This window comes from Pseudorca crassidens, unplaced genomic scaffold, assembly GCF_039906515.1.
Source record: "Pseudorca crassidens isolate mPseCra1 unplaced genomic scaffold, mPseCra1.hap1 Scaffold_228, whole genome shotgun sequence".
In the NCBI taxonomy this organism is placed as follows: domain Eukaryota; kingdom Metazoa; phylum Chordata; class Mammalia; order Artiodactyla; family Delphinidae; genus Pseudorca; species Pseudorca crassidens.
In genome coordinates this window covers 1-119,604 of record NW_027136155.1, presented here as the reverse complement: position 1 = coordinate 119,604, position 119,604 = coordinate 1, and the positions used below count along the sequence as shown (strand labels likewise).

The following is a 119,604-nucleotide window of genomic DNA, read 5'->3' as shown; positions in this document are numbered from 1 at the left end:
GGCTTGTCTTCAGCGTCCATTTCTTCCCGTGGAAGCCCTTCTCGTGGCCCAAGAGCGCTCACTTTTGGAACACCTGCGTGCGTCCTTTTCCCATCGCCTTCCCAGACCGTCGGATTCAGCCTCCCTGGAAGCTGCCTCGAAAGCCCTGTTTCCTTTCCGCAGTGGGGTGTTTGGCTTCTGCTCCCCCCGATCCTGGCCTCCCACGCCCACCTTGGGTCTCCGTGGGTGCTTGCCCTTTGAAGGACTCGATCTGGGGCTTCGGCGTGTAGCCTGTCCCATTGAAAGCAGGCATTTCACTGGTGCGCCCCCAGGCCAGCCCTGCTCTCCTCCCCCACGCCCGCCCCTGCCCCCCCCACCCCCGGGGCCCTGTCCCCGCTGTTACCTTGAGGATACGTAGAATGATTTTGTTTGCTTTCAGCTTCGACGCTTTTGAACGGGCCTGCGTGACACGGACTCAGTCCCGAGGAAATTTCCTACTTGCCGACCTAGACGTGACCGGGGGAAGCCCCCGTCCACGTGCATTTGGAAGTAGATGAGGGTCTGGGTGTCGGACGGGCCGAAACGCGAGTGAGAGTCGTCCGTCTTCACCGCAGGTGGGAGGATAGGACGGTGGGTTTGGTGATGCGCGTTCTCTGGCCGTTGTGGGCGACTTTGTCCTTCATAGTCACTGTGTAGCGGACAGAGTGGCACCTTGGAAAGGCCCGTCTGCGAGGATCCTAGGTCCCTGTCCCAGCTCTGCCACTAAGCAGGGTCATCTGCCCTCTGTGAGCGCCACTGCCCTATTTCTGAAAGGGGAGAGCTAAGAGGGTGTGCAGGAGGATCGCCCGAGGTGCCTTTCAGCCTAAGGACTGGCATCCTGGATGGAGCTCCCGGGCCTAGATTCGGGCCTGCTCCCTGGTCTTTATGCTTCTAAACTGGTTTACAAAGCATTCTTCGGGTCAGTTCCTCCTGTAGGGACATGACCTCGGAGGCTGCGAATTGTGGTGGAGGCCGTCGGTGGCTCCTCAGAAGGGGCCCAAAGGCTGGGGCCTCCTTGGGCCCAGCCTGCCTGTGTGGCCTTGCCTGCTGCCCCCCTCCTCGGGCCCTCCCTCGCCCCCTGGGTCCCGTAGGAACTGCCTCCTTCCTGGTCCCCCTCCCTGCCAGGTGCCAGCCGGGCCCCGGCAGTGGGTTTGTGTGGCACCGTGGGGTCTTCCTCAGCCGGGTCTCGGGACCCTTCAGCTGGGCAGGCACAAGCCCTGGCGACGTCCAAGGCCTGCCTTTGCCAGCCTCGCCCTCCAGCCCCTGCCCTTGGCTTCCGCGCCCTGATGCCCCCAGCCCAGAGGCCCCCCAGCCGCTCCCCTCCCTCGCTGCCGCCAGGGTCTCGGGGTGTCTGCCAGCGTTAACTTCCCTCCAGTATCTGAGGAGGCTCCTGCAGGGGCCTTATCCCAGTAGGCACTGGGGCCTTACAGTCAGTCCCAGGCAGTCTCAGTCCCTCCCTCCCCGTGGCTCAGCCATGAGCAGCTCAGCCGGCCAGGTTCCCGTTGGACAGGAGGGCCCCAGGGCAGGAGCAGGGACAGGGCGCCGTCACACGGGAAGGTGCCGGGACTGGCCAGAAATGCCAGCCCCTGGCGGTGTCAGCTCTCAACAAGCCACAGACGAGCCCCACACTGTCTCTGCTTCTCCTTGGCACCTTCCTTTCTTGGGCCTGCTTTTTGTCAACTGAAAGACACCGTGTGACACTGAGAAGAGCAGTGAATCGCCAGTCAGAAGGTCAGCCACGGGCTGGGGTGGGTGGGAACAGCGTGGGCTCGAGAGGAATTCAGACCAGGGCTCTGGTCCCCACGCTGTCACTTACCAGCACGTGATCCTGGGAAGATTCTCCAGCCCCGTGGCGTCAGGTTCCTCACCCGTGAAGCGAATGGGTGTGATGAGCCCTGTCTCGGGCTGCAGGGATGTGTGTGAGCTACGTAGGGCAGCTCACAGGGCCTGGCGTCTGTTGGAACTTCGATGATGGGCAGGTATTTCTCATGTTGTTCGGCCTCAGACCCTTCCCCTCTCTCCTCTGGCATTTGGTTGGGCGGTTTCTTGTCCCGGTCGTGTCAGAGAATATGCAGCTCAATAGGATGTGGAAAAGCTAATTAGCCAAACAAGATGTTTCATCAATAAAACTAAGGAAATTTTCCCAGTTAGAGGGTGTGTTAAATTCGGGTGCGGAGGGGTGTTCCCAGCGAGATACGACACGAAGCTCCAGGAAATAGAATCAAGGAACAAGGCTTTGCATCCCTCCCAGATGCTCTTCCATCCAAACCGTTCCTTTGCTTCATTTCAGCCCCGCCAGACATCGAGTCCTTGATTACAATTGCCAAAGTACAGTCACGATAATGATTAAAGCTAATTAGCACCTTGGGTTCTGGTTCCCCCAAGAACAGGGAAAAGAGGGCCTGTCCACGGACTCTGGGCATCACGTCAAGGGAGTATGACCGCGTTTCTCCAGCTGTTGCATATATAACACCTACTTCTTCACTATGGTCAACTGCAATGCAACAAGAGCCGGGACCCCTTCCTTCCTGCCCGAGTGTGAGATTTCTCTCGGGTTCATCCGTGATCCAGAAGGACACCTCACAGTAATGTCGCATTTCAGACTTTCCCCCCAAACCCCAGTCACACCGCCTGCAGGTCTGGCTGCTGCCACCACCCAGCTTCATCACCATCACCTCCCCACAGAAGGAAGCCCCGCTTCCCAAAGCCCCAAACTGCCCTGGCTCGGGGCACTTAACACTCCAGGGCTCGCTCCTGGAGCCCCACCGCCTCGTCCCATGTGGACTTGTTCTGTGGGACTTAGGGGACGTCTCACCACCTTCCTCATGTGACAGCGGCTCCTAGACCATCACTCTACGTGTGAGTGTGTCCTGCTTTTCCTAGCGTTCCCGCTACTAACACAGGGCCTTCCGGAGAGCAGAGGCTCCGTGGAGGTCTGCCGAATAAATAAGCCGGAGAGCAGGGGCCTTACTTACGCAAATCAGTTTTTTCATACTTTCGTAAATCACCGTGCAAATCCAACTAAACAGAGATAGCTTAGTTTTACAGAATGACAGACAAGCAGGATAAGAAGCAAAAACTCACTACGATTACTTTTATTTTTCTAATTCTTCCCCCATCTACATTACTGCTAAGTACTTTCACATGTCCAGAGCAGTTCTGATTCCAATTCCGTGTTATCTGCTTCAGGGTCACAAAATGAAATGGGAGATTTCCCAGTCTCTTTTACAAAAGAGCAAAACTCTTGTTCTTAAACTGGGTAATTATAAACACATTCTAATCAATGTCATTCACAAAGTTAGACACTGAAGCTTGTTTAGTCTTCCATTAAACGGAATAACATTTAAAAAACTCCTAAAGAAAACACAGATGATATTCCATGTCATCTTACACAAGAGGAACCCAAAGATGCTACACACCATGTTCCCCCCACTCGCAGGGGCCCTCACTACTTGGAAACTCGACCGCTCTCTCTTCAAACTCAGAGTGAAGGACCAGCCTCACTTGCTACCAGTGAACTTGGGCCTGGAAGGAGCCTGGCTGCTGCTCTGGCTCAGGCTCCCTCTTCCTCGTCGCTCACACCCCCTGCACACAGGGATGGGAAGGACCTGGGATCCAAGCTACTGACCCTGAGCAGATGCTCCAGGACCTGCCACTTGCTGGTCTCCGCGTAGGCCCGGGCACCCCACAGGAACTCGTAGCGGGCAGGGTCGCTGTGGGGCACCTGCCGGTACTCCAGGTAGCCCTCCTGCACCCACACTTTGGTGAGCAGCTCCCTGGGCTCCCCATAGATGCAGGACTCCCTCCCGGCACACACCCGCATGTTGCCGAGCACTCCCCACACCTCCTCCTCAGGGGCGCGTTCACCGAACAGGGTGATCACGGCCAGGACCGGCACCAGGAGGCCGGCCTTGGGCGTGCGCTGCCCGGCCCTCAGCACTGCATCCCAGGTGAGGCCCAGGGTGGGGACCAGGACGTAGGTGCGCTGGCGGGGGTCCACCACCTTCACGTCCACGCCAAACAGCAGCTGCAGGCACTCGCAAACGAGGCGGAGGACCACGGGGAAGTGGTCCCGATGCTCCCGGAGGACCGTACTCAGCATCTCCACCTCGGAGGTCGGCTCCCCGGTACGAAACTTGAGGAGCAGGAACCCCACCAGGTCAGCCATCAGCGCAACAAGTGCCTCGCGGGACAAGGGCTCGGCATAGGCGGAGAAGGAGGGGGCGCCAGGGGAGGCGGAGGACGAGGGGGATGCGGCCTCCTCCCCCGCAGCCCCCAGCAGCGGCGCCTCCACAGGACCCTGGGCCGGGACTGGGGCCTCAAGGTCGGCCTCAGGCTGGCGGAGCTCACTCATCTCGACCAGGGGCCTGATCACTGGGGTCGGGCCGCCCACGGGAGTGTGGGCAGGGGACCTCGTACCTGGGGTAGAGAGGGGGTGTGAGCGGCCTCGGCGGAGAAAGGCACCCTGGGCAGCCCTGACAAAGGCCACTTACAGGTCTCGTCTCAAGGGCTGCCCTCGGGCCTCACAGGGGCGCTCCTCCCGGGTGGCCTGTCCCCTGCCAACCTGAAGAAGGAAGTGAAGGGGCTCCTCAGGGTGCAGCCAGCACGGCCCCAGGTTCTGGGGCTGACAGGGCGGTGGGGTGACTTGGGTGTTGTGGGGTCCCCTCTGTTCTGGGAGGGGGAGCCCCTGGGTACACACTCAGGGCACGCACCTCCCCTTGGCTCCTGGCGCTGCCTGGGCCTCCTCTGCTCTGTGCCCTGAGGACACGGTCCTCAGACCTGGGCCTTCGCCTCCCGGGTCCTGGAGCCCCTGTAAGAGGAATGGAGGGCGCACCTCTTGTGTACACTGTGGCACAGCTCTGGGCCTCGGTGCTGGTAGGAGGATTGGGCCGGACTCTGTGAGGTCCCCCCAGTTCTGAGTTCTGGGGTGGGTGGTCCCCTCGGGGTCGCTCGTCGTGCTCACTGTTCCCCTTAAGGGCCTGGACCCTCCCCTTTGCAGGCCGGAGGGGAAACTCAGAACAGGACCCCGAATCTGAACAGAAAGCAGTGAGGGGACCCCACAGGTGGCCGCACCTGCCCAGGGCCTCCCGAGGGTCCTAGGATGGGGAGATGCTGGGTCCTCACCTCCTCCTCACATCCTGCCTGGCCTCCCAGCGCTGACCACAGGGGCAGGTTTCTGTTGAGGCCCCTGTTCCAGGGCTGGGGGTCTGCTCAGTCCTCCCTCGGGGTCCTGGGAGTCCACCCTCTGGACCTGAAGGCTCACCCCTCACACCAAACACCTGACGTCCTGAGGACCCCGACCCAGAGGTCAGGAAACATCTCATCTGCTGACCGTGCTCTGGCGCCTCCAAGGCCCCCGCGGAAGGGCAAAGGATCCCTCCCTGTGTCGGGGTCTAACGTCCTCAGTCCTTCCTTCCTCGCGTGCAGGCTGGACTCTGGGCAGGACCTGGGATTGTCCCGTCTGCCAGTGTGAGTCCCTGCTCCTTATACCAGGTCTCCAGTCTCTCCGAGACCCTGACGTCAGGACGTCAGGACAGGCCTACCGTGCTCATCCCACCCCGGGGCCTCCCACGGCCACCTGCAAGGGCGGTGATCTGGTGGGTCCCTTTTGTCCTCCCTCAGGGTCCCCTCAGTCCTGCCTAAGGGCCCTAACCTTAGTCCACCAGGGACCTGACATTTTACCCTCTGCCCTCATGCGACCCCACCCCTTATCCCAGGTCCCCAGCTTCTCTGAGACCCGGAAGTCAGGAAGTGCTGATGTGCTCATCCCGTCCTATGACCTCAAGGGGCCAACTCTGTTCTGGGGTCCACGTTTTCCTCAGTCCTCCCTCAGGGCCCTCACCTTGACTCCATGCAGGACCTGGGATTCTAGCCATAGCACACCTGAGAGCGGACGCTTATACCTGTTCCGAAGCCTCTCTGAGACCCGGATACATAAGTGAGGACTCGCTGCCAAGTGCTCATTCCGCCCCAGGGCCTCCCAGGGCTGAAGGCAGGGAAGGGTATAAGGGTGAGGGTCTGACAGAGACTGTGGAGCGGGTATAAGGGGCGGGGTCTCAGGCGGGCACAGGAGAGAATCCAGGTCCTGCGTGGAGCCAAGGTGAGAGCCCTAAGGGAGGACTGAGGGGAGCCTGAACCCCAGAACAGAGTTGGCCCTGGGAGGCCATAGGGCGGGATGAACAAGTGTGGCACTTCCAGACATCCGGGTTTTAGAGACGCTGGGGAGGGCGTATAACGGTCGGGGTGTCTGGTGGGCACGGAAGAGAATCCCACGTCTTGCGCTGAGTCAAGGTGAGCGCCCTGAGGGAGGACTGAGGGGAGCTTGGACCCCAGAACAGAGTTGGCCCTGGGAGGCCATAGGGCGGGATGAGCACGTGCAGCACTTCCTGACATCCGGGTCTCAGAGACGCTGGGGAGGGGAGTACCGGGCGGGGTCTCAGAGAGGCTAGGGAGGGGGTATAAGGGTCGGGGTGTCTGGTGGGCACGGGAGAGAATCCCAGGTCCTCCGTGGAGTCAAGGTGAGTGCCCTGAGGGAGGACTGAGGGGAGCCTGGACCCCAGAACAGAGTTGGCCCTGGGAGGCCATAGGGCGGGATGAGCACGTGCAGCACTTCCTGACATCCGGGTCTCAGAGACGCTGGGGAGGGGAGTACGGGGCAGGGTCTCAGAGAGGCTAGGGAGGGGGTATAAGGGTCGGAGTATCTGGTGGGCACGGGAGAGAATCCCAGGTCCTCCGTGGAGTCAAGGTGAGGGCCCTGAGGGAGGACTGAGGGGAGCCTGGACCCCAGAACAGAGTTGGCCCTGGGAGGCCATAGGGCATAATGAGCACGTGCAGCACTTCCTGACATCCGGGTCTCAGAGACGCTGGGGAGGGGAGTACAGGGCGGGGTCTCAGAGAGGCTAGGGAGGGGGTATAAGGGTCGGGGTGTCTGGTGGGCACGGGAGAGAATCCCAGGTCCTCCGTGGAATCAAGGTGAGGGCCCTGAGGGAGGACTGAGGGGAGCCTGGACCCCAGAACAGAGTTGGCCCTGGGAGGCCATAGGGTGGAATGAGCACGTGCACTTCCTGACATCCGGGTCTCAGAGACGCTGGGGAGCGGAGTACGGGGCGGGGTCTCAGAGAGGCTAGGGAGGGGGTATAAGGGTCGGGGTGTCTGGTGGGCACGGGAGAGAATCCCAGGTCCTCCGTGGAGTCAAGGTGAGGGCCCTGAGGGAGGACTGAGGGGAGCCTGGACCCCAGAACAGAGTTGGCCCTGGGAGGCCATAGGGCGGAATGAGCACGTGCACTTCCTGACATCCGGGTCTCAGAGACGCTGGGGAGCAGAGTACGGGGCGGGGTCTCAGAGAGGCTAGGGAGGGGGTATAAGGGTCGGGGTGTCTGGTGGGCACGGGAGAGAATCCCAGGTCCTCCGTGGAGTCAAGGTGAGTGCCCTGAGGGAGGACTGAGGGGAGCCTGGACCCCAGAACAGAGTTGGCCCTGGGAGGCCATAGGGCATAATGAGCACGTGCAGCACTTCCTGACATCCGGGTATCAGAGACGCTGAGGGGCGGGGTCTCAGAGAGGCTGGGGAGGCAGTATAAGGGTCGGGGTGTCTGGTGGGCACGGGAGAGAATCCCAGGTCCTCCGTGGAGTCAAGGTGAGTGCCCTGAGGGAGGACTGAGGGGAACCTGGACCCCAGAACACAGTTGGCCCTGGGAGGCCAAAGGGCGGGATGAGCACGTGCAGCACTTCCTGACATCCGGGTCTCAGAGAAGCTGGGGACCTGGGATAAGGGACGGGGTCTCATGAGCACAGAGGGTAAAATTTCAGGTCCCTGGTGGACTAAGGTTAGGGCCCTTAGGCAGGACTGAGGGGACCTTGAGGGAGGACAAAAGGGACCCACCAGATCACCGCCCTTGCAGGTGGCCGTGGGAGGCCCCGGGGTGGGATGAGCACGGTAGGCCTGTCCTGACGTCCTGACGTCAGGGTCTCAGGGAGACTGGAGACCTGGTATAAGGAGCAGGGACTCACACTGGCAGACGGGACAATCCCAGGTCCTGCCCAGAGTCCAGCCTGCACGCGAGGAAGGAAGGACTGAGGACGTTAGATCCCGACACAGGGAGGGATCCTTTGCCCTTCCGCGGGGGCCTTGGAGGCGCCAGAGCACGGTCAGCAGATGAGATGTTTCCTGACCTCTGGGTCGGGGTCCTCAGGACGTCAGGTGTTTGGTGTGAGGGGTGAGCCTTCAGGTCCAGAGGGTGGACTCCCAGGACCCCGAGGGAGGACTGAGCAGACCCCCAGCCCTGGAACAGGGGCCTCAACAGAAACCTGCCCCTGTGGTCAGCGCTGGGAGGCCAGGCAGGATGTGAGGAGGAGGTGAGGACCCAGCATCTCCCCATCCTAGGACCCTCGGGAGGCCCTGGGCAGGTGCGGCCACCTGTGGGGCCCCCTCACTGCTTTCTGTTCAGATTCGGGGTCCTGTTCTGAGTTTCCCTTCCGGCCTGCAAAGGGGAGGGTCCAGGCCCTTAAGGGGAACAGTGAGCACGACGAGCGAGCCCCGAGGGGACCACCCACCCCAGAACTCAGAACTGGGGGGACCTCACAGAGTCCGGCCCAATCCTCCTACCAGCACCGAGGCCCAGAGCTGTGCCACAGTGTACACAAGAGGTGCGCCCTCCATTCCTCTTACAGGGGCTCCAGGACCCGGGAGGCGAAGGCCCAGGTCTGAGGACCGTGTCCTCAGGGCACAGAGCAGAGGAGGCCCAGGCAGCGCCAGGAGCCAAGGGGAGGTGCGTGCCCTGAGTGTGTACCCAGGGGCTCCCCCTCCCAGAACAGAGGGGACCCCACAACACCCAAGTCACCCCACCGCCCTGTCAGCCCCAGAACCTGGGGCCGTGCTGGCTGCACCCTGAGGAGCCCCTTCACTTCCTTCTTCAGGTTGGCAGGGGACAGGCCACCCGGGAGGAGCGCCCCTGTGAGGCCCGAGGGCAGCCCTTGAGACGAGACCTGTAAGTGGCCTTTGTCAGGGCTGCCCAGGGTGCCTTTCTCCGCCGAGGCCGCTCACACCCCCTCTCTACCCCAGGTACGAGGTCCCCTGCCCACACTCCCGTGGGCGGCCCGACCCCAGTGATCAGGCCCCTGGTCGAGATGAGTGAGCTCCGCCAGCCTGAGGCCGACCTTGAGGCCCCAGTCCCGGCCCAGGGTCCTGTGGAGGCGCCGCTGCTGGGGGCTGCGGGGGAGGAGGCCGCATCCCCCTCGTCCTCCGCCTCCCCTGGCGCCCCCTCCTTCTCCGCCTATGCCGAGCCCTTGTCCCGCGAGGCACTTGTTGCGCTGATGGCTGACCTGGTGGGGTTCCTGCTCCTCAAGTTTCGTACCGGGGAGCCGACCTCCGAGGCGGAGATGCTGAGTACGGTCGTCCGGGAGCATCGGGACCACTTCCCCGTGGTCCTCCGCCTCGTTTGCGAGTGCCTGCAGCTGCTGTTTGGCGTGGACGTGAAGGTGGTGGACCCCCGCCAGCGCACCTACTTCCTGGTCCCCACCCTGGGCCTCACCTGGGATGCAGTGCTGAGCGACTGGCAGCGCACGCCCGAGGCCGGTCTCCCTTTGCTGGTCCTGACCATGGTCACCCTGTTCGGTGACCGCGTCCCTGAGGAGGAGGTGTGGGGAAAGCTAGACACCCTGGGGTTTTGTGGCGGGAGGGAGCTGCTCACCGAAGTGTGGGTGCAGACGGGCTACCTGAAGTACCGGCAGGTGCCCCACAGCGACCCTGCCCGCTACGAGTTCCTGTGGGGTCCCCGGGCCTACGCGGAGGCCAGCGAGTGTCAGGTCCTGCAGCATCTGCTCAGGAGCAATAGCATGGCTCCCAGGTTCTTCCCATCCGTGTCTGCAGGGAGTGTGAGCGATGAGGAAGAGGGAGCCTGAGCCAGTGCAGCAGCCAGTCCCACGTCCAGCAGCTTCTCCCGTGGGGCAGGAAGGGGGGCTGCTCCTTCACTCTGAGTTTGAAGAGGGAGCGGTCAGCCTTCTAAGCAGTGAGAGCCGGGCGAGTTGGGGGAAGCCGGTGTGCAGCATTTTGGGTTCCTGTTGTGTATGTTGACATGGACTTCCATGTCGTTTTCTTTAGGAATTTTTCAAATGTTGGTTCTTTGAATAGAAGACTAAACAAGCTTCAGTGTCTAACTTTGTGTATGACGTTAATCCCACAGGTATTTGCACTAATTCAGTTCAAGAACAAGAGTTTTGCTGTTCTGTAAGAGAGGTTGGGAAATCTCCCAGTTCGTTTTGTGACCGTGTACAAGATAACAGGGAATTGGAATCAGAACTGCTCTGGAAATGTGGAAGTCCTTAGCAGTGATATAGATGGGGGAAGAAATAGAAAAATAAAAGCCATTGTTGTTCCAATTCTTGCTTCCCTGTCTTGTCTGTCATTCTGTAAATAAAACGAACTATCTCTGTTGAGTTGGATTTGCACGGGTATTTTAAGAAAGTAGGAGAAGGTTCATCTGCGTCAATAAGCCCCCTGCCCACCGGCTTGTTTATTCCGCAGACCTCCACGGAGCCTCTGCTCTCCGGAAGGGCCTGTGTTAGTAGCGGGAACGCTAGGAAAAGCAGGACACACCCACACCTAGAGTGATGGTCTAGGAGCCACTGTCACATGAGGAAGGTGGTGAGACGTCCCCTAAGTCCCACAGAATAAGACAACATGGGACGAGGCGGTGGGGCTCCAGGAGCGAGCCCTGGAGTGTTAAGTGCCCCGAGCCAGGGCACTTCGGGCCTTTGGGAAGTGGGGGTTCCTTCTGTGGGAGGTGATGGTGATGAAGCTGGGTGGTGGCAGCAGCCAGACATGCAGAGGGTGTGTCTTGGGTTGCAGGGGAAAGTCTGAAATGGGACATTGCTGTGAGATGTCCTTCTGGGTCGTGGATAAAGCCGAGAGAAATCTCGCCCTGGGGCAGGAAGGAAGGGGTGCTGGCTCTTGTTGCATTGCAGTGGGCCACAGTGAAGAGGTAGGTGTTTCATAGCCGCCATCTGCAAGGATTTCCAGAGAAATGAGGGTCTTGCTCTTTGAAGCCCTGCTCGGTATTCCCGGGGCTGGCCCTCCTCTCCCTGCCCTGGGAGAGCCAATTACCAACTGTATGGAAACGACCATTTTAGTCACCTGGAGTTTACTTTGGCCACTTGTGAGCAAGGTCTAGATTTCAGTGGGATGAAATGAATGAAAATAGGGGGTTTGAAAGAAGAGAGGCTGCCGAAGTGGAAAGGAGTCGCCGTGTGACTGGAATCCTGGGAGCTTTGCGTGAGCTGCACCCAGCTGGGGAAATCACCACCCTTCCCTCCATGCCGACAGACACACACACACACATCCAAATTGAATAATATATCCTCCAGGAGTAAAACACACAGAACAGCAATTTTGACTGGTTTTCTATTCCGTTTCCTATGGAGCTGCAAATTCTCTGAGATGTCATGAAAAGAAAGCAATTTCCAGAGGGGAGAAGGACAGAGTCTGGGATCAGAATAATACTAGAAATAAGTCCTAGCCACTAAGAGGCAACGTCCGCCAGTGTTCCCGCGTTCAGGCAGGTGCAGAAATATGGCGGCATCAGAGACCCACAGGTTTGGGCTGTGACCTGGCATCGAAAGGAAGGGGCAACTTCTGGGCCTAATGGGATTGGGAGGTCACTGCAGTGGGAGGTGCAGACGGCGCCGGGGGCTAAAGAGGCAGCCCTCCCTGCTGAGCGCCGTACGACAACGTGAACATTACGTGGGATCCTGGATTTGAAGCACCTGCCATATAGCAGGTGGGCACTTGGAAAAGGTGGAGAATTTCAGGGCCAATGGAACCTGCTCAGACACTCCTGCCGGAAAAGAAGGGGATTTTGTCATCACAAATGGTAAGCACTCCCGGGGGAAAGCAGGGATTCCTAGTGCCTGTTCGTGCAGTGAACTGACTGATGGGGGGCAGTGCTAGCCCAGGGACGGCCGTGGCAGGCAGCGCAGCAGCGGCCGGGACACGCCAAGAGCGCCCCAGGGACATTCAGGGAGACACTTTTCAGGGGGGCAGCAGCGCCCTCCCCAGTAGACTCTGGACGAGCACACACCACCCCGGCACACAGCCAGTCCTGACCAGGGCGGCGCAGGGCACACGGGAGCTGCTGCCCATCAGCGGGAAGCTCTGACGTTCTCTACGTGCGCTGAGCCTGCCCCCTGAGGGGCTGGTGTGAGTTGTCTCAGCCGTGGCCCTGTTTCCCGAGAAGCCCCCATTCCCCAGCCCCAGCTAAAGTCTGCTCTGAGCTCCAGCCTCCTTGGCAAAGGGCTGACCTCCTGCATGGCTCTCGCCTACCCTCCTCTGTGGCAAATGTCGCCGGCTGCTGCTTTAGGGGCCTTTGTGAGCAAGTGCGGGGCCCGGGCCTGTGCCTGTCCGTGGTCCCTGAGCTGGGGCTGGGCACAGGGATAGGGCTGGGTTGGTGGCGGGATGCAGGGTGTGAAGCCAAGTGACATTCACAAGACAGCAGCAGGGTGTAAAGCCACGTGTGAGCAAGCATCCAGGAGGAGGGGCATCCGCAGGGCCCTGAAGGGCACAGACACTCACGCCCCGTGGGGATGCGGAGAGTCCTCCAGCCCGGCGGTCCCCGTGCTTTGAATGCAGGCTTGCCGTCTGCCTGACAGCCAGTGTGCCCGGGGAAGTGAGCCTGCAGGAGAACGTGGGGCCACCACGCCGCTGGGACAGAAGGGAGCAGAGTGGGCAGTGGAAGGAGAGAGCAGGGCCCAAGCCTGAGCATAGGAGCCGCCTTCAGAGGGCCGTGCCTCGGACCCCCACGTCCGGGGCCCTTCTCCATCCTCACGCCCTCAGTCCTAGACCCTCACCCTCCTCCCTGGCCCTCGTGTCCCTTTCACGAGAGATGGTGACCTGATGGGGCTGGGGAGGCCACGTGGGCAGAATCCAGTGTCAGGCTCTCATGGGCACTAACGCCTGGCTTCCCTGTGTTTTCTCCATTATGTGGCCTGAGGCGTCAGGTAGTAGGACCCCGTGGAGGACAGCTGAATCCCCCTTGACTGTTGGGGAGACAGGTCAGGCCAGTGCGGGGATGGGTCTCTGCACGCATATGATGCTTAGCTTGAATAAGAGTCCTTCTAGTGACAAGCTGATCAAATCATGGAGACTCCCTACGCCTCGATTTCTCCATCTGTAAAATGGGCCTCCTAACAGTACCAGGCAAAAGCATTGGTGAGGGTTTCCCCATGATGTGACCTGCTTGTAAAAAGCCTGTGCAAATGAAGTGGTCGGTGGCTGTAGCTCTTGTTACTGAGTGTGTAAGAAGGATGCGCCCTCCCCCATGTTGTGAGGATTCCCGACCAGTGCACGTCTTGGGATCCCCGCGTACGTGGATTAGCGCAGTTTTTCTTTTCTCGTGAACATTTGTTGTCAGAATGCTTGGGCTCGCCTTCCTCGTCTTCTCGCTTGTCCCCGTTCAAGATGAGGCGGTTGATCTGAGGTGTCGCCTCCATTGGAACACGGGTGTTTGCAGCTTTAGGTCCCAAGTGCCTCTTTGGCCGCGTGCCATAAGTCCTGGGGCCTTTGGTATGTGTTTTCTTCATTTCAAAGTATTTTCTAGTTTCCCTTGTGATGTCTTGTACGTTCCCTGGGCTATTGTTATGGACTGAGCTGCGTCCCCCCAAAATTTGCATGTTGAAGCCCCAATCCCCTAGAACCTCAGAATGTCACTGTGACTGGAGTTAGTGGTTCTTAGGTTGAAATGAGGCCATTAGGATGAGGTCTAATCCAAGATGGCTGGTGCCCTTGAGGGAAGAGCGGATCAGCACACGCAAGGAGAGAAGGCAGGGGCTGGGGGTGCGTGCACAGAGGGTGACCACGTGAGGGGCGGTAAGAGCACGGCCACCTGCGACCAAGGAGACCGGCCGCAGTACAAGCCACCCCTGCTGGACCCTCCCTCTCGGCCTCCTGGTCGGAACCACCGTGAGAATCTGTGTCTGCTGTTTCAGCCCCTCATCCTGTGCTGTGGGATTTGGCATCGTCCCAGACTAATGCGGTTATTTGGGGACGCACGGCTCAATTTCCCTCTCTTTGCAGATTTCCCACATTTCCTTCTGTTATTGAGGTCTAATTTCACTCTATTTTGGCCAGAGGACATACTTTGTATGATTTCAGCCCTTTTGTTTGTATCCCCTTAAGTTTACTGAGGGATGCTGTGTGGCCTGACGCGTGGAGTACCCTGGAGAACGTTCTAGGTACGCTTGACGAGCACGTGTCTACTCTGTTCTTGGGGCTAATAGTCTACACATGTCATGAGACCTAGTCTTTGTACAGTGCTGTTCAAATCTGTGATTCCCTTACTGCGGTGCTGTCTGGTCGCTGTACCCATAATGAAAGCAGGCTGTGTTAGTCTGCTTAGAGCTGCCATAGCAAAGTCCCACAGAGGAGGTGGCTAAAACTACAGAAATGTACTGGGTGCCAGTCCTGGTGGCTAGAAGTCCAACCTCAACTGGCTGCAAAGTGCAGTCTCAGGTGAGGGAAGGCGTCTCTTCCTGGCTCGCAGACAGCTGGTTTTCTCTTGGTCCCTCACTTGGCTGCTTCTCTGAACAGGTTGGGGGGGGGTAGGGAGGGAGGGAGGGAGAGCGAGAGAGAACGAGGGAGGGAGGGAGGGGAAGGGGGAGAGACAAAGGGAGGGAAGGAGGGAGGGTAGGAGAGAGGTGGAGGGAGGGAGAGAGTGAAAGGGAGAGAGAGGGAGGGAGGGAGGGAGAGAGAGAGAGAGAGAGCAAGAGAGAAAGAGGGAGGGAGGGAGGGAAAGGGGGAGAGACAAAGGGAGGGAAAGAGGGAGGGAGGAGGGAGAGAGGTGGAGGGAGGGAGAGAGTGAAAGGGAGAGAGAGGGAGGGAGGGAGAGAGAGAGAAAGAGGGAGGGAGGGAGAGAAAGGGGCAGAGACAAAGGGAGGAAAGGAGGGAGGGAGGGAGAGAGAGGGATGGACAGGACCATAGAAGGGGAGGAGGGAGAAAGAGAGAGAGAAAGAGGGAGGGAGGGAGAGAGGGGGAGGGAGGGAGAGAGTGAAAGGGAGAGAGGGAGGGAGGGAGAGAGAGAAAGGGAGGGGGGCGAGGGAGGGAAAGAGAGAGGGGGAGAAAGGTAGGGGGAGAGAGAGAGAGGGAGGGAGGGTGGGAGGGTGGAAGAGAGGCTGAGGGAGGGAGAGAGGGAGGGAGATCTTTGGTGTCTCTTCCTCTTTTCCAAAGGACACCGCTCTTGTCGGACTGGGGTCCCACCCTTGTGACCTCATTTAACCTTACTGACTTCCCCAAGGGTGCTATCTCCAAATACATGCACCTTGGGATTAGCACTGCAACAGGTGGACTTAATGGTTGGGGTGGGAGCTGGGGGATCCATTTGAATCCATCACAGGGGGGACCGAAGTCTCCCACTTCTACTGTAGACCGGTTTCTTCCGTCCCCTCTGTCCATTTTTGCATCGTTCACTTGGGGCGCTGCTGTTGGGCTGCTCAAGAGACCCCCCTGACGTGCACTAGCTGTTGCATTGTGACAGACGGGAGCGGCAGATGGGACCACCCCTCACCCGGGCAGACCCGGGGCTCCTCTGGCTGCTGGTGCTTGGATCATTCCTGGTACCTTGGGTCTACTTCCCCTCCTCCCCCAACCCACCTATTTTTTCTTTTCTGTGTTTCTGGCCACCCCACAAGGCTTGGGGGATCTTAGATCCCCGACCAGGGATTGAACCCGGGCCACCGCAGTGAAAGCATGGAGTCCTAACCCCTGGAACTCCAGGCAATTCCCGCTCCCCGCCCCCTCCTTAGCAGTGTTTGGGAGGGGATGTCGCCCTATCGCTGTGACAGCCACAGAGTCCTGGCCAGGTCCCCCGGCCCATCCCCCACACGTGGAGGCAGCAACTGTGAGCTGGGGGTGCGCCCTGGCCTTCAGTGCTCTGTACACATCACTGGGCGCTGACCACAAGGACTCGCGGTATAAGCGCGACACCCCAGCGCCCAGAGGGTGGTGGAGCATGGCGCCCTTGAAGTGTTTAGCTCGAAAGGCAAGGAAAAGAGAACCAGGAAAATGTCTCCAGACGCAGGACCCGCAGTGAAAAGCAAACCTCAATCCTGCTGTCCAGACACCAGAGAGCACCCCCAAACTGAACACCCGCAGGCCCCTGCCAGGGACCGTCACCTCCACACCTGTGCGTCTCAGGACAGTAAGGGCTCTTTTCAGGCCTCTGACCAGGGGAGGCCTGAGCTCTTCTCATCTGTCAAATCGAGACCCTGCTGGACACGATGCCCCCGCAACTGTGAAGCCGCGGGTGCCAGGGCCTTCCTTGTGCTTGTCCAGACCTTCAGGGGTCTTTCTAGTGGGTGGGCACAGGGCGTCTGAGGGGCTTCTCCAGGTGTCTGCTAGGTGCCCGCACTGGGCCGGGGGTGGGCTGTCACCTGTCATTGTTTCCTGCTGAGGGGACTCAACTGCTCAGCCACGCCCAGGACGGAGGCGCCAAACACGTGTTGGGTGGAACATCGCTCTCATGTCCCCGTGCTCTTTACTGCCCTGCAAGGTTCTGGCCGCGTTACCACCTCCGTGTGTCTGCAGGGTCTGCCTGGTCAGGGTCCTCTGTGGGTCTGCCTGGAGGGGTCGGGTATTCCAGGAAAGAGCGGGAGCCCACGCAGCGATGGCAGAAGTGGCTCAGCGGCCGACGGATCAAGGTCAGGGAGGCGGCAGGCCTGGCGGCCACTTCAGGCATCCAGGGTGCGCAAGAGGCAGCAGCGCGGCCCCCGGGAGCTGCACGGGGTGGGGAAGGCTGAGGACTTGGGGGGGTGCGGCGGCCAGGCCCGGCACGGGCCAGGGAGGACTCATCTGGGCGGGAGGCCAGGCGCAGCAGAGCCAGGGGACCTCGGCTGGCTGGGCCACCCCTGCCAGGACAGGGACTAGAGGGACCAGAACCTGCACGTTGGGATCTGGCGCGGGGGGCTCCGCTGCTGTCCAAGGAGGGGCCGGAGCGACAGAGTCAGTCCCGGCCAGGGCGGAGGCATGGTCGAGTTGCGGGTAGCTCGGGGTCCCCTGGATGTGCTCAGGAGACGGTGGGAGGCCGTCCTGCGGCTCCGCGGCGCTGGGCGCCGGGAGGTGCCCCGGGGCTGCCGGCTCGCCGTCCACCTGCCCCGATGCTGGTTTAGTGTGCACTCTCGGCTTCATCCTCACCAGGAGGTGCGGGCAGTCTCTCTGAAACAGGGGACTGTGGTAGAAGTGTAACTGAGGTCGCGGTTGAGAGAGAAAAGGAAACCCCGAGTCACAAAAGAGTTGCTCGCAAGCAGCAGCCGCCTGGCTGGGCCCCTGGGCGCCCTCCCCCAGCCGACCCAGGGCCTCTTTGGAGAAAGCGGGACCCGGTCCCAGCAGGACGCTGTGCCCCAGCTTTGACATCCCTGAGACTCGCTCACTCACCATCACCTTTCGCCCTTGGAAAATGACTGAAAATGGCCCCTTAGGACGAGTACAAGGCCCACGAAAGGGGACTTGGCGTTTGCAGGTACGAGACTGCAACAAGGTTCGGTAGCTTTCTAAGGAAGTGTCCGAATCGCTCCCTGGCCAGCACCTCCAGGGGCCAGACCGGGGACGCTGACTGCTTCCCAGGAAAGGACCTGCGCCCCCACTCAAGTGATGCTCTGGAGCTATGGGAGTCAAGGGGGCACACAGACCTCCCCCCTCCCCCCGGCGGGCCACTGTCCCCGAGCAGGAGGACGGGAAGGGCCAGCGTTGCAGCAGTGTCCTCTTGTCCCCCGCTGTGACTGCGTGTCAGGCACGAGCGGCACTGCCCACGTGTCAGGAGTACAGGATGACGCCTTGCCCGCGTGTGCTGTGAAATGATCACCACAGGGGGTCCAGTTCACACGCATCACCTCACACAGACACACCAAAGGGAAAAGGAGGAAGGAGAGAAGTGACGTCCTTGTGCTGAGAACGCTTCGGGTCCCCCCATAACAACGTCCCAACACAGCGCGTGGCACTGCCAGCTCCGGCCGTCACGCCGGTGCCCAAGTACCACCTTTAAAGGAAGCTCTCCCGACACGCCTGCCGCCGTCCCAGGCGGCCCCGGGGTTGGCACCCGCCCCCCACCCCCGGGCCCAGCGGCTCAGCCCCTGGAGAGGGCTCCTCCCCCGCCGTCCCCCGCCCTCCTTACCTCGCTCAGGACGTGGGCGGGCCGCTCCTTCGTGGACAGGTTGGTCACGCAGAGGGACGTGTGCATGTCCTGGTACACTTTGCTGAATCCATAGCGGTTAAGCTGGCGGATGAAGCTCTCCACACGTTCTGTCTTGAACACCTTGTCTAGGCCGCCCCTGTCCAAAACCTCCTTTTGAAACAGCGGCCTGTTGACGCCTATGCAAGTCCCGTCTTCATTCCACCCAATGGATGCAAAGCGACTGCTGTGGACGTTCGTCCACAACTTCCTGGGAAAGGGGTGGAAGAGCAGGCTGCCTTCCCACACGGCCTCGCAGGCGGTGCGAGGCCTTTTCAACAAAGGCTCTTCCGTCAAATCCTGGAAAGCGGCTTCTCCAGGCAGCAGCCTGAGGTCGGGGTGCCCCGCGGGCACGGGCTGGTCCAGGGCGAGGGACTGGGGGGTGCAGCTCCCTGAGCCGAGGGCCGGAGCCGCTGTGTCGGGAGGAAGAGGCGCCTCGCCAAAGCCGGGCGCCCTGCCCGCGGCGGGGCCCTTCTCGTCCGCAGCCATGCGGAGCGCGGCGTGCCCCTCCGCCACGTAAACGGGACAGTGCAGCGCGGCCGGCAGCACCCTGGGCTCACACTCCCGCTCAGCCCCTCACAGAAGTGCTCCGGTTGCTCGGGGGTGACAGCACAGCCCAGCCAGGAAGTGACATCATAAAGGGCAGGCCCGTCAGCATGTCAGCCTCCTGCTTCACGCCCGTCATCGCAGGGGGCACGAAGACACTCGTGCACGGGTGCAGAGCCACAGGCCGAGCGCTCGTGCAAACCGGCCACGGCCTTCTGGTCCCGGAGCCCCCGGGCCAGGCAGACGTGCACGGACCCACGTGTGACCCACGAGGTCAGAAGTCCTCCTGTGTGTCCCCTGGCCTTCCGGGCCGTGCACAGCACCCATGATTTCAAGCACGAGCATCGCCCGAGACGCGGCCCACGGTCAAGGGCGCTAAAACTTTACAATTCACCCATGAACTGGAAGAAAAACCCTCACAATGTCTGGGGCTGCAAAGTGCCTACCTTACCCTCTCCCTGGAGAGCTGTCCCATGGGTGCTGAGCAGGAATCGGACTCTGGACCCCCGCCCTCACCCGCAGCAGCCCTTTCCCTCCATTACCCACAGCAGAGGCCAGACTCAGATGAAACGTTCAGGGAAATTTATTAAAGAGAAACATTGACTGAAACCATTGAACACAGGGCATAACAACACACAGAGGAACTTCTAACGGCCACCGGAGCTCACGGGTCCCGGCCCCACCCAGGGTCCTCAAAAAGGTGCCTCCGCTACACCCCACCCGGCGGCCCTCCATCTCCCCACAGTCTCCCTTCCTGAGGGCCCCGCGGGTGGCCTCTCGCCAGGAAGATGGGCGCCGGCCATACCCGCTCCCCCCAGGGCAGACCCTCCATTTCTGGCCCACATGCCCGGGGCCTGGCCCTGCCCTACGGCGGGCACAGGACAGTCCCACAGCAGGGCGCACGCCACCGAGCCGGGGACGTGGAGTCCCGAGGAACAACGGGGTGACCCAGCAGAACACAAGCCCTGGGGGGCCTCCCGCAGACCTCCTGCAGCCCCGGTCAAGGTCTTCCTTCGAAGGTCGCAGGTGGGCTCCCAGGTCCTGGGGTGGGCGCTGGCTGTGACCTCGTCCATCCCGTCCTTCCCGCCGGCTCCTGGGACTGGGCTCGGGGTCTCCACGCCGCGCAGGGCTTGGGGGAACTGCTCAGAGGATAACACATGCACATTTCCACAACAACAGGCAGCGCTGGGCCTGAATCTATGCCCAGAAAGCACACGTTGAGCTCACGACACTGGCCCACAGAGACCAGAGCCTTGGCTGGCACGTGGCGCACCTCAGGGCTCTGCGGGGGCACGATGGCTAGGGTGTGTGTGTTGGGGGGAGGGGAGCGGGGGCTGGGGGGTTCCTTGACACCTGGGTCCCTCTGGGGCCTACAGGGACACATTTGGGCTTGCCAGTACAGGGAGCAACCTGCCCCAGGGGATGATGAATAGGGGTCCCCTCTCAGGAGGGAGGCCCAGGCACCTGGAGTGGCCCCTAATATGGGGCCAGTAGGCTGCCAGGCCTGGCCTCCCCCTGCCTCCAAGCGTGGGGGCCCTGGGGCCTGCTGAGCCTACTGGCCCGAGGTGGACCCCGGGGGGCTCATCTCTGCAGCCCCGTCCTCATTTCCCGGCTCTTCTGGGATGGGCTTGAGCCCCTCCTCGGGGGTCTCCTCGGCCTCCTGGCCTCCTGCCTGGGCGAGGCCCTCTGGCTCCCAGCCAGGACCTCCTGGGGCCACCGGGGAAGCACTGCCCATCCGGCCAGGCATGGGGACCCCGGGGGCATCTGAGGGTCCTGCCTGACCTAGGCCCGCAGGGGCGGCAGCACTTCCATCTTCCTGAGTGGCCGTGGACGCCTTGCTGGTCTCCCCAGGGCCAGGGGCTGCCCTGGCGGCACCATGGTCTTCAGGGGCTGCCCTGGTGGCACCATGGTCTTCAGGGGCCGCCTCGCCAGCCTGGGCAGTGCCGGCAACTGCCGCACTGGCCTCCTCACGTGCCGGGTGGTCCTCGGCGCGCCCTTCCTTGGAACGGGCGGCCTGGGCGGTGCTATCTTCACCGGCCGGGGAGGCCTTGGTGCCATGTGCAGTGGTGCCTGCGGTGATGGCCTCATGGGCCGGGGCGGCCTGGGCGGCTGCTGCCAGGACTCCAACGTCCACACGGGCCTCTTCCTGCCCTGGGAAGTGCTCCCTGCTAGCCGGGTCGGCGTCCCAGGCCTCGGTCTTCTGGATGAGCCGCAGCATCTCCGCAAAGCCGGGAGGCCTCCTCATCAGCCGCCTCCTCCTCAGCGTGTCCCGGAGCGTGTCGTTCAGCCGGGCCCGCATCAGCACCTGCCGGGCGCGCGCCTGGTCCGCCATGGCCGGGTGGATGGCCCCCTTCTCCAGGGCCGACTGCAGCAGGCCTTCCAGGCGCATCACGTACGCAGAGAGAGTCTCCTGGGGCCGCTGGGCACAGGTCACGAACTTCAGCCGAGCACTCCCCCGGGGGTCCTTGTTCCCAAACACCTGCACCAGCGCGGCCAGGCAGTCCTGGGCAGCCAGCTCGGGATCTTCCGCCAGGAGGCCGTGCAGGAGGTCCAGCGCGGGGCCGCGCAAGCTCTCCACCAGCCTCCTCCTCCTCTCCCTCTCAGACACGTGGCGCCACAGGTGCAGCGTGTGGCTGGCCTGCTCCAGCCAGCTCTCAGAGGACCCTTCCCCGTGGCCCGGCTCTTCCATCCCAGAGAAGGTTCCCAGCTCCTGGTAGCCCATGCTGTCCAGCACGGGCTGCGAGGCCTGCCTCCACTGCTGGGTCCCGGGCCCTGCCTCACCCATGGCGCCTGCCGCTGTCACAACTGCTTCCTCAGGCGCAGCCATTGCCCCGCCCGTGGGTCCTGCCATACTCAGAAGTCCTGCCACGCCTGCAACATTTCTGTAACCTGCAGCTCCTTCCTCATCTGACTCAGCTCCTGCTTCACCTTCAGCTCCTGCTTGACCTTCAGCTCCTGCTTGACCCTCAGCTCCTGCTTCACCCTCAGCTCCTTCCGCACCTGCAGCTCCCTCCTCACCTGCAGCTCCCTCCTCACCTTCAGCTCCCTCCTCACCTTCAGCTCCCTCCTCACCTGCAGCTCCTTCCTCATCTGACTCAGCTCCTGCTTCACCTTCATCTCCTGCTTCACCTGCAGCTCCTTCCTCACCTGCAGCTCCTGCCTCACCTGCAACTCCTGCCTCACCTGAGGTTCCGTCGTCACCTGCAGCTCCTTCCTCATCTGACTCAGCTCCTGCTTCACCTTCATCTCCTGCTTCACCTGCAGCTCCTTCCTCGCCTGCAGCTCCCGCCTCATCTGAGGCTCCCTCCTCACCTGCGGCTCCTGCCTCACCTGAGGCTCCCTCCTCACCTGCAGCTCCCTCCTCACCTTCAGCTCCCTCCTCGCCTGCAGCTCCCTTCTCACCTGCACCTCCCTCCTCACCTTCATCTCCCTCCTCACCTGCAGCTCCCTTCTCACCTGCACCTCCCTCCTCACCTTCAGCTCCCTCCTCACCTGCAGCTCCCTCCTCACCTGAAGCTCCCTCCTCACCTTCAGCTCCCGCCTCACCTTCAGCTCCCTCCTCCCCTTCAGCTCCCTCCTCACCTAAGGCTTCCTCCTCACCTGTGTCTCCCTCCATACCTGCGACTCCCGCCTCCCCTGCAGCTTCCTCCTCCCCTGCAGTTCCTGAGTGACCTGCAGTTCCTGCCTCACCCGCCCTGCCAACCACTGCTTGTCCCTGGGGCTGCGCAGGGCAATTGGGTCTATCCTGTGAATCAGCATCAGGGGCCTGGGGCAGGCAGACCACAGTCCAGGGCCCTCCCTTGCCTGGTATTTGGCGGGGGAGCAAGCTTCGATTTAAACACTCAGCAAACTCGACCAGGGCAACACTCGACCCCAGCTCCTTTCTGTAGACCTTGCCCAGCACTCGGTACCTGCCCAGGGAACGCAGGGCAGCCTGCACAACCTCCTGGAATTCCTGGTCTTTGCAGTCATCTGGGATTCCCAGGATGAGCAGAGATCGCTGAGCGTTCACGCCCATCGACCTGCACCAGTCCCGCAATACCGCCAGAGCCATCGCCATCTTCGAGGACCTGAGGGTGGGGGGAAGCGATCAAACAGGTGTGCACAGGCTGTTGAAGTGTGGGAATCGGCCTGTGGGTGCAAAGAGGAGAGAATCATGTTTGTGCCACACAGCCCACCCTAGTGCCCCTCACAGCAGCAGCCTGGAGCACCTCCCTGCCCTGTTTGGTTTGTTTGACTTTAGGAAACTTTTTTTATAAATTACATTTATTTACAAGATAGAAGGCTAGGGACTTCCCTGGTGGCTCAGTGGTTAAGAATCCACCTGCCAGTGCAGGGGACACAGGTTCGATCCCCGGTCCGGGAAGATCCCACAAGCCGCGGAGCAACTAACCCCACGCGCCACAACCACTGACCCCAGCGCTCTAGAGCCCACGAGCCACAACTACTGAGTCCACGTGACACAACTACTGAAGCCCACATGCCTGGAGCCCGTGCTCTGCAACAAGAGAAGCCACCGTAATGAGAGGCCTGCGCACCGCAACGAAGAGTAGCCCCCGCTCGCTGCACCTAGAGAAAGCCCGCGCGCAGCAACAAAGACCCAACGCAGCCAAAAGTAAAAATAAAATTTAAAAATAATAACAAAAGAGCACTTGTTGCGTACGACTCAAGAAACAATAATAAAGTAAAATAAAATAATTTTTTTAAAAAAGACAGATAGAAGGCTCGTCACCTTTTCTACATTTCTGGCCTCAGTTTTAGGAAGCTGCCTTTTTCCCAAGGAATTTTTCAAGTCTTCCAATTTGTTAGCATAAACATTTCCATAATGTCCCATAATATTCCCCTATATCCTCTTTGTTAATGTACATCTGATCCGTAACGTTGGCCCTCTTTCATTCCTCATATTGGGGATCAGCGTTCTTTCTACGTTTCCGTGATTCATCGTTGTAGGACTTGCTCGGTTTCCTTGCTCTTTTGAAAGAAGCGCATGGCTTCGTTCACCGTGTCCATAATTTGCTTTCTATCACTGATTTCCTCTCTTAGCTCTCTTATTACTTCATTTTATGTTTCCTTTGCTCTTCTTCTTCTAGCATCTCTCAATGGACTGTTGGCTCACTGATTTTATGTCCTGACTCTTTTCTAACAGAAGCATTTAGAGGAATACAGTTTCCTCCTGTCGCTTTTTGCTGCCTCCCACTAATTTTGGTAAGTTGTGCTTTTTTAGTATTCACTTGGAAATATTTTCTAAGTCCCTCTGTGATTTTTCTCTTTGATCCATGGGTTTCCCAATATTTGAAGATATATTATCATTAGTACCATCAAATAAAATTCCCCGTGATGAGAAAACTTATCATGGAAACTTGCAATACTGCTAAATTTATGGAGACTGTTTTACAACTCTGGTATGGCGTGTCCGGGTGAATGTGCAAAGCACCCTCGTAAAGAATCTGTGTACTCTGTGTGGAGGCCAGGGTCTTGCCCTGCCCACCCACCTCTGCAATTCCTGTGCCACCCGGACAGAGGCGACCTGAAGCTCTCGATGCCTAATGCAGTGGGCCAGAGCCCCTCCCTGGACCCCCACAAATCCATCTGCCATGGCCAACAGCCTCCACCAGATCACAGCAGCCCCAGCGCCTCCCCCTCTCAGCTTCACTTACGCCCCCCCGTGGCCAGGCGGCTCCTCCCCGACCCCTCGCACTGCATCCCCTCCATACACCCTCCCCCACCCACCAGCTGGTGGCGCTCCGCTCTGGGCCCTGGAAGCCGGGCGCCCCGCCATGCGTAGAGGTCAGACTGCCTCTCTCACCTCCCCACACCGGGGAGTCCTCCCCCGAGCACACTCAGCGCCAGGGGCTCTCGCTTCTCGTACCCCAGACGCAGAGCCCACCCGTCTTGCCCCCGCCCACCCGGGAGCCGGAGCCCCCTAACTGCCACGAGCGTCCTCCCCCCCCACCCCACGCCCCGCCCCGCCGGGAGCTCCCCTAACGCCTACCGCACCCGCGCCCGGGAGTCCTCCCCATCGACCCCCGCCTCAGCCTTCCTCCCGCCACACGCAGCAGCCGTTAGCCCTCCCCTCCCGTCTCGGCCCCGGGGGTGGGGCCCGCCCGTCCTGTCCCGTCCCGTCCTCCCCACCCCCGCAGCCAGTCGTCCTCTCCTCTGGCCCCCAAGGCCGGCCCCACCCGACCAGCAGGAAGCCCTCCGCTCAGGCCCCCCCCCACGCTTAGCCATTAGCCCCACCCTCTGCACCCCGACTCCAGAACGCCCCCCACCAGCCACCCCAGAAGCCAGCGGTCCTCCCCTCTGACCCGCTCACTGGGGGACCCTTCCCTCAGCCCCCCTTCAGCCCGCTACCCTCCGCCGCCGCTCCCCCACTCCCAACCGAGCAGCCCGTAGCCCTCCCCCGACCTCCACTCCTTCCCGGGGCCCCCGGTACCTGCGGAGTCCAGCCCCCGGCAAAGCCCCCGCCTGTCTCCTGACTCGCTCTGACTCTGTGGATGGCTCCGGAGTCCCGCTCACGAGGGGCTGAAGAGCTCGTCTCAGCAGAGCAGCCAGGAACTGTGCCGCCGACTGTCCCAGGCACTCTGTGCGAACGCCACGTGGGCTTCCGGGTGCTCCCGGAAGCCCCAGGAAGATGAGGGAGAAAGTTCTAGACGTCTCTTTACCGAGAAACTGGTTGGATCAGAAGAGCACGTGAGGAGGCGCTCTGCTACGGAAGCAGCAGTAGCCATGCGCACTGAGGGCCTGAGGTCCCAAGGCTTGGCGCCTCCGGAAGCAAAAGACACGCCCATTGGCCTTCCACCAATAGGAAGGCCTCCTGCAAGGCTGCGGAGTTGGGGGAGCGAACTTGGCGATGCAGAGCCCATTGTGGCAAGTACGTCCATTTGTCTTTACAGGTGGTTTTCTACTGTGATTGATAATGTCATAAACCTATTCTTATTTCTTTGGTTTGTTTTAACTTTTGAATTTTATTTTATGTATTTTTTTATACAGCAGGTTCTTATGAGTTACCCATTTTATACATATTAGCGTACATATGTCAATCCCAATCTCCCAATTCATCACACCCCCCGCCCGCCCCCACCATTTTCTCACCTTGGTGCCCATATGTTTGTGCTCTACATCTGTGTCTCTATTTCTGCCCTGCAAACCGGTTCATCTGTACCATTTATCTAGGTTCCACATATGTGCATTAATACACGATATTTGTTTCTCTCTTTCTGACTTCCTTCACTCTGTATGACAGTCTCTAGATCCATCCACATCTCTACAAATGACCCAATTGCGTTCCTTTGTACGGCTGAGTAATAAATAATAGTAATAAAGCTCTTCTTTATATGGACTGGTTTCTTGTCTAGCTGTATCAACTAGCCATCTTCTCACATGGCACAAGAGGATGAGGCAGCCGTCTGGGGCCTCTTTTAAAAGGGAGGTAATCTCATTCATGAGGGCTCCCCCCTCATGGGCTAATCACTTCCCAGGGCCTGAGGGAGGACTGAGGGGAGCCTGGACCCCAGAACAGAGTTGGCCCTGGGAGGCCATAGGGCAGAATGAGCACGTACAGCACTTCCTGACATCCGGGTCTCAGAGACGCTGGGGAGGGGGAGCACGGGGCGGGGTCTCAGAGAGGCTAGGGAGGGGGAATAAGGGTCGGGGTGTCTGGTGGGCACGGGAGAGAATCCCAGGTCCTCCGTGGAGTCAAGGTGAGGGCCCTGAGGGAGGACTGAGGGGAGCCTGGACCCCAGAACAGAGTTGGCCCTGGGAGGCCAAAGGGCGGGATGAGCACGTGCAGCACTTCCTGACATCCGGGTCTCAGAGACGCTGGGGAGGGGAGTACGGGGCGGGGTCTCAGAGAGGCTAGGGAGGGGGTATAAGGGTCGGGGTGTCTGGTGAGCACGGGAGTGAATCCCAGGTCCTTCATTGAGCCAAGGTGAGGGCCCTGAGACAGGACTGAGGGGAGCCTGGACCCCAGAACAGAGTTGGCCCTGGGAGTCCATAGGGCAGAATGAGCAGGTACAGCACTTCCTGACATCCGGGTCTCAGAGACGGTGGCGAGGGGAGTACGGGGCGGGGTCTCAGAGAGGCTGGGGAGGCAGTATAAGGGTCGGGGTGTCTCGTGGGCACGGGAGAGAATCCCAGGTCCTTCGCTGAGTCAAGGTGAGTGCCCTGAGGGAGGACTGAGGGGAGCTGGACCCCAGAACAGAGTTGGCCCTGGGAGGCCATAGGGCGGGATGAGCACGTGCAGCACTTCCTGACATCCGGGTCTCAGAGACGGTGGCGAGGGGAGTACGGGGCGGGGTCTCAGAGAGGCTAGGGAGGGGATATAAGGGTCGGGGTGTCTGTTGGGCACGGGAGAGAATCCCAGGTCCTCCGTGGAGTCAAGGTGAGGGCCCTGAGGGAGGACTGAGGGGAGCCTGGACCCCAGAACAGAGTTGGCCCTGGGAGGCCATAGGGCAGAATGAGCAGGTACAGCACTTCCTGACATCCGGGTCTCAGAGACGCTGGGGAGGGGTAGTACGGGGCGGAGTCTCAGAGAGGCTGGGAAGGGGGTATAAGGGGCGGGATCCTAGGCGGGCACAGGAGAGAATCCCAGGTCTTATGTAGAGTCAGGGTGAGAGCCCTGAGTGTGGACTGAGGGGAACCTGGATCCCAGGACCGAGTTGGCCCTTCCAGCCATAGGGCGGGATGAACAGGTGCAGCACTTCCTGACATCCGGGTCTCAGACACCCTGGAGAGGGGGAGCACGGGGCGGGGTATCAGAGAGGCTAGGGAGGGGGTATAAGGGGCGGGGTGTCTGGTGGGCACTGCGGAGAATCCCAGGTCCTGTGTGGAGTCAAGGTGAGGTCCCTGAGGGAGTACTGAGGGCAGCCTGCATCCCAGAACTGAGTTGGCCCTGGGAGGCCGTCACGTGCAGCACTTCCTGACATCCGGGTGTCAGAGAAGCTGGGGACCTGGGATAAGGGGTGGGGTCTCATGAGCGCAGAGGGTAAAATGTCAGGTCCCTGGTGGACTAAGGTTAGGGCCCTTAGGCAGGACTGAGGGGACCCTGAGGGAGGACAAAAGGGACCCACCAGATCACCGCCCTTGCAGGTGGCCGTGGGAGGCCCCGGGGTGGGATGAGCACGGTAGGCCTGTCCTGACGTCCTGACGTCAGGGTCTCGGAGAGACTGGAGACCTGGTATAAGGAGCAGGGACTCACACTGGCAGACGGGACAATCCCAGGTCCTGCCCAGAGTCCAGCCTGCACGCGAGGAAGGAAGGACTGAGGACGTTAGATCCCGACACAGGGAGGGATCCTTTGCCCTTCCGCGGGGGCCTTGGAGGCGCCAGAGCACGGTCAGCAGATGAGATGTTTCCTGACCTCTGGGTCGGGGTCCTCAGGACGTCAGGTGTTTGGTGTGAGGGGTGAGCCTTCAGGTCCAGAGGGTGGACTCCCAGGACCCCGAGGGAGGACTGAGCAGACCCCCAGCCCTGGAACAGGGGCCTCAACAGAAACCTGCCCCTGTGGTCAGCGCTGGGAGGCCAGGCAGGATGTGAGGAGGAGGTGAGGACCCAGCATCTCCCCATCCTAGGACCCTCGGGAGGCCCTGGGCAGGTGCGGCCACCTGTGGGGCCCCCTCACTGCTTTCTGTTCAGATTCGGGGTCCTGTTCTGAGTTTCCCTTCCGGCCTGCAAAGGGGAGGGTCCAGGCCCTTAAGGGGAACAGTGAGCACGACGAGCGAGCCCCGAGGGGACCACCCACCCCAGAACTCAGAACTGGGGGGACCTCACAGAGTCCGGCCCAATCCTCCTACCAGCACCGAGGCCCAGAGCTGTGCCACAGTGTACACAAGAGGTGCGCCCTCCATTCCTCTTACAGGGGCTCCAGGACCCGGGAGGCGAAGGCCCAGGTCTGAGGACCGTGTCCTCAGGGCACAGAGCAGAGGAGGCCCAGGCAGCGCCAGGAGCCAAGGGGAGGTGCGTGCCCTGAGTGTGTACCCAGGGGCTCCCCCTCCCAGAACAGAGGGGACCCCACAACACCCAAGTCACCCCACCGCCCTGTCAGCCCCAGAACCTGGGGCCGTGCTGGCTGCACCCTGAGGAGCCCCTTCACTTCCTTCTTCAGGTTGGCAGGGGACAGGCCACCCGGGAGGAGCGCCCCTGTGAGGCCCGAGGGCAGCCCTTGAGACGAGACCTGTAAGTGGCCTTTGTCAGGGCTGCCCAGGGTGCCTTTCTCCGCCGAGGCCGCTCACACCCCCTCTCTACCCCAGGTACGAGGTCCCCTGCCCACACTCCCGTGGGCGGCCCGACCCCAGTGATCAGGCCCCTGGTCGAGATGAGTGAGCTCCGCCAGCCTGAGGCCGACCTTGAGGCCCCAGTCCCGGCCCAGGGTCCTGTGGAGGCGCCGCTGCTGGGGACTGCGGGGGAGGAGGCCGCATCCCCCTCGTCCTCCGCCTCCCCTGGCACCCCCTCCTTCTCCGCCTATGCCGAGCCCTTGTCCCGCGAGGCACTTGTTGCGCTGATGGCTGACCTGGTGGGGTTCCTGCTCCTCAAGTTTCGTACCGGGGAGCCGACCTCCGAGACGGAGATGCTGAGTACGGTCGTCCGGGAGCATCGGGACCACTTCCCCGTGGTCTTCCGCCTCGTTTGCGAGTGCCTGCAGCTGCTGTTTGGCGTGGACGTGAAGGTGGTGGACCCCCGCCAGCGCACCTACGTCCTGGTCCCCACCCTGGGCCTCACCTGGGATGCAGTGCTGAGCGACTGGCAGTGCACGCCCAAGGCCAGCCTCCCTCTGCTGGTCCTGACCATGGTCACCCTGTTCGGTGACCGCGTCCCTGAGGAGGAGGTGTGGGGAAAGCTAGGCACCCTGGGGTTTTGTGGCGGGAGGGAGCTGCTCACCGAAGTGTGGGTGCAGACGGGCTACCTGAAGTACCGGCAGGTGCCCCACAGCGACCCTGCCCGCTACGAGTTCCTGTGGGGTCCCCGGGCCTACGCGGAGGCCAGCGAGTGTCAGGTCCTGCAGCATCTGCTCAGGAGCAATAGCATGGCTCCCAGGTTCTTCCCATCCATGTCTGCAGGGAGTGTGAGCGATGAGGAAGAGGGAGCCTGAGCCAGTGCAGCAGCCAGTCCCACGTCCAGCAGCTTCTCCCGTGGGGCAGGAAGGGGGGCTGCTCCTTCACTCTGAGTTTGAAGAGGGAGCGGTCAGCCTTCTAAGCAGTGAGAGCCGGGCGAGTTGGGGGAAGCCGGTGTGCAGCATTTTGGGTTCCTGTTGTGTATGTTGACATGGACTTCCATGTCGTTTTCTTTAGGAATTTTTCAAATGTTGGTTCTTTGAATAGAAGACTAAACAAGCTTCAGTGTCTAACTTTGTGTATGACGTTAATCCCACAGGCATTTGCACTAATTCAGTTCAAGAACAAGAGTTTTGCTGTTTTGTAAGAGAGGTTGGGAAATCTCCCAGTTCGTTTTGTGACCGTGTACAAGATAACAGGGAATTGGAATCAGAACTGCTCTGGAAATGTGGAAGTCCTTAGCAGTGATATAGATGGGGGAAGAAATAGAAAATAAGAGTCATTGTTGTTCCAATTCTTGCTTCCCTGTCTTGTCTGTCATTCTGTAAATAAAACGAACTATCTCTGTTGAGTTGGATTTGCACGGGTATTTTAAGAAAGTAGGAGAAGGTTCATCTGCGTCAATAAGCCCCCTGCCCACCGGCTTGTTTATTCCGCAGACCTCCACGGAGCCTCTGCTCTCCGGAAGGGCCTGTGTTAGTAGCGGGAACGCTAGGAAAAGCAGGACACACCCACACCTAGAGTGATGGTCTAGGAGCCACTGTCACATGAGGAAGGTGGTGAGACGTCCCCTAAGTCCCACAGAATAAGACAACATGGGACGAGGCGGTGGGGCTCCAGGAGCGAGCCCTGGAGTGTTAAGTGCCCCGAGCCAGGGCACTTCGGGCCTTTGGGAAGTGGGGGTTCCTTCTGTGGGAGGTGATGGTGATGAAGCTGGGTGGTGGCAGCAGCCAGACATGCAGAGGGTGTGTCTTGGGTTGCAGGGGAAAGTCTGAAATGGGACATTGCTGTGAGATGTCCTTCTGGGTCGTGGATAAAGCCGAGAGAAATCTCGCCCTGGGGCAGGAAGGAAGGGGTGCTGGCTCTTGTTGCATTGCAGTGGGCCACAGTGAAGAGGTAGGTGTTTCATAGCCGCCATCTGCAAGGATTTCCAGAGAAATGAGGGTCTTGCTCTTTGAAGCCCTGCTCGGTATTCCCGGGGCTGGCCCTCCTCTCCCTGCCCTGGGAGAGCCAATTACCAACTGTATGGAAACGACCATTTTAGTCACCTGGAGTTTACTTTGGCCACTTGTGAGCAAGGTCTAGATTTCAGTGGGATGAAATGAATGAAAATAGGGGGTTTGAAAGAAGAGAGGCTGCCGAAGTGGAAAGGAGTCGCCGTGTGACTGGAATCCTGGGAGCTTTGCGTGAGCTGCACCCAGCTGGGGAAATCACCACCCTTCCCTCCATGCCGACAGACACACACACACACATCCAAATTGAATAATATATCCTCCAGGAGTAAAACACACAGAACAGCAATTTTGACTGGTTTTCTATTCCGTTTCCTATGGAGCTGCAAATTCTCTGAGATGTCATGAAAAGAAAGCAATTTCCAGAGGGGAGAAGGACAGAGTCTGGGATCAGAATAATACTAGAAATAAGTCCTAGCCACTAAGAAGCAACGTCCGCCAGTGTCCCCGCGTTCAGGCAGGTGCAGAAATATGGCGGCATCAGAGACCCACAGGTTTGGGCTGTGACCTGGCATCGAAAGGAAGGGGCAACTCCTGGGCCTAATGGGATTGGGAGGTCACTGCAGTGGGAGGTGCAGACGGCGCCGGGGGCTAAAGAGGCAGCCCTCCCTGCTGAGCGCCGTACGACAACGTGAACATTACGTGGGATCCTGGATTTGAAGCACCTGCCATATAGCAGGTGGGCACTTGGAAAAGGTGGAGAATTTCAGGGCCAATGGAACCTGCTCAGACACTCCTGCCGGAAAAGAAGGGGATTTTGTCATCACAAATGGTAAGCACTCCCGGGGGAAAGCAGGGATTCCTAGTGCCTGTTCGTGCAGTGAACTGACTGATGGGGGGCAGTGCTAGCCCAGGGACGGCCGTGGCAGGCAGCGCAGCAGCGGCCGGGACACGCCAAGAGCGCCCCAGGGACATTCAGGGAGACACTTTTCAGGGGGGCAGCAGCGCCCTCCCCAGTAGACTCTGGACGAGCACACACCACCCCGGCACACAGCCAGTCCTGACCAGGGCGGCGCAGGGCACACGGGAGCTGCTGCCCATCAGCGGGAAGCTCTGACGTTCTCTACGTGCGCTGAGCCTGCCCCCTGAGGGGCTGGTGTGAGTTGTCTCAGCCGTGGCCCTGTTTCCCGAGAAGCCCCCATTCCCCAGCCCCAGCTAAAGTCTGCTCTGAGCTCCAGCCTCCTTGGCAAAGGGCTGACCTCCTGCCTGGCTCTCGCCTACCCTCCTCTGTGGCAAATGTCGCCGGCTGCTGCTTTAGGGGCCTTTGTGAGCAAGTGCGGGGCCCGGGCCTGTGCCTGCCCGTGGTCCCTGAGCTGGGGCTGGGCACAGGGATAGGGCTGGGTTGGTGGCGGGATGCAGGGTGTGAAGCCAAGTGACATTCACAAGACAGCAGCAGGGTGTAAAGCCACGTGTGAGCAAGCATCCAGGAGGAGGGGCATCCGCAGGGCCCTGAAGGGCACAGACACTCACGCCCCGTGGGGATGCGGAGAGTCCTCCAGCCCGGCGGTCCCCGTGCTTTGAATGCAGGCTTGCCGCCTGCCTGACAGCCAGTGTGCCCGGGGAAGTGAGCCTGCAGGAGAACGTGGGGCCACCACGCCGCTGGGACAGAAGGGAGCAGAGTGGGCAGTGGAAGGAGAGAGCAGGGCCCAAGCCTGAGCATAGGAGCCGCCTTCAGAGGGCCGTGCCTCGGACCCCCACGTCCGGGGCCCTTCTCCATCCTCACGCCCTCAGTCCTAGACCCTCACCCTCCTCCCTGGCCCTCGTGTCCCTTTCACGAGAGATGGTGACCTGATGGGGCTGGGGAGGCCACGTGGGCAGAATCCAGTGTCAGGCTCTCATGGGCACTAACGCCTGGCTTCCCTGTGTTTTCTCCATTATGTGGCCTGAGGCGTCAGGTAGTAGGACCCCGTGGAGGACAGCTGAATCCCCCTTGACTGTTGGGGAGACAGGTCAGGCCAGTGCGGGGATGGGTCTCTGCACGCATATGATGCTTAGCTTGAATAAGAGTCCTTCTAGTGACAAGCTGATCAAATCATGGAGACTCCCTACGCCTCGATTTCTCCATCTGTAAAATGGGCCTCCTAACAGTACCAGGCAAAAGCATTGGTGAGGGTTTCCCCATGATGTGACCTGCTTGTAAAAAGCCTGTGCAAATGAAGTGGTCGGTGGCTGTAGCTCTTGTTACTGAGTGTGTAAGAAGGATGCGCCCTCCCCCATGTTGTGAGGATTCCCGACCAGTGCACGTCTTGGGATCCCCGCGTACGTGGATTAGCGCAGTTTTTCTTTTCTCGTGAACATTTGTTGTCAGAATGCTTGGGCTCGCCTTCCTCGTCTTCTCGCTTGTCCCCGTTCAAGATGAGGCGGTTGATCTGAGGTGTCGCCTCCATTGGAACACGGGTGTTTGCAGCTTTAGGTCCCAAGTGCCTCTTTGGCCGCGTGCCATAAGTCCTGGGGCCTTTGGTATGTGTTTTCTTCATTTCAAAGTATTTTCTAGTTTCCCTTGTGATGTCTTGTACGTTCCCTGGGCTATTGTTATGGACTGAGCTGCGTCCCCCCAAAATTTGCATGTTGAAGCCCCAATCCCCTAGAACCTCAGAATGTCACTGTGACTGGAGTTAGTGGTTCTTAGGTTGAAATGAGGCCATTAGGATGAGGTCTAATCCAAGATGGCTGGTGCCCTTGAGGGAAGAGCGGATCAGCACACGCAAGGAGAGAAGGCAGGGGCTGGGGGTGCGTGCACAGAGGGTGACCACGTGAGGGGCGGTAAGAGCACGGCCACCTGCGACCAAGGAGACCGGCCGCAGTACAAGCCACCCCTGCTGGACCCTCCCTCTCGGCCTCCTGGTCGGAACCACCGTGAGAATCTGTGTCTGCTGTTTCAGCCCCTCATCCTGTGCTGTGGGATTTGGCATCGTCCCAGACTAATGCGGTTATTTGGGGACGCACGGCTCAATTTCCCTCTCTTTGCAGATTTCCCACATTTCCTTCTGTTATTGAGGTCTAATTTCACTCTATTTTGGCCAGAGGACATACTTTGTATGATTTCAGCCCTTTTGTTTGTATCCCCTTAAGTTTACTGAGGGATGCTGTGTGGCCTGACGCGTGGAGTACCCTGGAGAACGTTCTAGGTACGCTTGACGAGCACGTGTCTACTCTGTTCTTGGGGCTAATAGTCTACACATGTCATGAGACCTAGTCTTTGTACAGTGCTGTTCAAATCTGTGATTCCCTTACTGCGGTGCTGTCTGGTCGCTGTACCCATAATGAAAGCAGGCTGTGTTAGTCTGCTTAGAGCTGCCATAGCAAAGTCCCACAGAGGAGGTGGCTAAAACTACAGAAATGTACTGGGTGCCAGTCCTGGTGGCTAGAAGTCCAACCTCAACTGGCTGCAAAGTGCAGTCTCAGGTGAGGGAAGGCGTCTCTTCCTGGCTCGCAGACAGCTGGTTTTCTCTTGGTCCCTCACTTGGCTGCTTCTCTGAACAGGTTGGGGGGGGGTAGGGAGGGAGGGAGGGAGAGCGAGAGAGAACGAGGGAGGGAGGGAGGGGAAGGGGGAGAGACAAAGGGAGGGAAGGAGGGAGGGTAGGAGAGAGGTGGAGGGAGGGAGAGAGTGAAAGGGAGAGAGAGGGAGGGAGGGAGGGAGAGAGAGAGAGAGAGAGCAAGAGAGAAAGAGGGAGGGAGGGAGGGAAAGGGGGAGAGACAAAGGGAGGGAAAGAGGGAGGGAGGAGGGAGAGAGGTGGAGGGAGGGAGAGAGTGAAAGGGAGAGAGAGGGAGGGAGGGAGAGAGAGAGAAAGAGGGAGGGAGGGAGAGAAAGGGGCAGAGACAAAGGGAGGAAAGGAGGGAGGGAGGGAGAGAGAGGGATGGACAGGACCATAGAAGGGGAGGAGGGAGAAAGAGAGAGAGAAAGAGGGAGGGAGGGAGAGAGGGGGAGGGAGGGAGAGAGTGAAAGGGAGAGAGGGAGGGAGGGAGAGAGAGAAAGGGAGGGGGGCGAGGGAGGGAAAGAGAGAGGGGGAGAAAGGTAGGGGGAGAGAGAGAGAGGGAGGGAGGGTGGGAGGGTGGAAGAGAGGCTGAGGGAGGGAGAGAGGGAGGGAGATCTTTGGTGTCTCTTCCTCTTTTCCAAAGGACACCGCTCTTGTCGGACTGGGGTTCCACCCTTGTGACCTCATTTAACCTTACTGACTTCCCCAAGGGTGCTATCTCCAAATATATGCACCTTGGGATTAGCACTGCAACAGGTGGACTTAATGGTTGGGGTGGGAGCTGGGGGATCCATTTGAATCCATCACAGGGGGGACCGAAGTCTCCCACTTCTACTGTAGACTGGTTTCTTCCGTCCCCTCTGTCCATTTTTGCATCGTTCACTTGGGGCGCTGCTGTTGGGCTGCTCAAGAGACCCCCCTGACGTGCACTAGCTGTTGCATTGTGACAGACGGGAGCGGCAGATGGGACCACCCCTCACCCGGGCAGACCCGGGGCTCCTCTGGCTGCTGGTGCTTGGATCATTCCTGGTACCTTGGGTCTACTTCCCCTCCTCCCCCAACCCACCTTTTTTTTCTTTTCTGTGTTTCTGGCCACCCCACAAGGCTTGGGGGATCTTAGATCCCCGACCAGGGATTGAACCCGGGCCACCGCAGTGAAAGCATGGAGTCCTAACCCCTGGAACTCCAGGCAATTCCCGCTCCCCGCCCCCTCCTTAGCAGTGTTTGGGAGGGGATGTCGCCCTATCGCTGTGACAGCCACAGAGTCCTGGCCAGGTCCCCCGGCCCATCCCCCACACGTGGAGGCAGCAACTGTGAGCTGGGGGTGCGCCCTGGCCTTCAGTGCTCTGTACACATCACTGGGCGCTGACCACAAGGACTCGCGGTATAAGCGCGACACCCCAGCGCCCAGAGGGTGGTGGAGCATGGCGCCCTTGAAGTGTTTAGCTCGAAAGGCAAGGAAAAGAGAACCAGGAAAATGTCTCCAGACGCAGGACCCACAGTGAAAAGCAAACCTCAATCCTGCTGTCCAGACACCAGAGAGCACCCCCAAACTGAACACCCGCAGGCCCCTGCCAGGGACCGTCACCTCCACACCTGTGCGTCTCAGGACAGTAAGGGCTCTTTTCAGGCCTCTGACCAGGGGAGGCCTGAGCTCTTCTCATCTGTCAAATCAAGACCCTGCTGGACACGATGCCCCCGCAACTGTGAAGCCGCGGGTGCCAGGGCCTTCCTTGTGCTTGTCCAGACCTTCAAGGGTCTTTCTAGTGGGTGGGCACAGGGCGTCTGAGGGGCTTCTCCAGGTGTCTGCTAGGTGCCCGCACTGGGCCGGGGGTGGGCTGTCACCTGTCATTGTTTCCTGCTGAGGGGACTCAACTGCTCAGCCACGCCCAGGACGGAGGCGCCAAACACGTGTTGGGTGGAACATCGCTCTCATGTCCCCGTGCTCTTTACTGCCCTGCAAGGTTCTGGCCGCGTTACCACCTCCGTGTGTCTGCAGGGTCTGCCTGGTCAGGGTCCTCTGTGGGTCTGCCTGGAGGGGTCGGGTATTCCAGGAAAGAGCGGGAGCCCACGCAGCGATGGCAGAAGTGGCTCAGCGGCCGACGGATCAAGGTCAGGGAGGCGGCAGGCCTGGCGGCCACTTCAGGCATCCAGGGTGCGCAAGAGGCAGCAGCGCGGCCCCCGGGAGCTGCGCGGGGTGGGGAAGGCTGAGGACTTGGGGGGGTGCGGCGGCCAGGCCCGGCACGGGCCAGGGAGGACTCATCTGGGCGGGAGGCCAGGCGCAGCAGAGCCAGGGGACCTCGGCTGGCTGGGCCACCCCTGCCAGGACAGGGACTAGAGGGACCAGAACCTGCACGTTGGAATCTGGCGCGGGGGGCTCCGCTGCTGTCCAAGGAGGGGCCGGAGCGACAGAGTCAGTCCCGGCCAGGGCGGAGGCATGGTCGAGTTGCGGGTAGCTCGGGGTCCCCTGGATGTGCTCAGGAGACGGTGGGAGGCCGTCCTGCGGCTCCGCGGCGCTGGGCGCCGGGAGGTGCCCCGGGGCTGCCGGCTCGCCGTCCACCTGCCCCGATGCTGGTTTAGTGTGCACTCTCGGCTTCATCCTCACCAGGAGGTGCGGGCAGTCTCTCTGAAACAGGGGACTGTGGTAGAAGTGTAACTGAGGTCGCGGTTGAGAGAGAAAAGGAAACCCCGAGTCACAAAAGAGTTGCTCGCAAGCAGCAGCCGCCTGGCTGGGCCCCTGGGCGCCCTCCCCCAGCCGACCCAGGGCCTCTTTGGAGAAAGCGGGACCCGGTCCCAGCAGGACGCTGTGCCCCAGCTTTGACATCCCCGAGACTCGCTCACTCACCATCACCTTTCGCCCTTGGAAAATGACTGAAAATGGCCCCTTAGGACGAGTACAAGGCCCACGAAAGGGGACTTGGCGTTTGCAGGTACGAGACTGCAACAAGGTTCGGTAGCTTTCTAAGGAAGTGTCCGAATCGCTCCCTGGCCAGCACCTCCAGGGGCCAGACCGGGGACGCTGACTGCTTCCCAGGAAAGGACCTGCGCCCCCACTCAAGTGATGCTCTGGAGCTATGGGAGTCAAGGGGGCACACAGACCTCCCCCCTCCCCCCGGCGGGCCACTGTCCCCGAGCAGGAGGACGGGAAGGGCCAGCGTTGCAGCAGTGTCCTCTTGTCCCCCGCTGTGACTGCGTGTCAGGCACGAGCGGCACTGCCCACGTGTCAGGAGTACAGGATGACGCCTTGCCCGCGTGTGCTGTGAAATGATCACCACAGGGGGTCCAGTTCACACGCATCACCTCACACAGACACACCAAAGGGAAAAGGAGGAAGGAGAGAAGTGACGTCCTTGTGCTGAGAACGCTTCGGGTCCCCCCATAACAACGTCCCAACACAGCGCGTGGCACTGCCAGCTCCGGCCGTCACGCCGGTGCCCAAGTACCACCTTTAAAGGAAGCTCTCCCGACACGCCTGCCGCCGTCCCAGGCGGCCCCGGGGTTGGCACCCGCCCCCCACCCCCGGGCCCAGCGGCTCAGCCCCTGGAGAGGGCTCCTCCCCCGCCGTCCCCCGCCCTCCTTACCTCGCTCAGGACGTGGGCGGGCCGCTCCTTCGTGGACAGGTTGGTCACGCAGAGGGACGTGTGCATGTCCTGGTACACTTTGCTGAATCCATAGCGGTTAAGCTGGCGGATGAAGCTCTCCACACGTTCTGTCTTGAACACCTTGTCTAGGCCGCCCCTGTCCAAAACCTCCTTTTGAAACAGCGGCCTGTTGACGCCTATGCAAGTCCCGTCTTCATTCCACCCAATGGATGCAAAGCGACTGCTGTGGACGTTCGTCCACAACTTCCTGGGAAAGGGGTGGAAGAGCAGGCTGCCTTCCCACACGGCCTCGCAGGCGGTGCGAGGCCTTTTCAACAAAGGCTCTTCCGTCAAATCCTGGAAAGCGGCTTCTCCAGGCAGCAGCCTGAGGTCGGGGTGCCCCGCGGGCACGGGCTGGTCCAGGGCGAGGGACTGGGGGGTGCAGCTCCCTGAGCCGAGGGCCGGAGCCGCTGTGTCGGGAGGAAGAGGCGCCTCGCCAAAGCCGGGCGCCCTGCCCGCGGCGGGGCCCTTCTCGTCCGCAGCCATGCGGAGCGCGGCGTGCCCCTCCGCCACGTAAACGGGACAGTGCAGCGCGGCCGGCAGCACCCTGGGCTCACACTCCCGCTCAGCCCCTCACAGAAGTGCTCCGGTTGCTCGGGGGTGACAGCACAGCCCAGCCAGGAAGTGACATCATAAAGGGCAGGCCCGTCAGCATGTCAGCCTCCTGCTTCACGCCCGTCATCGCAGGGGGCACGAAGACACTCGTGCACGGGTGCAGAGCCACAGGCCGAGCGCTCGTGCAAACCGGCCACGGCCTTCTGGTCCCGGAGCCCCCGGGCCAGGCAGACGTGCACGGACCCACGTGTGACCCACGAGGTCAGAAGTCCTCCTGTGTGTCCCCTGGCCTTCCGGGCCGTGCACAGCACCCATGATTTCAAGCACGAGCATCGCCCGAGACGCGGCCCACGGTCAAGGGCGCTAAAACTTTACAATTCACCCATGAACTGGAAGAAAAACCCTCACAATGTCTGGGGCTGCAAAGTGCCTACCTTACCCTCTCCCTGGAGAGCTGTCCCATGGGTGCTGAGCAGGAATCGGACTCTGGACCCCCGCCCTCACCCGCAGCAGCCCTTTCCCTCCATTACCCACAGCAGAGGCCAGACTCAGATGAAACGTTCAGGGAAATTTATTAAAGAGAAACATTGACTGAAACCATTGAACACAGGGCATAACAACACACAGAGGAACTTCTAACGGCCACCGGAGCTCACGGGTCCCGGCCCCACCCAGGGTCCTCAAAAAGGTGCCTCCGCTACACCCCACCCGGCGGCCCTCCATCTCCCCACAGTCTCCCTTCCTGAGGGCCCCGCGGGTGGCCTCTCGCCAGGAAGATGGGCGCCGGCCATACCCGCTCCCCCCAGGGCAGACCCTCCATTTCTGGCCCACATGCCCGGGGCCTGGCCCTGCCCTACGGCGGGCACAGGACAGTCCCACAGCAGGGCGCACGCCACCGAGCCGGGGACGTGGAGTCCCGAGGAACAACGGGGTGACCCAGCAGAACACAAGCCCTGGGGGGCCTCCCGCAGACCTCCTGCAGCCCCGGTCAAGGTCTTCCTTCGAAGGTCGCAGGTGGGCTCCCAGGTCCTGGGGTGGGCGCTGGCTGTGACCTCGTCCATCCCGTCCTTCCCGCCGGCTCCTGGGACTGGGCTCGGGGTCTCCACGCCGCGCAGGGCTTGGGGGAACTGCTCAGAGGATAACACATGCACATTTCCACAACAACAGGCAGCGCTGGGCCTGAATCTATGCCCAGAAAGCACACGTTGAGCTCACGACACTGGCCCACAGAGACCAGAGCCTTGGCTGGCACGTGGCGCACCTCAGGGCTCTGCGGGGGCACGATGGCTAGGGTGTGTGTGTTGGGGGGAGGGGAGCGGGGGCTGGGGGGTTCCTTGACACCTGGGTCCCTCTGGGGCCTACAGGGACACATTTGGGCTTGCCAGTACAGGGAGCAACCTGCCCCAGGGGATGATGAATAGGGGTCCCCTCTCAGGAGGGAGGCCCAGGCACCTGGAGTGGCCCCTAATATGGGGCCAGTAGGCTGCCAGGCCTGGCCTCCCCCTGCCTCCAAGCGTGGGGGCCCTGGGGCCTGCTGAGCCTACTGGCCCGAGGTGGACCCCGGGGGGCTCATCTCTGCAGCCCCGTCCTCATTTCCCGGCTCTTCTGGGATGGGCTTGAGCCCCTCCTCGGGGGTCTCCTCGGCCTCCTGGCCTCCTGCCTGGGCGAGGCCCTCTGGCTCCCAGCCAGGACCTCCTGGGGCCACCGGGGAAGCACTGCCCATCCGGCCAGGCATGGGGACCCCGGGGGCATCTGAGGGTCCTGCCTGACCTAGGCCCGCAGGGGCGGCAGCACTTCCATCTTCCTGAGTGGCCGTGGACGCCTTGCTGGTCTCCCCAGGGCCAGGGGCTGCCCTGGCGGCACCATGGTCTTCAGGGGCTGCCCTGGTGGCACCATGGTCTTCAGGGGCCGCCTCGCCAGCCTGGGCAGTGCCGGCAACTGCCGCACTGGCCTCCTCACGTGCCGGGTGGTCCTCGGCGCGCCCTTCCTTGGAACGGGCGGCCTGGGCGGTGCTATCTTCACCGGCCGGGGAGGCCTTGGTGCCATGTGCAGTGGTGCCTGCGGTGATGGCCTCATGGGCCGGGGCGGCCTGGGCGGCTGCTGCCAGGACTCCAACGTCCACACGGGCCTCTTCCTGCCCTGGGAAGTGCTCCCTGCTAGCCGGGTCGGCGTCCCAGGCCTCGGTCTTCTGGATGAGCCGCAGCATCTCCGCAAAGCCGGGAGGCCTCCTCATCAGCCGCCTCCTCCTCAGCGTGTCCCGGAGCGTGTCGTTCAGCCGGGCCCGCATCAGCACCTGCCGGGCGCGCGCCTGGTCCGCCATGGCCGGGTGGATGGCCCCCTTCTCCAGGGCCGACTGCAGCAGGCCTTCCAGGCGCATCACGTACGCAGAGAGAGTCTCCTGGGGCCGCTGGGCACAGGTCACGAACTTCAGCCGAGCACTCCCCCGGGGGTCCTTGTTCCCAAACACCTGCACCAGCGCGGCCAGGCAGTCCTGGGCAGCCAGCTCGGGATCTTCCGCCAGGAGGCCGTGCAGGAGGTCCAGCGCGGGGCCGCGCAAGCTCTCCACCAGCCTCCTCCTCCTCTCCCTCTCAGACACGTGGCGCCACAGGTGCAGCGTGTGGCTGGCCTGCTCCAGCCAGCTCTCAGAGGACCCTTCCCCGTGGCCCGGCTCTTCCATCCCAGAGAAGGTTCCCAGCTCCTGGTAGCCCATGCTGTCCAGCACGGGCTGCGAGGCCTGCCTCCACTGCTGGGTCCCGGGCCCTGCCTCACCCATGGCGCCTGCCGCTGTCACAACTGCTTCCTCAGGCGCAGCCATTGCCCCGCCCGTGGGTCCTGCCATACTCAGAAGTCCTGCCACGCCTGCAACATTTCTGTAACCTGCAGCTCCTTCCTCATCTGACTCAGCTCCTGCTTCACCTTCAGCTCCTGCTTGACCTTCAGCTCCTGCTTGACCCTCAGCTCCTGCTTCACCCTCAGCTCCTTCCGCACCTGCAGCTCCCTCCTCACCTGCAGCTCCCTCCTCACCTTCAGCTCCCTCCTCACCTTCAGCTCCCTCCTCACCTGCAGCTCCTTCCTCATCTGACTCAGCTCCTGCTTCACCTTCATCTCCTGCTTCACCTGCAGCTCCTTCCTCACCTGCAGCTCCTGCCTCACCTGCAACTCCTGCCTCACCTGAGGTTCCGTCGTCACCTGCAGCTCCTTCCTCATCTGACTCAGCTCCTGCTTCACCTTCATCTCCTGCTTCACCTGCAGCTCCTTCCTCGCCTGCAGCTCCCGCCTCATCTGAGGCTCCCTCCTCACCTGCGGCTCCTGCCTCACCTGAGGCTCCCTCCTCACCTGCAGCTCCCTCCTCACCTTCAGCTCCCTCCTCGCCTGCAGCTCCCTTCTCACCTGCACCTCCCTCCTCACCTTCATCTCCCTCCTCACCTGCAGCTCCCTTCTCACCTGCACCTCCCTCCTCACCTTCAGCTCCCTCCTCACCTGCAGCTCCCTCCTCACCTGAAGCTCCCGCCTCACCTTCAGCTCCCTCCTCCCCTTCAGCTCCCTCCTCACCTAAGGCTTCCTCCTCACCTGTGTCTCCCTCCATACCTGCGACTCCCGCCTCCCCTGCAGCTTCCTCCTCCCCTGCAGTTCCTGAGTGACCTGCAGTTCCTGCCTCACCCGCCCTGCCAACCACTGCTTGTCCCTGGGGCTGCGCAGGGCAATTGGGTCTATCCTGTGAATCAGCATCAGGGGCCTGGGGCAGGCAGACCACAGTCCAGGGCCCTCCCTTGCCTGGTATTTGGCGGGGGAGCAAGCTTCGATTTAAACACTCAGCAAACTCGACCAGGGCAACACTCGACCCCAGCTCCTTTCTGTAGACCTTGCCCAGCACTCGGTACCTGCCCAGGGAACGCAGGGCAGCCTGCACAACCTCCTGGAATTCCTGGTCTTTGCAGTCATCTGGGATTCCCAGGATGAGCAGAGATCGCTGAGCGTTCACGCCCATCGACCTGCACCAGTCCCGCAATACCGCCAGAGCCATCGCCATCTTCGAGGACCTGAGGGTGGGGGGAAGCGATCAAACAGGTGTGCACAGGCTGTTGAAGTGTGGGAATCGGCCTGTGGGTGCAAAGAGGAGAGAATCATGTTTGTGCCACACAGCCCACCCTAGTGCCCCTCACAGCAGCAGCCTGGAGCACCTCCCTGCCCTGTTTGGTTTGTTTGACTTTAGGAAACTTTTTTTATAAATTACATTTATTTACAAGATAGAAGGCTAGGGACTTCCCTGGTGGCTCAGTGGTTAAGAATCCACCTGCCAGTGCAGGGGACACAGGTTCGATCCCCGGTCCGGGAAGATCCCACAAGCCGCGGAGCAACTAACCCCACGCGCCACAACCACTGACCCCAGCGCTCTAGAGCCCACGAGCCACAACTACTGAGTCCACGTGACACAACTACTGAAGCCCACATGCCTGGAGCCCGTGCTCTGCAACAAGAGAAGCCACCGTAATGAGAGGCCTGCGCACCGCAACGAAGAGTAGCCCCCGCTCGCTGCACCTAGAGAAAGCCCGCGCGCAGCAACAAAGACCCAACGCAGCCAAAAGTAAAAATAAAATTTAAAAATAATAACAAAAGAGCACTTGTTGCGTACGACTCAAGAAACAATAATAAAGTAAAATAAAATAATTTTTTTAAAAAAGACAGATAGAAGGCTCGTCACCTTTTCTACATTTCTGGCCTCAGTTTTAGGAAGCTGCCTTTTTCCCAAGGAATTTTTCAAGTCTTCCAATTTGTTAGCATAAACATTTCCATAATGTCCCATAATATTCCCCTATATCCTCTTTGTTAATGTACATCTGATCCGTAACGTTGGCCCTCTTTCATTCCTCATATTGGGGATCAGCGTTCTTTCTACGTTTCCGTGATTCATCGTTGTAGGACTTGCTCGGTTTCCTTGCTCTTTTGAAAGAAGCGCATGGCTTCGTTCACCGTGTCCATAATTTGCTTTCTATCACTGATTTCCTCTCTTAGCTCTCTTATTACTTCATTTTATGTTTCCTTTGCTCTTCTTCTTCTAGCATCTCTCAATGGACTGTTGGCTCACTGATTTTATGTCCTGACTCTTTTCTAACAGAAGCATTTAGAGGAATACAGTTTCCTCCTGTCGCTTTTTGCTGCCTCCCACTAATTTTGGTAAGTTGTGCTTTTTTAGTATTCACTTGGAAATATTTTCTAAGTCCCTCTGTGATTTTTCTCTTTGATCCATGGGTTTCCCAATATTTGAAGATATATTATCATTAGTACCATCAAATAAAATTCCCCGTGATGAGAAAACTTATCATGGAAACTTGCAATACTGCTAAATTTATGGAGACTGTTTTACAACTCTGGTATGGCGTGTCCGGGTGAATGTGCAAAGCACCCTCGTAAAGAATCTGTGTACTCTGTGTGGAGGCCAGGGTCTTGCCCTGCCCACCCACCTCTGCAATTCCTGTGCCACCCGGACAGAGGCGACCTGAAGCTCTCGATGCCTAATGCAGTGGGCCAGAGCCCCTCCCTGGACCCCCACAAATCCATCTGCCATGGCCAACAGCCTCCACCAGATCACAGCAGCCCCAGCGCCTCCCCCTCTCAGCTTCACTTACGCCCCCCCGTGGCCAGGCGGCTCCTCCCCGACCCCTCGCACTGCATCCCCTCCATACACCCTCCCCCACCCACCAGCTGGTGGCGCTCCGCTCTGGGCCCTGGAAGCCGGGCGCCCCGCCATGCGTAGAGGTCAGACTGCCTCTCTCACCTCCCCACACCGGGGAGTCCTCCCCCGAGCACACTCAGCGCCAGGGGCTCTCGCTTCTCGTACCCCAGACGCAGAGCCCACCCGTCTTGCCCCCGCCCACCCGGGAGCCGGAGCCCCCTAACTGCCACGAGCGTCCTCCCCCCCCACCCCACGCCCCGCCCCGCCGGGAGCTCCCCTAACGCCTACCGCACCCGCGCCCGGGAGTCCTCCCCATCGACCCCCGCCTCAGCCTTCCTCCCGCCACACGCAGCAGCCGTTAGCCCTCCCCTCCCGTCTCGGCCCCGGGGGTGGGGCCCGCCCGTCCTGTCCCGTCCCGTCCTCCCCACCCCCGCAGCCAGTCGTCCTCTCCTCTGGCCCCCAAGGCCGGCCCCACCCGACCAGCAGGAAGCCCTCCGCTCAGGCCCCCCCCCACGCTTAGCCATTAGCCCCACCCTCTGCACCCCGACTCCAGAACGCCCCCCACCAGCCACCCCAGAAGCCAGCGGTCCTCCCCTCTGACCCGCTCACTGGGGGACCCTTCCCTCAGCCCCCCTTCAGCCCGCTACCCTCCGCCGCCGCTCCCCCACTCCCAACCGAGCAGCCCGTAGCCCTCCCCCGACCTCCACTCCTTCCCGGGGCCCCCGGTACCTGCGGAGTCCAGCCCCCGGCAAAGCCCCCGCCTGTCTCCTGACTCGCTCTGACTCTGTGGATGGCTCCGGAGTCCCGCTCACGAGGGGCTGAAGAGCTCGTCTCAGCAGAGCAGCCAGGAACTGTGCCGCCGACTGTCCCAGGCACTCTGTGCGAACGCCACGTGGGCTTCCGGGTGCTCCCGGAAGCCCCAGGAAGATGAGGGAGAAAGTTCTAGACGTCTCTTTACCGAGAAACTGGTTGGATCAGAAGAGCACGTGAGGAGGCGCTCTGCTACCGAAGCAGCAGTAGCCATGCGCACTGAGGGCCTGAGGTCCCAAGGCTTGGCGCCTCCGGAAGCAAAAGACACGCCCATTGGCCTTCCACCAATAGGAAGGCCTCCTGCAAGGCTGCGGAGTTGGGGGAGCGAACTTGGCGATGCAGAGCCCATTGTGGCAAGTACGTCCATTTGTCTTTACAGGTGGTTTTCTACTGTGATTGATAATGTCATAAACCTATTCTTATTTCTTTGGTTTGTTTTAACTTTTGAATTTTATTTTATGTATTTTTTTATACAGCAGGTTCTTATGAGTTACCCATTTTATACATATTAGCGTACATATGTCAATCCCAATCTCCCAATTCATCACACCCCCCGCCCGCCCCCACCATTTTCTCACCTTGGTGCCCATATGTTTGTGCTCTACATCTGTGTCTCTATTTCTGCCCTGCAAACCGGTTCATCTGTACCATTTATCTAGGTTCCACATATGTGCATTAATACACGATATTTGTTTCTCTCTTTCTGACTTCCTTCACTCTGTATGACAGTCTCTAGATCCATCCACATCTCTACAAATGACCCAATTGCGTTCCTTTGTACGGCTGAGTAATAAATAATAGTAATAAAGCTCTTCTTTATATGGACTGGTTTCTTGTCTAGCTGTATCAACTAGCCATCTTCTCACATGGCACAAGAGGATGAGGCAGCCGTCTGGGGCCTCTTTTAAAAGGGAGGTAATCTCATTCATGAGGGCTCCCCCCTCATGGGCTAATCACTTCCCAGGGCCTGAGGGAGGACTGAGGGGAGCCTGGACCCCAGAACAGAGTTGGCCCTGGGAGGCCATAGGGCAGAATGAGCACGTACAGCACTTCCTGACATCCGGGTCTCAGAGACGCTGGGGAGGGGGAGCACGGGGCGGGGTCTCAGAGAGGCTAGGGAGGGGGAATAAGGGTCGGGGTGTCTGGTGGGCACGGGAGAGAATCCCAGGTCCTCCGTGGAGTCAAGGTGAGGGCCCTGAGGGAGGACTGAGGGGAGCCTGGACCCCAGAACAGAGTTGGCCCTGGGAGGCCAAAGGGCGGGATGAGCACGTGCAGCACTTCCTGACATCCGGGTCTCAGAGACGCTGGGGAGGGGAGTACGGGGCGGGGTCTCAGAGAGGCTAGGGAGGGGGTATAAGGGTCGGGGTGTCTGGTGAGCACGGGAGTGAATCCCAGGTCCTTCATTGAGCCAAGGTGAGGGCCCTGAGACAGGACTGAGGGGAGCCTGGACCCCAGAACAGAGTTGGCCCTGGGAGTCCATAGGGCAGAATGAGCAGGTACAGCACTTCCTGACATCCGGGTCTCAGAGACGGTGGCGAGGGGAGTACGGGGCGGGGTCTCAGAGAGGCTGGGGAGGCAGTATAAGGGTCGGGGTGTCTCGTGGGCACGGGAGAGAATCCCAGGTCCTTCGCTGAGTCAAGGTGAGTGCCCTGAGGGAGGACTGAGGGGAGCTGGACCCCAGAACAGAGTTGGCCCTGGGAGGCCATAGGGCGGGATGAGCACGTGCAGCACTTCCTGACATCCGGGTCTCAGAGACGGTGGCGAGGGGAGTACGGGGCGGGGTCTCAGAGAGGCTAGGGAGGGGATATAAGGGTCGGGGTGTCTGTTGGGCACGGGAGAGAATCCCAGGTCCTCCGTGGAGTCAAGGTGAGGGCCCTGAGGGAGGACTGAGGGGAGCCTGGACCCCAGAACAGAGTTGGCCCTGGGAGGCCATAGGGCAGAATGAGCAGGTACAGCACTTCCTGACATCCGGGTCTCAGAGACGCTGGGGAGGGGTAGTACGGGGCGGAGTCTCAGAGAGGCTGGGAAGGGGGTATAAGGGGCGGGATCCTAGGCGGGCACAGGAGAGAATCCCAGGTCTTATGTAGAGTCAGGGTGAGAGCCCTGAGTGTGGACTGAGGGGAACCTGGATCCCAGGACCGAGTTGGCCCTTCCAGCCATAGGGCGGGATGAACAGGTGCAGCACTTCCTGACATCCGGGTCTCAGACACCCTGGAGAGGGGGAGCACGGGGCGGGGTATCAGAGAGGCTAGGGAGGGGGTATAAGGGGCGGGGTGTCTGGTGGGCACTGCGGAGAATCCCAGGTCCTGTGTGGAGTCAAGGTGAGGTCCCTGAGGGAGTACTGAGGGCAGCCTGCATCCCAGAACTGAGTTGGCCCTGGGAGGCCGTCACGTGCAGCACTTCCTGACATCCGGGTGTCAGAGAAGCTGGGGACCTGGGATAAGGGGTGGGGTCTCATGAGCGCAGAGGGTAAAATGTCAGGTCCCTGGTGGACTAAGGTTAGGGCCCTTAGGCAGGACTGAGGGGACCCTGAGGGAGGACAAAAGGGACCCACCAGATCACCGCCCTTGCAGGTGGCCGTGGGAGGCCCCGGGGTGGGATGAGCACGGTAGGCCTGTCCTGACGTCCTGACGTCAGGGTCTCGGAGAGACTGGAGACCTGGTATAAGGAGCAGGGACTCACACTGGCAGACGGGACAATCCCAGGTCCTGCCCAGAGTCCAGCCTGCACGCGAGGAAGGAAGGACTGAGGACGTTAGATCCCGACACAGGGAGGGATCCTTTGCCCTTCCGCGGGGGCCTTGGAGGCGCCAGAGCACGGTCAGCAGATGAGATGTTTCCTGACCTCTGGGTCGGGGTCCTCAGGACGTCAGGTGTTTGGTGTGAGGGGTGAGCCTTCAGGTCCAGAGGGTGGACTCCCAGGACCCCGAGGGAGGACTGAGCAGACCCCCAGCCCTGGAACAGGGGCCTCAACAGAAACCTGCCCCTGTGGTCAGCGCTGGGAGGCCAGGCAGGATGTGAGGAGGAGGTGAGGACCCAGCATCTCCCCATCCTAGGACCCTCGGGAGGCCCTGGGCAGGTGCGGCCACCTGTGGGGCCCCCTCACTGCTTTCTGTTCAGATTCGGGGTCCTGTTCTGAGTTTCCCTTCCGGCCTGCAAAGGGGAGGGTCCAGGCCCTTAAGGGGAACAGTGAGCACGACGAGCGAGCCCCGAGGGGACCACCCACCCCAGAACTCAGAACTGGGGGGACCTCACAGAGTCCGGCCCAATCCTCCTACCAGCACCGAGGCCCAGAGCTGTGCCACAGTGTACACAAGAGGTGCGCCCTCCATTCCTCTTACAGGGGCTCCAGGACCCGGGAGGCGAAGGCCCAGGTCTGAGGACCGTGTCCTCAGGGCACAGAGCAGAGGAGGCCCAGGCAGCGCCAGGAGCCAAGGGGAGGTGCGTGCCCTGAGTGTGTACCCAGGGGCTCCCCCTCCCAGAACAGAGGGGACCCCACAACACCCAAGTCACCCCACCGCCCTGTCAGCCCCAGAACCTGGGGCCGTGCTGGCTGCACCCTGAGGAGCCCCTTCACTTCCTTCTTCAGGTTGGCAGGGGACAGGCCACCCGGGAGGAGCGCCCCTGTGAGGCCCGAGGGCAGCCCTTGAGACGAGACCTGTAAGTGGCCTTTGTCAGGGCTGCCCAGGGTGCCTTTCTCCGCCGAGGCCGCTCACACCCCCTCTCTACCCCAGGTACGAGGTCCCCTGCCCACACTCCCGTGGGCGGCCCGACCCCAGTGATCAGGCCCCTGGTCGAGATGAGTGAGCTCCGCCAGCCTGAGGCCGACCTTGAGGCCCCAGTCCCGGCCCAGGGTCCTGTGGAGGCGCCGCTGCTGGGGACTGCGGGGGAGGAGGCCGCATCCCCCTCGTCCTCCGCCTCCCCTGGCGCCCCCTCCTTCTCCGCCTATGCCGAGCCCTTGTCCCGCGAGGCACTTGTTGCGCTGATGGCTGACCTGGTGGGGTTCCTGCTCCTCAAGTTTCGTACCGGGGAGCCGACCTCCGAGGCGGAGATGCTGAGTACGGTCGTCCGGGAGCATCGGGACCACTTCCCCGTGGTCTTCCGCCTCGTTTGCGAGTGCCTGCAGCTGCTGTTTGGCGTGGACGTGAAGGTGGTGGACCCCCGCGAGCGCACCTACGTCCTGGTCCCCACCCTGGGCCTCACCTGGGATGCAGTGCTGAGCGACTGGCAGCGCACGCCCGAGGCCAGCCTCCCTCTACTGGTCCTGACCATGGTCACCCTGTTCGGTGACCGCGTCCCTGAGGAGGAGGTGTGGGGAAAGCTAGGCACCCTGGGGTTTTGTGGCGGGAGGGAGCTGCTCACCGAAGTGTGGGTGCAGACGGGCTACCTGAAGTACCGGCAGGTGCCCCACAGCGACCCTGCCCGCTACGAGTTCCTGTGGGGTCCCCGGGCCTACGCGGAGGCCAGCGAGTGTCAGGTCCTGCAGCATCTGCTCAGGAGCAATAGCATGGCTCCCAGGTTCTTCCCATCCATGTCTGCAGGGAGTGTGAGCGATGAGGAAGAGGGAGCCTGAGCCAGTGCAGCAGCCAGTCCCACGTCCAGCAGCTTCTCCCGTGGGGCAGGAAGGGGGGCTGCTCCTTCACTCTGAGTTTGAAGAGGGAGCGGTCAGCCTTCTAAGCAGTGAGAGCCGGGCGAGTTGGGGGAAGCCGGTGTGCAGCATTTTGGGTTCCTGTTGTGTATGTTGACATGGACTTCCATGTCGTTTTCTTTAGGAATTTTTCAAATGTTGGTTCTTTGAATAGAAGACTAAACAAGCTTCAGTGTCTAACTTTGTGTATGACGTTAATCCCACAGGCATTTGCACTAATTCAGTTCAAGAACAAGAGTTTTGCTGTTTTGTAAGAGAGGTTGGGAAATCTCCCAGTTCGTTTTGTGACCGTGTACAAGATAACAGGGAATTGGAATCAGAACTGCTCTGGAAATGTGGAAGTCCTTAGCAGTGATATAGATGGGGGAAGAAATAGAAAATAAGAGTCATTGTTGTTCCAATTCTTGCTTCCCTGTCTTGTCTGTCATTCTGTAAATAAAACGAACTATCTCTGTTGAGTTGGATTTGCATGGGTATTTTAAGAAAGTAGGAGAAGGTTCATCTGCGTCAATAAGCCCCCTGCCCACCGGCTTGTTTATTCCGCAGACCTCCACGGAGCCTCTGCTCTCCGGAAGGGCCTGTGTTAGTAGCGGGAACGCTAGGAAAAGCAGGACACACCCACACCTAGAGTGATGGTCTAGGAGCCACTGTCACATGAGGAAGGTGGTGAGACGTCCCCTAAGTCCCACAGAATAAGACAACATGGGACGAGGCGGTGGGGCTCCAGGAGCGAGCCCTGGAGTGTTAAGTGCCCCGAGCCAGGGCACTTCGGGCCTTTGGGAAGTGGGGGTTCCTTCTGTGGGAGGTGATGGTGATGAAGCTGGGTGGTGGCAGCAGCCAGACATGCAGAGGGTGTGTCTTGGGTTGCAGGGGAAAGTCTGAAATGGGACATTGCTGTGAGATGTCCTTCTGGGTCGTGGATAAAGCCGAGAGAAATCTCGCCCTGGGGCAGGAAGGAAGGGGTGCTGGCTCTTGTTGCATTGCAGTGGGCCACAGTGAAGAGGTAGGTGTTTCATAGCCGCCATCTGCAAGGATTTCCAGAGAAATGAGGGTCTTGCTCTTTGAAGCCCTGCTCGGTATTCCCGGGGCTGGCCCTCCTCTCCCTGCCCTGGGAGAGCCAATTACCAACTGTATGGAAACGACCATTTTAGTCACCTGGAGTTTACTTTGGCCACTTGTGAGCAAGGTCTAGATTTCAGTGGGATGAAATGAATGAAAATAGGGGGTTTGAAAGAAGAGAGGCTGCCGAAGTGGAAAGGAGTCGCCATGTGACTGGAATCCTGGGAGCTTTGCGTGAGCTGCACCCAGCTGGGGAAATCACCACCCTTCCCTCCATGCCGACAGACACACACACACACATCCAAATTGAATAATATATCCTCCAGGAGTAAAACACACAGAACAGCAATTTTGACTGGTTTTCTATTCCGTTTCCTATGGAGCTGCAAATTCTCTGAGATGTCATGAAAAGAAAGCAATTTCCAGAGGGGAGAAGGACAGAGTCTGGGATCAGAATAATACTAGAAATAAGTCCTAGCCACTAAGAAGCAACGTCCGCCAGTGTCCCCGCGTTCAGGCAGGTGCAGAAATATGGCGGCATCAGAGACCCACAGGTTTGGGCTGTGACCTGGCATCGAAAGGAAGAGGCAACTCCTGGGCCTAATGGGATTGGGAGGTCACTGCAGTGGGAGGTGCAGACGGCGCCGGGGGCTAAAGAGGCAGCCCTCCCTGCTGAGCGCCGTACGACAACGTGAACATTACGTGGGATCCTGGATTTGAAGCACCTGCCATATAGCAGGTGGGCACTTGGAAAAGGTGGAGAATTTCAGGGCCAATGGAACCTGCTCAGACACTCCTGCCGGAAAAGAAGGGGATTTTGTCATCACAAATGGTAAGCACTCCCGGGGGAAAGCAGGGATTCCTAGTGCCCGTTCGTGCAGTGAACTGACTGATGGGGGGCAGTGCTAGCCCAGGGACGGCCGTGGCAGGCAGCGCAGCAGCGGCCGGGACACGCCAAGAGCGCCCCAGGGACATTCAGGGAGACACTTTTCAGGGGGGCAGCAGCGCCCTCCCCAGTAGACTCTGGACGAGCACACACCACCCCGGCACACAGCCAGTCCTGACCAGGGCGGCGCAGGGCACACGGGAGCTGCTGCCCATCAGCGGGAAGCTCTGACGTTCTCTACGTGCGCTGAGCCTGCCCCCTGAGGGGCTGGTGTGAGTTGTCTCAGCCGTGGCCCTGTTTCCCGAGAAGCCCCCATTCCCCAGCCCCAGCTAAAGTCTGCTCTGAGCTCCAGCCTCCTTGGCAAAGGGCTGACCTCCTGCCTGGCTCTCGCCTACCCTCCTCTGTGGCAAATGTCGCCGGCTGCTGCTTTAGGGGCCTTTGTGAGCAAGTGCGGGGCCCGGGCCTGTGCCTGTCCGTGGTCCCTGAGCTGGGGCTGGGCACAGGGATAGGGCTGGGTTGGTGGCGGGATGCAGGGTGTGAAGCCAAGTGACATTCACAAGACAGCAGCAGGGTGTAAAGCCACGTGTGAGCAAGCATCCAGGAGGAGGGGCATCCGCAGGGCCCTGAAGGGCACAGACACTCACGCCCCGTGGGGATGCGGAGAGTCCTCCAGCCCGGCGGTCCCCGTGCTTTGAATGCAGGCTTGCCGCCTGCCTGACAGCCAGTGTGCCCGGGGAAGTGAGCCTGCAGGAGAACGTGGGGCCACCACGCCGCTGGGACAGAAGGGAGCAGAGTGGGCAGTGGAAGGAGAGAGCAGGGCCCAAGCCTGAGCATAGGAGCCGCCTTCAGAGGGCCGTGCCTCGGACCCCCACGTCCGGGGCCCTTCTCCATCCTCACGCCCTCAGTCCTAGACCCTCACCCTCCTCCCTGGCCCTCGTGTCCCTTTCACGAGAGATGGTGACCTGATGGGGCTGGGGAAGCCACGTGGGCAGAATCCAGTGTCAGGCTCTCATGGGCACTAACGCCTGGCTTCCCTGTGTTTTCTCCATTATGTGGCCTGAGGCGTCAGGTAGTAGGACCCCGTGGAGGACAGCTGAATCCCCCTTGACTGTTGGGGAGACAGGTCAGGCCAGTGCGGGGATGGGTCTCTGCACGCATATGATGCTTAGCTTGAATAAGAGTCCTTCTAGTGACAAGCTGATCAAATCATGGAGACTCCCTACGCCTCGATTTCTCCATCTGTAAAATGGGCCTCCTAACAGTACCAGGCAAAAGCATTGGTGAGGGTTTCCCCATGATGTGACCTGCTTGTAAAAAGCCTGTGCAAATGAAGTGGTCGGTGGCTGTAGCTCTTGTTACTGAGTGTGTAAGAAGGATGCGCCCTCCCCCATGTTGTGAGGATTCCCGACCAGTGCACGTCTTGGGATCCCCGCGTACGTGGATTAGCGCAGTTTTTCTTTTCTCGTGAACATTTGTTGTCAGAATGCTTGGGCTCGCCTTCCTCGTCTTCTCGCTTGTCCCCGTTCAAGATGAGGCGGTTGATCTGAGGTGTCGCCTCCATTGGAACACGGGTGTTTGCAGCTTTAGGTCCCAAGTGCCTCTTTGGCCGCGTGCCATAAGTCCTGGGGCCTTTGGTATGTGTTTTCTTCATTTCAAAGTATTTTCTAGTTTCCCTTGTGATGTCTTGTACGTTCCCTGGGCTATTGTTATGGACTGAGCTGCGTCCCCCCAAAATTTGCATGTTGAAGCCCCAATCCCCTAGAACCTCAGAATGTCACTGTGACTGGAGTTAGTGGTTCTTAGGTTGAAATGAGGCCATTAGGATGAGGTCTAATCCAAGATGGCTGGTGCCCTTGAGGGAAGAGCGGATCAGCACACGCAAGGAGAGAAGGCAGGGGCTGGGGGTGCGTGCACAGAGGGTGACCACGTGAGGGGCGGTAAGAGCACGGCCACCTGCGACCAAGGAGACCGGCCGCAGTACAAGCCACCCCTGCTGGACCCTCCCTCTCGGCCTCCTGGTCGGAACCACCGTGAGAATCTGTGTCTGCTGTTTCAGCCCCTCATCCTGTGCTGTGGGATTTGGCATCGTCCCAGACTAATGCGGTTATTTGGGGACGCACGGCTCAATTTCCCTCTCTTTGCAGATTTCCCACATTTCCTTCTGTTATTGAGGTCTAATTTCACTCTATTTTGGCCAGAGGACATACTTTGTATGATTTCAGCCCTTTTGTTTGTATCCCCTTAAGTTTACTGAGGGATGCTGTGTGGCCTGACGCGTGGAGTACCCTGGAGAACGTTCTAGGTACGCTTGACGAGCACGTGTCTACTCTGTTCTTGGGGCTAATAGTCTACACATGTCATGAGACCTAGTCTTTGTACAGTGCTGTTCAAATCTGTGATTCCCTTACTGCGGTGCTGTCTGGTCGCTGTACCCATAATGAAAGCAGGCTGTGTTAGTCTGCTTAGAGCTGCCATAGCAAAGTCCCACAGAGGAGGTGGCTAAAACTACAGAAATGTACTGGGTGCCAGTCCTGGTGGCTAGAAGTCCAACCTCAACTGGCTGCAAAGTGCAGTCTCAGGTGAGGGAAGGCGTCTCTTCCTGGCTCGCAGACAGCTGGTTTTCTCTTGGTCCCTCACTTGGCTGCTTCTCTGAACAGGTTGGGGGGGGGTAGGGAGGGAGGGAGGGAGAGCGAGAGAGAACGAGGGAGGGAGGGAGGGGAAGGGGGAGAGACAAAGGGAGGGAAGGAGGGAGGGTAGGAGAGAGGTGGAGGGAGGGAGAGAGTGAAAGGGAGAGAGAGGGAGGGAGGGAGGGAGAGAGAGAGAGAGAGAGCAAGAGAGAAAGAGGGAGGGAGGGAGGGAAAGGGGGAGAGACAAAGGGAGGGAAAGAGGGAGGGAGGAGGGAGAGAGGTGGAGGGAGGGAGAGAGTGAAAGGGAGAGAGAGGGAGGGAGGGAGAGAGAGAGAAAGAGGGAGGGAGGGAGAGAAAGGGGCAGAGACAAAGGGAGGAAAGGAGGGAGGGAGGGAGAGAGAGGGATGGACAGGACCATAGAAGGGGAGGAGGGAGAAAGAGAGAGAGAAAGAGGGAGGGAGGGAGAGAGGGGGAGGGAGGGAGAGAGTGAAAGGGAGAGAGGGAGGGAGGGAGAGAGAGAAAGGGAGGGGGGCGAGGGAGGGAAAGAGAGAGGGGGAGAAAGGTAGGGGGAGAGAGAGAGAGGGAGGGAGGGTGGGAGGGTGGAAGAGAGGCTGAGGGAGGGAGAGAGGGAGGGAGATCTTTGGTGTCTCTTCCTCTTTTCCAAAGGACACCGCTCTTGTCGGACTGGGGTTCCACCCTTGTGACCTCATTTAACCTTACTGACTTCCCCAAGGGTGCTATCTCCAAATATATGCACCTTGGGATTAGCACTGCAACAGGTGGACTTAATGGTTGGGGTGGGAGCTGGGGGATCCATTTGAATCCATCACAGGGGGGACCGAAGTCTCCCACTTCTACTGTAGACTGGTTTCTTCCGTCCCCTCTGTCCATTTTTGCATCGTTCACTTGGGGCGCTGCTGTTGGGCTGCTCAAGAGACCCCCCTGACGTGCACTAGCTGTTGCATTGTGACAGACGGGAGCGGCAGATGGGACCACCCCTCACCCGGGCAGACCCGGGGCTCCTCTGGCTGCTGGTGCTTGGATCATTCCTGGTACCTTGGGTCTACTTCCCCTCCTCCCCCAACCCACCTTTTTTTTCTTTTCTGTGTTTCTGGCCACCCCACAAGGCTTGGGGGATCTTAGATCCCCGACCAGGGATTGAACCCGGGCCACCGCAGTGAAAGCATGGAGTCCTAACCCCTGGAACTCCAGGCAATTCCCGCTCCCCGCCCCCTCCTTAGCAGTGTTTGGGAGGGGATGTCGCCCTATCGCTGTGACAGCCACAGAGTCCTGGCCAGGTCCCCCGGCCCATCCCCCACACGTGGAGGCAGCAACTGTGAGCTGGGGGTGCGCCCTGGCCTTCAGTGCTCTGTACACATCACTGGGCGCTGACCACAAGGACTCGCGGTATAAGCGCGACACCCCAGCGCCCAGAGGGTGGTGGAGCATGGCGCCCTTGAAGTGTTTAGCTCGAAAGGCAAGGAAAAGAGAACCAGGAAAATGTCTCCAGACGCAGGACCCACAGTGAAAAGCAAACCTCAATCCTGCTGTCCAGACACCAGAGAGCACCCCCAAACTGAACACCCGCAGGCCCCTGCCAGGGACCGTCACCTCCACACCTGTGCGTCTCAGGACAGTAAGGGCTCTTTTCAGGCCTCTGACCAGGGGAGGCCTGAGCTCTTCTCATCTGTCAAATCGAGACTCTGCTGGACACGGTGTCCCCGCAACCATGAACCCGTGGATGCCAGGCCCTTCCTTGTGCTTGTCCAGCCCTTCAAGGGTCTTTCTAGTGAGTGGAGGCACGTCATCTGAGGGGCTTCACTGGCTACCTGCTAGGTGCCCGCACTGGGCCGGGGGTGGGCTGTCACCTGTCATCGTTTCCTGCTGAGGGGACTCAACTGCTCAGCCACGCCCAGGACGGAGGCGCCAAACACGTGTTGGGTGGAACATCGCTCTCATGTCCCCGTGCTCTTTACTGCCCTGCAAGGTTCTGGCCGCGTTACCACCTCCGTGTGTCTGCAGGGTCTGCCTGGTCAGGGTCCTCTGTGGGCCTGCCTGGAGGGGGCGGGTATTCCAGGAAAGAGCGGGAGCCCACGCAGCAGCAGCAAAGGGGCTCAGGGGCCGACGGATCAAGGTCAGGGAGGCGGCAGGCCTGGCGGCCGCCTCGGGCATCCAGGATGCGCAAGAGGCAGCAGCGCGGCCCCCGGGAGCTGCGCGGGGGGGGGAAGGCTGAGGACTTCGGGGGGTGCGGCGGCCAGGCCCGGCATGGGCCAGGGAGGACTCATCTGGGCGGGAGGCCAGGCGCAGCAGAGCCAGGGGACCTCGGCTGGCTGGGCCACCTCTGCCAGGACAGGGACTAGAGGGACCAGAATCTGCGCGTTGGGATCCGGCGCGGGGGGCTCGGCTGCTGTCCAAGGAGGGGCCGGAGCGACACAGTCAGTCCTGGCCAGGGCGGAGGCATGGTCGAGTTGCGGGTAGCTCGGGGTCCCTTGGATGTGCTCAGGAGACGGTGGGAGGCCGTCCTGCGGCTCCGCGGCGCTGGGCGCCGGGAGGTGCCCCGGGGCTGCCGGCTCGCCGTCCACCTGCCCCGATGCTGGTTTAGTGTGCACTCTCGGCTTCATCCTCACCAGGAGGTGCGGGCAGTCTCTCTGAAACAGGGGACTGTGGTAGAAGTGTAACTGAGGTCGCGGTTGAGAGAGAAAAGGAAACCCCGAGTCACAAAAGAGTTGCTCGCAAGCAGCAGCCGCCTGGCTGGGCCCCTGGGCGCCCTCCCCCAGCCGACCCAGGGCCTCTTTGGAGAAAGCGGGACCCGGTCCCAGCAGGACGCTGTGCCCCAGCTTTGACATCCCCGAGACTCGCTCACTCACCATCACCTTTCGCCCTTGGAAAATGACTGAAAATGGCCCCTTAGGACGAGTACAAGGCCCACGAAAGGGGACTTGGCGTTTGCAGGTACGAGACTGCAACAAGGTTCGGTAGCTTTCTAAGGAAGTGTCCGAATCGCTCCCTGGCCAGCACCTCCAGGGGCCAGACCGGGGACGCTGACTGCTTCCCAGGAAAGGACCTGCGCCCCCACTCAAGTGATGCTCTGGAGCTATGGGAGTCAAGGGGGCACACAGACCTCCCCCCTCCCCCCGGCGGGCCACTGTCCCCGAGCAGGAGGACGGGAAGGGCCAGCGTTGCAGCAGTGTCCTCTTGTCCCCCGCTGTGACTGCGTGTCAGGCACGAGCGGCACTGCCCACGTGTCAGGAGTACAGGATGACGCCTTGCCCGCGTGTGCTGTGAAATGATCACCACAGGGGGTCCAGTTCACACGCATCACCTCACACAGACACACCAAAGGGAAAAGGAGGAGGGAGAGAAGTGACGTCCTTGTGCTGAGAACGCTTCAGGTCCCCCCATAACAACGTCCCAACACAGCGCGCGGCACTGCCAGCTCCGGCCGTCACGCCGGTGCCCAAGTACCACCTTTAAAGGAAGCTCTCCCGACACGCCTGCCGCCGTCCCAGGCGGCCCCGGGGTTGGCACCCGCCCCCCACCCCCGGGCCCAGCGGCTCAGCCCCTGGAGAGGGCTCCTCCCCCGCCGTCCCCCGCCCTCCTTACCTCGCTCAGGACGTGGGCGGGCCGCTCCTTCGTGGACAGGTTGGTCACGCAGAGGGACGTGTGCATGTCCTGGTACACTTTGCTGAATCCATAGCGGTTAAGCTGGCGGACGAAGCTCTTCATACATTCTGTCTTGAACACCTTGTCTAGGCCGTCCCTGTCCAAAACCTCCTTTTGAAACAGCGGCCTGTTGACGCCTATGCAAGTCCCGTCTTCATTCCACCCAATGGATGCAAAGCGACTGCTGTGGACGATCGTCCACAGCTTCCTGGGAAAGGGGTGGAAGAGCAGGCTGCCTTCCCACACGGCCTCGCAGGCGGTGCGAGGCCTTTTCAACAAAGGCTCTTCCGTCAAATCCTGGAAAGCGGCTTCTCCAGGCAGCAGCCTGAGGTCGGGGTGCCCCGCGGGCACGGGTTGGTCCAGGGCGAGGGACTGGGAGGTGCAGCTCCTTGAGCCGAGGGCCGGAGCCGCTGTGTCGGGAGGAAGAGGCGCCTCGCCGAAGCCGGGCGCCATGCCCGCGGCGGGGCCTTTCTTGTCCGCAGCCATGCGGAGCGCGGCGTGCCCCTCCGCCACGTAAACGGGACAGTGCAGCGCGGCCGGCAGCACCCTGGGCTCACACTCCCGCTCAGCCCCTCACAGAAGTGCTCCGGTTGCTCGGGGGTGACAGCACAGCCCAGCCAGGAAGTGACATCATAAAGGGCAGGCCCGTCAGCATGTCAGCCTCCTGCTTCACGCCCGTCATCGCAGGGGGCACGAAGACACTCGTGCACGGGTGCAGAGCCACAGGCCGAGCGCTCGTGCAAACCGGCCACGGCCTTCTGGTCCCGGAGCCCCCGGGCCAGGCAGACGTGCACGGACCCACGTGTGACCCACGAGGTCAGAAGTCCTCCTGTGTGTCCCCTGGCCTTCCGGGCCGTGCACAGCACCCATGATTTCAAGCACGAGCAACGTCCGGGACAGGGCCCACAATCAAGGGTGCAGGCACCCTGCCGTTTCGGCACCGTCACAGGCCGTGCAGCTGGTCCTCCACAGAGACCCTCTCCAGGCCCTGCCGTCGGTCCACAGGAGGTGCAGGGAGGGGCTGCAGCAGTGATGGGTGAGCTCCTGGGCACAGAGGAGGTCAGGCCGCTGTCCCCTGCGGCTCCTCAGCCTGCACGTGTCCATCCCAGGCTGGTCCCACTCTGCACACCTAGTTTCCCATCACCCGGGACGGAGCGGTCGCCCTGAGCCTTCACCCACGGTGCGGCTCACTTTCTGCCGACCGCTGTCCACGGGACCCCCGTCTGGGTTTGCCCAGGCCGTGAGTGCTGCCATCCTGCTCTGGGACCTGCTGCTCGGACATCAGACAGGCGGCCATGCACAACCGCCCATCTGGCACGTTCTCCCCACGTGCGCGGCCACCTCCACTGATGCCCCCCACCCTACTCTGGTCACGGGCTCGAGGATCTTCCTGAGATTTCCACGACCCAGAAACGCCTCCAAACCCAATACGTCACCTTCCCACGGCCCAGGCGCCCAGCCCAGTGGGTGAGAGCGAGGGCTCGGCCAGAAGATGCCAAGGCCGGCACCACAGACCTGCTGATCCCCAGCTGCCTGGCTCACGCCCTCAGAGCCTCTGCTTCCCCACGAGGATACTCGTAGGAGCACGTGCTTCGTGGGGTCCTGAGGACTCAGGGGGACATACAGCAGGAGGCAAGGTACCTGCCACTTAACTCACAGCTACCGTGGTTACGGAGAAGCGTGCTGTCTCACAGCAAGTTTGAATCTAAGGAGCTTAAGCAATGGTCCATCGGTGGCCCTTGGCTACCTGCAGGAAGCCTTCCATCACCAGCAAAAGGTGGCCTTCCTTGTCGATTCTTGCAAACTGTGGGCTGAAACGCCACCTGAGTTAACTGTCTCTAGAGACAGCTAGGGTGAGCTACCCAGAAATCACAGTGCATTTTGCATAGATGTAAGTGGTACTCGGTGCCCACGTGACTGGGCAATGCCTCAGGACCACTGAAAAGCCGAGTTCCACTTTAGAATGTCTGGGAACTCGCCAACACTCTCGGGCCCCTCCTCAGCTGTCAGCATTGTGGCCGTGTGCTCCCCCGCCAACAGCGAATCCCTGGGCCTCCCGCTTTCCTCTCTGAAGTGCATATTCTGGCTGTCCCTGGAGACTCCTGAGAGATGCTCACCCACCCCTGCTCCCCTCGGCTGCTGGTGGCAGCTCAAGGTTCCCTTTTGTGCTCGCTGACAGGACTTCCAGCATCCTGGACTATATCCAAATTAAGACCCGCACAGTGCACGTGGAAAATGATGAACCAGTTTATTGAACAGCTAAAGGGGAAGAACAGAGTGGATTGGGCTCCATTTGCTATACACCAAGCAGGAACGTTGGCACCATTCCAAGTGTCCCCGTCAGACAGCACAGGCTTCCTACAGGCTGGCACCAGGGTGGAGCGGTGGGCGCGGTAGATGTCAACGGAGCCCGGTTTAGACGAGGTAGCAGCCCCCCTCCCCCTCCCCTGCTCCCAGGTGACAATGCCAGGGCTCCTTGTACCTTCTTTTACTCACGGCCTGCTTGTTCCCATCGCATCTGCTTTCTTCCCTCTGACTTGTGGCTGTACCCCCAGCTCCTGGAGTCGTAGTCCTCCTAGCTAAAAGCATGGGCCCAGCTTGGGGGCAGACACAAAGCCCCAGACCTCAACGCGCACACTCCGGTGGCCACGTTTAGTCTCGGCACCCTTCTGCAGTGCTCCAGCTTCCAGTCGTGCTGTATGGCTTTCTGCAAGTCAGTGTTCCCAGCATGTTAGCAAAAAGCACAGTTTCTTGCTTATTGCGGCCGTTCTGGCAGTAGCAGCTGCTGTGTTTGTGGAGAAATTGAAGGGGAAATGGCAATGTCCCATGAAGGGGTGGCACCCCGATGGGCAGGACGGGGGTGCCACTGGCCTCTACTTCTGCAACAGAACACGTATGTCTTCAGTACAAGCTTGTAAAAAAATACTTTAACAGAATATACTGTACAGAACTAGGATTTAACACGGTATATTACAACGCTAAAATATTTGTATAAATACTATACAGGCACGGAGTCACTCCATTAGAAAGGGCTCACCAATGGGGCCAGTAAAAACCCAGAGAGAAACGACGTCCACGGCAGGAGCAAGGCCAGCTGAGGCAGCATGGGTGCACACGCGGCCCGAGGCCCATTCACAGTCCCCTAACTACGCCACAACAGGGGCATCTGAGCTACGCGGCCAGGCCGGCCTGGTTCAAAAATACATTTTTCAATAACAATTTTGATGGGAATTTTCACACTTTGAAAACCAGCTGTGTAGCCATTCCTGCTCAGGCCTAATCAGCCACCCAGGATGGCTCCAAGCCAGCTCCACAGGCACCTTCCCGGGGGAAATCACTTCTTCCCTCTCCACAGGCTCCCTCCATCAGATCCACAGCCGCTGACACGCACCCCACACCATGCTGCGTGTTCCAGGCCCCTGTCACCTGCGTGTCCTGTCGCGGTGAGTCATTGGTAGGCATTGAGTGCAAACAAGGCATGAGATGAAGTCCCCGGAGACCCAGCTCCAGCTCCAGTTCTGGGGGTGGGGGAGGTGAACGGAGAGGCAGAGGAAGGCGGAAGAGAGTGCGGGCCAGGTCCTCTCACGATCTGCCCTGGAAGGGGCTGTCTAATCTGGCATTTCGATATTTAATTTGGGAGGTGGGAGGACATACTTCCCAGGGCTCTGGGTGATAACCACCCTGGTCTTCTTTCGAAACATAGGAGCGATCTTAGGAGGCTCTGGAACTGGCGTTTCTTCAGTTTCCTCATTACCTTCACGGTGGAGGTCGTAGGAAATGTTTCCGTATTCTCTCAAAAATGGGCAGATTTCAAGCAGAAACTGACAGAAATCCTTGCGAATCCCAAACCACCCTGAAAAGGAAGAAATGTACTTTCTCAAACACTAGTCTCCATTGAATTTCAGGTTACTTTTCTTTCATGAATGAGAACTTTTCCTTGTACGCTGTAGTGCTTTATCCTGATGTCTTGGGAATGAAGCCTGAGCAAGGCCTCAATACCGACTAAGGGTAAGAAGGAAGCCCTGCAGCTCTGCAGCTCTGCAGGTGGCATTCCTGGACTGGCAGCTACCAGATGTCTCCCTGGGGCCTGTTAGGGATGTGATCTTGGGCCCCAGCCCACACCTCCTGAACCAGAAACTGTGGCGGGGTGGCGGGGGGCAGTCCTGGGATTCTGATGGGTCCTCCAGTATGCGAACTATTGCTCTCACGAGCCTCAAATATCTGCGGTGTCTGGACTATGTCAACATCCTCCAGTCTTCCCGGCCCAGAAGAAACACATGTGTGACAAAGAATGTCACCCAAGAAAAGGATCTCCATCACCCTCTGGAGTCCGGGAAGATGGCAGGCGTGTGTTGGTCCAGGCCTCAAAGCTCCTTCTCCAAGGCCCGTTCTTCTGGTCTGGGTACCACTAAACCATCAGCTCAGTGCTGGCTCTCCTGGGGCAAAACCCCCGGTGGCATTAGTTTCCAGAAGGGCGTGCTCTGGGCCTACATGCAAAGGAGCTCAACGTCTAGTGAGGAGGGGGCCCTCATCAAAGAGCACTTCAGAAAGGGCTATCACAGCACACAGGTGGAGGGGGAGAGAGAGAAGCCGGGCACCACTGACAAGACTTGGAGACCTCAGGAATGATGCTGGCAAGAGCGAGGACAAAACAGACACTGGGAGGACGCTCAGGGTTTGGTCGATGATGTGGATTTTCATCTCATCCTCAGGAGCCCCTGGGAAAAAGGAATCTTGGTCCCGGTGTTGCAGCAGAGGGGATGGGCCCAGAGAGGCTGCCTGCCGCGCTCAGGCCCCCCTCCGGTCGTAGGGCCACGAAAGCAAGGCTGATGGCACGCCCTTCCCCTTGAAGATTCCAGGCCTTCTTCAGTCCTACCTTTCCCAGGGAAACTCCCTGATTGGGGTCCTTAGGTTCGTCTTTTCATAAAGCGGGGCCACATACACACACACACACAGCCACACATCAGGCACACAGACACACACGCACACACACAGTTCAAGCGCTTCGGAAATGCTGCGTACATACAGTGGTTTCCGCCTTTCTGCCCGAATGTGGTTGCCATGAGAGTGATCAAGGAAAGCCAGAGCGGGACAAATATCGGGACACAAGAGAACGCGTTGTGGCCGTCTAGCTTGTGAACCAGCAGGATCTAAAGAAAGAGAAACAGTTGAGGTTCTGTCGATGGAGCATCTGAAAACAGACCCTCTCTGAAGCCAGACTGCACTGCCCCTCCCTCGTCAGGTCTCATAAGGGGGACGTTCGCTCCACAGGAGGCAACGGTAACCCTCCATTCTGGGGGAAAGGACAAGAAGAGCTTTCATATGGCTCTTCAGGACTAAGCAAAATCCATCCACCTACAACATTTCCAACATCAGGACTGTTCTGGGAAACTCTTGCAGCTGTTTGGTTGGAGGAGTCAACAGTGCCCACTCTATAATTCTCCACAGGGCTCAAATACAAAAATATCACATCCAACTTTCTCTTTCTAGAAGATGACAAATCGGGGCTTCCCTGGTGGCGCAGTGGTTGAGAGTCTGCCTGCTGACGCAGGGGACACGGGTTCGTGCCCTGGTCTGGGAGGATCCCACATGCCGCGGAGCAACTAGGCCCGTGGGCCACAACTGCTGAGCCTGCGCATCTGGAGCCTGTGCTCCGCAACAAGAGAGGCCGCGATAGTGAGAGGCCCGTGCACCGCAATGAAGAGTGGTCCCCGCTTGCCACAACTAGAGAAAGCCCTCGCACAGAAATGAAGACCCAACACAGCCCAAAATAAATAAATAAATTAATTAATTAATTCAAAAAAAAAGAAGACGACAAATCAATACATTCAGATGCGTGGTGGCTAGAAAGGTACACTTCTCACTGCCAGCCCCCAGGTCCCCAAAGAAAGGCCGCTCTGACTGTCCTGTGGTCCTCTGTTGGCAGGCTCGCCCGGGGAGCTGCTGTGCTGGGGAAGCGCAGGCTGCTGGGCCTCAAGAGTTCTGCCGAAAGCTTACCTCAAAAGTAAGGAGTGGCACGACAATGGTCATCCAGCTCAGCGCCATGGTGATGTGTGTCCTCCGCTGCTCCGCGATCACATCCATGGAGCGTAGGAACAGCACGGACCACACGATGTAGTAGAGGACCACCAGGCACAGAAAAGACATGAGAATCCACAGGGGGACACACACGACCTGAAGGGAGGAGGAGAGAAGAAAGGTCTTTAGGGTAGGCAGAGCCAACTCCTTCCTGGATCTCTGCACTTAAGACGGTGCCAGGCCTGGATGGGGCCAGCGTGGGAAGAGGACCCGCTGCTCACTGTTGGGGTTGCTGCTGCCCCGGCAGCCCTCAGGGTGACGGGACTCACAGCCACTGCCCTGAGGCGTGAGCTCGCTCAGCGGGCCCCGGGCTCTGCCCGCCTCCCCTCCACCTGTGCCCTGGCTCACCCGGACATCCCCTCTTCCCAGTCATTTCCCATCCTGCCAGAGGCACTGTGGCCAAAGGCTCCTTGGCAACCCAGGCTGCGCAGGGGGCCCAGGCCCTCCATGAACTTGCAAGTCAAGGCTGGGAGGCTTCCGCCACTCGGTCTCCGCTGCCTCGCCCAGGTGTGTTCTGTGTCAGTTGCTGTCATACCAGAAAGAGCTTGTTTCACCCTCACACACAAGCCCACACGATGAGTCCTGGGGGCCTCAGCAGGCTCCTCCCGTGTGACCTTTTCTCCCTTCTGCATGGCCCCCTTGGGTACATCTGTTGTCCCTTTGTCTTCTCTTACAAAACAGTAAAATTGACTGTTATCCTTTGGTGTCCAGTTCTATGACTTTTCACGCACACACGTATAGATCTGTGGAGCCTCGGGCAGGACACAGGACAGCTCCTTCACCCTGCCAGACTCCCTCGTGCTCTCCCATCACTGTGTCACCCCCTCGCCCCACCCATAACCCCCGGCAGCTGCTGCTCTGTCCTCTATCACGACACTTTTGTCTCTTCAAGAACGTGATGGAGACGGACTCATACAGCATGTAACCTGAGGCTCCCTTCTCCCAATCAGCACATCTCTGAGATGCCTGCAGGTCGTTGCGTGTATCTACACGTCACTGCTTTTCACTGCTGAGCGCTGCTCCACTGGGTGGACGCACCCCAGCCTGCTCTCCAGTCACCCTGGGAACGAGATGCTGGTGCTTTCCCGCTTTGGGCACTTGCAAATAAGGCTGCTATAAACATGTGTGCCCAGGTTTCTGTGTGGCTGTACGTTTACATTTCTCCAGGGGAAACACCCAGGATTGGCACTCCTAGGTCACATGGTAACTCCATGTTTAATTTATAAGAAATTGCCGAGCCGTTTTCCAGAGCATCCACCCAGTTTGGCATTTTTACCAGCGACGGGCGAGGGTCCGGGTCCCTCGGGTCTGCCCCAGCACTTGGTATTGTGGTTCTTATCTTTGCCATTTTGATGAGTGTGCTGTGGTACCTCATCCTGGTTTTTATTTGCTTTTCCCGAATGGGCAGTGATGTCCTTTTCATGTGCTTATTCACCATATGTCTATCTTCGTTGTGAATAGTCGCTTCGAGTCTTTTGTCAATCTTAAAATTAGGTTGTTGAGCTTTTAGAGTTTTGAGAGTTCTTCAGATGCTTTGGATGCATGTCCTTGGTTAGACATCTGCTTTGCAAATATTTTCTCCTGGTCTGTGACCTGTCGTTTCATTAATTTCATTTTAATTTTGAGCTTCTTTTATAGACCATGTTGTTGGTGCCATTTCCGGGAACTCTTCACCTAACTCCAGATCCCTAAGATTTTTCTCCTATGTTTTCTTCTAACACTTCTTTAGTTTTTACCTTTCATTTTTAGACCCAGGACTTGAGTTGGTATATGAGTTTTAATCCTTCTGAGGAGCTCAGAGCTCCTGACTGGATGTTTGCTGTGCACAGCTTCCCCTTATGTCCCTCCTCCTAAAGCACGTCTGGGAACAGACTCACTTAGAGGCCTGGTCCTCGTGGGTGGAATGTTAGCGACCAGCCTCACTTGGTTTCTCTTGAACACTGTGGGAAACCTGCAATCTGGCTGCTTCATCTGCTGGGACTTGCACAGGATTGGGGCTGGAAAAATTCCTCTGTTCATCTTTAGAAAACATGCACAATTCCTAATCTTTTTTTTTTTCTGATTTCACCTTACACTAAAATTTTGGTCTTACCCAGATTTGTTTCCTCCATGGCACAACAGAAAGCTCTGAACCCAATTACTGTTCTCTAGACACAGCACCCTGAAGATGGAAGATGGGCGCCTGAACAGTATGTTTTATTATGAATGTTTTATCAGAGATTTTAGGCAGAAGGGATGGATCTTGTCTTTATTCACTAGAGAGGTAACTAATGTTCCCATATTTTCTTCCTTGTCGCCAAATGAATATTTTCTTTTTTTTTAACTATATTTTTTACCTTTGTTCTTTCTTTTTTTAAAGGTAAACCATGTTAATCACAGACAATGTCTTATGTACAAAAGTACACATCAAGCAGGGTGGGGCCGGGGAGAAAACCCCAAACCCTGGCAAGACCTCGCCTCCCAGAGGCAAGATAATTCTTCTACCTTTTGTCTCATCTTCTTTCTATGCGTTACTAGTTGAAACCGTACTGTTTTCTCTAATTTGCAGCTTGCCATATATCTCTCTCTCTCCATCCATTCTTCTGTCTATCTATGCACAATCAGTTTTAACCGAACACCCATTAACGGAAGCAAGAGGTCACTCGCATGACTCAGACTTCACCCCTGGCAGGAGTGTAAACTGGCATAGCTTTTTGGAAAAGGGTGTTGGCAGTGCAGTTTGTATTTCAACATCTCAAAAAGTTCCCACCCTCTGGCCCAGTAATACTGTTTCTGTAGTCCTTCCTAGGAAAACAATGAAAAAAAAAAACAGGCAAAGATTTTTATGCACAAAATTATATGCTGCAGCATGATTTATAATTGTAAAACACCAGTAACAACTTCAATATTCAGAAATGAGGGGACAGTCTCATAAATGTATTTGAAGAATATTTTGCATCAATTAAACTTGAAAAGTCATGCTTACAAGAACCTTTTATTGACATGTAAAAATGCTTATAATACAACATTAGAACAACAAAGTAGGATACCAAATTATACATGCAGTATGATCTCAATTATCTTTATGAAACAATAAACCCCCAAACAAGGAAACAAAAAACACTAACCATGTTATCTCCCAGTGGATTATGGGTGATTATTATCCTATTACCTTCGCTTGCCTGTCTTTTCCGACATTTCTACAATAAACATGAATGACTTTTATAATAAAAAGAAAAGTTTATTTAAGGATTTTAAAAGTTACATACAAGCCACGGCCAGTGGATGATCTTGTCCAGTCTTAAGGCAATGAATATGAACTGGAGAATGTTGACAGAACACAGGATTTCTAACTAAAAATGAAGAGAAGAATCAGTTAAACAAAATAACGGTTGCATTCAATACCACAATTGTTTGGTTAACACACTAAAAGGCAATGCAAATTATAATGCAGCAAAAGTTTTATTATGTCAAGTTGCAACCTCCTGATTCTCAGCACCGGAGGAGCAAAGCAGTGCTGTGTCAAGGAGGAACCCGGCCTGGCCTTGGGCCTCGTCCTCTGCTCAGTGGCTGCTCGGCCCTTTATGCTCATCCAGGCAATGGCCCGTCTCCAGGCTCGCGATCTGCAGAGACGCAGTCTCTGGTGGTCTCCCCCAGCTTTCTTTCTGCGCCTACCCGCAAACATCTCTGTTCTTAATCAGCCCTGTACTGCTTTCTTCTTGTACCTGGAACTCGGCCTGCATCCCACCCCTTCCTTTCTGGCTCCTCGAGGACCCTGTCACATCAAGACATCAATTACGGATTCTTTATTGCATCTTTAACCCCGCCACTCCACGATCCTTCCCAGAAGCACAGAAACATGTTCAACTCATTCCCATTCAACACAAACTAACCCCAAACCATCAAGCTCTGTGAGACACCATGGACACTCGAGTCCCTACGGCCACCCCTGCCACTCCAAGCTCCACCCACTGTGGCCCGGCCTCCACCCTCAGGACCACCGGGAAACTGCTTTCATCAAGGTCACCTGATCAGCTCTGCAGCGTCGGACCACTTCAGCTGGCATCCTACTGGGCGTCTCTGCAGCGTGGGAGATTGCCCACCACTCCTCCCTCCTCCGAGGATCCCAGCGTGCAGTCTCGCCATCCTCCTGGTCTCTGACACTTCCCTTTCATGTGCCTTTTCCTCTCCTTACATGGTGATGCCCCCCAAAGCCTTAAACTCAGCCTCTCTCCCCACTGTAGAGACTCAGACACAAACACACGTGCTTTCACTCCCTCACCCTGCCCTGGGGTGGGGAGCAGAGCCAGCCTCCACATCCCTGGCCTGCGCGACCTCCTACTGCTCGCTTCTCCAACCTGTCTCCACCTTGGCCTTCCTGCTGTGGCCCAGAGCCGACTCTCCCTGAGGCACTTCAGAGGAAGCCCTTCTCCCCCGAGTTCATTACCCCACCTCCCGCACCTTGCTGCCTTCACCCTGTCTCACCGGGAGCTACCGCTGTGGCCTGATTCCCCAAATCAGGACACAGGAGGGCAGCCCGCATTCTGTTTCCCACACCCTCAGGCTCAGGCACTTGGCCCTGTCCTCCACCGTGCAGACTTCTCTAGCATCCCTAGCCCGGCCCCCATCCCGACTACTCCTGCTTCCTCGGGCCCTCGTGCTCCCGAATGCCCCGCAGGCGGCCCTCCTTCTGGCTGCAGTGCTCACTGCTCTTCAAGGGCTCATCACTGCCCACAGGATGAAAGTCACAGGACGCCACGTGACCTGGCCCAGAGCTGCCCCAAAGTTCCCAGTTCCCAGGGCATTTAGCGACTCAGCAATTCTTTCTGAGGCCTCTGGGCCAAAAGAAACACCTAACAGTTCCACTGATTTAAGTCATTAGATCTAAACTGAGTGCTTATCCTAAGTAGCCATCTAAAAAAAAAATTACCTCACGTTAATTGAAAGAAAAATATTATGTGTGTCCCATTCTTAGCTAACTACAAGTAATTCCTGGTGGGACGTGTGTGCCTGCTGGCACTGCACCATTCCTCAAGACACTGCCACCCTCATCACCTGCTCTCCGTATGCATTTTTGCACAGCATTGCCTTCTCATCCCAGCGACTGCCAACAACTTAGACTCTTCCATGACACTATCGAAATGAATGTAGTGTGACCTCATAGTGAAGCCCTAAACTACATGGAGCTAGTAGTCCGTAGGGTGTCCCTACAGATGTCAGGGGTCACTGCTTTTCCCTCAGAAATGTCTGGTATCCCATGGTGCCCCTGGGAGCTCATTATGGTGTCCTGGGAAGCTCAGCAACGCCTTGAGGACTGAGGACTGGCCCTTACTCAGCCCAATCCCTCTATGCAGACCCCCTCCTCCCCGGCTCCCTCCTTTGTACTTCATGCTCCAGGCATTTTTTTTCTTTTTACTGTGGAAAAATACACGTAATGTAAAACTTACCCTCTTTGTCCTGACCGTCTTTCAGGGTACAGTTTAATGGTGTTAAGTACGTTCATTCATATTACCACCGTATGACTGTGGCTGTGACACCATCACCATGTTCCACCTCTAGGACTCTCTGCATCTTACAAAACTGTGCTCCAGTCATATCTGAGTCACTGGTCCACTCAACATGACAGACTTTCTTCTGCATCTACGGCTTCTTATGTGTTATTTCCTCTGCCTGAAAAATACCATCCCCTTCCTACCTGCACAGGGCACCCTGGCTCACCCGGACTCCTCCTTCAGGGCTCTGGGGGAACCTAGCCCCAGTCACCCCCTAGCCAACGTAGGTACTCCTCCTGGGACACAAGAACCAGGAGGGAGCTCAACTCTTGGCATGTGCTTTCTTCTCATAGGTAGATTGCCAAGAGTGTGGCCACAATGCATTAGGAAAATACGGTTTCGTGCCCAGTATAGTCCTAGCCCTTGTACATGCTTTTACTTTCTAAGAGACAAAGTTCCAAATTTTCAGTTTTCTTAAACCTCCTCCTCAGCCCTCATCCAACAGTATTTATAGAACTTTCTGAGCGCTTTTCAACCTGGGTAATGCTGCTCACCTGCGGAAGAGCTAGGACATGTGCAGGGGCCCTAATGGCTGTCACAATGACTTGAGGGAGCACCTCCGCTAGTGTTTAGTGGGCAGAGGTCAGGGATAAGTGTCCTGAAATGCAGGGCACAGTCCTGTTCAACAAAACATTTCCTATCCAAAACGCCAAGCGCATACCCAGCCCCACTGAGAAACACGGCCCCAAATAGGTAAAATCGAGCAGCCTTGACCTCAGTGATTTTGCTTAATGTAAGCTTTTATAAATGATTTTTAAAGCTTGGTTTTACTTCATTTTGCTCAGATAATAGAGAAAAATGCAAAGCAACAGAGGCACAAAGTAGACAGGTAAGTGTGACTGGGTGGAAATGGTGCCTCGAACTAATACAGGGAATAGAGATTCAGGGGAAGTTGGATGAGTCTGGAGCTCGTGTAGAAATCGGAGTTTACAAATGCGAATTTAGGAAGTGAGAGCACGTACGTGGCAGTGGAGGCAGGAAGTGTGAACAAGATCATTCAGAGGAAGTGCACGCAGTGAGGACAGAAAACGCCCAGGACTAGAATCCTATGCAACAGCAACGTGCAAGGAGCGGACGGAGGAAGAATACTTCAGAGAAGGAGCTGAACGCAGGCAGAGGTGGCCAGACTGGTCAAGGGACCAGGGGTGTCAGGAGCTACAGCGCGGCCAGCGGCCAGACAAGATGGGGGCTCAAGAGGCCCCCGGATGAGGCCACAGGCCACGGGGAGCACGTGCCGGAGCAGAGAATGCGGGGTCCCTGCCGCACTGCTTCCCAGAGCCTTTCTGTGAGGAAGGAAGATGCACGAGAGGCAAACGGAGGCCTGAGGGGGTATTGCTGCTGTTTTCTGTTTTCCCTTTCAGATGAGAGAGCGAGGTCGCTGGAGAGTGGACCAGTTCAAGAGCAAATTCTTGGAGGACCTGGCGGGGCAGAGGGTCTGAAGCGGGAGGGCAAGCGCAGGGAGGCTGAGAGCAGGCCCCCAGGGCTCCCCTCCCTCCATGGCCGCCCGGACCAGGGCTGAGGGGTCGCTCTCCCCGTGCCAGGCACAGCCGCTCCTGTCACTCGGGGCCCTGTTCCCAGTGGTGCCCCGGGGCCTGGCTCCATCACTCTCCCACTGTGGGTACCTCCCTCGCCAGGTTCAAGTACCCTGAGCTGCCACCCACCAGCTCCCACTCTCCCTTCTGACCAACTGCGGTCTTCTTCCTCCGCTCTCGACCCGCGCAGCTCAACACGGCATCCACAGTGTCCAGTTTCCCCCCTCGAGCCATTCTGGACCCGGCTGTGGGCCCTCAGCTTCTGGGCAGTTCGGCGCACGGGCTTTGGAGTCGGGCTGCCTGCAATGGAATCCTCGCCCTGCCCCTGGATAAGCGGCCAGGAACAAATTCCCTACCCTTTCTGGAAACCAGGGGTGGCAAGTGCAGCCACGTCACGGGGTTGCTGCAGATCTTCAACGAGATCCTACTGCATGGAAGCATCCAGCCCCAGGCCTGGTACACAGCAAGTGGTCAATAAATATTATCTGCTATTATTTTCATTACTACTATTAGCATTGCTAGTATTGCTTTTTCATTCGTGTGTGTATCCCTTACATTTAGGCCAAGAGGGCTTGGCGTATAGTAAATACTCGATAAATGCTTACTAAATGAACATATAGGCCCATCAGGATAAGCTAGCCAGGGAGCAGACAAAGTGCTGGTCATGGGGTCTGAGGTGCTGTGCTGGTTAGTTTTACACGTCAGCTTGGCTGGGCTGTAGTACCCGGTCGTTTAACCAAACTATAATCTAGGTATTGCTGTAAGGGTACTGACTTTAAGAAAAGGAGATTTCCCTCCATGATGTGGGTAGGTCTCATCCAATCAGTTAAAAGGCCTGAAGAGCAAAAACTGAGGTTTCCTGGAGAGGGAGATATCCTGCTGAGTCTCCAGCCCGCCAGCCTGCGCCATCAATTTCAGACTTGCCGCACATATCTAGCCGCACATCTACGTCTATATCTACATCTACATCTATCCTACTGGTTCTGTTTCTCTGGAGAAGCTGGCTGATCCAGGTGGGCAGGGAAAGACGTGAAGCTGGAAGAAGCCTGATGGCCTCAGTGAAAAACCAGCGTTCTAAGTCAAGAAAGAGAAACATGATTATTTCCATCATCTTTCGTTTCCTTACGTACCATGATCTAGCGTTAGTGATCAACCTCTTCCTAACCAAGGACAAGAAGTCTCCATTACAATAACTGACCAAACGATTTTGCATTTTAAAACCTGCTTAAATATACGAAAGCTCACCTCCAGTGACCTGTCATGTCGAAAGCCCCAAACACAGGCTGCCACAGACACTGGGGAAACGAAGAAGAGCGGCATGAAGACCAGGAGCCAGAAGTGGCTGCCTCGCTCGATCCTGTCGCAGACCAGCACTTCAAACATCAGCAGCAGCAAGTGGATGCCCACCGCGATCAGCATCGCCTTGAACTCCACACACGTTTCCCCTTCTGCTCTGGAAAGGGACAGAAGGCGAAGAAAAACACCCTCAGCTCGGAGTCTCCGTAACAAGCAGGCAGCTCAGGGCAAATGCCAGCTTACGTGGGTACTAAGGACCGTATTTGTAAATTTAACAAAAGGCTCAGGAAAATCAGGTAGAAAGCTAAACCAACATTCCTCCTTAACAGGCAATCTTTCAAACATCAAAGAACTACTACAGGACGAGAAATGAACATTTACAACCAAACCAGACTTAGACTTTGAACGGAATAAAGATATTCTCAGAAGCAAGAGCCACAGTTATTACTTCCTGACAGTGCACATAAACACTCTGGTTCATAACTTTAAGTTCAACTACTTCCAAGATTATTTAAGCTGATTGCTTCTACTGCTAAAATCTGAAATATCCCTTAAATCTCACGATCCCTGTCTCTCAATGAATTAAAAACCATGTAAATCACATTTCATGCAATACTATCAAAATAGCTCTAGTTTTATGAATAAGTGTGTGCTATTTCAAGAAAATACAGCAACTGTTGTTAGGTGCTATTTTAAAATGCAAATAAAATTGTGAATGCCTTTTTATTTTCCTTTCTATTCCATTAGGATGAATTGACACCTGCAGATGATAAAGAAGAGCCATTAAAACTGTTCTTTAAATCAGTTAAAGCTGCTTAAGGATCATGCTTGGACTTAATAGGTTAACAATTAAAAAAATAATAAGGCCACTAATCAGGAAAATGCTTAACAATGCATTTGCAAGGCTGGCTGTGCTTCATTCAAAATACAGATGAACATTTGTGGTGTGTCATGCTGGTGACAAATGCTTGTAAATTTAGGGCACAGAGAGAATGAGGCCAGTGGTTATTTCTACAGGCCCCAGCAGTGTCCCACTGGACAGTACTGACACTAGAATGACCATGTCTGTGCATTCAGGACATTCAACTACGCACATACAGTTCCTTTTCTTAAGGGAATCTGGAAAGGAATCTTAAATGTAACCAACAGAGAAAAGTTCAGATAGCTTCTAAATAACTAGTGGAACTTAAAATGTTTAGCTATGTAACTTTTCATTCTTTGAGTAGCAAACATTAGATATCTGAAAATACCTCATAAAAAATAAAAGATTTATGGCCACACGGGTAATCTTAAAAAAGAAAAACCTAAGAACTTAAAAAATCTAAGCTACACATGAATGTCCCCCATCTGCCAGGGCTCTTTGTGTAGCTATTTTCAAGTTCTTAGATGCGTACGCGGTAACATATTTTACTCGACCTAAATCTCATTTTTAAAGTTCATAACAAAGACTTAAACAAGCTGAGATGGTCCCCACTTCTACACTTTTCTCACGTGAGCAGCTGCACTGTCCCCCTCTTCTCTCCCCACCTGCCTACCCGGCATTTCTCCACTCCTCATCTTCCTGGTGATGGTTCAGAACAGCCCCTCACTCTCAAGTCCCCCTTTTTCCTTTCCAAAGTTCCAAACTTTGTGAGGGAGAGCAGAGAGACTCTTGTGGGCCCCAGCAGCACCAGGCTGCACACTGGAGTGAGCTCACGACAGGAACTTGGACCAGAACACCGTCCAAGAAGAAAGGCGTGAGGGGAGGTGGGGGTGAAGGTAAAGGGTGCGCCTCTGCCCGGCCCCCAAGGCTCTGCTCTCCTTCACGGCATCTGGGTCTCACCTCTTCCTGTCTCAGGACCTAACTGTTTCCTGGCCAAGCTGCCTCCTCCACACTAACAGTCCTAAAACCCCAGGACTAGGAGATTGGGACAAGGGGAGACCCAGTTCCAGGACTGAGTGGAGAAGGATATATCCCTGATGGCCAAAGCTAGACCTGTGGTTTGTAGAACTGCTCCTACAAACATGATGGTTTTATATGTCCTTGTCTAGCATGGTATAACAGTTCTATACTTTGGATGCATGTTAGATTACTTAAGCTTTTGTAGGCTGGCTAGGAACTTAAGCACCTAAAATAACAGTGCATTTGTTAAAAAGTGGATAGCAAACACTTAATTTTTAAAAACTTAAAACAGAACTCAGCTTGCCTATATTATAGTTCTTAGAAAACCTCAGAGAGGTAGAAAAGAAAATAGTCCTGACTTTTGATAAAGTGAAAAACAAGATACTGCCCCCCCTCGGCTCAGAGTAGAGACCAAAAGGTTTTATAAAGCAGTATTACCGATATTGGGGATTTCGTGCCCAGACTCCAGTTCCAACCGAGGCTCCAACAATGACCATTAACTTCCACAGCCATATTGGAGCAAAGACAGCCCAGTAACTCCACTGAATGATGCCATCCAGACGAAGGGCCAGCAACACAGAGAACAGCAGCAGACAGGCATAGATGAGGAATTTACTGGGAGAAAAGCAAAATGATTAAAGAGGATTCACACTCACAAATATGTGATATTAAAATGAGGAGTAATAACAACATTGCTTTCTAGCACATGAAGAGAGTCACTAATTCAATAATCATATATCAAAAATTCTATGTAGAAGACATACTGTTGTTAGAGGATAAGACAAATATAAAGAAGACTAAAATAAGTTTCCTGCTTCCCAGGGCTTCCTGGTAGGAGAGGGTCCACACAGAAACATATACTTACAGCACAGCATGGCCTGTGCCATAATGGTTCTATGGGTGGAGTGTGACGGCAGCCCAGAAGAAGAAATACGGATTCTGTCTGGGGGGACTGGGAAGCAGAGAGGTGATGACCCTGGAGCTGGTTCTGGAGGATACATGGAAAGCTGCCAGGCAGGAAAGGATAGGAGCTGAGGAAGCACTCCAAGCAGAAGGAACTAGCCATCAAGACATGGAGACTGAAAACAGTGGACAGGTTCAGGATATGGTCAAGTTCTGTCACTGACTAATTATTTGATTCTATTTTTAAACAGGTAGCCATCTGCCATATTCATATACAGTAATATTTTAGTATATGTATTATCCTTTTTGTGACTGGATTATACATATAAACATACATTCATATTTCACATAAAAGGGACTTCATGAAGAGGATGTTTTTAAAATATTAATTAGAAATTACATAGTTGAGGACTTCTACTTCCAGCTTTGATACAGTAAGAGGGATGGAGTTTTCCTTCCCACCTTAAACAAGAAACTGGACAAAATATATGAAACAACAGTTTTCAGACAGTGAACAACAGGCAGTGAAGGACCGTGATGGCAGAAGGAAAGAAAACAAAGGAGATAAACTCTATCAATGCCCCAGCTTACTGCCTGGAGGCAATTTCCAGACTGCAGTAAGAAGGCAGTTAAAACCCAACCCCATTGACAATTACATGAAATATAAATGGTCTAATTACCAATTAAAAGACAAAGATCGTCAGGCTGGATTTAAAACAGCAAGAGAACTATATGCTATCTATAAGAAACCTACTTTATCTATCTACAAAGTGACAGATAGATAATAAGGACAGAAAAAGTTATACCAGGCAAACACTAACCAGAAGAAAGAGTGACTTTACTAATATCTGTTTTAGTCTTCTATTGCTGCTATAACAAATTACCACAAACTTAGCAGCTTAAAAGAACGCAAATTTATTATCTCACAGCTGTGTGTGTCAGAAGTCCAGACAGGCTTAGTTGGTTTCTCTGCTCAGAGTCTCATAAATTAAATCAAGATGTCAGTTGACTGGGCTCTTCTCGGGTGACTCTGGGAAGAATCTGTTTCCAAGTTCATTCAGGTTGTTGGCAATCCTGTTTCTTGTGGTTGTAGGGCTAAGATCTTAGTTTCTTTGCTGGCTGTCAGCTGGAGGCTGCCCTTAGGTCCTAGGGTTCTCTCTCTGAGAAGAACATAGGCCTCTACATTCAAAGCCAGCAGCAGCATATCGAATCTTTCTCATGCTTCTGACTTCTTTTGCCATATGGCTCCTGCTTCCAGAGAAAGTGCTATGCTTTTAAGACCTTATGTGATTAGATTGGGTCCACCTGGATAATCCAGGATACTCTTCCTATCTTAAAGTCCACAACTGTGGTAGGCAGAATTCTAAATATGTTCCCCAAGATTCCTGTCCTCAGTTATTCAGTCAAGCACTAATCTACGTACTACCATGAAAGGACTCTGCAGATGGAATTAAGGGTACTAATCAGCCAACTTTAAAATATGGAGATTATCCCAGATTATCCAGTTGTGTCCAATGTAATCACATGAGCCCTTAAAAGCAGAAGAGGAAGGCATACAAGTAAGTCAGAGAGATGTGGCAGAAGAGGAGAGATAAGGCAGAAGGGGAAGTCAGTGAGATTCCAAAAGTGAGAAGGACTCCACCTGCCTTTGCTGGCTTTGAAGATGGAGGACGGGAGTCATGAGCCAAGGAATGCAAGCCGACTCTAGAAGGTGAGACTAACTCCTAGCTGACAGCCAGCAAGGAAATGGGGTCGTTAGCCCTACAACCACGAGGAACTAAATTCTGACAACAACCCAAATGAGTTTGGAAGCAGATTAATCTCCAGAGCCTCAAGAAAGGTACAGAGCCCTGCTGACACCTTGATTCCAGCCTTGTGAGACTCTAAGCAGAAGATCCAACTGAGCCATGCTGTACCTGTACTTCTGACCTACAGAACTATGAGATAATAAGTTAGTGTAGTTTTAAGACACTAAATCTGTGGTAATTTGTCACGGATGCAATAAAAACTAATACTGTAACCTTAAAGACATCTGCAAAATCCCCTTTACCGTGTAACATAACATATTCATAGGTTCCAGGGCTTAATGGCCTGGATGTCTCTGGGGGAATCATTCTGCCTACCACAATATAAGGTTTATATATATATATATATATATATATATATATATATATATTTTTTTTTTTTTGGTACGCGGGCCTCTCACTGTTGTGGCCTCTCCCGTTGCGGAGCACAGGCTCCGGACGCGCAGGATCAGCGGCCATGGCCCACGGGCCCAGCCGCTCCGCGACACACAGGATCCTCCCAGACCGGGGCACGAACCCGCGCCCCCTGCATCGGCAGGCGGACTCCCAACCACTGTGCCACCAGGGAAGCCCTAAGATATATTTTTGAACAAGGAATATTACCAGGGACAAACAGGAGCATACATAATGATAAAGAGGTGATTTGTGTTGGAGGAGGATCTAGCAACTGTAAATATTCATGTACCTAATAGCAAAGCTTCAAAATACACGTAGAAAACACTAATAATTAAAACATTAAGGAGAAACAGAAAAATCCACAACTATTACTGGAAATTAACACTTCTCTCTCAGTAACTGATAGAACACATAGAGAATTACTAAGGATATACAAGTTTGTAATAACACTATCAACCAACATGACCTAATTGATATTGATAAAGCATTCCTCCCAACAACAGCAGAATACAAATTCAAGTGCAAATTTGGGTGCACATGGAACATTCACAAAGACAGACTGAATTCTGGGCCATAAAACAATCCTCAACAAATGTAAAAGGACTGAAATCATACAAAGTAAATCTCTAAGCACAATGAGATTAAACTAAAAGTCAATAACTTAAAGATATTTGAAAAATTCTCAAAATACTTACAAATTAAACAATACTCTTCTAAATAATCCATAGGTAAAAGAAAAAAAAACACAAGGAAAATTTTTAAAATTCTGGACTAAATGAAAGTGAAAACACAACATACCAAAATATGTGAGATATAGCTAAAGCAATACTTAAGGGGAATTTACAGCATCAAACGCTAAGTAGAAAAGTTCTCAAGTCAACGATCTATGATTCACCTTAAAAAACTAGGAAGAGAAGGAAATTTTTAAAAAATGAATGGAAGTAAATAATAAATATACACACAAATATCAATGAACTAAGTAAGAAACATGTTAGAGAAAAATCAATGAAACTAGGGACTTCCCTGGCAGTCCAGTGATTAAAACGTCACCTTCCATTGCAGGGGGTGCAGGTTCGATCCCTGGTCGGGGAGCTAAGATCCCATATGCCTTGCAGCCAAAAAGCCAAAACATAAAACAGAAACAATATTGTAACAAATTCAATAAAGACTGTAAAAATGGTCCACATAAGAAAAAAGAAATCAATGAAACTAAAAGCTGGTTCTCTGAAAAGATCAAGAAAATTGGTAAACCTATACCTAGAGTTATCAGAAAAGAAACAGTAGACACAAATTACCAATACAAAGAATGAAAGCGGGGACATCACTACAAATCCTACAAACATTACAGGGATTAGAAGTGGATATTATGAACAATTTTATGCACATACATTTCTTGAAATAAAGATATTATTAAAGTTCACACAAGAAGAAATATTTATATTCCTATATCTATTTAAAAAACTGAAATTGCAGTTGGACTCCTTCTCACAAAGAAAATGTCAGGGCCAGACAAAATCTACCAAACACATAAGGAAGAAATAGTACCAATTTTTCACAAACTCTTGCAGAAAAAGATGAGAGGGGAACATTTCCCAGTATTTTATGAAGCCAGCATTACCCTGATACCCAAACCTGACCAAGAAAGAAAACTACATACCAGTATCCTTCATGAAGACAGATGCAAAACCCCTAAAAAACAGGATATTGAATCCAGCAATATATAAAAAGGATATTACATTATGATTAAGTGTGCTTTAGCCAGGACTGCAAGTTTCACTTAACATTGGAAATCAGTTAATGTAACTCACTGTATTAATAGAATGAAAAAGAGAAGCCATATGATTATTCAATAGTTCCAGAAAAAACATTTGACATAATTCACTACTCACTCAAGATAAAAGCTCTAAACTAATTAGGGCTAGAAGGGTATCTAGAAAAAAACCTAGTTAAAAATGCTTAATGGTTAAAGACTAAATACCTTCCCCCTAAGACTGGAAACCAGGCAAGTATGTCCACTTCAATACATCTATTCAACACTGTACTGGAGGTTCTAGCCACAAATATAATACAAGAAAAAGAAATAAAGGGGATAAAGATTCAAAAGGAAGGAGTAAATCTGATATTTGCAGACAACATGATGTCTATGTAGAAAATCTTAAGTACTCTACCAAAGAAGCTACTAAATCTAATAAGTGAATTTAGCAAAAGTTGCAGGATACAAGGTAAATATACAAAAAAATGTACTGCATTTCTATATGCTAGCAATGAGAAAATGGACACTTTAAAAAAAAACTATCATTTACTGCAACTTTCCTATAAACCTAACAATATTTAAAATTAAAAGTTTATGAAAAACTACCATTGACAACAGTATCAAAATATGAAATACTTAGAGATAAATTTAACAAAATATGTGCAAGACATACTCTGAAACCTAACACTACCAAAAAATTAAAGATCTAAATAAATGGAGAGATACACCATTTTTATAGATTAAAAAAATCAATATTGTTAAAATTTACATCCTCTATTAGTTTCCTATGGTTGCTATAACAAATTACTATGAACTTGATGGTTTAAAACAATACACATTTATTCTCTTATAGTTCTGGAGGCTAAAGGTCCACAATGGGGTTCACTACATTAAAACTAAGGTGTCAGCAGAGCCATGTCTCCAGAGACTAGGAGAGAATCCATTCCTTGCCTTTTCAAGTTTCTAGAGCTGCATTCCTTGCACTACCTTGGGCCCCTTCCTCCATCATCAAAATCAGAAGGGCAGCATCTTCAAATCTCTTTCTCTGCCTCAATCGCATTGCCTTCTCCTCCTAATAGTATCTCCTTCTGCCTCCCTCTTATATGGAAACCCATGAATGCATTTAGGGCCTGCCTGGATAATCCAGAATACTCTCCCCATCTCAAGATCTTTAACTTAATTACATCTTTTGCCATATAAGATAATATTCACCTTTTTGCCACAGAAGCTAATATACACAGGTTCCATGGATTAGGAAGTAGGTATCTTTGAGGGACATTATTTAGCCTACCATACTCATCAGATTATTCAAAAGATTCAATGCATGTAGTCCCATTTTTGCTTTTGTTTCTCCTGCCTGAGGAGACATATCCAAAAAAATATTGCTAAGACTGATGTCAAAGAGCATACTGCCTATGTCTTCTTCTAGGATTTTTATGGTTTCAGGTCTTACATTTAAGTCTTTAATCCATTTAAGTCTTTAATCATTTCTGTATATGGTATGAGAAAGTAGTCTAGTTTGATAACATCTTACACTGTCAGAATGGCTATTATTAAAAAAAAGACAACAGATAACAAGTGTTGGTGAGGATGTGAAGAAAAGGGAACCCCTGTGCACTGTTGGCAGGAACATAAATTGGTGCAACCACTATGGAAAATGGTATAGAGGTTTCTCAAAAAATGAAAAATAGAACTACCATGTGATCCAGCAATTCCACTCCTGGAGATTTATCTGAAGAAAACAAAAACACCAATTCAAAAAGATATATGTACCCCTATGTTCACTGCAGCCTTATTTACAGTAGCTAAGATATAGAGGCACCCTAAGTGCCCACTGATAGATGAATGTTTAAAAAAGATGTGGAGTGTGTGTGTGTGTGTGTGTGTGTGTGTGTGTGTGTAATGAAATATTACTCAGCCACAAAAAAGAATGAAATCTTGTCATTTGTGACAACATGGATGAACCTACATGGTATTATGCTAAGTGAAATAAGTCAGACAGAGAAGGACAAATACTGTATAAGTGCATTTATATGTGGACTCTAAAAAAGCAAATTAACAAACATAACAAAACAGAGTCATAGATACAGAAAATAAACAGGTGGTTGCCAGAGGGGAGGAGAGGAAAGGAGGAGAGAAATAAGTGAGGGAGATTAAGAAGTACAACTTCCAGCTACAAAATAAATGAGTCATGGGTATGAAATGTACAGTGTGGGGAATATAGTCAAAAATAATATAATATCTTTGAATAGTGACAGATGGTAACTAGACTTATTGTGGTGATCATTTAAGAATGTATAGAAATATAGAATCACTATGTTGTACACCAGGAACTAACATAATCTTGTAGGTCAATTATACCTCAAAAACAAACAAACCGATAGAAAAAGAGATTAGATTTGTGGTTACCAGAGGTCGGGGTTAGGGGAGGGGGAATTGGATGAAGTCAGTCAAAAGGTAGAAACTTCCTGTTATAAGATAAATAAGTATTAGACATGTATTTTACAACATGATAAATGTGATTAACACTGCCATATGTTACACATGAGAGTTGTTAAGAGAGTACATCCTAAGAGTCCTCACCGCAATGAAAAATATATGTTTTCTTTTTCTTTTCTTTTGTATCTATATGAGATGATTAATGGTCACTAAACTTACTGTGGTAATAATTTCATGATGTATGTAAGTCAAATCGATATGCTGTATCTAAGCTTACACAGTGCTGTATGTCACCTATATTCCAATGAAACTGGAAGAAAAAAAACACAATAAAGCAAGGTGCAATAAAGTAAAGCACAATAAAACGAGGTGTGCCTGTATGCACTTAAGCTTCCACCATGTCTTTTTATGGCTTGATAGCTCATTTCCTTTTAGTGTTAAACAAGATTCCACTGGAATAAATAATAAACCACAGTTTATTTATCCATTCACCCTTTGAGGGACATCTTGGTTGCTTCCAAGTTTTGGCAACTATGAATAAAGCTGCTATAAATATATATAAAAAAAAGATTCAGTGCAATGCCAATGAAAATCCAAGCAGCCTCTTCTGCAGAAACTGACATACTCGCTCTAAAAATTATATGAAAATGCAAAAGACCTCAAATGGGCAGAACAATTGTGAGAAAGAACAAAGTTGGAGAAACTATACTTATACTGCATGTTTTCATGGCTTACTATAGAGCTACAGTAATCAAGACAATGTAGGATTAGCATCAGGAGAGACACAGAGAACAGAATAGAGTCCAAAAACATGCCTGTACATACATGGGAAAAGGTGCCAAGGCAATTCAATAGAGAAATAATTGGGCTTCTATAAATGGTGCTGAAACAACTGGACAGATGGGAAAAATGAACCTAGACTCTTAACCTCACAGCATATGACAATCGTTGCTAAGGAGGTAGAGCAAATGGAACCCTCATATATTGCTGGTAGGAATGCAGTGTGGCCACTTTAGAAAGCACTTTGGTAGTTTCTCATAAAGTTAGGTATACCCTTACTCTACAGCCCAGCAATCCCATACCTAGGTATTTACTTAAGAAAAAGGAAAACATATGTCCACACAAAGACTTGTGTTCAAATGTTCAAAGCAGCTTTATTTATAATAGCCACTGGAAACAACCCAAGTGTCCAAAAACTGCTGAATGGTTAAACCAACTGAGGTATGTCTATTCAAATGGAATACTAATCAGCAGGAAAAAGGAACAAACTAGGGATGCATGCAACAACATGGATAACCTCAAATGCACTATACTAAGTAAAATAACTCAGACTGAAAACACAACACACTGTGTGACTCCACTTATGTGACATTGTGGAAAAGGCAAAAGTATAGATACAGAAAACAGATCACCCGTGATTACCCGTGGCTGTGTTGGGGGAAAGGATGACTACAAAAGCACACGAGGGAAGATTTTGCAGTGACAGAACTTTTCTATATCTCTGTCTTTGGGTGGTGCTTACACAAGTGAATGGGTTTATCAAAACTCATAGGACTGTGCACTAAAAAACGGTAAAATTTACTGCATGTTAAACATACTTCAATAAACCTGGCCTATCTATTAATCTATCTAATGTAAATTGACAGAGCCACTTTGTGGAACAGTATGGAAGCTCTTTAAAAAACTAGAAATAGGGCTTCCCTGGTGGCGCAGTGGTTGAGAGGCCACCTGCTGATGCTGGGGACACGGGTTCTTGCCCCGGTCCGGGAAGATCCCACATGCTGCGGAGCGGCTGGGCCCGTGAGCCATGGCCGCTGAGCCTGTGCGTCCGGAGCCTGTGCTCCACAACGGGAGAGGCCACAACAGTGAGAGGCCCGCGTACCGCAAAAAAAAAAAAAAGTCAAACCAATTAGAAGAAAGGAGATGACACAGGTTTATTGTGACTGAGTAAGGACAAGAGAAGCAGTTTACTAGGACAGTAATTTGATCAATTAGACTTCAAAACAAAAAGCATTAAAATGACTAATAAAGAAAATCTAAATAATGAAAATCTAACAACATGACCATAGAATATGGAAATAATCTGACAATATTTCTTGTACAAATATACCAATATACATTGTGGGCTTCTACATGCTACTGTTAAATCATGACAGATAAAGCAGACAAAGTTCCTAAGGAAATTATGGAAATGAACGCTAGAGTAGATAAAAATAGCATGGTTCTATCAAAGCAAACAAAAGATACTTTCTTTACATGTGTACAGAATTTTTCCAGAGGGAAAAAAAGGATCATGGGGCATCAATACAAAATACACACAAATCTAACTTAAAACTTTAAAAACTGTTTGAGCGTGTGGGAAAGAAACAGTCTCTGCCCCGAAGATGCTCAAAGACTAAGAGGAGGAGAGGGGGATCAAGCAACTATATATCATGGCAAACTGGGACATGGAAGGTTCATTTCCCTGGGAGAGCTGGGAAAGGAGGTGGGGTCTGGGGATAGGGAATTCCAGAAAAAGGGAAGACGATTCTTTAAAGCATGAGACAGTATTTTGTACCCCAGGAGACTAGAACACGTGGAGTACGTTCTGTAAATCTTGGGGTGGGGAGTGCTGGGGAGACAGGAGAAAAGGCACCAGAGGAAACAAGGGAAAGGTAGAATGGGGGATTTGAATATCAAGGTAAAGTCCTTAGAATTTATTACTAGGCAATAGGGGGCCACTGAAGATTTTCTGAGCAAAAGAGTGACAGAAGGTAGAGAAGAGTGTGTAAGGTAGATTGTAGTTGGTAGAGACTGGAGGCAGAAATTCTACACAAGTCATAATAAACTGACAAAATAGACTGAAAATTGTCTAACCTGGGACTTCCCTGGTGGTGCAGTGGTTAAGAACCCACCTGCCAATGCAGGGGACACGGGTTCGAGCCCTGGTCCAGGAAGATCCCACGTGCCACGGAGCAAATAAGCCTGTGCACCGCAACTACTGAGCCTGCACTCTAGAGCCCGCGAGCCACAACTACTGAAGCCTGCGAGCCACAACTACTGAAGCCCGCGTGCTGCAACTAGTGAAGCCCACGCACCTAGAGCCCATGCTCCGCAACGAGAAGCCACCACAATGAGAAGCCCTCGCACCGCAAAGGAGAGTAGCCCCCGCTCGCCACAACTAGAGAAAGCCCGCACACAGCAATGAAGACCCAGTGCAACCCCAAAAAATAAAGAAAATAAAATAAACCATGATAACTGTAGAGAAAAAAAAGTGAAAAAAAGCTCCAAATATAAAAAAAAAAATTTAAATAAAAATAAAAAAAGCCTAAACTACTATGAGTTACTTTTCAAGAAACATTCAGACCAGAATCCAAGTATAGAAACAGACTGCTGAATTCTCCACAAATCAGCAAATGGAGGTTCCAATGGATATTCTGGCATCAAACCACTGCTTCCTTAATTTCACTTTTCCAATTACACCTTAAAAGGGAATTTACCCCACTTTCATCTGAGTCTGTAATGCCAGTACAAGATCACTGAGTGGTGTCACGTGGGTCAAACTACAAAGCTAGTATCCTCTCTGAAATGTACACAGAGCTTTCTGCTGGAGCCTCAAATTCCCTCTCTCCACCTTGGGGGGAAGGGAAAAAGGATTTAAGGAGGGAGGGAATATACCTAGTAAAGAGATGACACTGTGAGTATAAACGTTCTATTATCTTGTTTTCCGCAAGTCAAAAGAATGCAGCTGGACTCTTTTTAGACCCATCAGTTTTCTCCAGTGGAAGCCGCTGGCTTTAACTGGAGCAGACACACATGCACGCACACATGGTCTGGGTGACCATCCCTGTGAGCGCCTCTCTGTCTACAACTTTAGAGAATAGCTCCAACTGACAAACTGCTAATTGCCACTCTCCCAACGTTTCAAAGGAACTGCACCTCTTACACTGAGCAGAACCTTATGAACAAAATTTAAAGTCATTGACTGACAAGAAAGTACAAAAGCCAAATAAAAACAAATCACTCTTGAGGAGGACTAGCCAGAGCCCAGGCCTGTGGGAACTGTTTCCCAGCTGTGTGGTTGTGCGTGGGTCACTCTCTCCTCATCGGGTTGCTCCTATATCCACTCATGGAGATAAGGGGATATGAGAGCCCTGTGTAAATGATGGATTTTACCCATTTTAGCTGCTACTAGTATTACAAAAGAGAAAAGTTATGACAATCTCATTTAGCCATCATTTTTCTCACTATTAGGTCATAGGTGACAAACTACGAATTGTCAGTTATAAAGAGCCTGTCTCCAGAGTTGAAGGCTTTCATCTTGAATTCTAGTCTCCTCGCACAGGCATGGCCTATGATCAGGCAACGCAATTAGAAACCCCAAGCTCAATACTGGGAAGCTTCACTCCCGAAGTCCTAGGAAACTACCTAAAATCCCTCAGTCCACTGTCTCTCCCCTACAACAGAGTTCCCCCATGGCTCACATCTATCTGTACTCAACATCCACTCACTCAGCACATTTCTCGAACACCTCACCATCCTGGCCTCCAAAGAACTCACAGCCAAGAAAAACATGCGTGTAATTAGCCAGTAATGGGAATGACATTTTTGAAACCAGAAACTCTGCATTCAAATGAGACGTGTAAGTAAGTAATGGGAATGATAGTTTTGAAACCAGAAATTCTGCATTCAAATGAGACATGTCTCCTTTAAACAGTCCCCCCTGGGAGGCAATGCACTAATTCCACTTCCTTGCTCAAACCATCTTTGGAGCTTTCCTCCTGGAATCGCCTTGAGAGCCTGCGGTCCGTTCTTTTGAATACCCCCAGTGGTGCCAAATCTTCACTGAGAGTGGATTTTTGGAAACGGCCAAAAGTCAGTCAGAGCCAAGTTTAGTGGATAGGATGTGTGATCAAACTAGGCAGCACTATTTTGGTTAAAAAATGATATATGATTATAAAGCAATGAGACGGATTTTCTTACAGGATTTGCTTCCAAGGAAATTTCAAATGAGTAACAAGGGGTATGAGCAATGGAGTAGGTATATATTTACCTTTTCCCTAAGTAACTTCTTTGAAAGATAATACTCATTTAGATGCGTAAGCTCGAATACAAGGTTTGCTTTGCTTAATCACAACTCATAAACAGAAGGCTCCTTAGTATGTCGGACCTCCTATGCCACGGCTGGGGTGGGCAGATGCTACTAAATCAGAAGGGGGGCATATGAATACCGGAAAGAGCACAGGTTTCAGAAGGAAACCAACTTGTTCGACTCCTGACTTTGCCCCTCACCGCCTGTGTGACTTCAGGGAATTCACAAGCTAAGACTCTGCAAAACAAGGCTGATATCGAACTCAGAGGGCTGTTGTGAAGGTTCAAGATAATGGGTGCAGAGCAGTGATACTGTGCCTGGCACGTGGTAGGTGTCCCAGAAGTCATAGCTATTATTAATAACCTCAGTATAATCAACAAGCTTTTCTTACTATAGGTAGTTTGAGGTGACAGAATGACAGATAAACAGACAGTTGGGTGGTGAAGAGTTCATTAACAGTACCAACATACACTCACTATTGATGGGTCTGGAGCCTGCTTTAAAAAAAAAACAGTAATGTGTCAAAAACATTTACAGTAATTGTTAACACTACGCGTAGTATTTCTAAGTCACGTGACAAGCGTTGCCCGCAATGCCCCTACCACACTGACCTTACAGCACTGTCTTAACACACCAGGCCCTCCCATGACCCCGCGCCTCTGCATACTTTGTCCCTTCTAAGATGCCTTTCCTGCCCTCTTGTCTGACAAAAGCCTATAACTATATGCTTCAGAATCGAGCTGTGGAACCTTCCCTGTCCACGCTAGACAGAATTAGTGGCTCTGCCCCTTGTGTTCCCGCAGCATTTGGTTCTTTGGTTCTTGTGCCTGGAACGCCTTGTCCCGTGTTGAATTTTAATGTTTCCATTTCTGCTTCGTCCGCCGGGCTCGAGCGGGCAGGGACCACGTCCCATTCACTCCTGTACTTCGGGCACCCGGCACATCTCTGGCACACAGTAGGAACCAGGGAGATGTGTGATGAAGTAATGCTTTACATATACTTTACAAACGCCTCTTAAAGGTCAGGTAGCTGCCTGTTGTTAATTACCCGCAATCACATTCATGTTTCCAGACTTCAAATAAGAGACAAGATCACTCACACAGACTCCAGAATGGCTTTAGATGTTGCAGCATATGGAAGCTTCTAAATGCTACTGACCTCAGGACCCCATCCCCACACAACGGAATGCTCAGAGCAGCGCTCCTCAGCCTTTGTCCCCGTCCAGGACACCTGCGGGATGCACCACACTCCATCTGGAGCTCACTGCGGCTGACTCAGAAGTTCTAGCAGAGTTCTCACAGCCTTCGAGCACTGCCTGGCTACCAGGGCTGAAGGGCCTCTGAGCCAGCAACTGCACAAGGCAGCAGAGACTCCCAAGGCTCCGTGGTGCGGACAGGGTGCCGGCTTAATGCCACCTACTCCCAGATCTCTAGCTCCCAGGAACACCTCACGATCCAAGTTTGTCAATTCCGTATACTTCTAGGAGTCTGCCTATTCAATAGGTAGGGCTCCCTAGCTGTTAGGAAGCCTTGGGCATTCAGGGAAGGACTTGGTGGGTCCGGGGTGTCTGTTTCAGCAAGCCTTAACCTATGTAACTAAAAAGAAGCTCATGATCAACCAGTTCTGAGCCAGATGGAAATAGGCATGTGAGTGTTGACAGCTGTGAATCATTCTCTGTCAGTGTAGTTTTCCAGAGCCTTGGCAATACAGCAGCGGATTCAGACTCCCAAGATCAAAAGGTTGGAAAGGAGATCTGGAGCCATGGCCCATGCCTTGGGGCCCACCAAACCGTGACAGTGACTATTCCTGAGACATACACAAGCCACAGAGTCAAGGCAGCCGTGGTCTGCTTAGTGTCGTGGTGTTCCCAGCTCGCCAGTGGAATGGCTGCATCCTGAAGGAGGGAAGAAGGTGAGAGGAAAGAGAACCAGGCCGCAGACCACGAGGAAGGCAGTGACTCTGGAGGGTGAGTCATTCGTTCATTCATTCATTCATCCATCCATCCCACAAATACTTTTTGAGCCAGGTACTACTCCAGGTATGCAGGGTACCATAACACGCAGAGTCATGGCCCTGCCCCCATGGAGCTTAGAGTTTCATAGGGGAGACAGGCATTAGTCAAACAAGGGTACAGATGAGTGTATGATGGAGGAACACAGCACACTACGCAGACTGTACAAACAGGGCGCGGTGCGCTGGGCGGGAAAGTCAGAAAAGCTGCCCTCGGCAAGCAACAAGTGAGCTGAGATCTCAAGGAGAAACAGAAGCTAACAAGGTAAGGAGGAGAGGAGAGAGAGGGAAACACTCCCGGCAAAGAGAACAGTATGTGCTAAGGTGCTGGGCTAGGAGGGAGGTGTTGAACTGGCTCTGAATTCCAGGCGGGGAGCGAGGAAGCAGCACCAGGGTTTGAGGCCCTGGCACAAGGTTTCCTCCTGTCTCCAGCCCTCGGTTTGCTCTTCGAGCTGTCTGGAAGGTCCTCCTCAGCATGGAGCAAAAACTAAAGAACAATGTCGAAAACGAAGTGTGCCCACAAGACATGACACACCACCAGCTGAGAACTGGCACCTGCCGACATCAGCTGGCCACCGTCTCAGGAGTCCCCACTGTGAGGAAACACGGCTCTCTCCCACTGACTCAACACGGCATCAGGAAAATGAAAACGAAAATGGCATCCTATAAAAGACCTTCAAACTTTTCAGGGAGATGTGCATCTCAATCCCAATAGAATTAAAGGGTTGATAAGTACGTTGATGTCGACTATAAACCTGTTTAGATACCCGGTATTTAATTGTCATTTTCCTGTGCCAATTTCCGGGGGCGGGGCAGCAGGGGGGCAGAAAGAAGCTACTACAGGAAAAAACGGTTAAGGATGCTATCCGGGCAGCACTATTTTGTTTCAGCAAGTGCTCTTTGTGGCTTCCGAATGATCTGTCACCTTGCAAAGTTGTCCTGGAACTTTCTACTTGTAAAGCGCTTTGCAATCAATCATTAATTTGGCCTCTCTATCCTGCTGAGAGATTATACTCATTCTGCCTATAAAACAGACAGATAAGTGAGTGGCCCAAGGACACAAAACAATTCAGCTTTTACTTATCTTTCTTATCACCATCGTCAAACAATGTAGATACACAAGGCCTATCCAACTCCGGCACCAGCCCTGCTACCCTGGAGACCAATCCTAACCCCTAGGAACAGCAGAGGAAGGCGCTGCAGTCAGTTCTCAGTTACCTGCTCTCAACAAGCTCCTCTATGCAGAGCGCCTTCAAGGCCAACAGTGATAATGACTGCACTGTGATGGGGACACTGGCCCTCCAGACTAAACAGAACATGAACTCGGTAGTGCTCAAAGAGCAATGAGAGCACCCAGTAAGTCACAATGGCTCGAACCTTAAAATGTCAGCGTCCCTAAGGAAGCTGCACTCCCAACACACACACACACACACACACACACTCATCCTCTCTCTCTCCCAAGACACGCCCCACAAGCAGCCTGGAAGGTGGTCTCCACTGGGCTCCCACAGCACAACACTGCACTGTGCTGTCAATCATCTATTGGCCTGCCCTTCTGCACCCTCACGCTGGGCCCTCTCAGCAGCCGAAGCAGACGGCATGGGACCTGGCATAGGAAAGGTTTATTGAGTGCGTGCCTTCCACCACCAAATAAGGGAGCTAGGCACTCCCTTCACAGAGCAGTGGACTTCGGAGATCAGCTAGGCCAACTCCTTATTTTTCAGATGAGCAGAGGATCCCCCAGTTACATACGGCCTGCTCTCCAATCCAGGTCTTTAGGTTCAGTTTAGTTCCACAAACATTTGATAAGTGCCTACTATGTGTCAGACACAGTGGGAGCTGCGGGGAATAGAGATTTGAGCAGGAGACGGTCTCTGCTTTAGGGAGTTCACAGCCTGGGGAGGTAAGAGAGTTACAGAACACTTGGTCAAGTCCAAGGACAGACGCTCGATTCCTTAGCCAGTGTTCCTTCCCTCCAGTCCACTGGCTAGTCCCCATCTGGGAAACAGGACAGCAATATCTGCTTCCTGCAAATAAACTTACAGTCAAGACTGATGAGAAAACGTGTACGGAAAATTGTCAGGTTTACCCCCCAAAAGCGTTATGTAAGGTCCTGCCATACCCTGACACGGACTCCAAGGATTCAACAGTGTTTCAGACATCAGTTCCACAAAGAAGCAAACAAGCGAGGGATGGGCATACGTCCAAGGGAAACCTCAAGGGCTTGGAGGAACTGTAGGAAACAGCTGGGGTGGTGGGTAGGGGTGTCGAGTCAAGTGAACCGGCCCTGGCGCGGGGAACGCATGGCAGGCAGCGGGTGCCAGAAGATGGAGCGGAGAGAGGGAAGTTGGGACAGCGACGAGGGAGGGAGGGCAAGCGGAGAGGCGCGGGGTTCCCGCGGGGCGGGGACCGCGGCCGGGAGGTTCTAGATGGGGCGGCGGGCCGGGGGCTGAAGGCAGCGGGCGCGGGAGGAGGCAGCGGGCCGGCGCCGAGGCCGATCGGTTTTCCGGGGAGGCTCGGGCAGGCCCCGCCGCCCGCCACAGCATCCCGGACGCCGTGCCTCCCCGAGCCGTGCGGGCGACGCCTCACCTCGGGTTGAAGTCCTGGAAGAGGCCCCTCAGGTTCATGGCGGAGAACTTCACCGCGCCGTCCTCCTCCTCCTCCTCCTCCCCCCGCCCCCCGCGCCGCGCAGCCTGCACGTTACAGTGGGTTCATGGTGCCAACGCGAGCCGCGTCCCAGTTGCCGACGACGCCGCCGCCGCCGCCGCCGCCGCCGCCGCCCTGAGAAACCTGAGCCGCACCTCCCACCCCTCCTTCCGGGCTTCCGTAGGCCGCCGCGCATGCGCCCCGAGCCCCGCCCGGCAGGCCCGAGCAGTGCCGCGAGCGGCGCGCGATGCCGCTTTCCCGGCTCACAGTGCGCGGAGGCCCCGGCCCTCGGCTCCGCGCCCGGAGGAGGAGACGGCGGGGGCGACGGAGGCTGGAGGGACCGGGAAGCCGGGGTAGGGCGCGGAGAGCCGAGCGGGATCGCTGACTCGGCGCAGGCCTGCGGGGAGCGAGCGCGTCGCCGGCGAGTCCCGCGAGGAGGTCTTCACGGACACCTGTCACCTTGGCCCGCGCTGCCTTCTGGAGGTTCTCCAGCGAGAACTGAGCCTTGGGGCTAGTGGCCCCGGGTGACACGTTGCATTTTGGCCATCTCCTCCCAGGCCTTCACCTGTCAAATCTGTCAGTGACTGCGTCTCAACTTCCCTCCCAAGGCCCAGGCCAGCGCGTGGAGATATGCTGGCAGTCCGAAGCTCAGGCTACCCTGCACCAGTCATCTGCCCTCCCTACCGCCTTCCCCTCCTCGGTTGCCTCTCTCCGTTGGCAGCGGACCTGTTCACTGGGTTGGCGGGGGTGAGGGTAGGGGTGCCCAAACTGGAAATGTGGAAGCCATCCTCGCTTTGCTAACCTAGTTCAGAGACTCTTTGCCTCCTGCCCAGACTCTCTGGTCACCTCCCACCCGGCCCAGCTCTTTCTCCACTCTAAGCCATGCTATTTATAACTGCCAGGTTCGTTTTCTGTGGGCAAGTCAACATCTTTGAGCCTCATTTTTTCTCCTCTGCAAAATGGAGATGATAAAGTCTACTTCCTAAACTTGTTGGGAAGATTCAATGAGCTAGCGTGCATAACACACTGCCTGGTGCACGCTAGGTGCTCAGAGAATGCTGTTGCTATCTGGTGCTTCTTCAGGGGCCTACCTCCTCAAGGATTCTGTTTACTTTTGGAATTAGAGAGCAGGACAAGCTCACGGCAGGTGGCCTGGTCTACCTTCTTCACTTCGCCTGATTTAAGAGTTTTCCCTGAGCACAGCAATACCTTAGACATTACTCTGTATCATTATGGATAATAGCTGCACTTTGTAACAATAGCAGAATTTCACAAACGGCAATTTCATAGGACTTAGCCCTGGGGGCAGCTTGAGAAGATCACGATTACCGTCGTCATACTTTGCCATGATGGTATCACCTTTCTTCTGTGAGCCTGCAAACATTTCACGAGTAGTAATTCGGTTTCCCAAACCCACCGGGGAGTGGGTATTACTATATGAGCTGTTTCTAAGGATGAACAACCTGAATCAAGTTTGTTAGCTGCTGAAGCACCAGAACCCTGTCCCAGAGTTTTGGTCTAGCTCCCCTGCCCATCCTCCAAGTGGAGTCTGGTGTGTACCCCTGAGGAGGTTCCCAATGAACATACAAATACAGAAGAGAAAGCTGAGGCATAGAGAAGCTTGTATAATGTGCCCTGAGCTGCCCAGCTACTAAGGATGTAGGACTTGGCGTCCTGCCGAACCTGCAGCCCATACTCTGCAAAAAAGAGGTACTTGCCAGTGACCAGATTGGCCAGCACCACCTTAATTACTGGTGGCCTCACCCCAAATAGGCATTAAGAGTGAGATTGTTTGTCAGTTCAGACACTTGAATAACAGACACTGTTGCCCTTTCAAGAGCTTCACAGACAGAGACCAGGCGGGCTGCTCAGGGTCCGGAGCCTCAAGGGCAGGCACTACTTTGGTGAGGTCCCAGGGGGTCCCAGAGCTGACCCACTGCTCTGCAAGCCCGCAGTACCCCCTCAACCTGAGATGACCAGGCCAACTGTCAATGTACTGTTTTGCTCTGACAAGCCAAATTGCCAAGGGAGCATAGAGGCCTGTCCACGAGGACATATGGGAAGAATTGGACGACCCAAGGCTTCCCATCCTCAACCTTCGAGAAGTGGATGAACCTAGACTGCCTCAGCTTTACTGGCGGCCCAGCCATGTCCTCTCCTGGTGCTCCCATGGAAATAAGAATCAGAACATCCAGGCTTCCCTCTTGTCCTCTCTCCAACAAGTACAAAAGACCCCGCTGCCCATCTGCTGCCCACCTCAGACCACTTGCTCAATGTACCACCCTGGGCAGTGGCCCAAAGCTTCCCTGGCCTGTGTGGACAGACCCATGAGGGACCTGAACATTGAGGAAAGACCCTGAGCCATGCATAGGATGACACCCTCATCATCTCTAGCTAACCCGGACTGGCCACCAAATTTCAGGGCCACCTTACTTAGAGATTCCCAACAATCTTCATACAAAGGCATGAAATGGCTCTGGATTGAAAAGGCATGAGCCCCAGATAAGCCAGAAAGCAGTTGGTGGCTCGTCCAATTCAACATTCATATTGACTCCAATGTGATGGGGTGGAGGGTGGGCTTCTGAAGAGCAGGGCCCTGAAAGGAGAGAATTCTGCTGCCTTCAGACAGTCTGGTCATGGAGGAACTGGGTCAGGGGAGGAAGTGGCTGGGGCCCAGGGCTCCGCGCTGCCAGGGCTCCGCCCCCAGGCCACTGCAGCAGCAGAGTGGAGGGGGCATGGAATTAGAGGACTTAGACCAGCTTCACCGCCGCTCCACTGGAGGGAGGGACAGCTGGGAGCCAATCCCTGGCCATGCCGGGGGGCCTACCCCAGGGTTCCTGGGGGACCAGCTTGACAGCTTCTTCAGCCGGGAGCCTGTGGCTACAGGCTGACCCTCTCTGGACCTGAAAGTCTCCACTCTGAGCTCCTGAAAGGCTACACCCTTAATGCCACCAATGAGAAAATCCCTGGAGTCCCTGGAGTTCCCAAGACTCCACTTACAAGGTGCCTCCCCCCAGAGCTTCCGTAGAGGGCCCTTGTTTCTGGCTACTTTAGCTTCACTTGCTAAGTGTGCCGTCTTTCTGGTACTGAAAGCTCCCTGGCAGGTGGTTGGAGCCTGGCAGGGGGTGTGGCAGAACACAGGGGCTGTGTCTGGGGGCCCGAGGAGCTGGGGGAGGGGCTGGGGTGCAGTGGAAGGGACTGAGGCAGTAGGATCTTTGGTTCTGCTTGGATTGCAGCTGCCCCCATCTTCCTCCAGAGCCCAGAAGGGGCCACCCCTCACTGGGGAGGCTTCCCTCGGGACTTGCAAACTGCAGCTGCCGAGACAAGAGGGAGACAGGGGCGTCTCAAGGCCCCACTGGCCGTCTTGTCACTGGGGCCTGGGAGCGGGTGGATGAGCGCCTCTCCTGGAGCAAGCTTCCCAGGAGGAAGGGAACACGGGCCACTTCCTGTTGGCAGGCCGATGGGCAGGCGGTGTCTGTCTGGGAGTCTAGAGCCACCAGGATGTCCCTGTGCTTCCACCCTGGACCTCTCTTGCCGCCATGGGCTCCAGGAAGGCTTCCCAGGTGGAGAGGGAGGCTCTGGGCCTCTGCGAAGCGACATCTCAGTGAGACAGCTACATTGCTTTGTCACAGTCTCCGGTCTACACTGGGATCCTGCCACCTCCTAAAATGTTTGCTCCAGCCCCATGGACTGCACCCCATCCTGCCCCGGCCTCCCTGCAGTCAGCAGGAGGGGGCTTTCCCGGGCCTCTGTGTCCTGCGGGCTCAGCTCAGGACGCCCTTGGGCTTCCTGCTACTGCCTGCACCCCTGCAGCGCGGTATGCCATAGGTGCTCAGCAAGTGTCCAGGAAATGAATTCGGGAGCCCGACACACCCAAGAGCCCCGCTACCAAGCAGTTGCCCCTCCTCCCAGGCCTCACTCTGGGTCCACCACCTCTGCCGGAATCATGATCTCCGCTTCCTAAGATTCCAGAAGCTGCAGGCAAGATCTGTGGGCAGCCGCACCATATTCTCGCAGGGCATGGACACGCTGAGGTTTCTTGAACAAGTTATACCATGTTTGCACAGATGTGAGATAGATCATACATTTCATAACATATTTTAAACGGAAAAAGAAAAAATCCGTCAAGCAATGTACAAGTAGATAATAAGACATACACAGATGATCCCGGAATATTAAAATGTGGGGGAAGGTAGATCTTGGATACTCAGTAATAATAACCCCTTGGCATTGAGCACCTCCACTAGTTCAGGCATTTCATATGCAGGTGACACCTCGTGTCATATTTCCTAGGGGCTGAATTATGCCCCCCAAAAGATATGCTGAAACCCTCATCCCCAGTACCTGCGAGGGGAACTTATTGGGAAATAGGGCCTTTGCAGATGTAGTCGAGTTAAGATGAGGTCATTACAACAATCCCACTACTGGGCATATACCCTGAGAAAACCATAATTCAGAAAGAGTCATGTACCCCAATGTTCATTGCAGCTCTATTTACAATAGCCAGGACATGGAAGCAACCCAAGTGTCCATCAACAGATGAATGGATAAAGAAGATGTGGCACATATATACAATGGAATATTACTCAGCCATAAAAGGAAATGAAACTGTGTCATTTGTTGAGACGTGGATGGATCTAGAGACTGTCAAACAGAGTGAAGTAAGTCAGAAAGAGAAAAACAAATACCGTACGCTAACACATATATCTAGAATTAAAAAAAAAAATGGTTCTGAAGAACCTAGAGGGCAGGACAGGAATAAAGGTGCAGACGTAGAGAATGGACGTGAGGACACAGGGAGAGGGAAGCATAAGCTGGAATGAAGTGAGAGAGTGGCATGGACATATATACACTACCAAATGTAAAACAGATAGCTAGTGGGAAGCAGCTGCATAGCACAGGGAGATCAGCTCGGTGCTTTGTGAGAACCTAGAGGGGTGGCTCGGGAGGGTGGGAGGGAGAAGCAAGAGGGCGGGGATATGGGGATATATGTATACGTATAGCTGATTCACTTTGTCATACAGCAGAAACTAACACACCACTGTAAAGCAATTATACTCCAATAAAGATGTTAAAAACAAAACAAAACAAAAAATGAGGTCATTAGACTGGGCCTAATCCCATATGACAGGTATCCTTAAAAGAAGAGGGCAAATTGGCTGTAGGCATGACCAGAGGGGAGACAGCCATGTGAAAATGAAGACAGAGACTGGAGTAATCCAGCCATAAACCACGGAACACTTGGGAACATCACAAGATGGAAGAAAGAAGAAAAACCCTCCTCCAGAGCCATCAGAGGAAGCATGGCCCTGCCAGCACCGTGATGTTTTTCACTTGAGCCTTCAGAAAAGGGAGAGAAGTAGCAACCCCACTGGTGACTTTAATTTGTGGTACCTTGTTGGGCGGCCCCAGGAACCGAACACAATCTCATATCAAGGCTCAGAAGTTGTACTGTTACACTCTCCATCCTACAGATGAGGACACTGAGAGCCTGACGCCGGACCCTGCCCAAGGGGACTCTCCTAAACCCTGTCAAGACCCCACCTCCCCTGAAATGAAGAGGAGACCCTGGAGGAGAGGTGGGGTCTAGCACAGAGGGCGTGAGGATGGAGAAGGGTCCCGGACGTGGGGGTCCGAGGCACGGCCCTCTGAAGGCGGCTCCTATGCTCAGGCTTGGGCCCTGCTCTCTCCTTCCACTGCCCACTCTGCTCCCTTCTGTCCCAGCGGCGTGGTGGCCCCACGTTCTCCTGCAGGCTCACTTCCCCGGGCACACTGGCTGTCAGGCAGGCGGCAAGCCGCATTCAAAGCACGGGGACCGCCGGGCTGGAGGACTCTCCGCATCCCCACGGGGCGTGAGTGTCTGTGCCCTTCAGGGCCCTGCGGATGCCCCTCCTCCTGGATGCTTGCTCACACGTGGCTTTACACCCTGCTGCTGTCTTGTGAATGTCACTTGGCTTCACACCCTGCATCCCGCCACCAACCCAGCCCTATCCCTGTGCCCAGCCCCAGCTCAGGGACCACGGACAGGCACAGGCCCGGGCCCCGCACTTGCTCACAAAGGCCCCTAAAGCAGCAGCCGGCGACATTTGCCACAGAGGAGGGTAGGCGAGAGCCAGGCAGGAGGTCAGCCCTTTGCCAAGGAGGCTGGAGCTCAGAGCAGACTTTAGCTGGGGCTGGGGAATGGGGGCTTCTCGGGAAACAGGGCCACGGCTGAGACAACTCACACCAGCCCCTCAGGGGGCAGGCTCAGCGCACGTAGAGAACGTCAGAGCTTCCCGCTGATGGGCAGCAGCTCCCGTGTGCCCTGCGCCGCCCTGGTCAGGACTGGCTGTGTGCCGGGGTGGTGTGTGCTCGTCCAGAGTCTACTGGGGAGGGCGCTGCTGCCCCCCTGAAAAGTGTCTCCCTGAATGTCCCTGGGGCGCTCTTGGCGTGTCCCGGCCGCTGCTGCGCTGCCTGCCACGGCCGTCCCTGGGCTAGCACTGCCCCCCATCAGTCAGTTCACTGCACGAACGGGCACTAGGAATCCCTGCTTTCCCCCGGGAGTGCTTACCATTTGTGATGACAAAATCCCCTTCTTTTCCGGCAGGAGTGTCTGAGCAGGTTCCATTGGCCCTGAAATTCTCCACCTTTTCCAAGTGCCCACCTGCTATATGGCAGGTGCTTCAAATCCAGGATCCCACGTAATGTTCACGTTGTCGTACGGCGCTCAGCAGGGAGGGCTGCCTCTTTAGCCCCCGGCGCCGTCTGCACCTCCCACTGCAGTGACCTCCCAATCCCATTAGGCCCAGGAGTTGCCTCTTCCTTTCGATGCCAGGTCACAGCCCAAACCTGTGGGTCTCTGATGCCGCCATATTTCTGCACCTGCCTGAACGCGGGGACACTGGCGGACGTTGCTTCTTAGTGGCTAGGACTTATTTCTAGTATTATTCTGATCCCAGACTCTGTCCTTCTCCCCTCTGGAAATTGCTTTCTTTTCATGACATCTCAGAGAATTTGCAGCTCCATAGGAAACGGAATAGAAAACCAGTCAAAATTGCTGTTCTGTGTGTTTTACTCCTGGAGGATATATTATTCAATTTGGATGTGTGTGTGTGTGTCTGTCGGCATGGAGGGAAGGGTGGTGATTTCCCCAGCTGGGTGCAGCTCACGCAAAGCTCCCAGGATTCCAGTCACACGGCGACTCCTTTCCACTTCGGCAGCCTCTCTTCTTTCAAACCCCCTATTTTCATTCATTTCATCCCACTGAAATCTAGACCTTGCTCACAAGTGGCCAAAGTAAACTCCAGGTGACTAAAATGGTCGTTTCCATACAGTTGGTAATTGGCTCTCCCAGGGCAGGGAGAGGAGGGCCAGCCCCGGGAATACCGAGCAGGGCTTCAAAGAGCAAGACCCTCATTTCTCTGGAAATCCTTGCAGATGGCGGCTATGAAACACCTACCTCTTCACTGTGGCCCACTGCAATGCAACAAGAGCCAGCACCCCTTCCTTCCTGCCCCAGGGCGAGATTTCTCTCGGCTTTATCCACGACCCAGAAGGACATCTCACAGCAATGTCCCATTTCAGACTTTCCCCTGCAACCCAAGACACACCCTCTGCATGTCTGGCTGCTGCCACCACCCAGCTTCATCACCATCACCTCCCACAGAAGGAACCCCCACTTCCCAAAGGCCCGAAGTGCCCTGGCTCGGGGCACTTAACACTCCAGGGCACGCTCCTGGAGCCCCACCGCCTCGTCCCATGTTGTCTTATTCTGTGGGACTTAGGGGACGTCTCACCACCTTCCTCATGTGACAGTGGCTCCTAGACCATCACTCTAGGTGTGGGTGTGTCCTGCTTTTCCTAGCGTTCCCGCTACTAACACAGGCCCTTCCGGAGAGCAGAGGCTCCGTGGAGGTCTGCGGAATAAACAAGCCGGTGGGCAGGGGGCTTATTGACGCAGATGAACCTTCTCCTACTTTCTTAAAATACCCGTGCAAATCCAACTCAACAGAGATAGTTCGTTTTATTTACAGAATGACAGACAAGACAGGGAAGCAAGAATTGGAACAACAATGGCTCTTATTTTCTATTTCTTCCCCCATCTATATCACTGCTAAGGACTTCCACATTTCCAGAGCAGTTCTGATTCCAATTCCCTGTTATCTTGTACACGGTCACAAAACGAACTGGGAGATTTCCCAACCTCTCTTACAAAACAGCAAAACTCTTGTTCTTGAACTGAATTAGTGCAAATACCTGTGGGATTAACGTCATACACAAAGTTAGACACTGAAGCTTGTTTAGTCTTCTATTCAAAGAACCAACATTTGAAAAATTCCTAAAGAAAACAGACATGGAAGTCCATGTCAACATACACAACAGGAACCCAAAATGCTGCACACCGGCTTCCCCCAACTCGCCCGGCTCTCACTGCTTAGAAGGCTGACCGCTCCCTCTTCAAACTCAGAGTGAAGGAGCAGCCCCCCTTCCTGCCCCACGGGAGAAGCTGCTGGACGTGGGACTGGCTGCTGCACTGGCTCAGGCTCCCTCTTCCTCATCGCTCACACTCCCTGCAGACACGGATGGGAAGAACCTGGGAGCCATGCTATTGCTCCTGAGCAGATGCTGCAGGACCTGACACTCGCTGGCCTCCGCGTAGGCCCGGGGACCCCACAGGAACTCGTAGCGGGCAGGGTCGCTGTGGGGCACCTGCCGGTACTTCAGGTAGCCCGTCTGCACCCACACTTCGGTGAGCAGCTCCCTCCCGCCACAAAACCCCAGGGTGTCTAGCTTTCCCCACACCTCCTCCTCAGGGACGCGGTCACCGAACAGGGTGACCATGGTCAGGACCAGCAGAGGGAGGCTGGCCTCGGGCGTGCGCTGCCAGTCGCTCAGCACTGCATCCCAGGTGAGGCCCAGGGTGGGGACCAGGAAGTAGGTGCGCTCGCGGGGGTCCACCACCTTCACGTCCACGCCAAACAGCAGCTGCAGGCACTCGCAAACGAGGCGGAAGACCACGGGGAAGTGGTCCCGATGCTCCCGGACGACCGTACTCAGCATCTCCGCCTCGGAGGTCGGCTCCCCGGTACGAAACTTGAGGAGCAGGAACCCCACCAGGTCAGCCATCAGCGCAACAAGTGCCTCGCGGGACAAGGGCTCGGCATAGGCGGAGAAGGAGGGGGCGCCAGGGGAGGCGGAGGACGAGGGGGATGCGGCCTCCTCCCCCGCAGCCCCCAGCAGCGGCGCCTCCACAGGACCCTGGGCCGGGACTGGGGCCTCAAGGTCGGCCTCAGGCTGGCGGAGCTCACTCATCTCGACCAGGGGCCTGATCACTGGGGTCGGGCCGCCCACGGGAGTGTGGGCAGGGGACCTCGTACCTGGGGTAGAGAGGGGGTGTGAGCGGCCTCGGCGGAGAAAGGCACCCTGGGCAGCCCTGACAAAGGCCACTTACAGGTCTCGTCTCAAGGGCTGCCCTCGGGCCTCACAGGGGCGCTCCTCCCGGGTGGCCTGTCCCCTGCCAACCTGAAGAAGGAAGTGAAGGGGCTCCTCAGGGTGCAGCCAGCACGGCCCCAGGTTCTGGGGCTGACAGGGCGGTGGGGTGACTTGGGTGTTGTGGGGTCCCCTCTGTTCTGGGAGGGGGAGCCCCTGGGTACACACTCAGGGCACGCACCTCCCCTTGGCTCCTGGCGCTGCCTGGGCCTCCTCTGCTCTGTGCCCTGAGGACACGGTCCTCAGACCTGGGCCTTCGCCTCCCGGGTCCTGGAGCCCCTGTAAGAGGAATGGAGGGCGCACCTCTTGTGTACACTGTGGCACAGCTCTGGGCCTCGGTGCTGGTAGGAGGATTGGGCCGGACTCTGTGAGGTCCCCCCAGTTCTGAGTTCTGGGGTGGGTGGTCCCCTCGGGGTCGCTCGTCGTGCTCACTGTTCCCCTTAAGGGCCTGGACCCTCCCCTTTGCAGGCCGGAGGGGAAACTCAGAACAGGACCCCGAATCTGAACAGAAAGCAGTGAGGGGGCCCCACAGGTGGCCGCACCTGCCCAGGGCCTCCCGAGGGTCCTAGGAAGGGGAGATGCTGGGTCCTCACCTCCTCCTCACATCCTGCCTGGCCTCCCAGCGCTGACCACAGGGGCAGGTTTCTGTTGAGGCCCCTGTTCCAGGGCTGGGGGTCTGCTCAGTCCTCCCTCGGGGTCCTGGGAGTCCACCTTCTGTGGACCTGAAGGCTCACCCCTCACACCAAACACCTGACCTCCTGAGGACCCCGACCCAGAGGTCAGGAAACATCTCATCTGCTGACCGTGCCCTGGCGCCTCCAAGGCCCCCGCGGAAGGGCAAAGGATCCCTCCCTGTGTTGGGGTCTAACGTCCTCAGTCCTTCCTTCCTCGCGTGCAGGCTGGACTCTGGGCAGGACCTGGGATTGTCCCGTCTGCCAGTGTGAGTCCCTGCTCCTTATACCAGGTCTCCAGTCTCTCCGAGACCCTGACGTCAGGACGTCAGGACAGGCCTACCGTGCTCATCCCACCCCGGGGCCTCCCACGGCCACCTGCAAGGGCGGTGATCTGGTGGGTCCCTTTTGTCCTCCCTCAGGGTCCCCTCAGTCCTGCCTAAGGGCCCTAACCTTAGTCCACCAGGGACCTGACATTTTACCCTCTGCCCTCATGCGACCCCACCCCTTATCCCAGGTCCCCAGCTTCTCTGACACCCGGATGTCAGGAAGTGCTGCACGTGATGGCCTCCCAGGGCCAACTCAGTTCTGGGATGCAGGCTGCCCTCAGTACTCCCTCAGGGACCTCACCTTGACTCCACACAGGACCTGGGATTCTCCGCAGTGCCCACCAGACACCCCGCCCCTTATACCCCCTCTGCAGCCTCTCTGATACCCCGCCCCGTGCTCCCCCTCTCCAGGGTGTCTGAGACCCGGATGTCAGGAAGTGCTGCACCTGTTCATCCCGCCCTATGGCTGGAAGGGCCAGCTCGGTCCTGGGATCCAGGTTCCCCTCAGTCCACACTCAGGGCTCTCACCCTGACTCTACATAAGACCTGGGATTCTCTCCTGTGCCCGCCTAGGATCCCGCCCCTTATACCCCCTTCCCAGCCTCTCTGAGACTCCGCCCCGTACTACCCCTCCCCAGCGTCTCTGAGACCCGGATGTCAGGAAGTGCTGTACCTGCTCATTCTGCCCTATGGCCTCCCAGGGCCAACTCTGTTCTGGGGTCCAGGCTCCCCTCAGTCCTCCCTCAGGGCCCTCACCTTGACTCCACGGAGGACCTGGGATTCTCTCCCGTGCCCAACAGACACCCCGACCCTTATACCCCCTCCCTAGCCTCTCTGAGACCCCGCCCCGTACTCCCCTCGCCACCGTCTCTGAGACCCGGATGTCAGGAAGTGCTGCACGTGCTCATCCCGCCCTATGGCCTCCCAGGGCCAACTCTGTTCTGGGGTCCAGCTCCCCTCAGTCCTCCCTCAGGGCACTCACCTTGACTCAGCGAAGGACCTGGGATTCTCTCCCGTGCCCACGAGACACCCCGACCCTTATACTGCCTCCCCAGCCTCTCTGAGACCCCGCCCCGTACTCCCCTCGCCACCGTCTCTGAGACCCGGATGTCAGGAAGTGTTGTACGTGCTCATTCTGCCCTATGGACTCCCAGGGCCAACTCTGTTCTGGGGTCCAGGCTCCCCTCAGTCCTCTCTCAGGGCCCTCACCTTGGCTCAACGAAGGACCTGGGATTCACTCCCGTGCTCACCAGACACCCCGACCCTTATACCCCCTCCCTAGCCTCTCTGAGACCCCGCCCCGTACTCCCCTCCCCAGCGTCTCTGAGACCCGGATGTCAGGAAGTGCTGCACGTGCTCATCCCACCCTTTGGCCTCTCAGGGCCAACTCTGTTCTGGGGTCCAGGCTCCTCTCAGTCCTCCCTCAGGGCACTCACCTTGACTCAAGGAAGGACCTGGGATTCTCTCCCGTGCCCACCAGACACCCCGACCCTTATACCCCCTCCCTAGCCTCTCTGAGACCCCGCCCCATACTCCCCTCCCCAGCGTCTCTGAGACCCGGATGTCAGGAAGTGCTGCACGTGCTCATCCCGCCCTATGGCCTCCCAGGGCCAACTCTGTTCTGGGGTCCAGGTTCCCCTCAGTCCTCCCTCAGGGCCCTCACCTTGACTCCACGGAGGACCTGGGATTCTCTCCCGTGCCCACCAGACACCCCGACCCTTATTCCCCCTCCCTAGCCTCTCTGAGACCCCGCCCCGTGCTCCCCCTCCCCAGCGTCTCTGAGACCCGGATGTCAGGAAGTGCTGTACGTGCTCATTCTGCCCTATGGCCTCCCAGGGCCAACTCTGTTCTGGGGTCCAGGCTCCCCTCAGTCCTCCCTCAGGCCCTGGGAAGTGATTAGCCCATGAGGGGGGAGCCCTCATGAATGAGATTACCTCCCTTTTAAAAGAGGCCCCAGACGGCTGCCTCATCCTCTTGTGCCATGTGAGAAGATGGCTAGTTGATACAGCTAGACAAGAAACCAGTCCATATAAAGAAGAGCTTTATTACTATTATTTATTACTCAGCCGTACAAAGGAACGCAATTGGGTCATTTGTAGAGATGTGGATGGATCTAGAGACTGTCATACAGAGTGAAGGAAGTCAGAAAGAGAGAAACAAATATCGTGTATTAATGCACATATGTGGAACCTAGATAAATGGTACAGATGAACCGGTTTGCAGGGCAGAAATAGAGACACAGATGTAGAGCACAAACATATGGGCACCAAGGTGAGAAAATGGTGGGGGCGGGCGGGGGGTGTGATGAATTGGGAGATTGGGATTGACATATGTACGCTAATATGTATAAAATGGGTAACTCATAAGAACCTGCTGTATAAAAAAATACATAAAATAAAATTCAAAAGTTAAAACAAACCAAAGAAATAAGAATAGGTTTATGACATTATCAATCACAGTAGAAAACCACCTGTAAAGACAAATGGACGTACTTGCCACAATGGGCTCTGCATCGCCAAGTTCGCTCCCCCAACTCCGCAGCCTTGCAGGAGGCCTTCCTATTGGTGGAAGGCCAATGGGCGTGTCTTTTGCTTCCGGAGGCGCCAAGCCTTGGGACCTCAGGCCCTCAGTGCGCATGGCTACTGCTGCTTCCGTAGCAGAGCGCCTCCTCACGTGCTCTTCTGATCCAACCAGTTTCTCGGTAAAGAGACGTCTAGAACTTTCTCCCTCATCTTCCTGGGGCTTCCGGGAGCACCCGGAAGCCCACGTGGCGTTCGCACAGAGTGCCTGGGACAGTCGGCGGCACAGTTCCTGGCTGCTCTGCTGAGACGAGCTCTTCAGCCCCTCGTGAGCGGGACTCCGGAGCCATCCACAGAGTCAGAGCGAGTCAGGAGACAGGCGGGGGCTTTGCCGGGGGCTGGACTCCGCAGGTACCGGGGGCCCCGGGAAGGAGTGGAGGTCGGGGGAGGGCTACGGGCTGCTCGGTTGGGAGTGGGGGAGCGGCGGCGGAGGGTAGCGGGCTGAAGGGGGGCTGAGGGAAGGGTCCCCCAGTGAGCGGGTCAGAGGGGAGGACCGCTGGCTTCTGGGGTGGCTGGTGGGGGGCGTTCTGGAGTCGGGGTGCAGAGGGTGGGGCTAATGGCTAAGCGTGGGGGGGGCCTGAGCGGAGGGCTTCCTGCTGGTCGGGTGGGGCCGGCCTTGGGGGCCAGAGGAGAGGACGACTGGCTGCGGGGGTGGGGAGGACGGGACGGGACAGGACGGGCGGGCCCCACCCCCGGGGCCGAGACGGGAGGGGAGGGCTAACGGCTGCTGCGTGTGGCGGGAGGAAGGCTGAGGCGGGGGTCGATGGGGAGGACTCCCGGGCGCGGGTGCGGTAGGCGTTAGGGGAGCTCCCGGCGGGGCGGGGCGTGGGGTGGGGGGGAAGGACGCTCGTGGCAGTTAGGGGGCTCCGGCTCCCGGGTGGGCGGGGGCAAGACGGGTGGGCTCTGCGTCTGGGGTACGAGAAGCGAGAGCCCCTGGCGCTGAGTGTGCTCGGGGGAGGACTCCCCGGTGTGGGGAGGTGAGAGAGGCAGTCTGACCTCTACGCATGGCGGGGCGCCCGGCTTCCAGGGCCCAGAGCGGAGCGCCACCAGCTGGTGGGTGGGGGAGGGTGTATGGAGGGGATGTAGTGCGAGGGGTCGGGGAGGAGCCGCCTGGCCACGGGGGGGCGTAAGTGAAGCTGAGAGGGGGAGGCGCTGGGGCTGCTGTGATCTGGTGGAGGCTGTTGGCCATGGCAGATGGATTTGTGGGGGTCCAGGGAGGGGCTCTGGCCCACTGCATTAGGCATCGAGAGCTTCAGGTCGCCTCTGTCCGGGTGGCACAGGAATTGCAGAGGTGGGTGGGCAGGGCAAGACCCTGGCCTCCACACAGAGTACACAGATTCTTTACGAGGGTGCTTTGCACATTCACCCGGACACGCCATACCAGAGTTGTAAAACAGTCTCCATAAATTTAGCAGTATTGCAAGTTTCCATGATAAGTTTTCTCATCACGGGGAATTTTATTTGATGGTACTAATGATAATATATCTTCAAATATTGGGAAACCCATGGATCAAAGAGAAAAATCACAGAGGGACTTAGAAAATATTTCCAAGTGAATACTAAAAAAGCACAACTTACCAAAATTAGTGGGAGGCAGCAAAAAGCGACAGGAGGAAACTGTATTCCTCTAAATGCTTCTGTTAGAAAAGAGTCAGGACATAAAATCAGTGAGCCAACAGTCCATTGAGAGATGCTAGAAGAAGAAGAGCAAAGGAAACATAAAATGAAGTAATAAGAGAGCTAAGAGAGGAAATCAGTGATAGAAAGCAAATTATGGACACGGTGAACGAAGCCATGCGCTTCTTTCAAAAGAGCAAGGAAACCGAGCAAGTCCTACAACGATGAATCACGGAAACGTAGAAAGAACGCTGATCCCCAATATGAGGAATGAAAGAGGGCCAACGTTACGGATCAGATGTACATTAACAAAGAGGATATAGGGGAATATTATGGGACATTATGGAAATGTTTATGCTAACAAATTGGAAGACTTGAAAAATTCCTTGGGAAAAAGGCAGCTTCCTAAAACTGAGGCCAGAAATGTAGAAAAGGTGACGAGCCTTCTATCTGTCTTTTTTAAAAAGATTATTTTATTTTACTTTATTATTGTTTCTTGAGTCGTACGCAACAAGTGCTCTTTTGTTATTATTTTTAAATTTTATTTTTACTTTTGGCTGCGTTGGGTCTTTGTTGCTGCGCGCGGGCTTTCTCTAGGTGCAGCGAGCGGGGGCTACTCTTCGTTGCGGTGCGCAGGCCTCTCATTACGGTGGCTTCTCTTGTTGCAGAGCACGGGCTCCAGGCATGTGGGCTTCAGTAGTTGTGTCACGTGGACTCAGTAGTTGTGGCTCGTGGGCTCTAGAGCGCTGGGGTCAGTGGTTGTGGCGCGTGGGGTTAGTTGCTCCGCGGCTTGTGGGATCTTCCCGGACCGGGGATCGAACCTGTGTCCCCTGCACTGGCAGGTGGATTCTTAACCACTGAGCCACCAGGGAAGTCCCTAGCCTTCTATCTTGTAAATAAATGTAATTTATAAAAAAAGTTTCCTAAAGTCAAACAAACCAAACAGGGCAGGGAGGTGCTCCAGGCTGCTGCTGTGAGGGGCACTAGGGTGGGCTGTGTGGCACAAACATGATTCTCTCCTCTTTGCACCCACAGGCCGATTCCCACACTTCAACAGCCTGTGCACACCTGTTTGATCGCTTCCCCCCACCCTCAGGTCCTCGAAGATGGCGATGGCTCTGGCGGTATTGCGGGACTGGTGCAGGTCGATGGGCGTGAACGCTCAGCGATCTCTGCTCATCCTGGGAATCCCAGATGACTGCAAAGACCAGGAATTCCAGGAGGTTGTGCAGGCTGCCCTGCGTTCCCTGGGCAGGTACCGAGTGCTGGGCAAGGTCTACAGAAAGGAGCTGGGGTCGAGTGTTGCCCTGGTCGAGTTTGCTGAGTGTTTAAATCGAAGCTTGCTCCCCCGCCAAATACCAGGCAAGGGAGGGCCCTGGACTGTGGTCTGCCTGCCCCAGGCCCCTGATGCTGATTCACAGGATAGACCCAATTGCCCTGCGCAGCCCCAGGGACAAGCAGTGGTTGGCAGGGCGGGTGAGGCAGGAACTGCAGGTCACTCAGGAACTGCAGGGGAGGAGGAAGCTGCAGGGGAGGCGGGAGTCGCAGGTATGGAGGGAGACACAGGTGAGGAGGAAGCCTTAGGTGAGGAGGGAGCTGAAGGGGAGGAGGGAGCTGAAGGAGAGGCGGGAGCTTCAGGTGAGGAGGGAGCTTCAGGTGAGGAGGGAGCTGCAGGTGAGGAGGGAGCTGAAGGTGAGGAGGGAGGTGCAGGTGAGAAGGGAGCTGCAGGTGAGGAGGGAGATGAAGGTGAGGAGGGAGGTGCAGGTGAGAAGGGAGCTGCAGGCGAGGAGGGAGCTGAAGGTCAGGAGGGAGCTGCAGGTGAGGAGGGAGCCTCAGGTGAGGCAGGAGCCGCAGGTGAGGAGGGAGCCTCAGATGAGGCGGGAGCTGCAGGCGAGGAAGGAGCTGCAGGTGAAGCAGGAGATGAAGGTGAAGCAGGAGCTGAGTCAGATGAGGAAGGAGCTGCAAGTGCGGAAGGAACTGAGGGTGAAGCAGGAGCTGAGGGTCAAGCAGGAGCTGAAGGTGAAGCAGGAGCTGAGTCAGATGAGGAAGGAGCTGCAGGTGACGACGGAACCTCAGGTGAGGCAGGAGTTGCAGGTGAGGCAGGAGCTGCAGGTGAGGAAGGAGCTGCAGGTGAAGCAGGAGATGAAGGTGAAGCAGGAGCTGAGTCAGATGAGGAAGGAGCTGCAGGTGAGGAGGGAGCTGAAGGTGAGGAGGGAGCTGAAGGTGAGGAGGGAGCTGCAGGTGAGGAGGGAGCTGCAGGTGCGGAAGGAGCTGAGGGTGAAGCAGGAGCTGAGGGTCAAGCAGGAGCTGAAGGTCAAGCAGGAGCTGAAGGTGAAGCAGGAGCTGAGTCAGATGAGGAAGGAGCTGCAGGTTACAGAAATGTTGCAGGCGTGGCAGGACTTCTGAGTATGGCAGGACCCACGGGCGGGGCAATGGCTGCGCCTGAGGAAGCAGTTGTGACAGCGGCAGGCGCCATGGGTGAGGCAGGGCCCGGGACCCAGCAGTGGAGGCAGGCCTCGCAGCCCGTGCTGGACAGCATGGGCTACCAGGAGCTGGGAACCTTCTCTGGGATGGAAGAGCCGGGCCACGGGGAAGGGTCCTCTGAGAGCTGGCTGGAGCAGGCCAGCCACACGCTGCACCTGTGGCGCCACGTGTCTGAGAGGGAGAGGAGGAGGAGGCTGGTGGAGAGCTTGCGCGGCCCCGCGCTGGACCTCCTGCGCGGCCTCCTGGCGGAAGATCCCGAGCTGGCTGCCCAGGACTGCCTGGCCGCGCTGGTGCAGGTGTTTGGGAACAAGGACCCCCGGGGGAGTGCTCGGCTGAAGTTCGTGACCTGTGCCCAGCGGCCCCAGGAGACTCTCTCTGCGTACGTGATGCGCCTGGAAGGCCTGCTGCAGTCGGCCCTGGAGAAGGGGGCCATCCACCCGGCCATGGCGGACCAGGCGCGCGCCCGGCAGGTGCTGATGCGGGCCCGGCTGAACGACACGCTCCGGGACACGCTGAGGAGGAGGCGGCTGATGAGGAGGCCTCCCGGCTTTGCGGAGATGCTGCGGCTCATCCAGAAGACCGAGGCCTGGGACGCCGACCCGGCTAGCAGGGAGCACTTCCCAGGGCAGGAAGAGGCCCGTGTGGACGTTGGAGTCCTGGCAGCAGCCGCCCAGGCCGCCCCGGCCCATGAGGCCATCACCGCAGGCACCACTGCACATGGCACCAAGGCCTCCCCGGCCGGTGAAGATAGCACCGCCCAGGCCGCCCGTTCCAAGGAAGGGCGCGCCGAGGACCACCCGGCACGTGAGGAGGCCAGTGCGGCAGTTGCCGGCACTGCCCAGGCTGGCGAGGCGGCCCCTGAAGACCATGGTGCCACCAGGGCAGCCCCTGAAGACCATGGTGCCGCCAGGGCAGCCCCTGGCCCTGGGGAGACCAGCAAGGCGTCCACGGCCACTCAGGAAGATGGAAGTGCTGCCGCCCCTGCGGGCCTAGGTCAGGCAGGACCCTCAGATGCCCCCGGGGTCCCCATGCCTGGCCGGATGGGCAGTGCTTCCCCGGTGGCCCCAGGAGGTCCTGGCTGGGAGCCAGAGGGCCTCGCCCAGGCAGGAGGCCAGGAGGCCGAGGAGACCCCCGAGGAGGGGCTCAAGCCCATCCCAGAAGAGCCGGGAAATGAGGACGGGGCTGCAGAGATGAGCCCCCCGGGGTCCACCTCGGGCCAGTAGGCTCAGCAGGCCCCAGGGCCCCCACGCTTGGAGGCAGGGGGAGGCCAGGCCTGGCAGCCTACTGGCCCCATATTAGGGGCCACTCCAGGTGCCTGGGCCTCCCTCCTGAGAGGGGACCCCTATTCATCATCCCCTGGGGCAGGTTGCTCCCTGTACTGGCAAGCCCAAATGTGTCCCTGTAGGCCCCAGAGGGACCCAGGTGTCAAGGAACCCCCCAGCCCCCGCTCCCCTCCCCCCAACACACACACCCTAGCCATCGTGCCCCCGCAGAGCCCTGAGGTGCGCCACGTGCCAGCCAAGGCTCTGGTCTCTGTGGGCCAGTGTCGTGAGCTCAACGTGTGCTTTCTGGGCATAGATTCAGGCCCAGCGCTGCCTGTTGTTGTGGAAATGTGCATGTGTTATCCTCTGAGCAGTTCCCCCAAGCCCTGCGCGGCGTGGAGACCCCGAGCCCAGTCCCAGGAGCCGGCGGGAAGGACGGGATGGACGAGGTCACAGCCAGCGCCCACCCCAGGACCTGGGAGCCCACCTGCGACCTTCGAAGGAAGACCTTGACCGGGGCTGCAGGAGGTCTGCGGGAGGCCCCCCAGGGCTTGTGTTCTGCTGGGTCACCCCGTTGTTCCTCGGGACTCCACGTCCCCGGCTCGGTGGCGTGCGCCCTGCTGTGGGACTGTCCTGTGCCCGCCGTAGGGCAGGGCCAGGCCCCGGGCATGTGGGCCAGAAATGGAGGGTCTGCCCTGGGGGGAGCGGGCATGGCCGGCGCCCATCTTCCTGGCGAGAGGCCACCCGCGGGGCCCTCAGGAAGGGAGACTGTGGGGAGATGGAGGGCCGCCGGGTGGGGTGTAGCGGAGGCACCTTTTTGAGGACCCTGGGTGGGGCCGGGACCCGTGAGCTCCGGTGGCCGTTAGAAGTTCCTCTGTGTGTTGTTATGCCCTGTGTTCAATGGTTTCAGTCAATGTTTCTCTTTAATAAATTTCCCTGAACGTTTCATCTGAGTCTGGCCTCTGCTGTGGGTAATGGAGGGAAAGGGCTGCTGCGGGTGAGGGCGGGGGTCCAGAGTCCGATTCCTGCTCAGCACCCATGGGACACCTCTCCGGGGAGAGGGTAAGGTAGGCACTTTGCAGACCCAGACATCATGAGGGTTTTTCTTCCAGTTCATAGGTGAATTGTAATGTTTTAGCGCCCTTGACCGTGGGCCGCGTCTCGGGCGATGCTCGTGCTTGAAATCATGGGTGCTGTGCACGGCCCGGAAGGCCAGGGGACACACAGGAGGACTTCTGACCTCGTGGGTCACACGTGGGTCCGTGCACGTCTGCCTGGCCCGGGGGCTCCGGGACCAGAAGGCCGTGGCCGGTTTGCACGAGCGCTCGGCCTGTGGCTCTGCACCCGTGCACGAGTGTCTTCGTGCCCCCTGCGATGACGGGCGTGAAGCAGGAGGCTGACATGCTGACGGGCCTGCCCTTTATGATGTCACTTCCTGGCTGGGCTGTGCTGTCACCCCCGAGCAACCGGAGCACTTCTGTGAGGGGCTGAGCGGGAGTGTGAGCCCAGGGTGCTGCCGGCCGCGCTGCACTGTCCCGTTTACGTGGCGGAGGGGCACGCCATGCTCCGCATGGCTGCGGACGAGAAGGGCCCCGCCGCGGGCAGGGCGCCCGGCTTCGGCGAGGCACCTCTTCCTCCCGACACAGCGGCTCCGGCCCTCGGCTCAGGGAGCTGCACCCCCCAGTCCCTCGCCCTGGACCAGCCCGTGCCCGCGGGGCACCCCGACCTCAGGCTGCTGCCTGGAGAAGCCGCTTTCCAGGATTTGACGGAAGAGCCTTTGTTGAAAAGGCCTCGCACCGCCTGTGAGGCCGTGTGGGAAGGCAGCCTGCTCTTCCACCCCTTTCCCAGGAAGTTGTGGACGAACGTCCACAGCAGTCGCTTTGCATCCATTGGGTGGAATGAAGACGGGACTTGCATAGGCGTCAACAGGCCGCTGTTTCAAAAGGAGGTTTTGGACAGGGGCGGCCTAGACAAGGTGTTCAAGACAGAACGTGTGGAGAGCTTCATCCGCCAGCTTAACCGCTATGGATTCAGCAAAGTGTACCAGGACATGCACACGTCCCTCTGCGTGACCAACCTGTCCACGAAGGAGCGGCCCGCCCACGTCCTGAGCGAGGTAAGGAGGGTGGGGGACGGCGGGGGAGGAGCCCTCTCCAGGGGCTGAGCCGCTGGGCCCGGGGGTGGGGGGCGGGTGCCAACCCCGGGGCCGCCTGGGACGGCGGCAGGCGTGTCGGGAGAGCTTCCTTTAAAGGTGGTACTTGGGCACCGGCGTGACGGCCGGAGCTGGCAGTGCCACGCGCTGTGTTGGGACGTTGTTATGGGGGGACCCGAAGCGTTCTCAGCACAAGGACGTCACTTCTCTCCTTCCTCCTTTTCCCTTTGGTGTGTCTGTGTGAGGTGATGCGTGTGAACTGGACCCCCTGTGGTGATCATTTCACAGCACACGCGGGCAAGGCGTCATCCTGTACTCCTGACACGTGGGCAGTGCCGCTCGTGCCTGACACGCAGTCACAGCGGGGGACAAGAGGACACTGCTGCAACGCTGGCCCTTCCCGTCCTCCTGCTCGGGGACAGTGGCCCGCCGGGGGGAGGGGGGAGGTCTGTGTGCCCCCTTGACTCCCATAGCTCCAGAGCATCACTTGAGTGGGGGCGCAGGTCCTTTCCTGGGAAGCAGTCAGCGTCCCCGGTCTGGCCCCTGGAGGTGCTGGCCAGGGAGCGATTCGGACACTTCCTTAGAAAGCTACCGAACCTTGTTGCAGTCTCGTACCTGCAAACGCCAAGTCCCCTTTCGTGGGCCTTGTACTCGTCCTAAGGGGCCATTTTCAGTCATTTTCCAAGGGCGAAAGGTGATGGTGAGTGAGCGAGTCTCGGGGATGTCAAAGCTGGGGCACAGCGTCCTGCTGGGACCGGGTCCCGCTTTCTCCAAAGAGGCCCTGGGTCGGCTGGGGGAGGGCGCCCAGGGGCCCAGCCAGGCGGCTGCTGCTTGCGAGCAACTCTTTTGTGACTCGGGGTTTCCTTTTCTCTCTCAACCGCGACCTCAGTTACACTTCTACCACAGTCCCCTGTTTCAGAGAGACTGCCCGCACCTCCTGGTGAGGATGAAGCCGAGAGTGCACACTAAACCAGCATCGGGGCAGGTGGACGGCGAGCCGGCAGCCCCGGGGCACCTCCCGGCGCCCAGCGCCGCGGAGCCGCAGGACGGCCTCCCACCGTCTCCTGAGCACATCCAGGGGACCCCGAGCTACCCGCAACTCGACCATGCCTCCGCCCTGGCCGGGACTGACTCTGTCGCTCCGGCCCCTCCTTGGACAGCAGCGGAGCCCCCCGCGCCAGATCCCAACGTGCAGGTTCTGGTCCCTCTAATCCCTGTCCTGGCAGGGGTGGCCCAGCCAGCCGAGGTCCCCTGGCTCTGCTGCGCCTGGCCTCCCGCCCAGATGAGTCCTCCCTGGCCCGTGCCGGGCCTGGCCGCCGCACCCCCCCAAGTCCTCAGCCTTCCCCACCCCGCGCAGCTCCCGGGGGCCGCGCTGCTGCCTCTTGCGCACCCTGGATGCCTGAAGTGGCCGCCAGGCCTGCCGCCTCCCTGACCTTGATCCGTCGGCCGCTGAGCCACTTCTGCCATCGCTGCGTGGGCTCCCGCTCTTTCCTGGAATACCCGACCCCTCCAGGCAGACCCACAGAGGACCCTGACCAGGCAGACCCTGCAGACACACGGAGGTGGTAACGCGGCCAGAACCTTGCAGGGCAGTAAAGAGCACGGGGACATGAGAGCGATGTTCCACCCAACACGTGTTTGGCGCTTCCGTCCTGGGCGTGGCTGAGCAGTTGAGTCCCCTCAGCAGGAAACAATGACAGGTGACAGCCCACCCCCGGCCCAGTGCGGGCACCTAGCAGACACCTGGAGAAGCCCCTCAGACGCCCTGTGCCCACCCACTAGAAAGACCCCTGAAGGTCTGGACAAGCACAAGGAAGGCCCTGGCACCCGCAGCTTCACAGTTGCGGGGGCATCGTGTCCAGCAGGGTCTCGATTTGACAGATGAGAAGAGCTCAGGCCTCCCCTGGTCAGAGGCCTGAAAAGAGCCCTTACTGTCCTGAGACGCACAGGTGTGGAGGTGACGGTCCCTGGCAGGGGCCTGCGGGTGTTCAGTTTGGGGGTGCTCTCTGGTGTCTGGACAGCAGGATTGAGGTTTGCTTTTCACTGCGGGTCCTGCGTCTGGAGACATTTTCCTGGTTCTCTTTTCCTTGCCTTTCGAGCTAAACACTTCAAGGGCGCCATGCTCCACCACCCTCTGGGCGCTGGGGTGTCGCGCTTATACCGCGAGTCCTTGTGGTCAGCGCCCAGTGATGTGTACAGAGCACTGAAGGCCAGGGCGCACCCCCAGCTCACAGTTGCTGCCTCCACGTGTGGGGGATGGGCCGGGGGACCTGGCCAGGACTCTGTGGCTGTCACAGCGATAGGGCGACATCCCCTCCCAAACACTGCTAAGGAGGGGGCGGGGAGCGGGAATTGCCTGGAGTTCCAGGGGTTAGGACTCCATGCTTTCACTGCGGTGGCCCGGGTTCAATCCCTGGTCGGGGATCTAAGATCCCCCAAGCCTTGTGGGGTGGCCAGAAACACAGAAAAGAAAAAATAGGTGGGTTGGGGGAGGAGGGGAAGTAGACCCAAGGTACCAGGAATGATCCAAGCACCAGCAGCCAGAGGAGCCCCGGGTCTGCCCGGGTGAGGGGTGGTCCCATCTGCCGCTCCCGTCTGTCACAATGCAACAGCTAGTGCACGTCAGGGGGGTCTCTTGAGCAGCCCAACAGCAGCGCCCCAAGTGAACGATGCAAAAATGGACAGAGGGGACGGAAGAAACCGGTCTACAGTAGAAGTGGGAGACTTCGGTCCCCCCTGTGATGGATTCAAATGGATCTCCCAGCTCCCACCCCAACCATTAAGTCCACCTGTTGCAGTGCTAATCCCAAGGTGCATGTATTTGGAGATAGCACCCTTGGGGAAGTCAGTAAGGTTAAATGAGGTCACAAGGGTGGGACCCCAGTCCGACAAGAGCGGTGTCCTTTGGAAAAGAGGAAGAGACACCGAAGATCTCCCTCCCTCTCTCCCTCCCTCAGCCTCTCTTCCACCCTCCCACCCTCCCTCCCTCTCTCTCTCTCCCCCTACCTTTCTCCCCCTCTCTCTTTCCCTCCCTCGCCCCCCTCCCTTTCTCTCTCTCCCTCCCTCCCTCTCTCCCTTTCACTCTCTCCCTCCCTCCCCCTCTCTCCCTCCCTCCCTCTTTCTCTCTCTCTTTCTCCCTCCTCCCCTTCTATGGTCCTGTCCATCCCTCTCTCTCCCTCCCTCCCTCCTTTCCTCCCTTTGTCTCTGCCCCTTTCTCTCCCTCCCTCCCTCTTTCTCTCTCTCTCCCTCCCTCCCTCTCTCTCCCTTTCACTCTCTCCCTCCCTCCACCTCTCTCCCTCCTCCCTCCCTCTTTCCCTCCCTTTGTCTCTCCCCCTTTCCCTCCCTCCCTCCCTCTTTCTCTCTTGCTCTCTCTCTCTCTCTCTCCCTCCCTCCCTCCCTCTCTCTCCCTTTCACTCTCTCCCTCCCTCCACCTCTCTCCTACCCTCCCTCCTTCCCTCCCTTTGTCTCTCCCCCTTTCCCTCCCTCCCTCCCTCGTTCTCTCTCGCTCTCCCTCCCTCCCTCCCTACCCCCCCCCAACCTGTTCAGAGAAGCAGCCAAGTGAGGGACCAAGAGAAAACCAGCTGTCTGCGAGCCAGGAAGAGACGCCTTCCCTCACCTGAGACTGCACTTTGCAGCCAGTTGAGGTTGGACTTCTAGCCACCAGGACTGGCACCCAGTACATTTCTGTAGTTTTAGCCACCTCCTCTGTGGGACTTTGCTATGGCAGCTCTAAGCAGACTAACACAGCCTGCTTTCATTATGGGTACAGCGACCAGACAGCACCGCAGTAAGGGAATCACAGATTTGAACAGCACTGTACAAAGACTAGGTCTCATGACATGTGTAGACTATTAGCCCCAAGAACAGAGTAGACACGTGCTCGTCAAGCGTACCTAGAACGTTCTCCAGGGTACTCCACGCGTCAGGCCACACAGCATCCCTCAGTAAACTTAAGGGGATACAAACAAAAGGGCTGAAATCATACAAAGTATGTCCTCTGGCCAAAATAGAGTGAAATTAGACCTCAATAACAGAAGGAAATGTGGGAAATCTGCAAAGAGAGGGAAATTGAGCCGTGCGTCCCCAAATAACCGCATTAGTCTGGGACGATGCCAAATCCCACAGCACAGGATGAGGGGCTGAAACAGCAGACACAGATTCTCACGGTGGTTCCGACCAGGAGGCCGAGAGGGAGGGTCCAGCAGGGGTGGCTTGTACTGCGGCCGGTCTCCTTGGTCGCAGGTGGCCGTGCTCTTACCGCCCCTCACGTGGTCACCCTCTGTGCACGCACCCCCAGCCCCTGCCTTCTCTCCTTGCGTGTGCTGATCCGCTCTTCCCTCAAGGGCACCAGCCATCTTGGATTAGACCTCATCCCAATGGCCTCATTTCAACCTAAGAACCACTAACTCCAGTCACAGTGACATTCTGAGGTTCTAGGGGATTGGGGCTTCAACATGCAAATTTTGGGGGGACGCAGCTCAGTCCATAACAATAGCCCAGGGAACGTACAAGACATCACAAGGGAAACTAGAAAATACTTTGAAATGAAGAAAACACATACCAAAGGCCCCAGGACTTATGGCACGCGGCCAAAGAGGCACTTGGGACCTAAAGCTGCAAACACCCGTGTTCCAATGGAGGCGACACCTCAGATCAACCGCCTCATCTTGAACGGGGACAAGCGAGAAGACGAGGAAGGCGAGCCCAAGCATTCTGACAACAAATGTTCACGAGAAAAGAAAAACTGCGCTAATCCACGTACGCGGGGATCCCAAGACGTGCACTGGTCGGGAATCCTCACAACGTGGGGGAGGGCGCATCCTTCTTACACACTCAGTAACAAGAGCTACAGCCACCGACCACTTCATTTGCACAGGCTTTTTACAAGCAGGTCACATCATGGGGAAACCCTCACCAATGCTTTTGCCTGGTACTGTTAGGAGGCCCATTTTACAGATGGAGAAATCGAGGCGTAGGGAGTCTCCATGATTTGATCAGCTTGTCACTAGAAGGACTCTTATTCAAGCTAAGCATCATATGCGTGCAAAGACCCATCCCCGCACTGGCCTGACCTGTCTCCCCAACAGTCAAGGGGGATTCAGCTGTCCTCCACGGGGTCCTACTACCTGACGCCTCAGGCCACATAATGGAGAAAACACAGGGAAGCCAGGCGTTAGTGCCCATGAGAGCCTGACGCTGGATTCTGCCCACGTGGCCTCCCCAGCCCCATCAGGTCACCATCTCTCGTGAAAGGGACACGAGGGCCAGGGAGGAGGGTGAGGGTCTAGGACTGAGGGCGTGAGGATGGAGAAGGGCCCCGGACGTGGGGGTCCGAGGCACGGCCCTCTGAAGGCGGCTCCTATGCTCAGGCTTGGGCCCTGCTCTCTCCTTCCACTGCCCACTCTGCTCCCTTCTGTCCCAGCGGCGTGGTGGCCCCACGTTCTCCTGCAGGCTCACTTCCCCGGGCACACTGGCTGTCAGGCAGGCGGCAAGCCTGCATTCAAAGCACGGGGACCGCCGGGCTGGAGGACTCTCCGCATCCCCACGGGGCGTGAGTGTCTGTGCCCTTCAGGGCCCTGCGGATGCCCCTCCTCCTGGATGCTTGCTCACACGTGGCTTTACACCCTGCTGCTGTCTTGTGAATGTCACTTGGCTTCACACCCTGCATCCCGCCACCAACCCAGCCCTATCCCTGTGCCCAGCCCCAGCTCAGGGACCACGGACAGGCACAGGCCCGGGCCCCGCACTTGCTCACAAAGGCCCCTAAAGCAGCAGCCGGCGACATTTGCCACAGAGGAGGGTAGGCGAGAGCCAGGCAGGAGGTCAGCCCTTTGCCAAGGAGGCTGGAGCTCAGAGCAGACTTTAGCTGGGGCTGGGGAATGGGGGCTTCTCGGGAAACAGGGCCACGGCTGAGACAACTCACACCAGCCCCTCAGGGGGCAGGCTCAGCGCACGTAGAGAACGTCAGAGCTTCCCGCTGATGGGCAGCAGCTCCCGTGTGCCCTGCGCCGCCCTGGTCAGGACTGGCTGTGTGCCGGGGTGGTGTGTGCTCGTCCAGAGTCTACTGGGGAGGGCGCTGCTGCCCCCCTGAAAAGTGTCTCCCTGAATGTCCCTGGGGCGCTCTTGGCGTGTCCCGGCCGCTGCTGCGCTGCCTGCCACGGCCGTCCCTGGGCTAGCACTGCCCCCCATCAGTCAGTTCACTGCACGAACAGGCACTAGGAATCCCTGCTTTCCCCCGGGAGTGCTTACCATTTGTGATGACAAAATCCCCTTCTTTTCCGGCAGGAGTGTCTGAGCAGGTTCCATTGGCCCTGAAATTCTCCACCTTTTCCAAGTGCCCACCTGCTATATGGCAGGTGCTTCAAATCCAGGATCCCACGTAATGTTCACGTTGTCGTACGGCGCTCAGCAGGGAGGGCTGCCTCTTTAGCCCCCGGCGCCGTCTGCACCTCCCACTGCAGTGACCTCCCAATCCCATTAGGCCCAGGAGTTGCCTCTTCCTTTCGATGCCAGGTCACAGCCCAAACCTGTGGGTCTCTGATGCCGCCATATTTCTGCACCTGCCTGAACGCGGGGACACTGGCGGACGTTGCTTCTTAGTGGCTAGGACTTATTTCTAGTATTATTCTGATCCCAGACTCTGTCCTTCTCCCCTCTGGAAATTGCTTTCTTTTCATGACATCTCAGAGAATTTGCAGCTCCATAGGAAACGGAATAGAAAACCAGTCAAAATTGCTGTTCTGTGTGTTTTACTCCTGGAGGATATATTATTCAATTTGGATGTGTGTGTGTGTGTCTGTCGGCATGGAGGGAAGGGTGGTGATTTCCCCAGCTGGGTGCAGCTCACGCAAAGCTCCCAGGATTCCAGTCACACGGCGACTCCTTTCCACTTCGGCAGCCTCTCTTCTTTCAAACCCCCTATTTTCATTCATTTCATCCCACTGAAATCTAGACCTTGCTCACAAATGGCCAAAGTAAACTCCAGGTGACTAAAATGGTCGTTTCCATACAGTTGGTAATTGGCTCTCCCAGGGCAGGGAGAGGAGGGCCAGCCCCGGGAATACCGAGCAGGGCTTCAAAGAGCAAGACCCTCATTTCTCTGGAAATCCTTGCAGATGGCGGCTATGAAACACCTACCTCTTCACTGTGGCCCACTGCAATGCAACAAGAGCCAGCACCCCTTCCTTCCTGCCCCAGGGCGAGATTTCTCTCGGCTTTATCCACGACCCAGAAGGACATCTCACAGCAATGTCCCATTTCAGACTTTCCCCTGCAACCCAAGACACACCCTCTGCATGTCTGGCTGCTGCCACCACCCAGCTTCATCACCATCACCTCCCACAGAAGGAACCCCCACTTCCCAAAGGCCCGAAGTGCCCTGGCTCGGGGCACTTAACACTCCAGGGCTCGCTCCTGGAGCCCCACCGCCTCGTCCCATGTTGTCTTATTCTGTGGGACTTAGGGGACGTCTCACCACCTTCCTCATGTGACAGTGGCTCCTAGACCATCACTCTAGGTGTGGGTGTGTCCTGCTTTTCCTAGCGTTCCCGCTACTAACACAGGCCCTTCCGGAGAGCAGAGGCTCCGTGGAGGTCTGCGGAATAAACAAG

General features: G+C 56.3%; 16 protein-coding genes across 16 annotated transcripts; 6 read left to right on the top strand and 10 right to left on the bottom strand.

Moving 5' to 3' along the window:
* Positions 1–3,571: 3,571 nt before the first annotated feature.
* LOC137218142 (melanoma-associated antigen 8-like) lies at positions 3,572–4,372 on the bottom strand. Its single transcript, XM_067724943.1, has one exon. It carries the CDS (start codon positions 4,370–4,372, stop codon positions 3,572–3,574), a length of 801 nt encoding a protein of 266 aa, XP_067581044.1.
* A 4,771-nt stretch (positions 4,373–9,143) lies between these two features.
* Positions 9,144–9,917, top strand: LOC137218145 (melanoma-associated antigen 8-like). Its single transcript, XM_067724947.1, has one exon. The coding sequence runs from the start codon at positions 9,144–9,146 to the stop codon at positions 9,915–9,917; it is 774 nt and encodes a 257-aa protein (XP_067581048.1).
* Positions 9,918–16,701: 6,784 nt separating this feature from the next.
* Positions 16,702–18,715, bottom strand: LOC137218137 (heat shock transcription factor, X-linked-like). Its single transcript, XM_067724939.1, has 2 exons — positions 18,170–18,715; positions 16,702–17,214 (listed from the first exon to the last, which is right to left on the bottom strand). Exons 1-2 carry the CDS (start codon positions 18,713–18,715, stop codon positions 16,702–16,704), a joined length of 1,059 nt encoding a protein of 352 aa, XP_067581040.1.
* Positions 18,716–19,339: 624 nt separating this feature from the next.
* LOC137218131 (paraneoplastic antigen Ma6F-like) lies at positions 19,340–21,890 on the bottom strand. Its single transcript, XM_067724932.1, has one exon. It carries the CDS (start codon positions 21,621–21,623, stop codon positions 20,325–20,327), a length of 1,299 nt encoding a protein of 432 aa, XP_067581033.1. The 5' UTR covers positions 21,624–21,890; the 3' UTR covers positions 19,340–20,324.
* LOC137218136 (paraneoplastic antigen Ma6E-like) lies at positions 21,626–23,489 on the bottom strand. Its single transcript, XM_067724938.1, has 2 exons — positions 22,290–23,489; positions 21,626–22,084 (listed from the first exon to the last, which is right to left on the bottom strand). Exons 1-2 carry the CDS (start codon positions 22,830–22,832, stop codon positions 21,626–21,628), a joined length of 1,002 nt encoding a protein of 333 aa, XP_067581039.1. The 5' UTR covers positions 22,833–23,489.
* Positions 23,490–29,084: 5,595 nt separating this feature from the next.
* Positions 29,085–29,858, top strand: LOC137218140 (melanoma-associated antigen 8-like). The gene has a single exon (XM_067724941.1). The coding sequence runs from the start codon at positions 29,085–29,087 to the stop codon at positions 29,856–29,858; it is 774 nt and encodes a 257-aa protein (XP_067581042.1).
* A 6,783-nt stretch (positions 29,859–36,641) lies between these two features.
* LOC137218135 (heat shock transcription factor, X-linked-like) lies at positions 36,642–38,655 on the bottom strand. The gene is made up of 2 exons (XM_067724937.1): positions 38,110–38,655; positions 36,642–37,154 (listed from the first exon to the last, which is right to left on the bottom strand). The coding sequence occupies exons 1-2, from the start codon at positions 38,653–38,655 to the stop codon at positions 36,642–36,644; spliced, it is 1,059 nt and encodes a 352-aa protein (XP_067581038.1).
* A 624-nt stretch (positions 38,656–39,279) lies between these two features.
* Positions 39,280–41,694, bottom strand: LOC137218138 (paraneoplastic antigen Ma6F-like). Its single transcript, XM_067724940.1, has one exon. The coding sequence runs from the start codon at positions 41,561–41,563 to the stop codon at positions 40,265–40,267; it is 1,299 nt and encodes a 432-aa protein (XP_067581041.1). The 5' UTR covers positions 41,564–41,694; the 3' UTR covers positions 39,280–40,264.
* A 308-nt stretch (positions 41,695–42,002) lies between these two features.
* On the bottom strand, positions 42,003–43,411 carry LOC137218134 (paraneoplastic antigen Ma6E-like). Its single transcript, XM_067724936.1, has 2 exons — positions 42,133–43,411; positions 42,003–42,016 (listed from the first exon to the last, which is right to left on the bottom strand). Exons 1-2 carry the CDS (start codon positions 42,752–42,754, stop codon positions 42,003–42,005), a joined length of 636 nt encoding a protein of 211 aa, XP_067581037.1. The 5' UTR covers positions 42,755–43,411.
* Positions 43,412–49,006: 5,595 nt separating this feature from the next.
* LOC137218141 (melanoma-associated antigen 8-like) lies at positions 49,007–49,780 on the top strand. Its single transcript, XM_067724942.1, has one exon. The coding sequence runs from the start codon at positions 49,007–49,009 to the stop codon at positions 49,778–49,780; it is 774 nt and encodes a 257-aa protein (XP_067581043.1).
* Positions 49,781–56,562: 6,782 nt separating this feature from the next.
* On the bottom strand, positions 56,563–58,576 carry LOC137218133 (heat shock transcription factor, X-linked-like). The gene is made up of 2 exons (XM_067724935.1): positions 58,031–58,576; positions 56,563–57,105 (listed from the first exon to the last, which is right to left on the bottom strand). The coding sequence occupies exons 1-2, from the start codon at positions 58,574–58,576 to the stop codon at positions 56,563–56,565; spliced, it is 1,089 nt and encodes a 362-aa protein (XP_067581036.1).
* Positions 58,577–60,319: 1,743 nt separating this feature from the next.
* Positions 60,320–91,566, bottom strand: TMEM185A (transmembrane protein 185A). Its single transcript, XM_067724946.1, has 7 exons — positions 91,376–91,566; positions 74,848–75,024; positions 72,477–72,684; positions 67,417–67,500; positions 64,088–64,264; positions 63,117–63,240; positions 60,320–61,943 (listed from the first exon to the last, which is right to left on the bottom strand). The coding sequence occupies exons 1-7, from the start codon at positions 91,411–91,413 to the stop codon at positions 61,699–61,701; spliced, it is 1,053 nt and encodes a 350-aa protein (XP_067581047.1). The 5' UTR covers positions 91,414–91,566; the 3' UTR covers positions 60,320–61,698.
* An 8,383-nt stretch (positions 91,567–99,949) lies between these two features.
* On the bottom strand, positions 99,950–100,723 carry LOC137218130 (melanoma-associated antigen 8-like). The gene has a single exon (XM_067724931.1). The coding sequence runs from the start codon at positions 100,721–100,723 to the stop codon at positions 99,950–99,952; it is 774 nt and encodes a 257-aa protein (XP_067581032.1).
* Positions 100,724–106,667: 5,944 nt separating this feature from the next.
* Positions 106,668–108,502, top strand: LOC137218132 (trichohyalin-like). The gene is made up of 2 exons (XM_067724934.1): positions 106,668–107,721; positions 107,771–108,502. The coding sequence occupies exons 1-2, from the start codon at positions 107,203–107,205 to the stop codon at positions 108,500–108,502; spliced, it is 1,251 nt and encodes a 416-aa protein (XP_067581035.1). The 5' UTR covers positions 106,668–107,202.
* On the top strand, positions 108,392–110,788 carry LOC137218129 (paraneoplastic antigen Ma6F-like). The gene has a single exon (XM_067724930.1). It carries the CDS (start codon positions 108,505–108,507, stop codon positions 109,801–109,803), a length of 1,299 nt encoding a protein of 432 aa, XP_067581031.1. The 5' UTR covers positions 108,392–108,504; the 3' UTR covers positions 109,804–110,788.
* A 615-nt stretch (positions 110,789–111,403) lies between these two features.
* LOC137218143 (heat shock transcription factor, X-linked-like) lies at positions 111,404–113,426 on the top strand. The gene is made up of 2 exons (XM_067724945.1): positions 111,404–111,958; positions 112,914–113,426. The coding sequence occupies exons 1-2, from the start codon at positions 111,404–111,406 to the stop codon at positions 113,424–113,426; spliced, it is 1,068 nt and encodes a 355-aa protein (XP_067581046.1).
* Positions 113,427–119,604: the final 6,178 nt, after the last annotated feature.

Excerpts from the sequence above, each read along its gene's own strand:
- LOC137218142 (XM_067724943.1), bottom strand. The coding sequence starts at position 4,372 with ATGAGTGAGCTCCGCCAGCCTGAGGCCGACCTTGAGGCCCCAGTCCCG.
- LOC137218145 (XM_067724947.1), top strand. The coding sequence starts at position 9,144 with ATGAGTGAGCTCCGCCAGCCTGAGGCCGACCTTGAGGCCCCAGTCCCG.
- LOC137218137 (XM_067724939.1), bottom strand. The coding sequence starts at position 18,715 with ATGGCTGCGGACGAGAAGGGCCCCGCCGCGGGCAGGGCGCCCGGCTTT. Across the intron at positions 17,215-18,169 it reads CCGCCCACGTCCTGAGCGAG|AGAGACTGCCCGCACCTCCT; the intron begins GTAAGGAGGGCG and ends CCCCTGTTTCAG.
- LOC137218131 (XM_067724932.1), bottom strand. The coding sequence starts at position 21,623 with ATGGCAGGACCCACGGGCGGGGCAATGGCTGCGCCTGAGGAAGCAGTT.
- LOC137218136 (XM_067724938.1), bottom strand. The coding sequence starts at position 22,832 with ATGGCGATGGCTCTGGCGGTATTGCGGGACTGGTGCAGGTCGATGGGC. Across the intron at positions 22,085-22,289 it reads GAGCTGAAGGTGAGGAGGGA|GTGAGGAGGGAGCCTCAGAT; the intron begins GCTTCAGGTGAG and ends CAGGAGCCGCAG.
- LOC137218140 (XM_067724941.1), top strand. The coding sequence starts at position 29,085 with ATGAGTGAGCTCCGCCAGCCTGAGGCCGACCTTGAGGCCCCAGTCCCG.
- LOC137218135 (XM_067724937.1), bottom strand. The coding sequence starts at position 38,655 with ATGGCTGCGGACGAGAAGGGCCCCGCCGCGGGCAGGGCGCCCGGCTTT. Across the intron at positions 37,155-38,109 it reads CCGCCCACGTCCTGAGCGAG|AGAGACTGCCCGCACCTCCT; the intron begins GTAAGGAGGGCG and ends CCCCTGTTTCAG.
- LOC137218138 (XM_067724940.1), bottom strand. The coding sequence starts at position 41,563 with ATGGCAGGACCCACGGGCGGGGCAATGGCTGCGCCTGAGGAAGCAGTT.
- LOC137218134 (XM_067724936.1), bottom strand. The coding sequence starts at position 42,754 with ATGGCGATGGCTCTGGCGGTATTGCGGGACTGGTGCAGGTCGATGGGC.
- LOC137218141 (XM_067724942.1), top strand. The coding sequence starts at position 49,007 with ATGAGTGAGCTCCGCCAGCCTGAGGCCGACCTTGAGGCCCCAGTCCCG.
- LOC137218133 (XM_067724935.1), bottom strand. The coding sequence starts at position 58,576 with ATGGCTGCGGACAAGAAAGGCCCCGCCGCGGGCATGGCGCCCGGCTTC. Across the intron at positions 57,106-58,030 it reads CCGCCCACGTCCTGAGCGAG|TTACACTTCTACCACAGTCC; the intron begins GTAAGGAGGGCG and ends CCGCGACCTCAG.
- TMEM185A (XM_067724946.1), bottom strand. The coding sequence starts at position 91,413 with ATGAACCTGAGGGGCCTCTTCCAGGACTTCAACCCGAG. Across the intron at positions 67,501-72,476 it reads GACATGACAGGTCACTGGAG|TTAGAAATCCTGTGTTCTGT; the intron begins GTGAGCTTTCGT and ends CTTCATTTTTAG. Across the intron at positions 63,241-64,087 it reads TGCCACTCCTTACTTTTGAG|ATCCTGCTGGTTCACAAGCT; the intron begins GTAAGCTTTCGG and ends CTCTTTCTTTAG.
- LOC137218130 (XM_067724931.1), bottom strand. The coding sequence starts at position 100,723 with ATGAGTGAGCTCCGCCAGCCTGAGGCCGACCTTGAGGCCCCAGTCCCG.
- LOC137218132 (XM_067724934.1), top strand. The coding sequence starts at position 107,203 with ATGGCGATGGCTCTGGCGGTATTGCGGGACTGGTGCAGGTCGATGGGC. Across the intron at positions 107,722-107,770 it reads AGGAGGGAGCTGAAGGAGAG|GTGAGGAGGGAGCTGAAGGT; the intron begins GCGGGAGCTTCA and ends AGGGAGCTGCAG.
- LOC137218129 (XM_067724930.1), top strand. The coding sequence starts at position 108,505 with ATGGCAGGACCCACGGGCGGGGCAATGGCTGCGCCTGAGGAAGCAGTT.
- LOC137218143 (XM_067724945.1), top strand. The coding sequence starts at position 111,404 with ATGCTCCGCATGGCTGCGGACGAGAAGGGCCCCGCCGCGGGCAGGGCG. Across the intron at positions 111,959-112,913 it reads CCGCCCACGTCCTGAGCGAG|AGAGACTGCCCGCACCTCCT; the intron begins GTAAGGAGGGTG and ends CCCCTGTTTCAG.